Source organism: Neolamprologus multifasciatus, chromosome 18, assembly GCF_963576455.1.
Source record: "Neolamprologus multifasciatus chromosome 18, fNeoMul1.2, whole genome shotgun sequence".
Taxonomy (NCBI): Eukaryota; Metazoa; Chordata; class Actinopteri; order Cichliformes; family Cichlidae; genus Neolamprologus; species Neolamprologus multifasciatus.
This window is the reverse complement of record NC_140456.1, coordinates 13,605,950-13,721,103: the sequence shown is the minus strand read 5'-3', so window position 1 is coordinate 13,721,103 and position 115,154 is coordinate 13,605,950. Positions and strand designations below refer to the sequence as shown.

Below are 115,154 nucleotides of genomic sequence, written 5' to 3'. Positions count from 1 at the left end.
CCATTGTTTAAACATCAGCACAAAAACCTAACCCTTGACCTGAGTCTCTTTCCAAAATTCAGCAACAGTGCCACACGTCGCCAACAGACAGATTTCTTACCCCAAAAGTAGAGCAGATGACATGCTTTGGTCTTTCAAACAGCACCTTATAACAAGAACCAACCCCTCCTCTTTGTGACTCAGTATGTCGCTCATGTAAATTAGCAGTAGAAAATTTATACCATTAATGGAAATAAGTAGGAGAAAATTGGTAACATTACCAGAGCAGAAGTAGATTAATAACACCGAGAACATTACAAAGTAATGCAAATAACATCATTACATCATTATCATGGTTCAACTGTGAAAACTGCACCATAGTCAGCCAAATGTGGACTTTATTTCCACAGCTAATGGTGGTTGAGCCGTGAAAGTAAAACAAAAAATTTGAACCAAAATTCAAATTTTGTCTTGCAGCAAATACTGGTTCTTTGAAAAAGTCCCCAGGCAAAAGAACTCTTTTCCTCCTGGAAGTGTCACTGTTAATCCATCAGCTGAACACATGATAGTGGCCCCCAGTTTAATGAGCAAATCCCTGCCCATCAAGTTCACAGGCACATGGGGAGACACCACATAGCTGTGCTTCAATGTCTGTTTACCCAGCACCGTCAGGGCTGGATTGGTTGTCGGCAGAGTCATTGGAACCCCAGAGAAACCCACAACACTGACCATGTGATTGGAAAGTGTGGCACTGCTTGGTTTTTGTCTCAGCGTTGAGTAAGTCGCTCCAGTGTCCACCAGGAAGGTCAATTCAGTCCCTTCCACGGTCATCGGCAACAGAGGGTCTGCCGTCCCTATGCTGCCGGGTCTCTGTGGGTCCCGTCAGTACAGCTCCTCCTCCCTGCCCCAGTTGGCCAGGGGATACTGAGCCGCTGGCGCCATGCCAGGGTTGGGAGCTTGAAGTCCCCTTGTCTGGAATGTCCTGCCTCGCGGCGCTCTCTGTACCTGGGGTGGTGGTTGGTAACTTATTTCTGGTAGCCATGGCGTAGGACAGTTACGAGCCCAGTGTCCTCGTCCTCCACACCTTCTACACAGATCAAGGTCCAGCATAGGTCCCCCCAGACCACGACCCCTTAGTCCGCCTCCTCTTTGAGATCCACCACGCCCCCTCAACGACCTATTAGCCCCCCAATTCCCCGCGGGTCTTCCTTGCCTTGGTCCATTGGCGGGCCACCGGTCATCAGGATACAGGACTGGGTCCAAATCTGGCCAATCAGGCCCCGGCTCACCCTGAGGCTTTGCCACCAGCATTTTCTTAGCACCTTCTTTACTTTCTTTTTTCTTCTCATTCAATTTTTCTCTTGCCTCAGCCAAATTTAATTTGAGCAACTGCCCTTGCGCCTCCTCCAGGTCGTGCTTCTTCTTGGTCACCTCATCTTTTTCGAGCTCTAACCGATGGATTACATGCCTTTCCCATTTTACTGAATTTGCCACCGCAAAATCTGGATTCTTCTGTAAGTCTGCTCTCACTCGTTCTGGCAAACCGGCTAACACCGCGCATCGGAACCACGCCCGATGTTCTCCTTCCTGTCCTGGATGTTCTCCTGTTTGCGCAATCCACTGCTCCTTTGCATGCTCTATAAACTCTCTAGGAGCTTGTTCTGGGCTCCACAATATTCGAGGCATGGTGCCTGAATTAGGGGTCGGGTACTTCTCACGTACTGCGTCAGAGAGAGCATTTCGCACCCTTGCATAGGGGACATCATTTGGTTGACATGTGGTTTCTGCTATCTCTTCCACATCTGCCAGGCCTCCACCCCTGAAGGCCCTTCCTCCCATGGCACGAAAATCTCCCAGGGCAAGTTCTTCTCCTTCAGTAAGACTCCCCAGTTTCCTCAGCCACGCAGCTCCTCCCTCTGTAATAGGGGGCAGTTGCTTCATCAGAGCCTCCAAATCTCTAATGTTATAAGGCTGGTATACTGGCTCGCCCCTTAAACCCTGCATTAGAGGCATTGAGATGGACTCCTCCTCAGTTTGCAACCCGATACTCTGCTTCCGGTTCTTCTCAAAGACCGACTGTCTTCTGCTTTTCAGCTCCTGCAAGGCCTTTTCAGACCGGAGGATTCTCCTCCCTGAGGCACCCTGAACGTTTGGACCAAACCCTTCAATTCTCAGGTTCGCCACTTCTCGGGATTTCTGAGTCTTGCCAATTGACGCTGCGAGGTTCTTTTTCAATGCTTCAATCGTTTGTGCTATTAGGTGTGGTGCTGGCACGCCTTTCGCCTCCAAGTCTCTCAAGGTCTCTTCTAACCTTACCACAGCTTCTCGGTTAGTAGATATTTTCCCTACTACTTGTCCCTGCCACTGGCCTTCTTCTAGGTCGCCAACCCCTGGCTCCTGATAGGCTGTTTGGCTCGCCTTCGATGGCCTCTGGCGCGGCGACACAGGCCCATCTTCATCTGAAGTCCAGTCCTCCTGGGATGCATTTCCCTGCCGAGGCTGCTCCGATGTCACCTGATCTGCGCTTGTGGAAGCCACAGGTTGATCTTTTTCAGCTCCGTCTGGGCTGGGGAGAGAGCCAGGGAGGAAAGTCACACCTGATATGTTTATGCCCCCAGCTGATGCTCCAGCAGCTGACTCGAACTGAGTCCCTTTCGGTGTAGCTGCCGGCGACAGGGGTTGCGACACTCCTGTATTGACCCCCTTGGAGTCGCGTACAGGCGTCGATGGTGCATGATCCTCCTGAAAATCCACAACTCCGCCTCTAACGGTTCCTGTTCTCCCTTCCGGTCCCCAAAGAGTGCCACCCTCCAGGGTCAGCACTGGACAGATGTAGGGAGGAGGCGGTGCACCGGGGAGTCCCTTCAGGCTGGGATATAACCTCCCCTCAGGCTGGGCTTCCTCTGCCAACCCTGGCGTAGGGTCATTGACCTCGTCTTTCATCCAGGGGGAGACACCTCGGCAGACAATCACATACTTGCAATAGTTGCTCTGTTTCTCCATCATCAGTTTCTTTTCTGCCTTGACTTTTCTCCCCTTAAAACCCCCCTCAAGTTCCTCCTCGAGATCTTTGATTCTCTTTTCACATTTCTCAGCTCCTAGCTGGAAAACCGAATGCAAAGGTATTTTGTCCTCCATCGTTATCTGTTGATCCTCACATAATTTCTTCACCTCCTTCTCCATGTCTTTACATTGGCGAGCAACCTCCTTGGAAGCTCCTTCATAGGTGATCTTGAGGGCCTTCTTGAGTTGGGCTATCTGGTCCTTGAGTGGCTTATAGTTCTTTTCCCCACTAGGGGTCGCCTTCCCGATTTCAGTCATTTTGTTTTCAGCCATTTTGTTGTTGAGCTCACTTACCTTCACCAAAATGGCCGCTAATTAGCTCCACCTCCAAACCTTGCCCTCACAAAAATGGCCACTGCTAAGCCCCTCCTTTAGAAGTAGGCTCGGCGTATTTCCCCTCTCAGGCTCAAACGCACACACCCGGCTTACTGCCCCTTTTCTCTGGGCCGCACCTACACGCACACACACTCACACACACACACACACAGTCTCTTCTTTCACTCAAAATTACAGCACCCTCCTTCACAAGACACCAAAACCTCTAAAATCCACTACTTCAATTTAACCACAAAAACCAACAAAAATTCACACTCACACACCTTCAACAAAGTTTCAACATAACATAATTCAACTAAACACAACACAGGCACTCCTCCCCCAAACGGGAGAAATCCCCTCCAATCAACCAGCTCACAACATATAAAACTTCAACAAAGACAAACCACACACCTGTACACTCCTGGAACAAGACCGAAAAACATCCAGCAATCACACAGTTTATTGCTTTTATATAGTCAATCACACCACAAGAAACAGGACAAAACAACCATATTCACCTTCCTACAGCTTGTAATATAAAACACTTGGCAAGACTAAAATTACCTTTCTACACCCCACAAACAACGTCACCTAGATAGAGAAATAAAACTAAAGAAGAAATTGGAGGAATTAAACAAACAGAAAAAGACTGAGTTGCACAGTTAAACCAATAGAGAAGAACAGTTTTCCTTTATCCTCAATGGGCACATGCGCTGCCCCTCCCCTTTGTCTCTTTCTCCTCCCACTTCTCACGTACTGCGTCAGAGAGAGCATTTCGCACCCTTGCATAGGGGACATCATTTGGTTGACATGTGGTTTCTGCTATCTCTTCCACATCTGCCAGGCCTCCACCCCTGAAGGCCCTTCCTCCCATGGCACGAAAATCTCCCAGGGCAAGTTCTTCTCCTTCAGTAAGACTCCCCAGTTTCCTCAGCCACGCAGCTCCTCCCTCTGTAATAGGGGGCAGTTGCTTCATCAGAGCCTCCAAATCTCTAATGTTATAAGGCTGGTATACTGGCTCGCCCCTTAAACCCTGCATTAGAGGCATTGAGATGGACTCCTCCTCAGTTTGCAACCCGATACTCTGCTTCCGGTTCTTCTCAAAGACCGACTGTCTTCTGCTTTTCAGCTCCTGCAAGGCCTTTTCAGACCGGAGGATTCTCCTCCCTGAGGCACCCTGAACGTTTGGACCAAACCCTTCAATTCTCAGGTTCGCCACTTCTCGGGATTTCTGAGTCTTGCCAATTGACGCTGCGAGGTTCTTTTTCAATGCTTCAATCGTTTGTGCTATTAGGTGTGGTGCTGGCACGCCTTTCGCCTCCAAGTCTCTCAAGGTCTCTTCTAACCTTACCACAGCTTCTCGGTTAGTAGATATTTTCCCTACTACTTGTCCCTGCCACTGGCCTTCTTCTAGGTCGCCAACCCCTGGCTCCTGATAGGCTGTTTGGCTCGCCTTCGATGGCCTCTGGCGCGGCGACACAGGCCCATCTTCATCTGAAGTCCAGTCCTCCTGGGATGCATTTCCCTGCCGAGGCTGCTCCGATGTCACCTGATCTGCGCTTGTGGAAGCCACAGGTTGATCTTTTTCAGCTCCGTCTGGGCTGGGGAGAGAGCCAGGGAGGAAAGTCACACCTGATATGTTTATGCCCCCAGCTGATGCTCCAGCAGCTGACTCGAACTGAGTCCCTTTCGGTGTAGCTGCCGGCGACAGGGGTTGCGACACTCCTGTATTGACCCCCTTGGAGTCGCGTACAGGCGTCGATGGTGCATGATCCTCCTGAAAATCCACAACTCCGCCTCTAACGGTTCCTGTTCTCCCTTCCGGTCCCCAAAGAGTGCCACCCTCCAGGGTCAGCACTGGACAGATGTAGGGAGGAGGCGGTGCACCGGGGAGTCCCTTCAGGCTGGGATATAACCTCCCCTCAGGCTGGGCTTCCTCTGCCAACCCTGGCGTAGGGTCATTGACCTCGTCTTTCATCCAGGGGGAGACACCTCGGCAGACAATCACATACTTGCAATAGTTGCTCTGTTTCTCCATCATCAGTTTCTTTTCTGCCTTGACTTTTCTCCCCTTAAAACCCCCCTCAAGTTCCTCCTCGAGATCTTTGATTCTCTTTTCACATTTCTCAGCTCCTAGCTGGAAAACCGAATGCAAAGGTATTTTGTCCTCCATCGTTATCTGTTGATCCTCACATAATTTCTTCACCTCCTTCTCCATGTCTTTACATTGGCGAGCAACCTCCTTGGAAGCTCCTTCATAGGTGATCTTGAGGGCCTTCTTGAGTTGGGCTATCTGGTCCTTGAGTGGCTTATAGTTCTTTTCCCCACTAGGGGTCGCCTTCCCGATTTCAGTCATTTTGTTTTCAGCCATTTTGTTGTTGAGCTCACTTACCTTCACCAAAATGGCCGCTAATTAGCTCCACCTCCAAACCTTGCCCTCACAAAAATGGCCACTGCTAAGCCCCTCCTTTAGAAGTAGGCTCGGCGTATTTCCCCTCTCAGGCTCAAACGCACACACCCGGCTTACTGCCCCTTTTCTCTGGGCCGCACCTACACGCACACACACTCACACACACACACACACAGTCTCTTCTTTCACTCAAAATTACAGCACCCTCCTTCACAAGACACCAAAACCTCTAAAATCCAATGTCGTGGTTCTTTTGATTTGGAAGGAAAAGTAAGCGCAGACAGAGTCCCAGGGAGTGTCCAAAAGTGATTTATTAAACACACACACGTAGCATACAGAGTGTGGGAGGCCGTCTCTCCGCTCATCTCCAAAACAGAAAGCTTTATAGTCTTTATGACGTCAGAACAATTCCTGGACATGATCATATCAGAACAACAACAAGCCTTCCCGGACTCGAAACCAGATGTTTCCCTATATATGGGCATGAAACAGAACTACTGTGTAAGACGAGTGTTCTGTTGTGTAACATTGTTTGGACCAGGCCACCAAAAGGTGAATGTCCTCAATTGACTTACACTGCACACACCACTATGCTGGGGCTATGCATGATGAAGCATCTAAAATGTGGCAAATGATACATGATAATAAGGATGATCACTGAATAATGATAATGATAGGTGATGGACTAATGAAGTAATGATGAAATAATGATTGTGCATGTGAATAATAACATAGTGACAGAAAAATAACATTCCTTTACGTGACAACTCCTCCTCTTGGGCTCGCTTGCGAGACCAACTTACACCAGGATTTGTCTCACTCATCCTTCCAGCTTACAATCTCCTTCAAGGGCATCATAGACTCAGGTGCCGCTGAACCCTTCGAGCCAGAGCTCAGGGCTCTCTCCAGCATCTTTACCAAAACTCGCCGGACCAGAGGGATGAGACAACATCCGATCATTAATATAGCAAGAAAAACAACAAAAGAAAACATGGCAGACATAACAACACTCTTCCATTGCCCAAAGACAGATGTAAACCAGTCTCCCAGTCCAGTGTTTACACCTGATTGGTCATGCATAGTTTTAGATAACATTTTCAGACTCTCAAGCGCTCTAGTAACCGTACCGTCTGGGGCCGTATTGTTGGGTATAAAAGTACAGCACATGTCCCCAAACATGGCACACACACCACCCTTCTCAGCCAACAACATGTCAAGGGCCATGCGATTTTGGATTCCCATTAACGACGTCGGTCCCAATTGTTCCGCAAGGCCTTCTACCGCGTCCCTAGTGAGATTAGAGAGTCTCAACACATTATAATGAACATAGTTAATGCGATCAACATTTTTATTTGGAGTTATCCATAGAAACACACTTTCAAAACCGGCCGCTATCTGATTAACTAACTTATATTCATCTGGAACTCCCCTGGGAACTCCTATTGAGTCAATCCAGGTTGGTGAGTCCCATCTTGGGTCATATTTATGCACACCTCTAACACTTCTCCTACGTCTGGCTGTCAACACACCAGTGTCTTGCTGTGGAACTGTCTCTACTCTATTTCCTATCAGCATCAAAGGTGCTCCTAGGCGCACCAAAGCACATGTTCCCACACTCCCCAGTGGAACCTGCACCAAAAGGGTGTACTGCCCACAATAATAATATAGCCCACCCCTTGCCCAGGTGCCTATAATAGTATTTGGGTCACTTACATTATTGGTAGTCCTACCGGGGATTGTCCTCTGACACCAGCTTGGATCAATTCTTCCTAACGTATATCTCACACTGTCTGTAGAGAACTCAAAACATGTATAATTATCTTTTTTAGGTGTGAATGAACCTGGCTGTGTACGTTTATCAATTGGCGGATATAAACCTGACAAAGTGGTGCAGTTACCTGTGTTCACTGCCTCTCTAGTTAATCTCAGCATACAATCATAACCCCACTCATCCTCTGGATACAGAGGAGCGGGTTCAGTGAACAGACGAGGCCTAGCTGTAGCACAAGCAACACAATCAACCACTGCCTGCTCTTTAGCATTTTGAGCCACCCAATCTAACCAAAGATTCCTATCACCAAAACCTGTGGCACGCTCTATTAACTCCTGAGGTTTTAATCTAGTGTAATCTGTGGCAACAAACCATTTCTCTTCTGAGTCCTGGTAAGTAACTGTCTCTAAGGGATCCATTTGCTCTGTGAGATTCATTACAGTGTCATTCCCTACCGGTTTAGACCTTGGATTGAATAAATTCACCCGAATTATCCCTGTTGGATCTGTCCCTGCTTTATCTACCCCTATTACTAAATAGAACGCCCCTCCGTCATAGTTTGCCTCCGGAAGTCTGCTCCAGGGTCCTAGGGAGAGAGTGACAGGGTTATGTGTAACAGAATAATCTTTCTGAATGGCTATCCCTTCAAGGGCCTGTGGAACTGTTGGCTGCCATCCTACTCCTGTCCAAGCAACCACATCCTGCCAAGAACACCACTGATCCGTTATATAACTGTAAATGTCTCCTTCCTGTGATGGGCCCCACACAGACTTAGGGTAACACACCATAGGGTGATAACAAACCCACACATCATATGATCTCCAGCTGCTACCGTCTCCTGGGCATCTAACTACCTCACACAAATCGAATGTGAATGCTGTCGTGGACCCATTAACATACCCAAACTCGACTCCCCCACTGGCTTTGAGACACCCATCGTTCCCACCTGAGCCAACCTCGCGCTTGAATTTTCTCGACGGCTCGATCGGTTTGGACTTTGGAGCGGATAGACCTCTGCGTCTGGGCAATTCATCTGTCTGCCAATGAACAAACAAACACGTTACAACACTTATCAACCCCAACATTCCCATTAATTTCCAATTCTCCCACAGTTTCATGATCACTGTCCCCAGGCTCTTTTACTTTTACTTTAAACTTCGTAATAAGAGTATAAAAATATGAGTATACAATTATGAGTATAAAAATATATGATTAACGTACAAAACTATTATGACTGCTTTAAACTATGAATTACTTTAGACTAGAGCCCTAGCCTATCATGAGCCTGGAATAAATTGATGCTCGGCGCGTGACGCTCCTCTTCTTTCTTCGTCTCCCCAGGTAGACTGCTGGGGAGAACCGCTGCACAGGGGGAGAGGATTATTCTGCCTCTATGTTCCCCCCCGTGTTACTTTGGGTGGAGCTTATCTCGAGTAAGCTCTCGTCCGCCACTGCGCATTGAGACCAATGGAACCAGGTCTCACCCTTTCCCTTCAACCGAACCGCACTGGTGGTACGAGCAGTCACCTCGAATGGCCCCGTCCACCTCGGATCTCTCCACTTGCGCTTAATGACCTTCAGCCACACTGCTTTGGCGTCGGGAACGGCACGATCAACCGCATTCACTCCTACTCCAACCTGTTGTGTGAAACTAGACACAAGAGCTTTTAATTCTTTCCAACATTCAGCATGTTTTCTATTACTTTTTATACTTTCTTCCGCCGGGACTGTTGTCCAAGGACCTGGAAACTGTCGTCCTGTCAACAGCTCATATGGCGTGAAACCTGTGGATTGATTAACACAACATCTTATTATCATCAATGCAATTGGCAGGGCTGCAACCCAATTTAGCCCCGTCTGAGCAGAAATTTTAGCAATTTTGTTTTTCAGGTTTAGATTCATTCTTTCCACCTTCCCCTGGGACTGAGGATGATACACCGTCCCAAATCGGTGCTGCAACCCCAGCTTCTGTTCTACTTCTGCCAAATCTTTATTTTTAAAATGAGTTCCATTATCTGAACGAATCCGTTTAGGGAACCCATGTCTAGGGATGTAATGGTTGATTAAACACTTAATCACACTTTTTGCATCCTCCCTCTTTGTTGGCCACGCTTCGGGCCACCCCGTCAAAGCATCCACACTCACCAGCAAATACCGGACTCCTCCCGGTCCGACATCAATCATGTCAGTGAAATCAATGACAATCTCTTCCCCTGGTCTTTCTGGAATGGGGAACTTACCTGCCTCTGGTTTAATCACTGGCTTTGGATTGTGCCTCCCACAAATCAGGCACGTCCTAGCTTTTTCCTTAATCATATCCCTCAAAAAGGGATGCCACCAATGGCACAGATGTCTCTCCATCTGGGCCACACCCACATGGCCAAGCCCATGTGCTTCTGCAATCTTCTGTTCCGCTAAGTTAGCGGTCAACACCGGTCGTCCGTCAGGTCCCCGCCAGAGACCTCCTTCTTCCCATGCTCCTCGATTCTTCCAGACCCCCTTCTCTTCCGGGGCCGCCTCCTCTTGGGCCTTCCTGGCCTCCTCCAACATGTTGACTCCTACTTCTTCCTCCACACTTATTTGCACAATCTGCCGTAGTGCTTTATAGCCCGCTGCCTCTTTCGCAGCTCGATCGGCTTCCTGATTTCCTCTGGCCACCATGCCAGTCCCCGAGGAGTGACCTTTACACTTTATGATACTCACCTCCTCTGGGTCTCCCAACGCCTGCTCGAGTTCCTCCATCTCCTTCTTGTGGCAGATTGGTGCATTGTCTGCTGTCCTGAATCCTGCTCTCCGCCATTGGGCTAGCTCCACATGCACCGCTCCAAAGGCATAAGCTGAATCCGTGTAAATATTGACTCGCCTTCCTTTCGCAAGTCTCAGGGCTCTGCTGAGAGCAATTACTTCTGCTCTCTGGGCCGACTGCTGCCCTTCAAGTCTCCCAGCCTCCTTTACCTCAAATTCAGTCCCCTTTCTGCAAACTAGAGCGTAGCCTGCTTTCAGCCCTTCGTCATCTCTGTAGCAACATCCATCCGTGAACCAATCTTCAGCTCCCGTCAGAGGTTCTGCTTTCAAGTCTTCTCTTATTTTTTCGTCCACTTCAGCTCTCTTAGCACAGTCGTGCGGATCACCCGAACCCATCAAATCTGCCATATTGATTCCTTCATGTGTAAATGTCAGATTGGGAGCGTCTAAGACTTTACTCACTCTCTGTTGTGTCAATGGTGTCATGGTGAAGGCTTGTGAGTTAACATATGCCACCACACTGTGGGTGGTCAACACCTTCAATGGATGATCCCTCACTATGTGTGCTGTTTTTTGTATAATCTTTGACACCCCAAGAGCATGCTGCGTGCATACCGGGTGTCTTGTCTCCAAATGATTCAGGCGGATGCTGACGTACATGAGTACATCTCTCCTTCCCCCTTTTTTCTGAAACAAAACCCCATTTACTATCCCATTTGTTTCTGAAACATCTAGATAGAAGGGTTCGTCATAATTAGGGATGGCAAGATCAGCAGATCTCGAGAGATCTTGTTTCAATGCAATGAATGCCAACTCCGTGGCCAATGTCCATGGCAGTTCAGCCTTAAGGTTACGGACACCTACCATCTTTACCAAATCCCTCAAAGGGGCTGTTTTGCCTGCATAGTTTGGTATGTACTGACGGCTGTATCCCGTTAAACCTAAAAAGGAGAGCAACTCCTTGACTGTGCGTGGTTTTGGATGTGTCAGAATCTGATCTCGGTGGGTGTTTAGCAAACCCACTGACTGGTGCGCGATTACACGGCCAAGAAATGTCACTTCTGGTCGAACCAACTGCAACTTATCTTTACTCACTTTGAACCCGCACTCAGCGAGTCTCCCCAGTACAGTAAGCGAGGCCTCCGTACACGCCGAAGCAGACGGAGCCGCGATGAGCAAGTCATCCACGTACTGAACCAGTGTACACCCCTCTGGGAGTTGACACTGTGAAAGAACTTCTTTCAGCACTTGGTTGAAAATGCCCGGGGAGAGGGCAAACCCTTGTGGCAACCGTGTGTATCTATACTGTTGCCCCCTATATGTGAATGAAAAAATGTCCCTAAGAGACTCATGCAAGGGGAGACAGAAAAATGCGTTGGCTAGGTCAATACACGTAAACCACTTTTGTTCTGGTGTTAATGCCGTCAAAGCTGTGTACGGGTTTGGAACAGGCACAGTATCAGTACGTAGGATGGCATTTATGGCTCTTAAGTCATGTGCCATCCTGTACTTTCCTGTCCCATGCTTCTCTACTGGCAAAATGGGTGTGTTCCAGTAAGATTGTGAAGGCTCAAGGACTCCTACTTTCAGTAGCCCTTCTATTGTCTCTGCAATTCCCTCCTCTGCTTCTCTTTTCTGTCTGTACTGCGGTTTCCAAATTGGTACCTCAGACTTTAGCTGGAACGAGACCGGCGAGCAAGTTGCCAGGCCCACATCCGTAGACCCAGCTGACCACAAAGTATCAGGAAGAGTCGCAAGTGCGGCTACTGCGTCAGCATGATCTACTCTTTCACTGCCATAGATTCTTGAGATTTGCTTATGCTCCAATACCACTGCGTCATCTGACAGACCAGTGATGCGATAAATTTTGCATTTTGGCGAATACCAGACATCTGGAATCTGAGTGGGTCGCCAACAAGGTTCGTCGAGAGCTCTCCTGACCATTGCTCCCAGCTCCCTGGCCTGATGACCCTCATGGACCGCCAATGTGATGTGAGGCACTGAATCAGGCCCCATTTTGAACCAAGGCCGTTGTTCTTCGGTTAAATTTACTCCTGCAGCGACGCCTTCAGGACCAACATAGATGTTCTGAGAACGTATGTTCCAAGTCTGACTCTCAAGTGCAGTCTGGAACTGGTCTCTATAAATTTCGTCCTCGTTCTTATCATAATAGAGGGTGACGTGGTATGGGTCTCGCGGAGGAGAATAGACAGCCAAGGCCATAATCCAAGGTTTCCACAGCTGATACAGTCTCAAAATGCCTTCATCCACCAACCGACCCCAGTATATATCCGCTGTAGATTGTGCCATCCTGTACTTTCCTGTCCCATGCTTCTCTACTGGCAAAATGGGTGTGTTCCAGTAAGATTGTGAAGGCTCAAGGACTCCTACTTTCAGTAGCCCTTCTATTGTCTCTGCAATTCCCTCCTCTGCTTCTCTTTTCTGTCTGTACTGCGGTTTCCAAATTGGTACCTCAGACTTTAGCTGGAACGAGACCGGCGAGCAAGTTGCCAGGCCCACATCCGTAGACCCAGCTGACCACAAAGTATCAGGAAGAGTCGCAAGTGCGGCTACTGCGTCAGCATGATCTACTCTTTCACTGCCATAGATTCTTGAGATTTGCTTATGCTCCAATACCACTGCGTCATCTGACAGACCAGTGATGCGATAAATTTTGCATTTTGGCGAATACCAGACATCTGGAATCTGAGTGGGTCGCCAACAAGGTTCGTCGAGAGCTCTCCTGACCATTGCTCCCAGCTCCCTGGCCTGATGACCCTCATGGACCGCCAATGTGATGTGAGGCACTGAATCAGGCCCCATTTTGAACCAAGGCCGTTGTTCTTCGGTTAAATTTACTCCTGCAGCGACGCCTTCAGGACCAACATAGATGTTCTGAGAACGTATGTTCCAAGTCTGACTCTCAAGTGCAGTCTGGAACTGGTCTCTATAAATTTCGTCCTCGTTCTTATCATAATAGAGGGTGACGTGGTATGGGTCTCGCGGAGGAGAATAGACAGCCAAGGCCATAATCCAAGGTTTCCACAGCTGATACAGTCTCAAAATGCCTTCATCCACCAACCGACCCCAGTATATATCCGCTGTAGATTGTTCACAGTCTTGCAGCAAATACTGGTTCTTTGAAAAAGTCCCCAGGCAAAAGAACTCTTTTCCTCCTGGAAGTGTCACTGTTAATCCATCAGCTGAACACATGATAGTGGCCCCCAGTTTAATGAGCAAATCCCTGCCCATCAAGTTCACAGGCACATGGGGAGACACCACATAGCTGTGCTTCAATGTCTGTTTACCCAGCACCGTCAGGGCTGGATTGGTTGTCGGCAGAGTCATTGGAACCCCAGAGAAACCCACAACACTGACCATGTGATTGGAAAGTGTGGCACTGCTTGGTTTTTGTCTCAGCGTTGAGTAAGTCGCTCCAGTGTCAAATTATAAAGATATAATATCATACAGCTGCACAGCAGTGGCGGAGCAACTGTAATCCACATTATTTCCTTAGGGATTAATAAAGTATTCGGACTCTGATTGTTTCAGGATGACCTGCTATAATCCAATGACACATCTGCTTACCTGTATCTTTTGCTTGTTTCTCTTCCTCTTCTTTTCTCTTTTTTCTAAACTGAGCACCTGATGGCTTTGAACTTTTCTTGTCCATCATACATTGGTTTTAATTTTGCACTCCAGTATGAACACAAATCCCCCAACTTGAGGATCGCCACAATCTAACCTAATAGACCTACACCTTAGTTCACAGATTCACTTTGTCTACTTTGTCAAAACTACTGCAGATAAGCTATAATATCTGAATGAATGAACAAAAATAGATACATTCATTTTTATTGATGATAATTTAGGAACTAATAATATATCCAACAACACAAAGGTTGTGTGACGGCAATGAAAACTGCTGCAGAATCAGTATGGAAGTGGCTGTTATTATGGAACCTATTTCCTCCCTCACTGCTTTCTCCTTGCAAAGAGCGGTGTTTCCAATTCTGTGGAATGTCGGAATTTATTTTTTTATCTTTAAGGTTCATGTATCCCATTATTTTATGTTGCTTCGTGGTTTGTGGCACAGATTTGTGTTTTGGCCTTTATTGCATACCGATTTGCATTTTAGTATAATTTTGGATTTAGACTGCTACACTCAAATACTAACAGGCATAGACAGAGAAGCCTTCTTTTTTGAGGAATGTGTGAGGGGGGATGGTCTGCCTGGATTGGTGATGGCACCAGAAGGTACAAATCTTTAAGGCTGACTCTCCTACACCAAAAGAGTAGGGGTGCAACGATACACAAAATTCACGGTTCGGTTCGGTTCGGTTTGATACTTTGAGGTCACGGTTCGATATTTTTTGATACAAAAAAAATGTTCATGCCTTTTTAATTTGTCATTTATTAAAATTATAAATATATATTTTAACTCAAAAGTACAGTTTTTAAATTTAATGTTGCTGAAACAACAAAGTAATAAAAATAAATAAATCTATCTGGTCGAGAAATCACTCATCTTTGGAAAAGAGAGTTTATTACAGAGAAATGGCTCTTTCCAAAATAAAAGCTATACTATACGCTTCTTCTGGGCTATATTCTCAGCAGCATATTAAACATATCAGGTCCCCATAAGGAGAATCATGTGCTAACGGCTGTCTAAATGACTCGGGTAAAGTTTGTAAAAAGCGTGCTTGTTGTTTTTGTCTGCTTCCACTTGTCTTTGCACTAGGATGATGTCGGAGTAAATGTGCAGTCATATTCGTTGTGTTCCCACTAGTGCTGTCAGCGTTAATCTCGTTGAAATGACGTTAACGCCACAACACGGAAAATCTCCGTTAACGAGCTACCGCGGATCGCCCCGTGCCTGGGGCTGGACGGCCAACACGTTAACGAGCTAACTGCGCTAACGCACTAGTTCCCACCAATGTAATTGAGCATTGCGTTACTTTAGTCCATGACGTGCTTACCTTCAGGGTCATACGTCACATGAAAACCAAAATAGTTCCAAACGCCAGATCTGAATGAGGGTGGGGGAGGTTTAATTTGCCATGTTGCAACATGAGCTTAATTTCTGTCTCTAGCTTGCTCTGCGCTCAGTGAATCTGCATTCGACTACTCTGCCTAGGCTGCACTGTCGAGCACAGATCCACTGAGCGCTTAACACAGACAGCATCGTCAGAAGGAAAGTTGATAAAATAAATAAAAATTTTTGTATTGCTCGATACATATGCGTACCGAACCGAAAGCACTGTATCGAACAGTTCAATATCGATACGAGTACTGTTGCACCCCTACAAAAGAGGGCCATAAATTCTGGTGTTAGGAAATGGTCTTTCAATCCTTCCCTCTTCTTTAACTCTACAGCCCTAAGCCAAAGGCAAGAGGTGGTTGCCATGGTAATGCAAGTGTTACCTGTAAAAGGGCCATCTCTATATACAGAGATGTCCAGAGAGGTCCAGAAAAAGAAACGTGAGCCAATATTCTGTTTCTGTGGCCTAATAAAAGTGTTTGCTGCCTGGGTGTGGTGCTCATTGTTCGTTTGGGTCTCCATAGTGAGCTAAGAGACACGGCTACCGTTTTTAACTTGAATCTTGAACTGATTAATACATTTAAGAAAATACACTTTGAGCATATTTGTCTTCTGTCTGATGAAAAAACCCAACAGGAAATGAGGCAGCTTGACCTGCAACAAGTAACTCATAGCAATGGTTTGCATCACCCACAGAGAGTTACACTTCATTCATGTAAATCAGCCAGTAATACATACACATCAAGTGAATCTGAAGAGAGCAAGAATACTTTATGGTTGAAAAATTCACCAAGTAAAGTTATCCTTGCTGAAATGCTCCCCATCATCCAAACTGTGTGGTGTTTCCTGAGGCCTGTCTCATAAACCCCACATCAATCTCTCCAGCTAATCAGCAGCCCTCCAACAAATCATCCACTGCACAGGGACATCTCAACATTTAACCTGTAATACACATATTTTCCCCTGCATTACATAATTAATCATTACATTATTTACCTGCATTATATCAATATCTATATTTACATAATGTCCCAGCTTCATTTATAGCTACATGCTATAATTATGTTACTAATTCTTTCACTGTACATCTTTCTGGCTTTTATGATTCAAAGTTAGCATTTTATTAGCTCCCTCTGTCTAGCTCTTGCAGAATAACACCAGCTGCCACCAGAAAAGAATGATAAATAAGCATTGCTTAGATCTAAATGCAAGAGATGTGTGTTTTGCCTTTCTGAACACTAGAGGTCACTCAGGTACTCTGTAAAGTTCATGAATTCAGATGCCTATGAGAGAGATTGTTAACGTTCTCTAAGAAACACATTGCTTTTTATATGCTCTTTATGCTCTGGCTGGGGAGTGAGAACTTATGTGATCAATTTCAGCTGCTCATATACTTGAACATGAGTCAAAAGTTGGTAACTGTCAGAATTGGTTTTGATTATTTTAAAAAAAACATAAAATCTTATATGACCATACAAAAAATGTTATGTTTCTGAGTTTACAAACCATGAGCTTTTTTACATAATTCGAACAACATTCAAATTTGTTTCATATCCACATAATGTGCCATATTACAAAATTATTAAAACATCAAAAATAAACAAAATAAAAACAGTTTAAAAAAAAACAGTCAATTTACTATTGAAGTTATGCTAGTATGGCTAAACAAGCAGTTAGGATGTTTTTCTGTGATGACCATTCTGAATAGGAAAATAGTCGTTATTAGTCACGACACAGAGAGCCCTATTGATGATGATCAGCCAGGTGGAAGATCTAGTGTCCTGTGTGATCTGCTTGTAAGTCACATTCTCAAACTGAAAACACAAATCCACTCAAATGAATGCCACTCTAAGCACTTCCATTCCCTTTTATTAAGAATCACACATAAGTTTTGTATATGTGATTTATTTAAATGTCATTTTAAATGTGATTATACCTTTTGATCTGAGAAGGTTGGTGACTTCGTTCCTGTATGGCTCATTTTGATCATTGTAGCCTGATTTGCCAATCCAATCTGTAATTGTTTTTAGATCATCATCTGCTATAACACCTTTGATTTGAAGCAGAGAAAACCATGTCTTTACCATCTCTGTGCTGTGTTTCTGAAAGCTGTTTTCAAAAATTTCAAGCCTGGTGTTACTCATTGAGTTGTTCTGAAAGTTTTTGAAGTCCTTATTATGATCCAACCAGAACCTTGGCATTGAACCAAGGATTGTCAGCTTGAAGGTGCTCTTTATATCATTATTACTTATGGCTGCAGCCAAGAGGTCTCTGAAGGCTGGTGATTTTGTACTGGGAAATTCATGATGGACTTCTGTAGGTACATAAACAGTTGGAAGTTCCCGGCCATGAGAACTGTCCACTTTAGAAATGAGAGTTTGTTGCCACTTCAAGCATGGCCTCTGCTAATCTGCTATTCTGGTTCTGTTTATGGGCCTTCAATATACTACTGACTGGTGGCTGGTGATCTGCATTGATGAACTTTCCAACTCCTGGATTCTGAACTGCATATTTATGCCAGTTTTTGTATAACTCTACCAACCTCTCTCTGAAGTATCTTTTTGCATTCATTTATTATCTCTCTTGGTTCACTTTCCTCTTCCACTCCCTTGATGAAAGGCTCCCATTGGCCTGGGTAACCGAGGGGAGCATCAGCCTCCACAGATCAGAGGCAATTTGCTTCCACAGTGATGTCTTCTTCACTGGCTCGTGGTTTCATTCCCCATGCCAAAGCATCAAACAAGCAGCTCTTTTCCTTGCCTTCTTTGCTCATTGTCTGGTTATCGATGTACACATCTTAATTATCATGAGAATACTGGATACTGGATACTCTTTGTCTGTAAACTAATGTCACAGATATTTTTTAGCAGGTCAAGTGTCTGGGCTCAACTCTTGCATTTTGGTAAGTCTTCCATTGCTGTCCTCTGTTAGGATGACAACTTTAGTGCCAGTGGCTTCTGACAGAACTCTGATATCAAGGATGGTGCCTGCAGTCGTGGAGTTCTTGAACTTTTCAGCATCCAATTGTGAGCGCTGACCTGCATCTCCTTCAAATTTGTATTTAGAATTCAGTGTGGCGAGGTTTGGCCTGCGGTGCTGTGCAGGGAATGCGGATGCAGCAGAGTTGCACCCCGTTGTGAGTGTACAGCAACCGTGTGTGTAAATAAAGGATGCAAAGCATGTTCATGCTGTCAAGTCTGCCGTGGTCATTCACATTCAGGTTTCTTGGCATGCATGCAATGTGTCTGTTGTTCTTTTCAGCTCTGAGCTTTTCCTCTGTTTTGTGAGTCTTTAAGCCGTATACTGTATCGTTGTATAAGAAACGATACAGGAGATACAGGAGACACGGTAAAAGGAGTGGCTTCCGTGTGCATATGAAAGCTTACCTTGAAGCACGGGCTACGGTTTACCCATATGCCTCTGGGGACTCGCTACGCTCTCTCCGTGCAGTCTCCAGTCATCGCCCCGTCGCTAAACTGCTTGGCCACCGGTGGATTTGCTCCGTCTCACAGCAAGCTTACCCAGCCCTTTCAGCGGCATGCCTCCCTGCTCGGACCTGGATCGCCTCCTACAGACGTGCACTGAAAAAAAGGGATTGGCCAGCTCTTGGATTTACGTAAGCATCTTGCGTGTATTTAACACAATTGCCTCATGCTTTAAAGTTAGGTGTAACTATATAGTGTAGAAACTACATGATATGCAGAGAGGGTAGATTAAATTGTTCATATCATGTTCAAGTGAAGTAAGTCAATAATATAGCAATGTTAAATCCCGCGACACTGCACGGGATTTCAGTCTCGCACTCTTTAGATCGTGGTTTCAGGAAGGCATCCATCTCAGTCAAGTCGAGCAGCCACCTCTACTTTTTTTGGTATACCAAAAAAAGTAAATTGGGTGGTTGTTACATTAAAAAAGTCTACCTTGTAATTTGAACACAATAATTTCATGTTTCTATGAACGTAATTAAATCATGTAGGATTTGCATGGAATTCAAAAACTTAATTTGTTCTTGTTGAGATGACATGATACAATCTAGTAAGAGTGGTTAGTTGCTGAACTCATGAAATTCACAAGATTGCACAAGATTTCAAACTGCAGGAAAATCAGTGGAGTTATAAGAGGCAGAGAACTACACACACACCACGTGCATGCTATTGCTATTTATTGTGGATTAACCTGTCAAGGACGAAAACAAAAAAATTCTGCATCAAACACACGAAATCATAGCTTTCCTGTGTTTCCTAGATTGTTGGCATGGTGGTTAGTGCTGTTGCTTCACAGTAAGAAGGTCCTGGGTTCAAATCCACATTCTGGCTAGTTTGCAGTGGTTTCTCTCTGGGTATTCTGGTTTCCTCCCACAGTTAAAAGTCATGCAGCTATTAGAGCTAGGTTAATTGATGATTCTAAATTATCCGTGAATGGTTGTTTCTTTCTATGTGATAGACTGGTGAGCTGTCCAGGGTGTACCCTGCCTCGTAACCTATCACTTCAGGGTTATTTCCCAGCTCTCCTGCAACCCGGAGTATGGTAGTCATTGTAAATCCATTCAATTTTTATGGTAACCAGGATCTAGACTTTGTTGAACATTATGTAATATGAAGACAACATGTAGTATTTAAGTGACCAAGTAGTATTGGGGTAAAGGTTATTGAATAGTGTTGAAATAAAATGACAAAATTGTGAAGGATTAAAATATTCCAAGAGCTCAACTTACTTCATCTGAACATGTTTCAATCGCGTTTTAGAAACACAAAATGCACAGGTTTATTGAATATGAAAAAGTTGTGTTGATTTAACTCAGTTGTTTAAGTTTCTACCAAAGCAAAACATTTGTGTGCAACAAATGTCCACTATTGAATCAAGTAAATCCAACATGGCCTTTTTTTCAGTGTGGTGTCAACCACAGCAACCTCAGAGCCCTGCGACGTGCTACTTGTGCGGATGCTGCGCCCTGGACACGGATGGCTCTTTTCAACGTCAGGTCGCTGGTAAATAAGACCTTTGTGTTAAACGACTTTTTTTCCACCAGGAGCCTCGATGCTCTCTTTCTGATGGAGACCTGGATTTGCCCTGGTGAGTCGCTTCCTTTTTCTGAGCTTCTCCCCCCGGACTGTGTCTTTTTTAACTCTCCGAGGCTTACTGGCAGAGGTGGTGGCTTAGCCTCGGTCTCTAAATGTAAATACGTAAATAAATATGTAATAAGTCCGACAGCTACCCTGTTCTTCCTACATCAGTTACGAGGCTCAACTTCTGGAGATGACCACCTCGCGAACTTCTCTGATTGTTTTGGTTTACCGGCCACCTAAATATAATAAGACTTTTATTCACGAATTTGCTGACCTTCTTGGTTCAGTTATTTTTAAATATGACTGTGTGCTTATTATGGGTGATTTTAACATTCATATCTGCTGTAACGACGATCCATTAGCCAAAGAGTTCCTTGCATTAATGGACTCTTTTAATCTTGCCCAGTGGGTTAACCAACCAACCCATGCTAGGGGCCACACCCTCGATCTGTTTTTTTCATATGGCTTGGACATTAGCATTAAGGATATAAGCAATGTTGGGATTTCTGATCACTTTCCTGTTATCTTTGATGTTAACTTATGTACTTCTGAACTTCACCCTGATGCTCTCCTACGCCCTACACGTATAATTAATTCTGGAACTGTGGAGAATTTTTCAATGTCTTTTTTCGAAACTTGCCTCTTCCATTCCTGACTGTTCCCTGGCTTCCACGATTGATGACTTTGCTAGCACCTTTTTTTCCACATGCTCCTCCATCCTCAATACAGTTGCCCCTGATAAAATGAAGCACCCTAGATCCTTTTCCCGATGCTGGCTAAACGATTCTACACATGCCTTGCGACGTGTGTGCCGCCGGGATGAGAGAAGATGGAAGAAAGATAGACTCCAGGTTTCTTATGATATCTTGCGTGCCAGCAGGTTGCAATTTCCACTTGCTGCTAAAATGGCCAAAGCTGCCTTCCTATCTAAAATTATTCTTACTCATGGTCACAACCCCCTATCCCTCTTTAATGTTTTCAATTCATTGGTTAACCCCTGTCCTGAAATGCCACTGGCGTGCTCTCCTTCTCTCTGTGAAATTTTTTTTAACTCATTTTATTCGTAAAGTTTTACATCTTAAGTCCTCGCGCCCTTCAGTGTCGAGTTTTATTCCCACCCCTGGTTGTTCATCATCATTTCAACAGTTTGAGCCGGTGTCACTCCATACTCTCAAGCGACTTATTGACCAATCAAAGAACACCTCTCCTGCTTATGATATCCTTCCATCTCGTTTAGTTAAGGATTGCTTCAGCGTAATTGGACCCAGCATCCTATCTCTAATGAATATATCTCTACTTGCAGGCTCTGTTCCTTTAGCCTTCAAACACGCTGTTGTCCAGCCCGTTCTTAAAAAAAGGAACCTTGATCATAACGATCTTGGGAACTATAGGCCGATCTCTAAGCTTCCATTCCTGTCCAAAATACTGGAGAGGATTGTTCTTTCACAACTCCAGCCGTATTTGGATACGAATGGCATTTATGATAAATTTCAGTCTGCTTACAAACCCTGTTATAGTACTGAAATGGCCTTGCTCAGTGTCCCCAATAATCTCCTTCTGATTGCTGACTCCGGACGTTCTTCAGTCTTGGTCCTACTAGATCTATCCTCGGCCTTTGATATGGTAGATCATAACATCCTATTAGCGAGGCTTGAACACACAGTTGGCATTGGAGGTGCCGCCCTAGATTGGTTTAAGTCATACCTCTCTAATAGGTCCTTCTTGATCAATTTTGGCCCTTATTTCTCCTCTGCTGCACCTGTCTCCTGCGGCGTGCCTCAAGGATCTGTCCTTGGCCCCCTGCTCTTCTCACTGTATATGCTCCCCTTAGGCGCAATCTTTGAGAAGTATAACATCGCACATCATTGTTATGCCGACGACATACAGATGTATTTCAAGCTAACTGATGATCCCTCTATGTCTTTGTACGCCTTTCGCGAGTGCATGCGTGAGATCAAAAATTGGCTCGCAGGTAACTCTCTTATTCTAAACGACAGGAAAACTGAAATTATCGTGTTTGACATTAGAGTCCCCCGTAGCCAACTCCGTGACGCCCTCGGTTCCTTTAACAGTTTCCTCACCGACACTGTTAGTGACCTGGGTGTATTTTTGGATAGCTCTTTTAAGTTCGATAAACAAGTGTCTTCTGTTGTTAAATCTTGTTTCCATCAATTGCGTCTTATTAGCAAGGCCAGACATTATGTTCCACATAGGGACCTTGGAAAGCTTATCCACGCCTTTGTGACATCTAGGTTGGATTATTGCAACTCACTTTACTTCGGTCTTAACTCTACTCTCCTCCATAGACTCCAAATTGTTCAGAATGCCGCTGCTCGTCTCCTTACTGGTAGTGGGCGGCGTGTCTCTATTACCCCTGTCCTTGCTGATCTGCATTGGCTTCCCGTTAAGTACCGCATTCAATTCAAAATCTTGCTGCTTGCCTTCCGAATTATTAACAATATAGCGCCAAGCTACCTCATTGAGCTACTTAGATCATACACCCCTACTAGAGCATTAAGATCATCTTCCCAGTCACTCTTGGTACTGCCGAGATCTCGGCTGAAGACTAGAGGCAACGGCGCATTTGCCTTGGCTGCACCCGATTTATGGAACAACCTCCCCATCGCTATACGCGAGTCTGATTCCATCCATTCCTTCAAATCGTGGTTAAAAACCCACTTATTTAGCCTCGCCTTTTCTACCAGCTAACGCTTGCTTGATAGTTAGCTTAACGCTTATTCTTATCTTCGGCTTATTCTTAATTACTTTTAATTCATTTTTAATTTTTTTTACTGTTTTATCCTCTACACTTAGCCTTCTTTTATGCTTTTATATGCAATTCTTTTGCCTTTGTGTGTTTTAATTCAACCTGCATTAAACCTGCTAGCACGTTTTGGTACCTTGCCATAGCCCTCATCCTTCCCTGTTACTTCATCTTACCCTCTTGCATGTTAAGCACTTTGGTACACCACTGGTTTTTAAATGTGCTATAGAAATAAAGTTTGTTGTTGTTGTTGTTGTTTCTTACGTAGCGACCAATAGCACCATTTGCTTGGCCTTTAACAATACAGTTGTGTTGACAACTTGTAAAAAAAAAAGAAACAGTTCAACTGGAATCAAATGCTGTGTGGGTCCATGGTGTTCACAGAAATATTTACAGTAATCCTGGTTTTGTTTTCTGACAGAGACAGAGGTCAGCAAAGCCCAGGAATAGGACTGATTTTCCCATCAGGAATCTGTAGTGTATTAAGCCGTGGTATTAGCAATGCTGATAGCAATTTCTTGTAGCAATTAGCAATTTCTGATAGCAATTTCTTAGCAATTTCATGCTGTGTGTCTTGTGTTGGTGTCTCATTATGTGTCATGTTTTATTTTGAAGAGGTCTTGCGTTCCTACATTCAATGTGTTTGGTTTTACTGTCGCCCTGTGACGTCGTTATGTTCATTCATATCAGCTGTTTCCCCATGTGTTTCCGCTTCCCCTGATCACCTCATGTGTGCATTTAGTCTGTGTGTTTCCAGTCATTTGTCATCAGATCATTTGGTAAGTTCACGACATGTTTCCAGGTATTTCCGTGTTCTTGTTTCCATGTTTAGGATTTTTTCATGATACTTTCTAGTTTCCTCCCATTTTAGGGCTTTGTTTAGCGTTGTCATTGATTTTGCCTTTTGTTTTGTACTTATTCATCATCCACAATAAATATATTGCTTTCTGTTAAAACTCAAGTTTTTGTTGTGCATTTGGGTCCTCTTCCTCACTCCATACTCTTGGCGAAGGCGGTCGGACTTTTCTCCTCTCCCTTCATTTATCTTCCCTGCTTAGCTTCTTGTGTCCTTGTTTAGTCTCATCTATTTTCCTGTTGCTTGTCATGTGTTTCTATAGTGTATTAAGAGTTTTTCATGTTCATTCATCATTTTCTGTTCTCAAACTGATCTCCCTGTTGGAGCTCAGTCTGGGGGGAGTTCTTCTTTCTCCTTGTCTTTCCTGATGTTGTTTATTTTCTATTGTTCGGTTCCAGGTTGCTGCTCGTGTGGCTGACGACCAGCTACCTAGCATGACCTGTCTCCCCAATGTGATGTTTGTGTATTGTATGTACGGTCGGCAAGGTCAGTCTCTCAATTGCCCCTCGGGGATAAATAAAGTCTTCTGAATCTGAGTACAGTCTGCCTCAGCCAGACTGTGACACATCCTTCATGTACCCAGCACATTTGTTAGGGCCATCAGGTAAATATAGGAATAATCTCAATCGTCTCCACACCTGAATTTAAAAAAAAAAATACCGATATTTACGATTAGCAGTTTCAACCGATGCAGCCTGACTAAAATAAAAAAAAACTAATTATAAATGTTCAGCACAGACAGGTACTGTTTAATTTTTAGTGTTAACCTAAGGCACTGATCATGTATGATGCATGATGTAAACTTTAAGTTTTTAGCTTACTCAGGTGTGCCAGCAGGAAAGGGGGTCAATAAACCAGGATCCTGGGGTTTCTCATGAAGGATTAAAGGAGCCAGACTTTGTTCAGACAGGTAGGATTGTATTTTAAATTGTCCCTGGGTCAGTATGAGTATCATACAGTTTAAATGAAGCACTGGAAGTAGCACATATTTATTATAGACAGATTGAAGCTAATCAGGATGTTTATTGTGAATGTGGCTGTGGTTAATCATTTTACTGGTAATTTGATTAACTAGAAACTTAAATAGTTATGACTAGGGATGGGTACCGGTGTCCGGTGCCATGATGGCACCGGTTCTGACATAAACGGTAGTAACCAGACCGAAAAGCAGCGCACATTTCGGTGCTTTATTTCGGTGCTTTTTTTTCCTGAGATGTGATACACTTTGAATTCTAGCCAATCATTTTACGTTTCAGAGGATAGTAGGCGGGTCCAGGTACGTACGTTCTTTTAGAGCAGAGCTACAGATTAAAAATGCTCAAGGCGAAGCGGTCAAAAGTCTGGCTGTACTTCACAGCAAAAGATGCAAACTCAGCAGCCTGCAACAAGTGCTTTAAGCTGATACTGTGGAAAGGAGGTAACACCTGAAATCCGATGAAACACCTGGCGACGCATAGCGTTTTTTTTAAAAGCCGAAAAATGCGCCGTATTTGATAGCTTTCTGCGAGACCTCACACCGAGCACATCTACTGCGGGTGGGTTGCCTGTTATCGGACCCAGAGTTAGCAACATCCCCCAAAAAGCTGAAGAGGAGAGTCCTGGCCCCTAGCCCTGCCAGTGTAGCAGAAATGATGACGGATGATGATGGCAGCAGCAGCCGTTCTTCTCTGCGTGAGTAGCTTAATGTTGTTCGTGTGTAATTTACGTTGAGTAAGCTAACCACGTTATTACATTAATGTATGTAAGGTGAACTAGCAAACACCATCATAGTTACATGCGGCTGTCTTCTTGTTTGATGGCAGATACTCCCTTCACCCTGGACAAAAAGGCTAAAATGACCAAATAAAAAGTGGGAAACAGTTAAACATGAGAGGTTTTTGGACAAAGTTTTTGTTTTTTCCATTGTTTAAGCACTGCTTCCAGCCAATAGTGATACCATATATGCCCTATAGCTGCAGAAAAGGCTAACATTGTTATCGTTTTACAAAAAAAAAAACAAACAGCTGAACATGAGAGGTTTTTGGACCAATTTTGTGTTTTCCATTCTTTAAGCACCGGTTTGAGCACCGTTTAAGCACCGGCACCGTTTCAAAAGTACCGGTTTGGCACCGGTATCAGATAAAACCTAAACGATACCCATCCCTAGTTATGACAGAAGCAAACATTTCTGTCCTGACATCGTTTAAATAGTAACCAGTTGTACTACAATATGCTAACCTTTACACAATAACTTTACGCTAGCACCATAAAGATAACACATAATAATACTGACAAATGCATCTCAAAGCTTTTATATCAGCACTCGTTGTATTACTCTAGGGTTAGAGTTTAAGGTTAAAGGGAATGTCCACAATTTAGACTTTTTGTAGGATATTTATTAAAGCAGTTTAGCAGGAACAAAGAAAGAGACATACAAATAACCATAATAATCCCACAGGAATCAAATCACTTGAATTATATTTATGTAGTTAACCTACTGCTGATTTTGTTCTGATCTTTAAAAAGAAAAAGATTGAGAGGACAATGGGCACATTGGTGGAGCGGGGTGGGGGCTTACTGGGCTTAAACCTGGGTCATTTTTCAGAAGCATGGGGTCTTTTGGAGTGTAATTTGTTTCATAGTTAGAGGCCTGACTGACAACTGTATAAAACAAAAACTACATACAATATTCGAAGCCCATAGCGCATAGTTGTAAATTCCCCCTAATTTTTTAATTATGATTGTGTGTTTAACAGTTATAACATTTTTCTTATTTAGAATCATGTGATTGTATCATGTTGTCATTTTAAGCTAAAAGGCTGGATGTCGAGTCCTTTTGCACTCTTTTAGATGTAGGAAGTAAGTCCGGGGGGATTCGATCCCTTTCAGTCCCACCTTTCTTAACCCATATTCCTATGAAATGTGACATCTGTTTTTTCACAAGCTGTTGTTTTAGCTTGTGGGTGAGATTCTTGTGGTTTTTGATTCTGTTTTTCTTTCTGTCGCTCCTCCTCTATTATTCCTCTCCTCTTCTCATCTCTTATTTAAGCTTTTGAAAGCAAGTTTTGCAGTAGTATATATAATTCGGCCCTTGTAGTCTGTAGTATTCCCCTCCATTAAACACGTGTACATATAAGTTGTTAATCGAATGTTTCTCCAAGGTGTAGCATGGTTTCAGATCTTTAGAACACAGCTGGCAAGTCAGGTTATCAGCCGGGTTAGATTCCCTTGGTACTTCGTTTCCCATTTTTGATCTTTTCAGCCAGGACGTGTTGGTTTTCTAGACAAAAAAGGAAAAACAAAGCAGGATGACTTAATGATCGCAGACTCCTCTTGAAGGACATTAAAAAAAATGTCCTGACCTCATAAGAGACGTGGAAGGCCCAGGCTATTTCATTTATGTGTTGATGTGTATACTGTGTCTCTATTCAACATAGATAATCAATATATGCATGAATCCTACAGCGTTTTTATTGGTGATGCTAAACAAGCCAACAGTTCTGTTTTGTTTTGATATCGCTTTCTGTCTTTTCTGTAGATGCCAGGGCTGTATGACCCCTGCTTATATGGAAATGTTTTTTTATGTTGCTGATGTTCATTTAGAGAACCCATGTTTACCAAATTAATCTTTTGAAAAATCAGTGGGGTTAAATACTATGGCTTTCCAGTGGAGACTTAAGACCTCTTCACTGTTTCTATCTTCTCAAGTGGACTCAGCATTGAAGCTCTAATATTTGTAGTTGTACTTTTCTGTTAAAATACTTACAGTCAGACTAAAATGATTAATCCTCCGCTCCAGCCAGTTGAACTTGGAAGGTCGAACTGTGCCTAAGCAAAGAAAAATGTCCTGTCAGATATGACAATGCTACAGCTTTCAAATACCAGAAGCAATTATCAAGTCACTGGGCAAAAGCACAGTGCAATGCAAATATAACACCATTCAGTCTGTGAGCCTTAAGACCTATGGAATATATAGGATAAATCAGTATGTTATCAAGTATTAATGAAGGGAGACAAAATTGGCAGTCACTGAAACAATATGGAAAAAAGAAAACAAACATGTTAGATTTACAAAAAACAATTAAACAACAAAAACAAAACAAGAATTTCTTGAAAATCCTCTATGAATATTCTTTGGGCTATAACTTACACAGAATTTTCTAGAAGACCTTCTACTGAGTAAAATCTTTAAAGATCTTAAATTACCTTCAAATAAAGATTTTGAAGGTGGAAAAACAGTCACTCCAGCAATGTCCGATGGAAGTGAAACTAGAGAGTTTATCCCAGGGTTTATATCTGTTCATGTTCAGGAGTGATTTGAATAATATGTCAGATATGAGGAACTACGTTTGCTTTCTGTTACTGTGAATAATTCCACAACATTCCTTGGAAGTTGTTTCTGTGAACATTGTGTTATGGTTGATATTTATGTTTCTTAAGTCTTTTAAAAAACCAAATATTGTAATGGTTTGCGGAGTGAGTGGATCCCAGGAGCAGACTCAGGCGAGGAGACCACAACTAACTTGAACAAAAAGGGAGCCTTTTATTTCGGCTGATAATCAGGTCAACAAAACAAGGCAGTAAGCACAGAGGCAAAACTAAACTGGAACCTAAACTGGGGAACACTGAAAACTCAGAAAACTGAGACTTAACTATGAAAACTAGGAAGACAATGACAAGGGGACTGTGAGAACTATGAACAGGACTTTGTGAAGGAACATAAAGGAACTATGAACTTATACATGAACAAGCAACATAAACATGACCTGCACAGAGTCCTAAAACCTGGCATGACATGAGGGGTGGAACACAGGACTTAAATACACACATGAGGTTATATGGGGAAATGGAGACACCTGGGGAACAGCTGGCACAAATGAACCATAATGACACCACAGGGGAAGCTCACTTCCCCTGTGGTGTCTCCTGTCTGCAGGAGACATGACAGATAAGACTCACTAACCTATAAGGGAGAATTAACACAGGGATGAGACACAAGGGGAATCCGATAAACCACGAAATATAACTGCAAACTAGGTCTGACAGAATGTAGCTAGACAAACTGAAAAGAAACTAGAATACAGATGAATAACAAAATATCATGAAACTCACAAACACTGGGTCACATGACCCAGGACCATGACAAATATTGAGTATTCCAGGTCAAGTTTAGGTCCCATTTTTACTGAAATTAAACTAACCAGTTTATATTACTCCTTTTTCACACAATAGACATACCACTACTATACTGTGGTGGGGTTGTGGTTCTATCATATGAAATCATGGTAGCAAAGATGAAGAAATTGCCAGTGAAATAAAACAGCTTAACTTAGTAGGTAGTTAAGCTGTTTTATTTCAGATGTTTTCTAGTTGGCTATCTTTGGAGTCCATTTGTTTGAAGTAATCTTCATGTTATACTAGGCTGGTATTGGAAACCTTAGTCTGTATACTCCTTGGACCAAATATTAAGTATAAAAAGTGAAACTACATTTAAATGTGTTCTTTCTCAGGAGTGATTTGAATAATATGTCAGCTATGAGGAACTATGTTTGCTTCCTGTTACTGTGAATATTTCCACAACATTCCTTGGAAGTTGTTTCTGTGAACATTGTGTTATGGTTGATATTTATGTTTCTTAAGTCTTTCAAAAACCAAATATTGTATGGTTTGCGGGGGCAGACTGTGTGTGGGTGTGTGGATCCCAGGAGCAGACTCAGGCGAGGAGACCACAGCTGTGTCCGAATTCAGTGGAAGGATGTTCCGAAGGACGTATTTGGAGGCAATGACGTCACAGTGATGCGACGAAGGCTGTCCGAATTCAAAGAGTACTCCAAATGTGGCGACAAATGCGTCCTACTTTTCCCCGAATTTGAAGGATGGGTCCGATGTATCCTTCGTGTCCCACTATATCCCAGGAGTCATTGCAGGCCATCTGTTGCATAAATTCCAAACCAGAAGAAGAATTTTTTAGCAGAACAATGGCGGACCAATCGGGCGTGACAGCGGGAGAGGAATTCACATTCAAATGTAAGTATTTGAAAATCTGGTGGTACCAAAGTTGAACCTGTGTAGCAGTTGTGTTGTTAGGCTTTGGGCACATGCCTATGGTTATTGCGTAATGTAAATAATCCCCATAAAAATTTACATCATATTTATGAGTATGGTTTCATTAACCCTCATGCTGTACAGAACCTGTGATGTCCAGACGGTATTCCTCTGGTGTTCTGCCGTGAAAATGTTTGGATTTAGGGATCAACATAGTTGCCAAGGTTTCTGTCTTCTCTTATTTTTCAGGTGTGATCAGGACTATACTGGAGAAGGTGGGCCGGCAGGGTAAAGTCACCCCCTTGCAGGCAAGAAAAAAGTGGGATAACCTAAAGGCAAAGTACAAAGTATGTCATTATCAAGAAGATAAGTGGTGAAGACACAAGTTAGTGAATGTACATTCACTAAGAGTTGTTATGGTGTCATTTGTCAACTGTCATTTTGTATTTCCTCTGCCCTTAGGATTGCAAGTATCCAGGGTCAGGAGAGGGAGTCAGTGGGAAGCCCACTGCTGCTGCTGCCCTGGTTTGCCCTCATGGGATGAGGTGATAGGACAGGGCCTTCCATTAGGCCTCCTGTCCTAATTTCCTCCCTCCCCAAGGACACCAAACTGCTGTGTCAAGCACAGCAGTGGGTGACCAAAACCTAGCGGAACCTGACACTGATGAGGAAGACAGTCATCCACCGACTACAGGGAGGAAGAGGAGGAGGGATCGGAATGAAGAGCTGCGCAACCTCATCAAAGAGGACATGCAGTACCAAAGGGAGGTCAAGGAGAGACGGGCGCAGAAGAGCAGGGAGCGAAGCGACAGGCTCTTCTCCATTTTGGAACATTTGATTCCAAAATGATCAGGAACAACAACAACAAAAAAAAAGAACGTGTAGAGCGTCAACAGTATTGTAGGTCTAAAATATTTGCAGCTATTTACATTTGTTCATACAGGATTAACCTGAGTCACCTGTTCCTGGACCGTTTCTTCTACAACTCCAGCAAATTACAGGAAGTCTCTGTCAGTGTTGCTCGATCTGCTGAAGACAGATCAGACATGATGGAATGCTGCAACTGAGACCTGCGGTTTGTCTTTTCTGGTCGGCAAGTGGAGAATCACACAGGGTGGTCTGCAAAGAGAGCTTTAGGATGCTTCCTCCCACTGTCCACTGCATTGTCCATCCACAGGGTTTGCAGGGCCGGCTCAATCTACAGCTGCCACACCACCAAGATGTCAGAGATATGCAAGCAGAAGACGGTGGATACTATATTACTACTAGTATAATACTTGAAATTCTGAAGCAGACAGTTTGACACAGTGGAGGAGCACTACTGACTGCATCTAAACCAGCCTCCCCCTCCTCATCCTCTGTTCCATCTTCCTGAGGCTCATCCTCTGGGGCCACAATGTCACCAGCACTGAGGCAGATGTTGAGGAGGATGGCACATGCAGTTACAACCTGTAGTGGTTACAACACACACACACACACACACACACACACACACACACACACACATATATAGTAAACACACTATGTGTGTGTGTGTGTGTGTGTGTGTGTGTGTGTGTAATAGACTGTGAGTACAAGAAGATAATTATTATAATATGATGTGTTAAATTTGTTTAGATCAGAGGAATAAGGAAGGATTGGTCTGTGTTTCAGTTTGGCTTAGCTGTAGGCCTGAGAGTGTGTGTAATTGTTTAGAGGGAAAGGAATTTATGGACACTGGGGGTCTGCCTGTCATAAAAGGAGACAGGAAGCTACAGTTGGGGGTTGCTGATGCTGATGCTTGTACCTTTAATAGAAACTCATAATTGTTATAACTTAGAAGTAGGTTTGCAGGAGACTCTCCACCTTATCTGTAAATGTAAGACAACAAGAGGCCAATGGCCTAGTGGATGCAGAGTGGGGGTCTCAGTGTTTGTAATATGTTAACTCTGTTTTGTGTGTTGTCTAAAGGAATTTGGTGTAGCTTGGGCGAGGAGATTACTTTTATGACCGGCAGGAAGTCACAGATACAGAGACACACACACACAGTGCTTTGACTGTTACACTCACACACCCACATGCACACTCACTCACGTGCACTCACACATACACACGGGTACGCGCACACACAAGCACTCCCGTGCTCGTGCATACACACACAAACACAGAGTTTGCAGCACACAATGGGGGTTTTATGATGAGGTCGCTTCTATAAAGCTGACTGTAACAAACAAAGGAGTGGAAGATCTGCAGAGGGACACCGGCCTTGCACATCTCCCCTTCTAGAAGATGCATGCTTAAATGAAGATGAATAAAGATGAATAAAGGTTTTTGTGAAAATGACTACTGAGTCCGGTGCCGTCTCTGGATGCCCGAGGAATAAAAAGAACTGGGGTGAAACTGATTTCGCAACAAAACACTATTTTAGCTCAAACATTATAGATTGGAATATTCACATGGTATTGGGTGGTCACTTATGTGAGGTACAAAGGTGTGGTGCACCTCCAGCGCTTGCAGGAAGATGGCCCTGAACCTTGTTTTCATCATTCCAAAAGCACGCTCTATAATGGAGCGTGCCCTGGAATGGTGGCTGTTAAAGCGCTGGGCTCCCACACCTTGGACTGGCCTCTTGTTGGGAGTGATGAGGGGGAGACATCAGGTCTTATCATCAGGTCTTATCTGTCATGTCTCCTGTCCGCTATGCAGACAGGAGACATGACAGATAAGACTCACTAACCTCTAAGGGAGAATTAACACAGGGATGAGACACAAGGGGAATCCGATAAACCACGAAATATAACTGAAAACTAGGTCTGACAGAATGTAACTAGGCAAACTGAAAAGAAACTAGAATACAGATGAATAACAAAATATCATGAAACTCACAAAAACTGGGTCACATGACTCAGGACCATGACAAATATTGAGTATTCCAGGTCAAGTTTAGGTCCCATTTTTACTGAAATTAAACTAACCAGTTTATATTACTCCTTTTTCACACAATAGACACACCACTACTATACTGTGGTGGGGTTGTGGTTCTATCATATGAAATCATGGTAGCGAAGATGAAGAAATTGCCAGTGAAATAAAACAGCTTAACTTAGCAGGTAGTTAAGCTGTTTTATTTCAGATGTTTTCTAGTTGGCTATCTTTGGAGTCCAATTGTTTGAAGTAATCTTCATGTTATACTAGGCTGGTATTGGAAACCTTAGTCTGTATACTCCTTGGACCAAATATTAAGTATAAAAAGTGAAAGTACATTTCTCAGGAGTGATTTGAATAATATGTCAGATATGAGGAACTATGTTTGCTTCCTGTTACTGTGAACTAAAGAATCAAGAGGCTGTTTTTGCTGCTTTAGACAAATAAAGGCACAATCTAGTCGTTGTTACTCCATCAGAGCTGATAAAACTCAAAAAGCTGGCGACTGTCCTTGAGCCAGGCAGGTAAACAAAACTATTTTTTAACTTATTGTTACTTTTTCATCAAAAAGTTGTATAGTTAACAGTTATTGTGTAGATTAATAATTACTTTCTTGAACTGTCTACAGTTTTGTGACTGAGCTTCTTGGAGGTGAGACATATGTTTAATGTTCAGCGGTTTTACCTGCTTTCTGCCACCTGCATCACATCATGGAGGTCTCTGATGATGACTCAAACTACAGGGTGAAATTTAAGATTGCCTTCACAAAGGACCTATCCCAATCTGTAGTTACACTCAAGCATGAGTGGCTCCAGATAGCTACTGTGCTTGACCCACGCTTTAAGGGTTTAAAGTGTCTTGCAAAGGGAGAGCGAGAAGAGGTTTGGACCAGCCTTAAAGGCCCTGCTGCAGGAACAGCAAAGAAAAAGATCCTTCTCCTCTCTTCATTGTCTTCACACTGTGATTCAGATGAGGAAGCCCTGTGTACCAGGGCCCTGAGTTTGTACAGAGCAGAATCCACCATCAGTGGGATTATTATTAAAATCTACTTTAGTGCTACTTTCAGGCCATGTAATTATTCAAATGGAAATGGAAAAAGCAAAGAGAGAGATGGCAAAGTCAAAGGAAAGCCTCAAAGTCAAAACTCCTATATATTAAACTGCTATAGAATAAATATTCTTAAACAAGTAGACAAGTAGCTCAGGGTAATCAAAGATGGAGATGGAAATGTATAAGTTTAGAGAGCATGTTGAGAGGTGAAACAAACTTTAAACCCATAACATAACTCTGTTCATTGTCAGGCATGATTTGAATAATATATTAGGTATGAGGAAGTGTGTTTTTCTTCCTTTCACACTGTGGCAGGGCGTAGTCTGCGGTGCCGCTGCAAAGGAGGCAGACACACCTCGACTGAATGAGCAATTACGCTTCACCCACCAAGGTAGACTGAACTAGGTCCCAATGTTGTTGTTGTTACTGTGTGTGACTGCAAGCTGGAAAGCTGCAGCTGATTGTAAAACAGCAACCGTGATAATAAAGATGCTGAAAAGCATGAAACTGGATGGGTCTGCCGTGGAGTTATTCACACACACAATTTTTTCAACTTACTTTTTTTGTTTTATTTATAATTTTCTCAATGTGTTTTTAATTGTGTATACTGCAAACAGATGGCTAATAATTACTAATACCTAAGATATTAGGTATATAAGGTTTGCATTTATGGTGTACCTATGGTGTAGATCCTCTCTCCTCTATACTAAGTGACAGTAATGCTACAAAGTCACATAATTTCAGGTATTCATCAGGACTCAGATCTGACTCACTGCTGTGTTTAAACACATAATAATAAATAAAAATTATTGTACGTGTCTAACCAGTATTATCAGGTCAACTAAACCAAATTCTATTCTGTCATGTCATGCAGTTTTTCAACGACTCAAGTAGAGCTGGATGTTAGCACCAGCCTAAAATATAGTATGAAGCATGTACCCACTGTGTGAAATGATCATGTGTGTTCATTTATTCTATATAACAGCTTGCAGCTTTCAGTGAAGCTCTGTGAACTAGAAGAGTAAGTGTAAAAAACAGCCACACACTAAATGATATTCTATGTTTAAAACATGTTTAGTCAAAGCTGTTCAGGAGTTTCAGAGTTGTTTTAGATCAAAGATAAAACCTGCTTATGTGTGTTCAGAGAGTCATTCAGTGTCGAGACTTAGGGAAATGTTTAAACCAGACTCTGTTTTCTATACTTGTAGGATGATTTTCTGCCTTTAAATTCACTTTGTTGGAAACTTTGGGATCTCCACTCCAGAGAAGTAAGTGAAAGTGGTGCAGGACATGGCATGACAGACAGTGATCAGGACTGCAACAGAAAGTGTCAGGTGCTTTGAAACACTTGTTGTACTACAAAGCAACCACCTGTAAAAAGCTGAACATATTCATCAGAACCATCTACAGACACATTTTAGCAAACAGCTTAAGGTCTGTGTTCACATTACAAAAAACCCAGTGCTCTATTTCTTAAAGTTTAAGCTTTCCATATGAGAATACACACAGAGCATCTTGCATTTTATATCTCCACGTAACCTTTTACATATTGTATATGTCTACACATGTGTCCGTTCGGCACACAAAGGAATCAAGTCCAGTTGAGCACTAAGAGAGAAGATTGGTCAAGTTTAGTTTTTGCATCATTCTTTGTAGATTCCCTCACATCCATTCAAAGTTTTAGCAGTCTTCCTTCAGAAATTTGCTGAGATGTTTCAAATTTAAGTGCATTTAGGCAACTTTTGTTGCAATTTGGTGTTATATAAATAAAACTGAATTAAACTGAACAAATGCACAGGAGGAATGGCACTGAACAGGCCAGTTACAGTAGTGCACATCTGGTTACAATGTGGGTTACGGCAGTGTGACGAGCTCAGATGATCATGCCCCAACAGGTTTATTTTGTTCATAGTGAAAGGTAAGGAATCTCAATGGCTGGCTGTTGTGCTTTTTTAACATAAATTCCTCAAGTTTTGTGTGATGGAGGAAAATGGGGATAATTTTTGGATTAAAAAACATACAATTTTGTAATACCTCAATTCCTTGCGTTTTCTATTTGTATTTCTCTTGAGTCTCGCTCTTAGAAATATTTACATAACATAAGAAATCATTATTGGATATGTTTTTGACTCAAGTATAGGATACCAGATTTCAGTTTAAAAAAGGGAAATTTTAAGCTGAATTAAACTAAAAACATGAGTTTTGCAAGAAAACCTCACAGGATGTAATTTAAAAAATATTTTTCCCAGTTTCAGTGGGTAAAAATATACAAGAAACAAAAATGCAGTTTTTTGGCTGCAGACCTGTTTTATCAGCCATTAATTACTATGTAACACATGTGAGCTGTTACACATTTACACAGCAGTATTTTGCATACCATTGACAGACAGAAGAAGTAGTAGTTCCTACCAACTATTTAGACACTCCCACCTTGTTAAAATATCCACATTTTAATATGATAATTGATTCTATAACATAAATATCTGGTATTGGAGGAAGTGATGTTTCTGTATTAATCTGCACACCACTACCAGTCAGAGAGACACTTAAATCACACGGCGTGGCTAATTTGCATTGCTTTTTCAAGTACTGCAGGAATCGCAGAAATGCTAAATGGGATAGTTAATCTGTTAGTTAGGTTAGTTAATCTAAAAGCCAATCCATTTGCTAGTAATTGTATTAATTGTGTTAAAAAGAAGAAGATTTTGAAAATCTGTTAGTTAATTTGAAATTTGAAAATGATATTTGAAATGAGGTTTTTATTCAGGGTATTTAATTTACTATTTTGTAATTATTAAGTATGGATATTTCATTTTGAAATATTGATTTTTTTCTGTTTCTAGTTTAAATAAAATTACTATACAATACATTAATTTAGTAATGTTTAAATAAATAACAGAATTAAAAAATACATTTTTAAATGAATTCACAAGTCCTTATTGAGGTACAAAGTTTATATTTTGATGCACGTGGTAGATATGCACAGGTACAAGGATTAGAATGAAAAAGAGTGAAAAAAAAAAAAAGAAGCCGGTGTCCAAACAAAAACTTTAAAAGACCTTAAGAAAGCCTGGAGAACTATTGTTCAAGGCCAGTTTAAAAACTTACAAGAACATTTGAAGCAAAATGTAAAGAAAGAGGGTTGGATTCAAGATTTTACAATAATAAATTCGTTTTACTGATGTACTTTTAATGACTCTTGCTCACATAAATCTTGCAGCTGGTAAAAATGGGTCCATCTTGCATTTTGAATTAACAACATTTAGGCAAATTTAAAACAACAGAATATGTGTTATTTTTTTAAATTGTCTAAGAATGTGTAATAAGTTACAAATAGTTTTCATTGTTAATGAACTCTAAAATATCAGTAAAAACTTAAATGATAATGATTTCAGAAGAATTTGCTTTCCTTCACTGTCATTATTTTGTTTGTTTATTTTGTTATGAAAAGTTGTTACTCACACACTTTTTTCCAGTGAAAGTGTGATCAAGTGTTTTGATTCAGGTTTTGCAATTTCCCTCTGAAAATGCCTACTGTGTTTATTTACCAGATAGTTTTTCACATTCTGAATCTGAATACAGGAGATGTGTGTTTTGCCTCTGTGAAAGCACTAAAGAGGACACTCAGATAGTCTATTGACAGTTCATGAATTCAAATTGCTCTGAGAGTAATCAGCCATGTAGTCTGAGAAAAAACGTTATTACAGCATTCTGTGAGTCTTTGTGTTCTCTTTGTGCTTTGGCTTTAAAAAAGGGTAAATTAGAAATATCAATTTATCTGATTTTGCAAAACATGAGGATTTTTGCCAGAACAGACAGAACATTTTTTGTTGCTATTTTTAACAGCATTTCTAATTATTCTGTTGTGTTATATAATGTATTATATTAAGATTATATTAAAACCACTAAAGTAACTAGTCAAAAAGTCACTGAAATAAAACCAAATAAGCAAAAACAGCACAAAGCCTGTCTTAAATTTACAGTTGACATTGAGCCACAATGGCAAAGCAAGCAGTTAGGATTTAACCTTTTCTGTAATGTACAGTCTGAAAAAGAAAAAGATAATAATAAACCTTTGCTTATTGCTTATTATGTGCAGTTTTTCCTTATTGCTTATTAAAGCAACAACTGCACTCATACGCGTCATCATAACCAACTGGTCTGTAGTATTGCCCTCCATTATATACAAATACCTGTCGGCCATCAATACACCATTTATAGAAGTCATCCAATGATTTGCATGGAGGCAGGATTTTATAACATTTGCAGCATCTGAGGCAGCAGCCCATGTCACTCTCCTTTGGTGCTTGGTTCTCCATTCTTGATTGTGTATTTAGCAGTAATATGTTTGTTTCTGAAAAATGAAAAACAGATTAGAAAGATGTTTAACATCACAGCAACTGTTTAAAACTTTATCAAACGCTGCACTGAGGTCATTGGGGCCAGGACAAGCACAGAGATGAATACACTAGTGCCAAATCACAAAAACAGTTGCCCCACAACAATCAGATGATCCCCATGAGCAAGCACTTGGCAACCACGGGAAGGAAAAACTTCCTTTTAACAGGAAGAACCTTCCAGGCTCAGGGAGGGAGCGTCATCTGTTGTGAGTAGTTGGGAGTAATAGGAGAAAGACAGGACAAAAGACGTGCTGTGGAAGAGAGTGCGAGATTAAATGCAAAGTGGTCTGTAGTCAGACAGTGAGTGAAAGGTGAATAAGAAGAAATACGCAGTGCATCATCATGCAAGATTTTAAAGTCACTATCAACCTTGATTTAAAAGTGGAATGTTCTTTTCTGGCACATGGTCAAAAGACCACAAGGTGTGAGAAGAAGGTAAGAATATTTGGTGTAGTAATCATATTTAAAATGGCATCAATGTTTAAATGAAAATTAATGTGTGTGTGAAGCTGTAGAAAGCAGCTTTTCAGGTTTTAGAAAGTGTCTTTTATTTTGCATGTTAAAAATTGGTTTTCTTTTCCTCAGGGCAACATTGTGCAATAAGGGGTTCTTCTTGATGGCAGCCCAACATTTGGATATCTCAAAAGAGACCCACAGCTCCCATTCCAAATCAGGATCTCCGGTTAGACAATACAAGTAAACAATATATGACAACCCCTCATCTCCAACCAGTTGGGGCAGATGTGTCCCTTGCATGAGTCTGGTTAGGCAAGGGATTTATTCCTGCTTTTCCTTCCCGCTGTTTCCAATGCTCACTCATAGAGGATTATCTGACTGTTGGGGTTTTCTCTGTATTATTGTAGAATCTTTACTTTTCAATATAAAGCACCTCAAGGTGACTATTGTTGTGACTTGGCGTTAAATAAGTAAAACTGAATTGAGCTGAACAAGGAAAGGGAAGATGCAGGATTCCTGGGTGCACAGGATCACAAAAGTTGTTGAATAATGTGCACCTCTGTTTCACAGCCCAGAAGAACAGTTTTCTGAAGTTTCACACAGAGTGTTTTACGACATGAGAGTAAATATGACATGACATAATACCATATGAACCAAAGATTGTATCAAGTCATATTTGTAAATATGTTTCAAGTGTTTTTCAGTTCTTTGTTTCATAATTTGTTGGAATATTTTTATAGCTAGATAGACAGATAATATTACACATGTACTCTTGTGAATAATAATGGAAATGAATAACTAAATACATAAGAAAAGAAAGGAACACCAACAAGAGCCTATATTAAATTTATAGAGCTCTTCTAGGAAAAGCATATGTGTTTGGCACAACAGTGCATTCAGATCATGACTCTGATTGTAAAAGCTGCCAGATGAGATCGTCCTCTACATTAGGGGGGACTAATGTTGAAACAGAAACAAAGTGACTGGTACTTTTTTGTCATCCTCAGTTAATACAGCCTATGTTCGGAAGCCAGTCAGACATTGTTAGATCTTGTGCTCCACCCTGCATCTATATGACAGTGTGAAATTTCCAGCTGTTGGCTATGCAGCTGATGGTACAGTTTCTGATCGGCTGATCAGCAAATACACAGGAGAAGCCAAAAGGTCAGTCATAACCTCACTGTAATTCACTGCACAAATCACAAGTTAAGACCCACAGTCCATGATGCTGTAGTGCAAATTACATACATATTACAGTATACACATTACACAATCGCTTCCTCTTTGTTCAGACATTTATTTACTTGATGTCATGTTGTGCAGCTCTATTTGCTTTAAGAGACTGAAATATTTATGAAAATGAACTTATATTAAAAAAAAATCTGAAAAAAATCTCTGTCCAGCAATCTCTAGGAACATGGTTGTAACAGTTGAATAAATATACTTACCAGTCTTTCAAGAGTCGCTTGAACAGTTTGTAAATCTTTGATTAAAAAAAAACACAAAAAAGTTTCAGAACAGGAAAATCTGTGTCAACAAATACATTTATAACAATTTAATCCTAACCAGAAAAAGGAAACTAAACATATAACCTTAACTGCACAGAAATAAAGTGATAAAGTAGGCTACATTGCTATAATTGAAATTATTTAAGCTTTAAGGGGAAAAAATAAAAATAAGTAAATAGCAGCTCATATCCCATTTCTACTTCAATTGCCAACTCAGCTCATCTAAAAGAGGAAGCTAAAGCATCCATCCAAGAAAAGGTAAGCACTTTAACTACAATAACTTCATCTGAAAAGTGCTGAAAAAAATACATGTGGAAACTGCTTTATCAGGATCCACTGCCAGAATAAAGAATAAATGAAGAATTTGAAAACAGACTTCTTACCCCAAAAGTAGAGCAAATGACATGCTTTGGTCTTTCAAACAGCGCCTTATAACAAGAACCAACCCCTCCTCAGTATGTCGCTCACGTAAATCAGCAGTAGAAAATTTATACCATTAATGGAAATAAGAAGGAGAAAATTGATAACATTAGCAGAAATGAGCAGAAGTAGATTAATAACACAGAGAACATTGCAAAGTAATGCAAATAACATCATTACATCATTATCATGGTTCAACTGTGAAAACTGCACCACAGTCAGCCAAATGTGGACTTTATTTCCACAGCTAATGGTGGTTGAGCCGTGAAAGTAAAACAAAAAATTTGAACCAAAGTGTACCTGGTAAAGATATAATATCATACAGCTGCACAGCAGTGGCAGTCCTAGCCTGTTTGGCGCCCTGGGCGAACACTCCCTCTGACACACACACACACACACACACACACACACACACACACACACACACACACACAAAACATATTAAGGATTATACATTAACATAAAACTGTTGTACACACACACACACACACACACACATGAAGAGAGAGAGTATGCATTGTATGCAAATGGCTACCAAACAGCCATCATAATTTGAAAGAAAGAGAAGTCGGAATTTATTTTTTATCTTTAAGGTTCATGTATCCCATTATTTTATGTTGCTTCGCGGTTTGTGGCACAGATTTGTGTTTTGTCCTTTATTGCATACCGATTTGCATTTTAGTATAATTTTGGATTTAGACTGCTACACTCTAACAGGCATAGACACAGAGAAGCCTTCTTTTTTGAGGAATGTGTGAGGGGAATGGTCTGCCTGGATTGGTGATGGCACCAGAAGGTACAAATCTTTAAGGCTGACTCTCCTACACCAAAAGAGGGCCATAAATTCTGGTGTTAGGAAATGGTCTTCCAATCCTTCCCTCTTCTTTAACTCTACAGCCCTAAGCAAAAGGCAAGAGGTGGTTGCAATGGTAATGCAAGTGTTACCTGTAAAAGGGCCATCTCTATATACAGAGATGTCCAGAGAGGTCCAGAAAAAGAAACGTGAGCCGATATTCTGTTTCTGTGGCCTAATAAAAGTGTTTGCTGCCTGGGTGTGGTGCTCATTGTTCGTTTGGGTCTCCTGAGTGAGCTAAGAGACACGGCTACCGGTTTTAACTTGAACCTTGAACTGATTAATACATTTAAGAAAATACACTTTGAGCATATTTGTCTTCTCTCTGATGAAAAAACCCAACAGGAAATGAGGCAGCTTGACCTGCAACAAGTAACCCATAGCAATGGTTTGCATCACCCACAGAGAGTTACAGTTCATTCATGTAAACCAGCCAGTAATACATACACATCAAGTGGGTGCAACCTGGTGAATCTGAAGAGAGCAAGAATACTTTATGGTTGAAAAATTCACCAAGTAAAGTTATCTTTGCTGAAACGCTCCCCATCATCCAAACTGTGTGGTGTTTCATGAGGCCTGTCTCATAAACCCCACATCAATTTCTCCAGCTAATCAGCAGCCCTCCAACAAATCATCCACTGCACAGGGACATCTCAACATTTAACCTGTAATACACATATTTTTCCCTGCATTACATAATTAATCATTACATTATATACCTGTATTATATCAATATCTATATTTACATAATGTCCCAGCTTCATTTATAGCTACATGCTATAATTATGTTACTAATTCTTTCACTGTACATCTTTCTGGCTTTTATGATTCAAAGTTAGCATTTTATTAGCTCCCTCTGTCTAGCTCTTGCAGAATAACACCAGCTGCCACCAGAAAAGAATGATAAATAAGCATTGCTTAGATCTAAATGCAAGAGATGTGTGTTTTGCCTTTCTGAACACTAGAGGTCACTCAGGTACTCTGTAAAGTTCATGAATTCAGATGCCTATGAGAGAGATTGTTAACGTTCTCTAAGAAACACATTGCTTTTTATATGCTCTTTATGCTCTGGCTGGGGAGTGAGAACTTATGTGATCAATTTCAGCTGCTCATATACTTGAACATGAGTCAAAAGTTGGTAACTGTCAGAACTGGTTTTGATTATTTTAAAAAAAACATGAAATCTTATATGACCATACAAAAAATGTTATGTTTCTGAGTTTACAAACCATGAGCTTTTTTACATAATTCAAACAACATCCAAATTTGTTTCATACCCACATAATGTGCCATATTACAAAATTATTAAAACATCAAAAATAAACAAAATAAAAACAGTCAATAAAAACAGTCAATTTACTATTGAAGTTATGCTAGTATGGCTAAACAAGCAGTTAGGATGTTTTTCTGTGATGACGATCCTGAATAGGAAAATAGTCGTTATTAGTCACGACACAGAGAGCCCTATTGATGATGATCAGCCAGGTGGAAGATCTAGTGCCCTGTGTGATGTGCTTGTAAGTCACATTCTCAAACTGAAAACACAAATCCACTCAAATGAATGCCACTCTAAGCACTTCCATTCCCTTTTATTAAGAATCACACATAAGTTTTGTATACGTGATTTATTTAAATGTCATTTTAAATGTGATTATACCTTTTGATCTGAGAAGGTTGGTGACTTCGTTCCTGTATGGCTCATTTTGATCATTGTAGCCTGATTTGCCAATCCAATCTGTAATTGTTTTTAGATCATCATCTGCTATAACACCTTTGATTTGAAGCAGAGAAAACCATGTCTTTACCATCTCTGTGCTGTGTTTCTGAAAGCTGTTTTCAAAAATTTCAAGCCTGGTGTTACTCATTGAGTTGTTCTGAAAGTCTTTGAAGTCCTTATTATGATCCAACCAGAATCTTGGCATTGAACCAAGGATTGTCAGCTTGAAGGTGCTCTTTATATCATTATTACTTATGGCTGCAGCCAAGAGGTCTCTGAAGGCTGGTGATTTTGTACTGGGAAATTCACGATGGACTTCTGTAGGTACATAAACAGTTGGAAGTTCCCGACCATGAGAACTGTCCACTTTAGAAATGAGACTTCGATCCAGAGATGAGTTTGTTGCCACTTCAAGCATGGCCTCTGCTAATCTGCTATTCTGGTTCTGTTTATGGGCCTTCAATATACTACTGACTGGTGGCTGGTGATCTGCATTGATGAACTTTCCAAGTCCTGGATTTTGAATTGCATATTTATGCCAGTTTTTGTATAACTCTACTTTTCCAACCTCTCTCTGAAGTATCTTTTTGCATTCATTTATTATCTCTCTTGGTTCACTTTCCTCTTCCTCTCCCCTCATTGCTTTAGTTAATTCTTTCCGGTTGATGAAAGGCTCCCAATGGCCTGGGTAACCGAGGAGAGCATCAGCCTCCACAGATTGGAGGCGATTTGCTTCCACAGTGATCTCTTCTTCACTGGCTTTTGGTTTCATTCCCTGTGCCAAAGCATGAAACAAGCTGCTCTTTCCCTTACTTTCTATGCTCATTATCTGGTTATTCATGTGCACATCATAATGACCATCAGGATACTGGACACTCTTTGGTCTGTAAACTAATGTCACAGTTTTTTTAGCAGGTCTAGTGTCTGGGCTCAGCTCTTGCATTTTCGTAAGTCTTCCATTGCTGTCCTCTGTTAGGATGACAACTTTAGTGCCAGTGGCTTCTGACAGAACTCTGATATCAAGGATGGTGCCTGCAGTCGTGGAGTTCTTGAACTTTTCAGCATATGATTGTGAGTGTTGACCTGCATGTCCTACAAGTTTGTGATTAGAATTTAGCTTTCTTGGCATGCATGCAATGTGTCTGGTGTTCTGTCCAGCCTTGAGGTGTTCCTCTGTTTTGCGACTCTTTAAGCCCTTTCTTATGTAACGACCAATTGCACCATTTGCCTGGCCTTTAACAATAGAAACTATGTGAGTGGAGACCATGTAGACACTTTGGATACCTCCCAGAAGTGCTGTTGTTTTTCTGTGGCTATGTAATTTAGCTTTACCAGTCACTGTGGAGAGGAATGGATTCAGCATGTTCTTCCAGCTGAGGTCTTCATAGAATGGCTGTATTGCTGTACTGACCTCTTTGAAAATGGCCAACAGTTTATTCTTCCTGCTCTCATCCTTCAGGAGATCGTGACGTTGCTTTTTATCATCAAGCTGTGAGAGAATAATGAGATCTCCTAATGTAGATAAAGGCTCTTTTTCTATTTTTAATTTCACTTTATCTTCAGTGTCATTTAGTGTTTGAGTCAGTATTTTCCCTTCAGTCTTTCCTGGTACATAGCTGATTTTTTCTTTTAACATTTCTTTACTTGTGTGTTTTACTACATTCTTCAAATTAGTCTTTAAGACTACACTGAAGCCATCTTTAGCCTGTCTTGAAAGGAACATTGACATTGATTTAAGCTGTTTACCAAATTTAAATAAGGTTTTAAAACATTTGAATCCATTTGATATCAGCTTTCCAGTTCCTGACGCAATAAGAGAGACACTGATGGAAATGGCTTTTTCTATAGCCCATGAATTCCAGCTGAATTCTCCTGTCACCATGGCCTCAATGCCAGTGATGCAGTCTGATATTCCCTCTGTAATGAGTCCCAATCCAACTTGAGCAAATGTTCCAAATGTAAATACAGTGAGCAGTGCTCCTCCAACAATCTGTAAAACTCCAAGAAAGAACACCAGCAGACCTTCCCATTAGAAACTATTCTTCTCTACCACAGAAAGTACACATTTCAGACCTCGATGGTAGGCGTTCATGGCTTCAACTTGGAGATCTTTATCCTCGTCTGACACCAGTTGAAAAATCTGGATTGTTTTGGACATTGCATCCCTCGTTTTCTCTTTTATTTCATCCAAATTTTGGATGGCCTCAGTAATGTTTTTGTCAAATTAACTATACATTATGCACTTGGTTGTTAACTGTTTTTCCAGGCCGTTTGGGTTACTGTTTTTGTTGAGTCTGCAGAGGACATTTTTACAAATTGAAGACAGCCTGTTAGTTCCTCAATGAGAGTGGTATTATAAATATCTTGAAGATTTTCACAGTATTCTGAAAACAGGTTCATCTCAGCAACATCATTCATCATGTGATTTATCTTTTCTGCTGCAAGTTTCTCCAGAGAGGACACTGTGCTGAAAGATGGCTGTAGTTGTTCATTGGAGATGATTACCTGACCAGATCCAGGTTTACCTTTGCATGCAGTTTGACCAAAAGCCTGGAGTTCCACTCTTGTGTTCTCAGAGAGTAAGGAGAGGATAACAAATAATCCTCCATTATTGTTCACCTCTGTGGAAACCTTTATGTCTGTGCAATGTCCAGCAAGGTTTGTGGCAACAATGACATCACCGGGAAACAGCTCCTTGTGTATTTTGCTCAAACTGTCTCTGTCACTGCAGCGGTAGAGAATAATTTCACCTGGGATGCTGCTGGGAGTCCTAACTTGCTGTATATCTGTGTGTTTTTTATGTAATCAGTTTTGATCAGCTTTGTTACATAAGTTATTAGGTTGATTCACTCAGTTTTTGTTCATCAATATTTTTCATCTGGCGTATTTCATAAAAAAGAGTGTCCGTGCCTTTTGTTTCCTCATCTTTATACCACTGCACCATCTGCCTCACTGTGGCCCACCAACCACCAGGTTCAGATACAGGGCTTGAGTCAAGTGGAAACTCTCAAAACTCCACATTATGATTGGCTGATGGATCCCAAAAGGGACTGCATATGATTGGAGATGCATTGTAGGGAAACTCCTTCATATATATCCAGAGACAGAGCACAGAGCTCTGTGATGAACACCTGAGAGTGCTGCAGAGTGCTGATGGATGTCATTAAACAGACGCTTTTCCAGGACTGAAAGGATCTCACTAAGCTGATTAGCTGTGAGCTGACTCAGACTGAGATTTGAAACTGGGAGACTGTATTTCACCGAGAGGATTTCAAGAAACTCAGCACTGTCACTGCCTGATTCGTAGTTGGCTTCACATTTATCCAGATGCCCTATTAAGCCATCTCACTGTGACTCATATTCATCTGAGATCTGGGCACTCAGTTTTTTCAAGCTGCTCTTTAGCTTGTTGGTGAAATTCTTGTAGTCTTTGATTCTGTTTTTCTTTCTGTCTTTCCTCTTTCTTCTGCTTCTCTTCTCCCTCTTCTCTTCTCATTTCCTCTTGATTCCTGATTGGCTTATTAAAACAACATTCACACTCATTCAACTCATCGTTAACAACTGGTTTGTTGTATTCCCTTCCACTGAACACATGTATGTATCGTTCATGATGAAAATTATATTCATGGAGACAGGACTTTATTCACAGCATCTCAGTTTGTCACCCATGTGGCTTTCATTTGAAACTTTGTCCCCGTTTTGATCTGAACAGTGACGTGGTACTTTCTGAAAGATAAAATAAATAAATAACCAAATTAGAAATACTTTTTGATATAACAGCCAACTCATAAGCACTTTATGAGACTTCATTCATTAGAAAAAAGAAAAAAAAATCAGAAAACAAACCTAATTTAATTTTGAAGGTTCTCCTCTTTATATTACTGTCTCGCTTACTTTGGTGCAACAGCATCACAGCCAGTATTTTAGATCTCTTCCTAGAAGCTCTGTTTAGCCAACATGCCTTCTTGCTCTACAATTTCATCATGAACCTCAATCTTGCACAGAGGATGAACATCATCTGTGTGCACTGCCTGACTGTCATGTCAAGGATAATCCTGATGATGAAATCTAGATCCCCAGCTAGAATTCAGAGACCAAACAGGAATCTTCAAAGGTCAGAGCATTCAAGCCTGAAGTTTGCACATAGATCAGAAATTAAAGTCTTATAATATGCAGTTAGGCTAATAATTTTAAATCTATACACAAAATGATAACCATGTAAAAGTCTTTTGGGATGAAAATCTCAAACTGCTTGCCAGTTCACTGCTGAACTTTCTTGACAGGCATTGATTTCTCAGTTCAAAGGGTTTGGAGTTAAAAGTCCTCTAAGCAGTGACCAAGCCTAACATCAACAGAAAACCCTAAAGGGTAGTTTCAAATGTACTAATGAACAGATAGATTCAAAGGAACATATTATGTCAACAGAGAAGAAGTAGTCCAACCATTAATGGGAGTCATTAGTAATATCCCATTGGTGCTGATATGCTAAAGCCATTCCAAGAAAAAGGCCTCTACACTTCCTACTGGTTTCTGAGCGCTGTAACCATCAATAATTTAGTTTTCTCAATTTCAAGGCATTTTTTATTGACATGGTATAAACTGATTAAACATTTGCCAAAGTGACTCACCTGGTTCCAAAACCTTCAATGCCAAGAAGCACCAACTTCAATGTACTGGAATGTGAAAATTGCCTTGGCCTTGTTATATTCCATTTCTTCAAACTAGAGCATGCTACTGGAATTTCTTGAGGATCTGTTGAAACGACAAAGGTGGTAAGGTCAGTGGTATTTAAAGTCTTTAGTAACTCAGTCTGCTCCATTGTGTAGTGCCTAACACATTAGCCTCACAGGTGAAAGATTCCTTGTTTAACGCCAGGAAGACACACAAGAATCTGGAAGGGTTTCCAATGTGTGATTTGGCATGTGCAATTTTGAATTTGGCAAAATGTTTGCCAAATCAAACATGTTTTTTCTATGTGCACATAGAAAAACAGCAACATGGAAGAAGGAACACAAGAAGCTGGAGAAGTACCAAGGGCTCAGAGAAGAGCTCGAGAAGATATGGAGGGTAAAGGCAGCAGTGGTCTCAGTGGTAATCGAAGCATTCGGTGCAGTGACCCCCAAGCTAGGCGAGTGTGTCCAGCAGATCCCAGGAACAACATCTGACATCACTGTATCTATCCAATAAAGGCTTTTTAGCCTTTATTGGATAGATTGTAGATTGACAGGAAAACGGGGAAAGAGTGAAGTGGGAAGACATGCAACAATTCCGCAGATCAGACTCAACCTGGGCCTACTGCTCTCGAGCCATACGGCATATGGTCACCTGCTCACCCACTAAGCTTAACTGGTGACCAGGGGAATTTTTTATATACCAAGAGTATGTGAAGGTGTGAATGGAGTAACCAGTTGATGTACACCACAGCAATAGTGATCCTTGACATACTTAGCTATAAGTTAAACAGTTACAAGAAGCAGTACCGAACTAGCAAACCCTAACCTTAACCCAGATAGCCCGCGAGTTTAAACAATACTCACTAAATACCAAGTGGTCTAAACAGTCCCAAAAATATGCCATTATCTCAATTATGTTTTCCAGGTTCCTGAAGACCTAAACTTAAGTAATCAATATAAATTGTCTAGTATACCACAAAACTTTGTGTTAGTAAATAAAACAGTTAGATGTTTACATTTTTCCTTCATCTGGAGATTTAGATGGACGCCATTTAACACAGAATGACTGTACTCCTTGTATGTTGAATAAAGTAAGACAGTGTTGTCTGTGTTATTTTCTTTATTCAAAAATGCTCCCCGAGAAAGTCTGTGGAGAGTCCATCCGTTATTCGAACCTTGGATGTAGGAGGAACAATGCAGTTTTTGTCCCGGACCAGCTCTTTATCTTCTCGAGGACATTTGAGGGAGCATGGGAGTTTACCCATGTTTTTTCTTGACTGGGAGATAGCATTTGACTGTGTCCCTCGAAGTTTTCTCTGGCACGTTCTTTAGGAGTATGGGGTGTCTGGCCTGTTACAAGCCAGGAGATGGCTGTAGAGAGGGAGGTCTGAGCTTCTCTGCTTAGGTGAAACAGGTGGAGCAATTCATTCTTATTACATTACATTATGTGGAACGATCTGCCTTTAGAGATGAGACAGGTTTCTCTTCTTAAATCACACCTGAAAACCCATATCTTCACCCTGGCCTTTGACTCCTTGTGAGATGTTGGTTTTTTGTTCTAGTTTTATTTCAGATGTTTTAGTTTAATTTATGCTATTTTATCTTATTTTTTAAATATAGGGCTGTTTTAATTCTTATGTATTATGTTTTTTATTTTTTATTGTTTTGTTTTATTCTACAGCACTTTCGTCCTGTGCTTTGTATTTTAAAATGCTTTATAAATAAAGATTGATTGGATTGGATTGGATTGGATTACCTTCCTCTGGAAGTTCAATTGGCAAAACTATCTGTGCAACAATGTCCATATGAAGTGAAACTAAACTTAGCCCAGAGATTATATCTCCATACCACGAATGTTTTACCTGTTTTACTAGATCTCAGAATGTAGATTGTTTTGTTAGGATGCTACTGTTTGCACAGACTGATTGCACTTGTCACATGTTGTGACCCCTATGAAAAAAACACAGAGGGAACAGTTTACCCTGCCCGGGATAGGGTTACCGGGGCCCCGCCCTGGAGCCAGGCCCGGGGAGGGTGCCCGAGGGCGAGCGTCTGGTGGCCGGGCCTTAGTCCATGGGGCCCGGCCGGGCACAGCCCGAAGAGGAGACATGGGCCCATCCTCCCGCAGGCCCACCACCCGCAGGAGGCGCCATAGGGGTCGGGTGCATTGTGTGCCGGGTGGCGGCCAGGAGCGGAGGCCCTGGCGGACTGACCCCCGGCTGCCAAGACTGGCAATAGGGACATGGAATGTCACCTCTCTGGTGGGGAAGGAGCCTGAGTTAGTGCGTGAGGTTGAGAGGTACCGGCTAGATATAGTCGGGCTCACCTCTACGCACGGCTTGGGCTCTGGAACCAGTCTCCTGGAGAGGGGCTGGACTCTGTCTCAGTCTGGAGTTGCCCCTGGTGAGAGGCGGCGGGCTGGGGTGGGTATTCTAATATCCCCTCGGCTTGCTGCCGGTACGTTGGGGTTTTTCCCGGTGGACGAGAGGGTTTGTTCCCTGCGCCTTAGGGTCGGGGAACGGGTCCTGACTGTCATCTGCGCTTATGCGCCGAGTGGCAGTTCGGAGTACCCAGCCTTCTTAGAGTCCCTGGGGGGGGTGCTGGAAGGTGCTCCACCTGGAGACTCTGTTGTCCTGCTGGGAGACTTCAATGCTCACGTGGGTAACGACAGCGAGACCTGGAGGGGCGTGATTGGGAGGAACGGCCTCCCTGATCTGAACCCGAGCGGTGCTTTGTTATTGGACTTCTGTGCTAATCACAGTTTGGCCATAACGAACACCTTGTTCGAACATAAGAGTGTCCATAAGTGCACGTGGCACCAGGACGCTCTAGGCCGTAGGTCGATGATCGATTTTGTAATCGTATCACCAGACCTGCGACCATATGTTCTGGACACTCGGGTAAAGAGAGGGGCTGAGCTGTCAACTGATCACCACCTGGTGGTGAGTTGGATCAGGTGGCGGGGGAGGACGCTGGACAGACCTGGTGCACCTAAACGCGTAGTGAGGGTGTGCTGGGAACGACTAGCAGAGGCCCCAGTCCGCGAGATCTTCAACGCACACCTCCGGCAGAGCTTCAACAGCATTCCGAGGGAGGCGGGGGACATTGAGTCCGAATGGACCATGTTCAGCGCCTCCATTGCCGAAGCTGCTGCATTGAGCTGCGGCCGCAAGGTGGTTGGTGCCTGCCGTGGTGGTAATCCCCGAACCAAATGGTGGACACCAGAGGTGAAGGGAGCCACCAGGCTGAAGAAGGAGTCCTATCGGGCTTGGTTAGCCTGTGGGACTCCGGAGGCAGCCGACAGGTATCGACAGGCCAAGCGGAATGCAGCTCGGGCAGTGGCTGAAGCAAAAACTCGGGTGTGGGAGGAGTTCGGAGAGGCCATGGAAAAAGACTTTCGGACTGCCTCGAAGAGGTTCTGGCAAACCGTCAGGCGTCTCAGGAGGGGAAAGCGGTGCTCTACCTGCACTGTGTATAGTGCTGGCGGAGCGCTGCTGACGTCGACTGAGAAAATTGTCAGGCGGTGGAAGGAATACTTCGAGGACCTCCTTAATCCCACTGACGCGTCTTCCAAGGAGGAAGCAGAGTCTGGGGATGAGGGGAATGACCCGCCAATTTCTGGGGGCGAGGTCACTGAGGCAGTTAAACAACTCCTTGGTGGCAGAGCCCCTGGTGTTGATGAGGTCCGCCCCGAGTTCCTGAAGGCTCTGGACGTTGTAGGGCTGTCCTGGCTGACACGCCTCTGCAATGTTGCGTGGAGATCAGGGGCAGTACCCGTGGATTGGCAGACCGGGGTGGTGGTCCCCATCTTTAAGAAGGGGGACCGGAGGGTGTGTTCCAACTACAGGGGGATCACACTCCTCAGCCTCCCCGGGAAAGTCTATGCCAGGGTGCTGGAAAGGAGAGTTCGTCCGCTAGTCGAACCTCTGATGCAGGAGGAACAATGCGGTTTTCGTCCTGGTCGCGGAACACTGGACCAGCTCTTCATCCTCTCGAGGATACTTGAGGGTGCATGGGAGTTTGCCCAACCAGTCTACATGTGTTTTGTGGACTTGGAGAAGGCATTCGACCGTGTCCCTCGGGGTGTCCTGTGGGAGGTGTTGCGGGAGTATGGGGTGTCTGGCCCATTGCTACGGGCCATTCGATCCCTATACAACTGTTGCAAGAGCTTGGTTCGCATTGCCGGCAATAAGTCGGACTCGTTCCCGGTGGGTGATGGGCTCCGCCAGGGCTGCCCTTTGTCACCGGTTCTGTTCATAATTTTTATGGACAGGATTTCTAGGCGCAGCCAAGTGGCGGAGGGCTTTCGCTTTGGTGGCCTCAGGATCTCATCTCTGATTTTTGCGGATGATGTGGTTCTGTTGGCTTCATCGGGTGAGGGCCTCCAGCTCGCACTGGAGCGGTTCGCAGCCGAGTGTGAAGCAGCAGGAATGAGGATCAGCACCTCCAAATCTGAGGCCATGGTTCTCAGCCGGAAAAGGGTGGAGTGCCCACTCCGGGTCGGGGATGAGGTCCTGCCCCAAGTGGAGGAGTTCAAGTATCTCGGGGTCTTGTTCGCGAGTGATGGGAGAAGGGAGCCGGAGATCGACAGACGGATTGGGGCTGCAGCTGCAGTGATGCAGACGCTGCACCGGTCCGTCGTGGTGAAGAGGGAGCTGAGTGTAAAAGCGAAGCTCTCAATTTACCGGTCGATCTACGTCCCTACCCTCACCTATGGCCACGAACTGTGGGTAGTGACCGAAAGGACGAGATCGCGGATACAAGCGGCGGAAATGAGCTTCCTCCGAAGGGTGGCTGGCATCTCCCTTAGAGATAGGGTGAGAAGTTCGGCCATCCGGGAGGGGCTCAGAGTAGAGTCGCTGCTGCTCCACATCGAAAGGAGCCAGCTGAGGTGGTTTGGGCATCTGGTAAGGATGCCCCCTGGGCGCCTCCTGGGTGAGGTGTTCCAGGCATGTCCCACCGGGAGGAGGCCCCGGGGCAGACCCAGGACACGCTGGAGAGATTATATCTCTCGGCTGGCCTGGGAACGCCTTGGTGTTCCCCCGGATGAGCTGGAGGAGGTGGCTGGGGAGAGGGAGGTCTGAGCCTCTTTGCTTAGGCTGCTGCCCCCGCGACCCGGCCTCGGATAAAGCGGATGAAGATGGATGGACATGTTGTATTAGACAATACAGTAGAACACAGTGTTATCCGGGTTATTTTCATTGGTCAAATTCTTGAAGACCTAACCTTGACTGCACAAAATAATAGGTATGGCGTGTTTTCACTGAGATGAAACATGACCTTTTCCTGTTGCATTTTATGATACAATAGTAGTGACAAAACCACTCAGTGTTAAAAATCTGGTACCATTAAATAAATGAAAAGGATTTAAGATGAACAACAAAGTTTACCTGCCCAGTCAGTCTTTTTTATTTTGGTTGGTTATTGTTAAGAGATATATTCTAAAACACTTCTTCAGTAGAGAATCAGAGAGGAGAAACACACAGAATTTCTTGCTAGCAAGGGCAGCCTAGAGTGAGACTCAGAGACTCGCACTGAGGACTTGCCCTGGTCCTTTATTTATACACTTCAGTGGGTGCTTGTTTGGTGTGTGTGTGGTGTGTGTGTGTGAAGGGGGGTCAGAGTGTGACCCCATAAAGACTTCCCTAAAACTGCTGGTCTGGAAAGTCCAGCAGTTCATCAAACCAAAACCACTTAGACTGGAAAAAGGTATAACTACGTTAATCCTACCATAAAACAATAAAACAAGGTACGAACTTTCTCATGCTCCTGGGATGTGGGGGTGAAAGCCAGAACACCCTAGAATGCTACAGACTTCCTAGGATGTGACATCCTTTCAATAAACACAAATGGTTACATGCAGTATTCTACCATATTCAAACTTATATCATTAAAAGATTATACTGACTACTAAGTACAATTTTCCATTGACATTCCCTCCTGTTGTCAGTATAAATTTAAGTGAGATATCAGTATGTAACATCTTGTTGTACATTTTCTGTCACATCGTCATTGGTCACACAAAGTCTTCATGTTCCAACAGGTCGGAGTCATTATCATCACTTGTCATGGCTATGTATGCAGCAACAGTGGAAAATATTATGCGGTTAATCAAGAGTTTTAAACATGGCAGTATACATGTTACAAAGACACAAAATTTAAGTAGAAATATCCCAACTCCGATGAGTAGTCTTTTTAGCACCTGTAACCAGGAGCTAATGTAAAGCCAAGAAAACCAGTCACTTGTATCACTCATATAGTCCTGATTTTGGGCCTGCTGGATTTGTCTCAAAGGCGTGCTGGGCATATGAGAGCAGACATAATAGTCTGTATTTGCCGATTCTGTCTTTGTCCTGTAAAGGTGAGCGTCGTAGTCAAGGTAACCAGGGGGGTCCACCTTCCCATGGCTACGTACAGGTCCGTCACACCCTACTACTTGGTTACTCTAGAGTTGGCCAATGGCTGGAGGTTGAAGTGCGAGCAATTCCCTACGGGCGCCCAATCAGCACTTCCCCCTCGCCACTGAAACAACCAAGTGAGGGTGAAACATTCCTCTACTAGTTGATTTCTGTGGAGGAAGTGGAATCCTCTGGGACCTCAACCTTTTTGCAGTTGCTCTGATGTATCCAGGAGGGTCTCTCTGCTATTCTGCAGGCAGCTGGAGTGGTCAGAAGCACTTGAAATGGCCTCTATCAACCCCCATCACCTTGCTTTAGGCCTTCGTCCTGCGATAGGAATATTTATGACTCTTCTATTGTCCATCCTCTGCAGAAAAACCCCTCTGTGGAAAGGGTGCTGGGTCCAGTTATCTTACTGCTGTTATGATCCCAGCAGTCTTCAGAGTGTCATCATATGCACAGTACAGTGACACAGCATTAGGTGATGTTCATAGGAAACTTCTGCCATCACCACCATAGCTTCTGGTTCCTGTGCTTTTCACAGAATCATGATGTCATCCTCGGACTCCCCCTGCGCTGTCGATGGAGCTTGGCACGCTCCCCTCATCCTTCAGGTGCCCGTCTGTTGTCCACAATCTCCTCTGTTGGCCTCTGGAAATCCCCCTTGGCACAGCTCTCATTCCAACGCAGTTTCGTGGTCCTTGCTGTGGCTCCAAAGTCTAATCTCATGATGGGCCCCAACCAGCTTGACCTTTGACCTCAACCACTGCCTGGGCTGTCAGCTATGCCTGGAATGGTTCTTGTTTCTCACTGGGCCTCTGAAGATTTTCCAGGAGATGACTGCTGCACCTGTATTTCCTTGCTAGGAGGAAAAACTTCTATTTGGAGAGCATGTCAACAATCATCAAACCACATTCTTTAGTTCAGTGAACTTCACTTATAGGCCATCAAAGCCTCATCTGAGCATGGATGCACCACTTGCATAGGTTTGATACCCGTTGAATGAACTGTTAATCACACAAATCGCTGCAAAAATCATATAAAACATAGTTTAATGTTAATTCATTGTTTCATATTAATCCTGGACCCCTCCTCTTGACGCATGGACACTCCCATGAGTCAACTCATCAAAACCAGATTCCTGTCTTAAAGAAAAAGGTTAGCTAGATCATGTCCCAGGCAACATCAGGGCGTCTCCTCCTCTGGAGCAGCACCACCCCGGACCTATAATCCTGCAATAAAAGATGTTAGTGTGTTTTGCATATTAAGTTTGCTTAACACCTGGCTCCGCCAGGAGCCTGCATACACACCATCATGGCCTGAAAAACAAGATCTGGAAGTGAAATCAAACTTCACACTTATAAACAATTATATCATAAGAGTAATAAAGCATTCAACATCAGCAAGACAAGTATCATGTGCAGGTTTTTTCAAATCAGTAAACTACAAATATTTCCATAATTTGCCTCAGACATGGATCATCCCATGTACTCAGTCAACATTAATGTAATCGGTGACTTCTCTTAAGCAAAGTCACTCCACTCATCAATCACTATGAGCTCAATGGTGGTTAGCTAATGAGCCCCATATTAAATTATTCCATAAACACTGCATCTCTTATTTGTTTTTCTCATGTTACTTGTCCACTTCTGCTGAATTCTCTACATGTACTCTTAGAAAAACAAACATTAGCAATACACATTGACCATCCCGATGGTCAGACACAGGTCGACAGTTTCCAGAGGTGCCATAAAAAGACCATAAAGTTAGCCATCCATAGCTGTGGAAAGAAGTGACACTAGTTTTCAACACAGGAAACTTCTCATCAACATATAACCTGTAACTACAATTTTCTTCATACAAAATTTCAGTAATCCTGTGGTAGAAAAACATTAACTAGTTGTCCTGTTATAAATTACATGATCAAACCACATGAAGAATTGTAATGCTGTAGAGAAGAAAATGTAAATGTTAGCGCTGCACGGGTGTATACACTCTTTCTCACAGTAATCTCTGTGAGCAACACAAACCCATGAATAACACACCCCTGGTAGATTCACAAACACAGAAAGTGGCATTTAAAAGTTAAATCGGTATGCAACCTCGGATGTTGCTGTCATCTTTCTGCTCCTGTAAAAAGAAACACGTAAATTCATCCACCCTTTTGGCCTGTCTAGGTGGAGGTTAACTTTGAGTCGTGGTCAAGTCTTGTCAGGTTTTATCAGTCAGTCAGTTTGTTTTTATTTCCATTCATTCATTCATTCATCCATTCTTTCTTTCTTTGCTGATAGTGGAAACTATCGCCGCATTTGATTTCCACCCTCAGCAAAATGACGTCATTTCAAAAGAAAAAAGAACTTTAAATTGGATTATCTCGCTGAATCCTTTTTGGGCAGGGACTCTCATTTTCTAATTGTCCCAAATAAGTGACTTTCTCCTGAGCCCATTTCAATGTGGAGAAACTCACTTGTAACAATTTTTTATTTTATTTTATTTTTTTTTTTGACGACGTATCGTATAGCGCTTCTGTTCTAATCGTGCAGATCTGCTCAAACAGAGATTATCAAACAAAACTTTCAGTGCACAGTGAAAGTATCAAAATAAAAAGGCCTTGTTAAGTCATGACACAAGCTCCTCATCTCATGAGGGTAAATCATACCATTAGCATGGTTTATCATCATACTAATTGGCAGGCTCAACTTCACAACAAAAGAAAAATCATCAGCTAGATTCACTCCAAACCAACCATCAGCTGCACAACACACAACATAACCCTAATATGTTATGAGTTTAATCCCCAAGTCTGTGCCTTTCACTCATGTGGGCCACAGATCCATATTATCCAGTTTTTCTTTTTTCCCGTCATCATAAAACGTGAGACATGTCATCAGCTATTTCACAAAAGACGTTTGTTCTTACGTATTCAGAGTTGTGTATCTGGGTGCAGGATTCACTCACACATCAAAACAGGAAACTCAGTGTTTTAGAGTCTCCACTCTAACAAACTCCAACACATCTCATTCACTCGTGCTAGAATTCAGTCACCTTTCCTTAATCTAAGAACGATCAACTAATTTGCATATCAGCTATTAACCCACTAAGATGACAGGACAACAGAAATGCATGTTCAAAATGTTATCACAAAAATAGAATTTCCCTCATACAGTAAATTATTTGTTCTGCATCAATCAAGCAGGAAGCATCTCCCAATTTACTGTATTAACAACTAAATTTATTGTCTGATTTCTGGTTGGTCAAACCAGAATCTTTTTTTTCCACAAAAGTTAAACTGTTGTCCTGCAACCTAGAGAGTCAATTGTCAGCATTGGATAAATTCAGCATTTGATAACAAGTGTCTGTTAAATTCACACTATTTTAACACTGATGAGAGATAACAAGCTGATCTTCATTGCATGGGTGTTTGTGTTATTAGGCAGGTTTAATGCATGTTCTGCTTGTGTGTGTGATTTTGTATGTTTCTTTTTGCAGTGTTTCAGACTCCTTCACAATTTCCCACTTAAGCAGTCAGTTTTGTTTTTCCCAGGTTTGCTAACCCAAATTTTGATTTCCCATATTGAAAACAAAATTCCTATGTGTTCTCACCACTCCTCTCACTCTGTTGTCCTCTCCCACTTCAACAGTCCAGTAGCAGGCAGTTCTCCTTCAGCTTTGTCCTGTGTTTCACTGTCTCTTCTTGCCATTTTCTCCAAAGGTGGCAAATGTCAAACTCCAACAGTCTCCTCAGTTCTCCTCAAATGTTCTTGTCACATGCACAGTGAATTTGCAGCTTGTTGGGAACACAGTGCCATTCATCCAATCAGGCAGGATGATGGGTTTGCTCTTCTTCTCTGATGCTGTTTGTCCACACTGCTGCTGCTTGATGGGACTCTTTTCTCAGGACTTTGCTGCTGTCTCTTTATCTGCCATGTCATTGCTCTTTGGAGCTGCATTCCTTGTCTTCAGGGAGGAGTGAGAGCTCGCTTGTGAGTTTGAGAGACACATGGAGCTGTAAATAAGTTAGCCAGAAACTTGGCCTGAATGTTTCTAATGATGTTAAACTATAACTTTCTTCCGACCGCTGCATGTGGAAAATTGATTCAGGTCTGCTTGTCACCTGAAAGTGACAAACTAAGACATTTTCATTATTATTATCACTGCTTAATCAACACACACATCTCTCTCTCTCTGTTTTTGTGAACAGTCCTTTCTTAAAAGCAGAAAATAAGATTGTAGTTGTTCTTGGCTGATCAACACAAAACCTTTTTCCTATGATTATTTTTCATCTACAATGTAAATTTTGTCTCTTTTTCACTTTTAAATAGCTGGTGACCTGCAGAATCACCGCTCTCACAATCAGATGCAATTACTTTTACACAGTGCACAAAAACACTGTGACGTCAGACACATTCACACTCACTTTTTTCATCTGCGTAAATAAATCACTTGGCCAATGGCATGTGCCATTGTGATCCATAAATATGATCACAAGTTTATTTAATTATTTTCAACCCAACAAAACAAATAAACAAAAACATAATGCTGATGCTATGAACTCTCTACACACATGAGTCAAGATGCAGGAAAACTGCTCACGGAAACTCTGCACATTCCAGTTATCACAGTTATCATAGTTCTGTTTCCCTCTCTTTGAAGAGTTCTTAGCCAGATCTCAATCTGATAATGTGTAGCTTGCTCATCAGCTCAGAAGAGACCGCAACACAACCTCACACAGTGGTTGCGTGCTTTGCCCCACAGTGGCAAAGACTTGCACTTTCATATTCAATTTAGCTTCTCCATCATGTAGTTTTCAGCTGTGTCATACAGGGTTCAGCATATTAGTTGTTTTCATAAGTGTGCTCTATATCTCAACAATGGCTCATATTAGGATGACAGTTTTTCAAACAGGTCAAATGCCTCTATGCACGTAATTAGTTAAAGTATTTACCTATTTTACTTCATATGTCATTGTACTGAATTTGAGCAACACTAAGCTTAATGCAGATTACTTTCAACAATTATCCACCTCACATCATGACTGACTGAGGTGCCTCTTCATATTAATATTATTTCATCATTAACACCAGTTTACAGGTTGTTATCCTTGCTATTATTAGTATGAATACATTAAAGATAAGTTGTAATTTAGCCTTTTGTTTATTCTCCATTTTCAAAGATTTTTGCTGGGCCGTCGCTGGCACGCTTGACTTCAGAGTGGTTTACTGATACGGCCTTCAACTTCACCCTAACGGTGAAGCGGTATCAGTTTTATGAGATGAAACTCAACCGTTCTCCTTTGTCACCAGTACTTGAGCCTCAGCAAAGAAAACAAAAATGGAAGCAATTCAGCAGCTTATTGTGCTGTAAAATCAACTTACTTCCAGACACACACACATATAGACATTTGCGCGCTAATTTGTCACGAAGTATTTCACGGCTACCTCTAAACCCAGTCTAAACACAGTTCCTTTTGGCGAACTTAAACCTAATTTGTCACGAAGTATTTTCAGCTACCTCTAAAACTAGTCTAAACACAGTTCCTTTTGGCGAACTTAAACCTATTTTAATTTCTCTGTCTCAACGTGTTTTCATTTGCTTAAACGTATTTTAATTTGTCACGAAGTAATTTCAGCTACCTCTAAAACTAGTCTAAACACAGTTCCTTTTGGCCAACTCAACCTATTTTATCACGTGACTTTTTTAAACCTTTACGGCCGTTTTATATACCAAAATAGTGTTTCTCACCCTCCGACGTCTCACTGGTGGTTCGGATCATCAGACTGAATCCCAGCGCCGTGGACCAGGCCACCGGCCCAGACCCGAATTCAAGTCCTGGGGCTCTCTCCTCGTCTAAGAGGGCTGTGCACAGGCTTCAGTGCTGGTTCCCCACGGCGTCAGGAATCAGTGCTGGATCTTGGAACAGAGTCACAGATAACAATTCTGATGTTTTCTGCTCCGGCTACGAAGGACCAAATAATGTTAAGAGATATATTCTAAAACACTTCTTCAGTAGAGAATCAGAGAGGAGAAACACACAGAATTTCTTGCTAGCAAGGGCAGCCTAGAGTGAGACTCAGAGACTCGCACTGAGGACTTGCCCTGGTCCTTTATTTATACACTTCAGTGGGTGCTTGTTTGGTGTGTGTGTGGTGTGTGTGTGTGAAGGGGGGTCAGAGTGTGACCCCATAAAGACTTCCCTAAAACTGCTGGTCTGGAAAGTCCAGCAGTTCATCAAACCAAAACCACTTAGACTGGAAACAGATATAACTACGTTAATCCTACCATAAAACAATAAAACAAGGTACGAACTTTCTCATGCTCCTGGGATGTGGGGGTGAAAGCCAGAACACCCTAGAATGCTACAGACTTCCTAGGATGTGACATCCTTTCAATAAACACAAATGGTTACATGCAGTATTCTACCATATTCAAACTTATATCATTAAAAGATTATACTGACTACTAAGTACAATTTTCCATTGACAGTTATCTTTTGAATTTTAAAGTATGTTTACTTCATAATAGTGTACACTTGCAATTCTTACTCTTTACTTGTATCTTGATTTATCTTGATGTTTTTTCATTACTCAGACTGTAAAGTTAATGTAGATCTGATCTGCACATATTTGTTAAACAGAAAAATCCATAAAATCACCTTGGAGAAATGTCAGAATCAGAATCAGAAAGACATTTATCCCCAAGGGGCAATTAAGTTAACTGTAGTCCTGAAGAAATTGGATGGAAGATGCATCCTTGTTTATAATAATAATTTTATTATTATAAAGAATAATCTTCTTTCAACATTTTTAAGTTCTAAGTTCAATGAAAACTGAATCGTTTTTAAGCTGCCTTGACTGTGTGATACTCATGATTAGGTAAAAGTAGCTTTCTAAATTACTTTTAATTAATCAGAAGTTAAACATGAATTTAATGATTCTTCACAGACTAAGAAAGTATACGAACATTTACAGTTTATACACTGACATAAAAAGACAGTAGTTCATTTTATATTTTTGTGAAAAAAGTGAAACACCTAAGCTCCTCAAAGTCCTCTGAATGCTCCTTTGTGTTTTCGCGATATTGTGTAAATATAATACCAACAGCTGTTCCCCATCATTTGTTCAGCGAAATAAACACACACAACAAGGCAAATATTGTACTGGGGGCCAATTTATCTTTAAGTTTAGTGAGAATTAAAAGAGTTGATTAATTAAATTTGTATTGAAAATAGAGTCAAACTTTTTTTTTCTAGTTTCTATTCTAGTCTAATTAAGGTAATAAAAAAAATTTTTTATTAAATAAAAAATGTCAAAGTTGTTGCATTACCTTCATGTGGAGATTTAGATGGAGAAAGCAGTCTGCACTACAGCGTCCATATGAAGTGAAACTAAATTGTAACTCAGAGATGATTAAATCTGTTACCTGCCAGGAATGTTTGAACTGAGAGTCAAACACAAAGCTGTGGCTTTTTGTTTTGTCTACATGTTTCATTTTGCATATGCATATTCTTCTTTCAGATCTAACCTTAAAAGACTGGTCTTGTTTAAGGAGTCTGAAGTAGAGAAAGTTGGAGGCGATACAGTCTGAACTGTTTCCAAACACTGCTAGTTCTGTGAGGACTCCTCACCTCTAAATATAACCAGTTATTCTGTTCTTGCTCAAAAGGTGGGATTTTTATTTCAAATTCATACATCACCAGGTAATTTAATTTTAGTGGCAGAATGAGACTAAAAACCTCTTATTAAGATTTAGGATTATTACATTATGAGATCATGTAACATAAGAGACATTTAGCCTTTTTTCTTTTTATTCCTGCCATGTCTGATGACTTTTGCAATCAGAATTATGATCTGAATGCACTGTTGTGCCCAACATATTCTGCTTTTCCTCCTCTTGTTGATGTGTTTCTTTTATCTCTTTTATTTATTCATTTCTATTTGTGTTATTTCAGTTGTTACATTAAATATAATATTATATATTATAGTATGACAATGTCTAAGCTGAAAGGTAGGAGAAAAAAAGAAGGGGGGGCGGGGGGATACAACAAAATATAATAAAAGGATGTACCCTCAACTGCTGCACAAAAACAAACGGAAAAAAACAGCCTCTGTATGTCTCTTTGTCATAAAATGTACTTGATAATAAGGGTGGAAAGCCACAACAACGCCCCCAGAGGCAGACAGAACTAGATCCAGGAGATCCGGGCCATCCACAGCACCCAAGAGTACAAGAGTACACATCTCAGCATCTCAGCGATATCTGTGCATCAATCGCAGCAGGAGAAGGGCGGAGGGGCGCCCATGGCCAAAGAGCTAGAGTCCCAGAGAACAAGACACAACGAGCAGCCGACCACATTAGAGGACTGGTCACCCTGGCACAAGCTGAGAAAACCACCCCTGACCATCGCTTCCAAGGGTGCAGTTTAGCGTCTTTTTTTTTCCCTAATAATTGACATATTCTTGGTGAAACACCTGCTAATAATACAGCAAATTAAAGTAATTTCATGGATTTGAGATATGGACAAAATCATATTTATTTCTCTATCACTAAAATGTTTTTCTTAACCTAATCAAAATAATTTATGTATTAATGAGGAGCCCTTTAAGATTAGAAATTATGCCTTTTGGCCAGTAAATATGGATTATGTTTAAGGTAAGCATTTGGTGCAGCTAAACCAGAGGCAGCAATTACCTGCCGTATTTTTGTTGAGCCCAGCGCTCAGAGTACTTCTGTAAGTGATTTACTTTTTACTTTCTAAAATTACTCCGCCATCTAATGGAGAAGGTCGGGATTGCATTCATGTCAAAACCACTGCTGTATTCACTGTTTCCTGTAATTATGAGACTTGGATTCTAATTTATAATAATAAACTTCGCATTTACTCATTTCTGGCATAAGAAGTATTCACTAAATTAATAGCCTGATAAAACATTTTGATAACCTGTAAGTTTTACAACTGTATAATTTAAATTTCTATTAAGTCATTTAAGGAAATAGTAGGGGATGAGAAAATGTTTTTATGGCTGTTGTTTAACTAAAAATGATTGAAAATTACATTTCAGATTTTCATCAAAAACTGTTTTTATTTTAGTTGTTACTTTATAGCCTGAAAGGATGCTTAGAAATAACTAAAATGCAGTTTTCTCAAAATAAATGTATTTATATTTTATTACAGGAAATTTTTACTTCACAGCTTAAAAATGAATTGAAAAATAAGTCAGTAAACAAAACAGTATAGCACAAAGTCATAAAAGTGCACTGATATCAGTCTGTCCGGTCAGCTAGCATAAACCATTGTAAATCCCTTTCATCTGCTTTGGTGTAAATGAAAGTAACAACAGGTGCACTGAAGAGGCACTTATATATATATAAGAGAAATCCGGTGTCTCTATGATCTTTCCGCTCCGTTACATGTACAGGGAAATGGCCCCCTCTGCCTTGGTCATGGATACTTCTTTAAGACACTGTGGCTAGCCTGGTCACGCCCCACAGCTTACGTATAAAACAGCTGGTAAGACGGGAAACCGGTGGTGGTTTGATCGGAGGACGGTGCTTCTGTGCGTCTTACACATTAACTGTTACGCAGAGGTTTCAGGATGATGGACAACACGTTCTCACTCCCAAAGCGTAACATTTTACGCTAGGTGACAAATCGTCAACATATTACGTTTTCCGCTACCCACCACGTTCCTAAATGACGACCTCGGAAAAATGAGGAAATATGAGAACCGTATGGACTCAATCTACACATGTTCGCTCTTTTTCTTCAAATCGCTTAGAAACACGCTATTTAACATCATTAAAGTCCTGGTTAAGGTCAGGAAAAAGGTTATGGTTAGGGCTAGGGATAAGGTTAGGTTTAGGGCTGGAATACAGGGCTGGAACGTCTATTACCACAGGAGTGTCATTGCACTGGATTTCGGCCATAACCCACCGCGTACCATAAGAACGCCGAAGGTCTCCTTTCGAGTTCCTCAGGAACGCCGCGGGACGTGACAAAACGTCGGCATGTTACGCCTCGGGAGTGAGAACGGGCTGTGATGGAATAGACTGTAATAATGCACACCTTCTCTGCATGAGTCATGTGCTCTTCTTTCACCGTCAGATTTATCCAGACCACGTGGATTTATGCACACACAACCCACAGCAGTTATTAATAGGATCAGTTTTCCTGATATCAAAAACATGTTGATTTTCCTAAATTGTAATGCAGAGAAACACGTGTAAAACCTGCACACACTGTTTTATTAGTCACTCAGTCTATTATCTAGTCATTGATCATTATTGAAAGAAATACGTGTTTAAAAAATGTCTATTGTTAGTATAACACTCTTCTCACATTGGCACATTGCTGGGAGTGCATCATTTCAAAATTTACCACTAGCCAAATCTGGCCCTTACACTTCACAGTAGTGACACCATAAAGTAGTGCTGTCAGTGCAATTTTTTGTCAGTTCAGCCTGCCATGGCATTATACAGAATTTCATTAGAAGAGAGAAGTGAAAACGGCTTCACTGAATTTCAGCAACAGTTTATTTTTTACACAAAACAGTGTGAATGCAAAGGAATGCAGTGAAATGCACATATGTTGTTGTTGTTTTCTTAACTGGCTCAGTGAAAAACTGAAAAATAGATATTATGTAAAAGCATTTACAAATTAAATCAATATGTAAATTTAAGACAGATTGTTTAAAGGATAGTCATGCAGGTCCTCGTTGACAGCAGTACTTTGTTCTGTGAAAACAACTTTCTGGCTAATAGTTGTGTTCCGGCCAGTGTCTCTCTCCCTGTTCTTCCTGCACACATTTTCACAGTGCAAAAGATTTAAAAGATGCTTTCGCAACTTCTGTGAGATCATATAGAGCAGAGGGTTCATACAGCAATGAGAATAGGCAAGCATTTCACAAATACAAGACGTGATAGCCAACCGTTCCTGTGTTTTACAACCTTTGGGTGTATAGAGGGATTTGATTAAAAACATAATATGGTATGGCCCCCAGCAAATGAAAAATGCTGCAACAATACACAACAGCACAACTACAGTCCTGTGCTTCTTTCTGTTTAAAGCTTGTAAAACCTTCTTGAGGATGGCAGAATAGCAGAAAATAACAATGGCAAATGGGAGGAAGAATAGCAGTGACACTTGGAGGTGTTGCCCGAGGTTGTCTTCAGATGTCTCACAATAGGTATAATTCTCCCAGTTTCCCACCTTTGTGATCACAGCTTCCCTCAGGGATGCAGAGATGCTGATGACCCAGGCAGCTACACAAGCACCAATTGCATACTTCTTTCTATATAGTTTGTTCAGCTGGTTATGCAGCACCACAGTAATGAAACGATCCACTGTCATCGCAGTCAGCAGAATGACACTGCTGTACAGACCAACAAAGAATGCGGCAGAAATCAATTTGCAGAAAAAGTCTCCAAAGACCCAGTGGTGTAGGTGATCAACAGCCCAGAATGGAAGTGTGATGGTGAAGATTAAATCAGAGCAGACCAGGTTCAGGATGAAAATATTTGTGATACTTTTGTCCTTCTTGACCTTAGTGCAGCATTCGATACTGTTGACCATAATATTCTATTAGAGCGATTAGAACATGCTGTAGGTATTACAGGTATTGCACTGCAGTGGTTTGTATCATATCTATCTAATAGACTCCAATTTGTGCATGTAAATGGAGAGTCCTCTTCACACACTGAGGTTAATTATGGAGTTCCACAGGGTTCAGTGCTAGGACCAATTCTGTTTACATTATACATGCTTCCCCTAGGTAGCATCATTAGAAGACATAGCATACATTTTCACTGCTATGCAGATGACACCCAGCTCTATCTGTCCATGAAGCCAGATAACACACACCAATTAGTTAAACTGCAGGAATGTCTTAAAGACATAAAGACTTGGATGGCCACTAACTTTCTGCTTCTTAACTCAGATAAAACTGAGGTCATTGTACTCGGCGCTGGAAAGCTTAGAAATATGGTATCTAACCAGATTCTTACTCTGGATGGCATTACCTTGGCCTCCAGTAACACTGTGAGGAACCTTGGAGTCATTTTTGACCAGGATATGTCCTTCAACGCACATATTACACAAATATGTAAGACTGCGTTCTTCCATTTGCGCAACATCTCTAAAATTAGAAATATCCTGTCTCAGAGTGACGCTGAAAAACTAGTTCATGCATTTATTACTTCCAGGCTGGACTACTGCAATTCATTATTATCAGGATGTCCAAAAAACTCACTGAAAAGCCTTCAGTTAATCCAAAATGCTGCAGCAAGAGTACTGACAGGGACTAGAAAGAGAGAGCATATTTCTCCTGTTTTGGCTTCCCTTCATTGGCTTCCTGTTAAATCCAGAATTGAATTCAAAATCCTGCTCCTCACATACAAGGTCTTAAATAATCAGGCCCCATCTTATCTTAATGACCTTGTAGTACCATATCACCCTATTAGAGCACTTCGCTCTCGCTCTGCAGGCCTACTTGTTGTTCCTAGAGTATTTAAAAGTAGAATGGGAGGGAGAGCCTTCAGTTTTCAGGCCCCTCTTCTGTGGAACCAGCTTCCAGTTTGGATTCGGGAGACAGACACTATCTCTACTTTTAAGATTAGGCTTAAAACCTTCCTTTTTGCTAAAGCATATAGTTAGGGCTGGACCAGGTGACCCTGAATCCTCCCTTAGTTATGCTGCAATAGATGTAGGCTGCCGGGGGATTCCCATGATGCATTGAGTTTTTCCTTTCCAGTCACCTTTCTCACTCACTATGTATTAACAGACCTCTCTGTATTGAATCGTATCTGTTATTAATCTCTGTCTCTCTTCCACAGCATGTCTTTATCCTGTCTTCCTTCTCTCACCCCAACCGGTCGCAGCAGATGGCCGCCCCTCCCTGAGCCTGGTTCTGCCGGAGGTTTCTTCCTGTTAAAAGGGAGTTTTTCCTTCCCACTGTCGCCAAAGTGCTTGCTCATAGGGGGGTCATATGATTGTTGGGCTTTTCTCTGTATCTATGAAGCGCCTTGAGGCGACATTTGTTGTGATTTGGCGCTATATAAATAAAATTGAATTGAATTGAACTTTTCAGGTTCTCGTAGATGAAAAGGACACATAAGAGGAGACCATTGCCTATGACACTGATGATGAAGATCAATATGAACAAAGTGCCAGTAAAGGTTGGAAAGTTAACCTCACATAGATAATGTTCTTCTTCAGTTGTGTAGTTGCTTTCCATTGTCAAGTTTCTATAAAACACAAACACAAAACTAGATTTTTAAAATGTAATTAAATACATTAACTAAGCAGTTTTCTTTATGGGAATGTCTTTTTTTTATATTTTAGTTTTTGTATGATCTGTAAAACACAGAGTAATAAAGCACCAAATTAGGAGAAGATGCACAGCAAATACTGATCAACTTACCCCAAGCATCAGCTGTCAATTTCCCGTGCTGGAAAGGTTTTGATGTTCTTAAGTAAACTTATAGTTCCTCTTTTTAAGTTAGAGTCACAGCACTGCCTTAAAGGAAAGCACACATTTTTTTTAACATTGTTTGTCATACTTTTTACTGACAAATAACTGTCTACAAGCATCCTGCATCAATCATACCAGACATCAGAATATAATATAACCTATAAAATCTGACAAGAGCTGTGTTGAAACTTTAAAGGTTATCATTTTGAAAGCTCCAGTTTGTATTTTGCTTTTTTGTTTCATTTTTTTTATGTTGTTGTGTTATACTATTTGTAAGGCAAACCATGAGTAGCCAGTATTAAACTGCAGTGCACAAACATTTCATATTTTAAGATGTTTAAATATTTCTCCAGCATATCAGGATATCTTATGTATGTGTTATGCCTTCAACATTAGTCAAGAAAAATATAATGTAGATTTAAGTAAAAGGAATGAAAGTCAGACAGTGTTGACCTGACTCTCAAAATGGACCATTTCAAATGAAATGTGTTTAAGCACAATTGTATAACACCTTGTTCTGATGTTAATCTATTAGACCTACGAATAACACATAAAGCAAGTCATAGGGGGTTATTGAGTCAGCAAAAACAAATGCATTTGAATCCAAAGGAAGTCTGCACAGTCAAACTTGAGATAAGCAAATGTTGACCCTTTATTGTAGCTTCATGGCGCTTAAGAATAACAAAGTCCAAAAAACACTTGAGGGGAAACACAAAGAAAGTTCAACAAAGCCAGCCTTTCTTTTTGTTAGCTGCCTCAACAAAACCTAAAAGACAGATGAACAGATACCCATCAGAGATAACAGGTATGGATGCATATCAGCTTTCTCTGTTAGACTTTCTACTTGTGATTCTGTGCAAATGTAACAGGGTCATAAATCACATTTTGTTATAATTACACAAAATGTGTTCTTTATACCTGACTGTTAGGACCTCCAAGCCTGTAGTTATGTTCATTATCAGTTAGAGCCCCTCCTCATTGTTCTTCTTCTTTGGTGCAACCCTATAAATACAGTGTACCCCTTTTGACTAGATAATTCTTGCTAGCTTGGAAGTTGTGGTGGGTTGAGCTAACCCTCTTCCCCACTGTTTGCATTTGGTTATAGGAGCTGGAGAGGGCAAGCTATTTATTTGGAGGTCTTTCTTTCTTTTATCTTTTATCGTCAGGTATGTCGTATTTCGTGTTGTTGTTGTTTTTTTAATCTTATGTCAAATATGTTACGTGTAAATGCATACTTTATGTTTAATGTAAAAAATAAATGCCAGCCCTTTTCTACAATTCCCCTGTGGGAGAGGAGCTGGAGTGGGCAAGCTATTTATTTGGAGGTCTTTCTTTCTTTTACCTTTTATCGTCAGGATCACACACAACGCAGAAACACACCGGTTACACTCACTCACAAAAAGGGACACTTTGTGGATCATGTGACTCTTCTGCACAAAATTATCCTCATGAGCGCTACCTATTCTAAACTGGAGACATCATTATCATCATTAAAAAAAATATGAAAGAAAAATGCAACTTGGCTGCAAATAAGACTAAAATAAACAATCCAAGCTAATAATTTCAACACTATTTGTGCTGCTTTCTATTTGTCAGACAATCTGTGCTCTGAAACTCTGAATACATTTAAGCATTAAAGTTTAAATATATAAAGGAAACATCAAAATCACTTTAGTTTGTGGGCAATAAATTAATATTAATATTATATAGCAGCAGATTAGAAGCATAAGAACATTTACACATTTTCTGCTTCATTAAATCAGTATCAGTATATAATATTTAATGTTACAGCTGGGCTTCATTCAGTGAGTGTAGTAAGGTATGCTTTATTCCTAAGACAGAGAAGCTATATACATACAACAACAACAAAAAAATCTGTAATCACGCGGCACCTCCAGTCATTTTTAAATCAATACTTAGAAACTTATAAAATAAACTATTCCCAACTAGGTTATGTATCCAGCATAGGTTACCACATTTTAGGGGGGTGTTCATACCCTTTACTCAAAGTTCAGTGCTGAGCTGAGTTGTTTCGGTGTTGTTTTTCCTCATTTAAAAAAAGACTAGCAGATTTTTTTCCATTTCTGGTCTAGCACAGTTTAGCAAAGAAAACCGTGTAAATAAGTAAAATATTACAATATTCCTACATTACCAACATCTAGAAGTTTAGACGGAGAAAACAGTCAGTGCCACGATGTCGCTATGAAGTGAAACTAAATTCTCCCTAGACATTATGCCTACCAGGACTGTTTCATCTGATACCCTGTCTCTGAACTTATCATGCAGGGAATGATTGCATTCCTTGCATGTTGCAACAAGCAATACAGCGCCATCTGGGTCATTTTCTTTATTTAAACAGAACCAACCTTGATGACACAAAATAATAGCAATGGCCTATTTTTCCTAAAATGAAACCATTATGAACACAAACAACAAACATTGTAGCTTTACTGCATGTTGAATTAGTTGCTATGTGGCGTGAAGTAAGCAATGCATTTTGAGGAAGCCAGCACATTTCTCGGTGTTGAATTTAAATACCACAGTAATGCTGCCTCTACTGGAACACCGTCAGACATGCATTTCCATGTTTTACAATGTCATCGGGTGAGACCATTACACTCTAAATTTAATCTGTGTGCTTTTGAAATGTTAGCTGTGTTCTATGAAAGTCAGTTCTTTTTGTCTGTTCTAAATAAAGAAGTTTTCTTTTCAGTTGCTATGCAGTTAAGCAAGAATTTTCTCTTCTTGTTTTTGCATATTTAAGTGTTTTTCCCATGACATTTATGAATATATAAAAGAAATGAAGAAAATAATGAACTGTTAAGCTTGATGTTCCTTTCAAAATTAATTTAATGTTGAACTAAAATAACTTCCAACTACCATGTGTTGAGAAATGAAGGTTGAAAAGTGGAGAATGTAAAGAGTGCAATTTTTTTAGTTGACTACCCTCACAACCACTATAGATCCAGGGAGGGAACAAGATAAGACTTAGCTGATTATAGGAAGATAGTCAAGACAGGCCAAAAATCAACTGTAGGCTTTCTTGTTGCCTGTCCCGTTCGGCAATGTAGCAATCAGAATTATTTTCTGAAGATCAACAAAAAAGCCCAATGGATTTATTTTTCCAAGTGGATTGTTATGGCTTTGTCATACTGGTACACTTGATTGATCTTTATTATTGTTATTTATTTATTTAAACTACAGAGTTATTACAAATGGAACAGACATGACTGGGGGATAGGAAAGGGAAAGACATAGACAAGAGAAGTTCAAGAAAACAAGAAGGAAAGAAAAACAGAGGTAAGAGGGACAGTGAGAAAAGACATTAAAAAATCTGCTGGATCACCTACTGGTGCAGGGGGAAGGAAAACAAGCAAAAACAGAACAACAGAGTAGGGAGACCACAGCAACAACCTAGATAAGTATAAGTAACAGTAAATAATCAATATTGAATGTTACTGAGCAGCACGTAAGTCTGTGAGCACCGTGTATGCACCTATGTGCACGCAGACACAAACATGCATTCCCACCCTCATGCACACATATACAAATAGTCAGCATGCACCCAATGTGGAGACAAACAAAAATGAACACTGTACACAGACTCACACTTCCCAAACATACTCTATACCCCCAGGTCCAGGTAGCATCACCCCCAGAGGGGCAATCCACCCCCAGACCCAGGAGATGTTGCCCTTGGCCCTGTGGTGAAGACAAGCAGACCGCCCCTGGTCCTACAGCAGCAGGGAGGCCCAGCATCCCAGACCCTGACCAGGCTGCTGACTCCTGCTCCTGCTAGTTGCTCAACAGTCCTGGGTCTTCTGTGTTGTATTTTTCATTTCATTCAATGTTTCCACTTTGGACAGTCCAAGATTTGGACTGCAAGGATGCAGGCCAGTTCAGTACGAAGGACTCATTGTGTGCTGTAATAGATGCAATACACATTTTAACATAGTCAAAAGACATCATCTGGTTGTGAGCATGTTACTCTAAGACTAAAACATGATAACCTGCATTTATGGGTGGCGCGATGAACTGTGTTCATAGACCGTTGCAAAATATTGAAAAAAGTATTGTCTCACACATCAAAATCATTGTTTTCAGGTATTCAAATCAATTCCACATTTCCACAAGTTCAAATCACTTCCACGGATGTGAAAAATCAAACATTCAATATATTTTATATCTTCTTTAGGTTTCTGAAAAAATATGGACTTATGAGATTTGTATGTCATTACATTCTGATTTTATCTAAATATTCAACCTGTAATATCACAGAAATTTAGGCATTTTGTTTGTTCTTATACAAACGAGTGGGTTGCTTTGTCCTTTTCCCAGTTGCACAATCTTGCGCCATCCAACGGGAAAGGTTGGAGCTGCGTGGATGACCTGGTGCATTCACTTGTTCCCCGTAATCGTGAAACTTCAATGCAGATTAAGATAAGATAGATCTGTAATGTCACTGTTACCAGAAACACAGTTTGTCATCTCTCCATTTGTAGGTGTAGGTTTTTGCATTCAACATTCTTTGGATAGACGAGTGAGATAGACAGAGGATATTCAGATTGTTATTAATGTGAATGTAGGTGCAAGTGAAAAAAGAGCAAACTCTCATAATGTCTTCTAACAGTTTGTGTGTGTGTGTGTGATTTCTTTTGCTCTTTATATCTGTAAGACGATTATGATGTGGGACACTTTAGTCTTAATTTTGGTGCTTTTGGTTACCTTATAATACTCATGCATGCATGGATTTTTATGTATTTGTCAAACATTGTAATTGCAGAATTGAGCACTGTGCACATCACAGGTTAACACAGTCACAGGAATGATATAGTTAATAGCCTAAGCACAAGTTTTCTGTCAGTACCTTAGGCCAATGCAGTATACTGGTTGAGATGCACAGATTCTTTTTCAAAAACATTTTTGATTTATTCAAATAGAATTCAGACAAATAAAAAAGAAATTAAATTAAATCAATAAAATGACGTTGAAGATGCTGATCAATACGACAGTGCCTGAATGCAACGTTTCTTGCAGCGTTTGACTTTGTTGCAGACTAAACTGATGCAGAGAAGGCTTGCTGATGATGAACACCGATGGAGTTGGACATCAACATCACATGAGGATACATAAATATCTAACTTTGCTTCGTCTGCTTTTTTTCTTCTTCTTTCTTTTCTCTTCAAAACACTGGACTGCATTTGTCTTTTTAAATAGATAACTGCCATCAGTGAAAGAGTGAAGAATCTGTTCGGGATAATTAATGAGTTTCTCTGCGCTCAGAAACTGGAGCTACAGGAAGGATGGCGACGACAAAGACGGTTTATCTCGTCAGATGTCTGGTCTTTGTTCTCCAGCTTGAAATCAGCTTCATGAGGCTAAAATCTGCCTACGGTGAGTCATAAAAATGTAATTGACACCAGCTATAAAAATCACAGGCCCACATCGTGAATTAAGTGTTAATTGTATTATTAATTTTATTTAGACAATTTTTAAATCACTTTTTCCTTTTTAACCTCTTGCTTTGAAAGCAGTGATTTATTTATTTATTATTTTAAGACGGCAAACTAATTAAATGTTTAACCACAATGTTTTGTTGCTGGTGCTTTGTGTAATAGAGTTCATGTCTGTAAGAAAATCTAACACATCTTGCGTGGAAGCACCTATTGGCATTTGCTGTGGCGTGTTTTGAGCCCCGACAGTCACCGTGTGACAGATTCATGGACACATCACCCACTGATGTCTGGCCTCACACGCCAGGTCCTGGAGCTCCTGGTGTGAAGAATGTGAAGCATGCCTTCACTGTCCGCTGTGAAAGGAAAAGTTAGGACACTGTTGTCACTGGAAGGGAAGAGTGACCACATGTTTGCCACATGGCACCCACTGAGGAACTGTTTACATCCAGCCGGACATGTAAAAGAGCGAGTTTGCTTTCTGACGTTTTAGACATCGTATTGTCCATATCTAATCTCTTTAATATCTAATAATCAAAGATTATTTTAATGCTGTTAAAATAATCTTTTAATCTGTTTAAGCCTTTTAGTTTGGGGTGTTTCAGTAAAGCTGATGCACTCTAATACAGCAGCCTCACAGCATACAGACTGTTTTGGCAAGGTGTTGTTTTACAGGATTTGGTTTGTGCTACTGTTAAAAATGCTTAAATAAAATAGAAATATTTTGTTCTTGGAAATGTGCTCAATACGACATAATGCAATTCAGCAGACAAACCACACCCTCTAAAGTGACGTAAGAAAAGCCAGAACTTTCTGAAAGGGTTCATATAAGAAACTGATATTATAAACTTTGTGGATGTAAAGTTTATGACAGCACGTCGTGTTAAAATACAATTGATGTTCTTAATTATTTAATGCCTACTGTGATACACAGTGAGTTTTGTGAGTTTTTCAGCATTGTCAGTACATTTTTGTTGTTGTTAAAAACAATTAATACAGTGCACAAACACATTTTTAGGAATACATTTGGCAAAAAATGACAGATGTAGAGAAGTTATACAAATTAATACTACATAATAATAATACATTTCATTTCTTTTTTTAAATTTGTATTAAGGTTCAATCAGATCAGACTTTACAGAGTTAATTAGAAAAGCGAAATTGTAATTAGAAAACAAACTTTTTCATTTTAAATTATGTGTTTGTTTGTTTACTGATTTGGGAAAAAAATCAGTACCTTAAAATGGAAAGAAGTAAAAGAAAAGCCTCAAGAGATCATATTTGAGAGGTACATTTAATATTTTCGATTTTATTTAAAACTTTGTCAGTTTGGTATTTTTGTAAGTGCTCAAGTTACAGTAAGTTAGTGATCTGCTGAATATTATATTGTCAGATTTTGCTTTATCTACTACATCTGCAAAATCCACTAAATCTGTTCACTGGACTCTTCAGTGAAATGTTGTCTAAAGCCTTCAGTCAATAGATGTTTAATTAGATTTGTTATGATGTTTGATTAGAACCCCTTTGTCTTTTATAAGTATAGATTTTTTAAAGTTTTTTTTATATCAGAATAAAAGAGAAAATTGCAAAAAAGCAAAACAAAAACAAAACAAAACAACAGAAAGACAGAACTAAAAGCACTGGTTTATAATAAATTGATTTATGATAAGATACATATGAAGCCCTATAAAATGCTTCATACAACAAATGCATAATTTTTTTATTTGGCTACATTGTTGTTGTCTCATTAAAAATTCTAATCTAATCAACCTATTTTCTTTGCTCTCATCTGTTACTTCTTAGGAGTCTACCCTGCCAACATGCAGGAGCCGTCTCCTCCAGAGCAGAGGTTATATATAATCTCTGTGAACCACCAGCCCAGAGAACGGAGGTGGGCATCTAGGCCCAGGTCTGAGGCCCCTGACAGGACTGCAGATAAACGAGGCCACTACAGAAACCAACACCAGTCAGAGGAGTCAGATCCAAATGTAATGATGGAGGATGAGCCCAGTAATTCTACACAGATCGTAGTAAGGTTATTCTGCTGCAAAGACATTCAACAGCAGAGTTAATGTAATACAAATATTACTGTATTACTGATTTAGTGTTTAAAAAAGGGTACATGCAAAGATGTGATAAGAACATATAATAACATATATAATAAATATCTGCTGTTGTAGGATATGGATAATGTCTACTACACATCTAAAATCTATGCTCCTGGAGAAGCAGCTGGTAAAGAGCTGTGGGTCAACATCAGTAAAATGGAGGCGGATCAGCAGAAGGTCCGTGGCTTCCTGCCCACCACTCACCGACAAGCTGAGGTAAGAGATCAGTCTGTGAAGAAATAACTAAAATAGGAACATTTCAAATTTGTGGTGAGTGGTTTATTTTCCAGGTATGATGTCCAGACTGTCTTGTACACCTTTCATATTAGTTTTATAATTTCATCTTCTTCCTAAATAAAGACAAAAAAACAACAACTTTGTTTTACCTAATTTCCTGCTTTATGTTTCTGTGCTTCCAGAGAGTGAATCTTTCCTTTGACTTTCCTTTTTATGGCCATTTACTCAAAGAAATCACAGTTGCAACTGGAGGTGAGTCTTTAACTTCACTCAGTGTTGTTTCTGTGGAGGTTGTGAGCCCAAAGCTGCACATGTCAGGAAATCCCATCACCTTCTTCAAATCTATGAATAAACACACTTTTGTTAGTTGGAATTCCACCTACTTAATAAGTATATTCGTTTATTAAATGGTAATAAATAATTGTTACTTGCATATTTCTCTCTGACTTACAGAGGAAAATATTTAAAACAATTTTTTTTTTAAATTTTTTTCTGTATTTGAAGTTTTATTGGGGCAGTATCAATGCCGGAGCTTTAGTGATTCAACGATCTGACCGTTGCATTGATAAGAACAAAGTACATAAGTTAAATTAATGACTGTGTGCAATTTACATGACAGCTGTCAGTGTCAACTGATTATAATGTATAAAAAGTTACTGATGCTAACAGCTGCACATCTTTTCCTACCAGGTTTTATTTACACTGGAGACATAATCCATCGGATGCTCACAGCCACTCAGTACGTCGCTCCTCTGATGGCGAATTTCGACCCGAGCCTGTCGAAAAACTCATCTGTGTTTTACTTCGATAACGGTAGGAACTGTTGATTTTATTTATTTACTATATTTTTACTGAATAGACGCCCTAACATGTGCTGCATACGGTTGGCAGGGAACATGCAAACATACATAAAAAACATTACAGTATTGTGTATGTCCATGTCCATCCATTAGGCACAGCATTGGTGGTTCAGTGGAACCACCTTCACCTCCAGGACAACATCAGCGTGGGAGCTTTCACCTTCCAGGCCGTTCTGCACAGTGACGGGCGGATTGTCTTTGCCTACAAAGAGGTGGCTTTTCTTCTCCCTTTTGTGTCAATCTTATAAAACAAAGTAAATTTATTCATGCAGTTTTTACCTCATAGATTCCTATTAGCATCAGCGACATCAGCTCTGAGAATCATCCTGTCAAAGTGGGCTTGTCCGATGCATTTATGGTGCTTCGTGAGCTAGAGCAGATTCCCAGTAAGTTGAAAATTTGTCCTGTTAAAATTTCATCAAAATACTTTCTTTAATTATTAGCAGCTTATATGTGACATCTTTGTTTTCTATCCGACATGCGTCAGATGTTCGTCGGAGAACCATCTACGAGTATCACAAAGTCGACATTCCAGTGTCCAAAATCTCCCGTTTAACAGCTGTGGAGATGCTTCCTCTCCCTAGTAAGTTATTCCTATTTTTAATATCATTTGAACCAGTCAGTATTCAAAGAATGTATAATATTTGTGCTACAGGGTATTTTACTATTATGCTGTTTTATCTGCAGAAGGCAAAGCAGTTTCTTCCTCCTTACTCTCTCTATGTTTGTCTGTCTTCTCAGCGTGTCTGCAGTTCTCCAGCTGTGGCCCATGTGTCACTTCTCAGATTGGCTTTAACTGCAGCTGGTGCAGTAAGCTACAAAGGTAACGTGGAAAAGCAGTCAAAGAGATCTTACCAGTGAATTTGCCACTATTTTAGGAATAGAAAATGTTTCATGGTCTAATGTGGATCCATTAAAATTAGAGAATATTTTTATTCACTGAATATTTTTATTTCAGTGTGAAACTGAGGCATTTCTCACTTTGGATAAATATGAAGATATAATAACTGCATTATCTCTCATTTTAATAATAATGAATTCTAAGTATTTTGTACATGCAGCCTATTCAACCTCACAGTTTATCCACGAAAGTTTTTTGTTGTTGCCCAAAGTTTGTTCAGTTCAGCTCTCAGTCAGTTGCGGTTGCGCGTGCAGGGATACGCTCACTCACTCACGCTCAGTAAACGTGATTCATAGGCGGTGCTTCCTGAGACTGTCTCATATCCTGTCACTGTGAGTAAACAGAGCAGGCTCGCAGAGTCATTCGCATGTCATTCACATACAGTACAGTCAACAGGAAGCCTGCAGAATAGTCAGCAGCCCCAACTACCCGAATCTGGCCTAGCGACCTTAAGAGATGAATATATAAGTTCACTGCAGTTAGCAGGAATATGCAGCTGAATCTCCTGTCAAGCACTGAAGAGTCTAATAAACGTATCTTTTAAATAAATAATTGTAATACATTTAGTGATTTGTGACAATGAAAAGGTTTTTAAATATTTTGTGATTATTATCCACATCTCCAATAAATCATTTTAATTTTAATTAAAAATTAAAGCATCAGCTGCCAGCACATGGTGGATAACTTAAATCTGCTTTTGGAAACATTCATCTCCACGAATAAAGCGGGTTGTGCTCTCACAGAGTGAAAATGTAACAGCAGTCATTTCATTCTTTCTCAGATGTTCCAGTGGTTTTGATCGTAAACGGCAGGACTGGGTTGACCTCGGCTGTCCAGAGGAGGTTCTTCTGCTTTTCTACATAAAGATTGACCACATTAGAGCTTAGCACCATTAGCGTCAGTCTGAACACACTTTTGTTTCCCAGAGGCAGAATCTGCGATGTCCCCAGATGACGGAAATCACAAATGCCACATCACATCACCTGAGACACCGAACCCCTCCAGTTACTGTGTCTGCAGGGCAGCAGAGGACCCCGGGCATGACCTCCACCCCCGAGATTCCCACTTTCACCATTCCCTCAACACACAGCAGCATCAGCAGAGAAACAAAATCACATCCACAGCGTCCCACCAACAAATCTGCAGATGGTAAACTCACAAAGCTTTTTTATCTGCTTTAATAGTACTCATAGTTTGTTGTGACTGATTGTCTGATCACTTGACTCTAATCAGAGAAACAATAAGAATACAAAAACTGGTTTTGAAATATAATTGAAATAATTTCTTTGCCTTGATTACACTTTTATTTTGTTTGCCTTATAAACAAATGTCAGTTTTCTACTAACATAGAGGAGCGTGGATGCCTTTAATGGAATCCTTTTGATTGTTAACATTAAAATGAATCATCTTGAATGCTGAATCATCTGAGATCACTCTGTCGCTGTTTGTGCAGACTGCAGCTCTGCAGCGCAGCCATCATTACAACCCCATGAATGAATGTTTGTTGTTGTTGCACAGTATCCACGCTTGGTGTGTTGTGGAACATCTGACAGGGTGGGGGTCAAGTGGCCAGCTATTTCCCAGCCCCCTGTTAGCTCATAGCTGAGCATATACAGCGCCATGTTAAATACTGCATGATGTCCTCAGTGTGCTGAAGGATGGCCTGATATACGTTCATCACTCTGGCAGAGTGAGAAGGATTCAATATCCGACTCAAGCCAAAAATTTTTTTGTTGATTATCACTTTTTTCTTTCTTCTGCAGACTACGTTTTAAGTCAAGTCCACTGAAGTGAAAGCTTAGGAAGAGAAAATTAAGTTTACAGATTGCTCAGAAACCGCCACTTGTGAAATTTAACCAAAATATTTTCTTGTCATATCACAGCATGTCATGTACTGTGTGCATTTAAAAGTCTTTGTTTTTCATTTTCTAGATGGTGCAGAGACTGCTTTTCACATCAGTGATGCACGTAAGTCACAGTCGAATGAAAGTGCCTCATGCAGTTCTATTGGACCTGAAACGGTCTCTGCTTTCCAGCTCCTTAGTCCAAAGTGTGTGATGTTAAACTGCACCCATGTGAGAAGTGCACGTAATTTCCTTAACAAATTCACATCCAGCGAGTGTGTGTGTGTTCAGTCTTGCTTCCTCTGCGCTCTACCCAAGCAGTACCTCCGCCTTAGTCAAACACAGTGTTTCCCCATAGTGAGAATGTGTCTGAGGCAGGCCTCCTATTGGGTTTCGTGTGAAAAAGCACCAATTCACACAATGTCGCAACTTAATGAACCTGATATTGTTCAAAGTTGGTACGATTTTTTATGTCGAGAAAAATGAAAAGTTAACGTGACTGCAGCAGCATTTACATTTAAGTCTATGAGCTGAATCTGACCACTCTCTGTGTACAGCAGGAGAGGGGGAGAACACAGACACCTATGAGGCATCGCCGATGCGTCTGCTGGTGGGAGTCCTCGTAGTGATGGTCCTGCTGGCAGCAGCCATCTTTACATACATCTACGTGTATAACCACCCCACGTCCAGCGCCAGCCTCTTCTTCATGGAGGTGCGTCAACCTAAAATCTGCCAAGATTTCCATAACAGACTTCCCTGAAAAAACGGCACTAGTAGTACGGCTTAATTTATTTGAACCTACAATTGCCAATATTATATTTATGCAAAATCACGAGTTCCTAGATCCTTTTAATTCCCCCCTCTTTAAAATTAAACTGGAAATACAGTGAATTTTAATAAATTATCAGAAGCAAACCTAACACAGTAAACATTTGGTTAGATTTATTTTGGAGGAAACTACTCACATTTACTAAGAAACTAGTTACTCAAACTTCCCTTTAAAACATGATTTTAAATTAATGTCCAGACATTGCTCGACATTTGCAGACATTACTCATCAGTTATTTCAGTGTGTTTGGAGAAGTTAATCAGCACCAATGAGTCACCTTGTTTTTACTTCCTATTGAACCTACAAGTACATTACTGAGTATGTTTTACACTCATGTACAAAAACATGCAATCATATTCCAAACAGTGTAATTATATAAAATTAAATAATACATATCTTTTGTTTGGTGCTATATAAACAAAATTGAACTGAATTGAAATGAACTGTTTTAGCAACGTGGAAATATTTCCCATTGAGAAAAATACTTGAAGTGAACTTTAACTTTTTATTGTATGGCTCTTATTTTACTCGACATTTGTTGTGAGAGCTCAGCCAAAATTCTTCCATCAGTTATTATAATATTCAGTGAAATATGGACTACACATGGATTTTACATACATTAAATACGTCTAAATAGAAGTCAGTCTGATAAAATTGGGCTCTGTGTTAAAACAGAAATGAACACTTCTAAAGTGGAGCATTATGTTTGCTTTAGGTGAAATGTGATGAATGTTTATGTGATCTTCATGAGTGTTTGTTGTTGGACCGTAATGACTGCAGGAAATGGGGGGATAATAGAATGGGCACTATTTTTAATAGTTTTTTTTCCTTGAACTGTCTGCTAATTGTGCCCCCCCCCCCCCCCCCCTCCACCAACCCCACAGCGACGCCCAACCCACTGGCCAATCCTAAAGTTCAGGCGAGGCTCGGGTCGTCCTTCCTACGCTGAGGTGGAAGCTCCCGGTCAGGACCGAGACAGCATTGTGGTCATCGATCCCAAAAAGTGTTTTGTGATTTCCGACAGACGAGAGAGCGAACAGAAAGAAGGATTCGTCATTCCTGATCAGAGGGAGCGCTTCCTAAGTTCAGAGACCTCCTGACCAAAACTACAAATCCCACCATCCTTTGAGAAAGATCTGGTTCTCGATGGACGTCTTCTTCCTCTTTCAGATGCTACAGTTTATTTGTATTTAGCTGTTGCACTTCACTTTAAGGACAACAGCTGAGTACACAGAAACACAAAAACACCAAACCTCTATGAGGAAAGTGTTGCAATTATGTTTATGCACCAGTTTTACCTCCTGTTTGTATCCGTTAGGCCAGCCACAGCACTTCTATGAAGTATAAAGGACAAAATAATGAGTTTACTCTGCTCAGGTCATCCGCTCATTTTTACCACAGCTCCACAGAGAGCGCGAGGTGATGCTGCTGAATGGTTTAAACCACCTCTCAAAGACGGCCTTTATTTTCCACAGCTGTCCTTCCCACACCTTCACAAAGAGGAATGTCATATTTGAGTGTCATTTCCTCATCTCAAAATTACAGACTAAATTCCTCACCGTTACACCCACATCCACCTGAGGTGGAAAACAGTATGCACAGTGTTTTCAGCCCTGTGTAACATTTGCACACTGCAGCAACTTTGGCTTATTTCTCTTTATTTTCTATATTTAAAAGGCAGAAAACAACATTTACTGATTGCTTTGCAGATATGTACACTTCAACATACACACTTAAATAAAATACAGGTATACATTGTAAGTTGTTTAAATTTATATTAACTGTAGACATAAAGCAGTATCACAACATTTCTCTAACATGCTATAACTGCTCCTGTGTAAATGTAATCACTGTATTTCCTATATAATGTACAGTGTAAATTGCAGGTTTTATCCAGTAACAGCAGTGAAATGAAGACTGAAACATTTTCTAAATAAAACATTAAGACTTTTTTACACCTGATGTTTAATCATTTCAGATTGCTGTTTCACTGTTTGGGGAATTAAAAAGTAAATGATTGATTTTTTTAACAGTGATCAGTGCTGATAGAAATCTGCTGGATGTATCTGATAGAATGATGCAAATCAACTATTTCCTGCATTATTTGTACATCTCATATTACACATACAGTACTAAAGTCTTATGGTATATGATTTGAGGCGTGAGAAGTTTAAAATTAAATTAAGGCAAATGGTGTCTAGATGGATTGTTTAAGACTGGCCTGTAGGCTGCAGTGTAGCAAGGTCAAGGCACTGATGTGTTGGAGGTACTACAGACGTTCTTGTCCGGTGACTTATTTGTCTTTGTACTCTAAAGCAGAATGAAAGAAAATGAGGAGAAAGACACATTAATTTGTAACCCAGGTACTGCTATAAAAGAGCAACTGCATACATAAATTGGCCTGTTTTACAAAAATATTTAAATAGAAAAATACACATTAAAAGACCTTCAGGTGTACCTAACCCGAACCCCTAATCCCTAACCCCCCTCCCCATTTGATTCAGTGTCACTGACACAAACTGAGTAGCAATTCTTGCTTCACCTATGCTTTTCCTGGCATGACACGTAATGAATTGCAAAATTTATATAATGTATAATTAATACATATTATTTAGTATGCAATGAATGTAAAGTCCATGATGCCCCAAAACAAGTGGAAATCCTGCTACAACCACTAACATTTTGCAGTATCCAAGTAAGAAACCATCTGCACAGCTATGCTCCTGGGGGAGGGTCAAATATCAAATTCATGAAGAAAAAACATGTCCTGTACTGGACATAAATTTGAATATTGTCTAAAAGCAGCTGCATGATGCAGTGAAATAAAAAGAATATGATTTGGAAAACAGGGAAGATGAAAAGTTACAAAATAAATAGATATCAATGCAGTACTCCTAGAAAATACTCTACGTAAATGCTGTAATTTTGCATTTAGCTGATATTGGGTCAATAAAAACTAACAAGTCACTTATTACATCTTAAATATAAGTTCATTATGAATAACTAAAACACTTCATGTGTTTGTTTGTTTTTTACTTAAACCATATGAAGTATTTCAAACTCTACTGTTTGAAGTAGGACAGTGTTTCTCCACCTTTCACTGGGGGTGCAGGTAATCGCCTTCTCATCTGTCTCGAGGAGTCGAGGGTGACGGGCTGCAGGGAGATGCATGTGAGAAATAGTTTTGTTTGCACGTGCAAAGTTTGACTTCCTGTTCTGATGGACTCACTGCAGTGTATTAGTGTAAACAGATACTGTACCATAACTGGAATAGTCCTGCTCTTGATCAAGCGTGACTGTGTGTCCACATTGAGACCGGCATTCTTCAGAGCAGCGATCCTTGCTGAGATGTCACAGATCTACAGCAGACGCAGAGAAAGGATTAAAATTTTGATTTTGTTTTTTTAACAAACAAAACAGCACTGTTCAATATTTGAATTGTTTTTCATTTTAATCTGTTGGTGTAATTTTTATGTTTTTACAGTCAAATCTTTTTTTAAAGGAAATACCGTCCAAATATCTGTCCATCAAAATCTCTCCTTGTATTTACATATTTTGCTAGAAATCCAACCACGACCTACCTGCAGTTCAGATTGTTGTACCCTGGCAGCTGCTGCTGCCACCTGCTCCTCCAGGAAGGACAACTCCATGTCAGACGTGGAGCTGCAGATTTCCCGGGCACACTCCTCCAGGTCACTCAGCTCAGCCTCCAGACTGTACACTGATCCTGCTGCCACGTACACCTGCAGCACATTTTAAAAATCAAATTTAAGTGTTTTTGAAACCTGCGTTCGTTTGAACTTTATTTCTCTAAAACTACTAAAATTGCACAAAACAGGAGCTAGCAGCTTGCAGTGATGGAAGAAGGATAAGTGAAATACGCACTTATTTTGGAGATTTTGCTGCATCTTAACACATTTTTGCAAACGTTTTTGTTTAATACTCATCTTCACAATAATGTCATTAAGCTATATTTGCTCATTTATGTGCTCATTTATAACTATAATTATAACTGCAATAATGAAAAACAAGTTTCACTATTTCCACATTATTCTATTATTGAACAGTTAGATAATCATAAAGGTTTTTGGTTATAAACTTTAACAGGATGTTAAAAAAAATTAAACAACATGTTAAAAAAAAGTAGGTTAAAAGTATTTATATCCTGGGTAATGTTAGGTATATATTAGATTACAAGGCAATGCAAATATTATATTTTTCATTATTCCTACCCTATCTGAGTTATTGTGTTGAAGTATGGGGGAATACATATGTGACTAATATGAAACCATTATACTTATTACAGAAGAGAGCACTTGAATTATGCATAATGTTAAATATAGAGAACACACTAATAGTTTGTTTATACAATCGAAATTATTAAAACTAGAAGATATAGTGACATTACAGACATTAATTATTATGTTTAGGGCAAAAAATAAAACACTACCTCTTAAGTTACAAAGTTTATTTCTATTGTGTTCAGAAAATGGGGATAGCAGAAGGAAGTTTTATTTTAAGCATCGGTTTGCTTGAACCACACAAAGGCAAATGTGTCCAACAGTCATGGGCATAAGAAACTGGAATTCTCTCCATAATCATTTTAAGGGTTGTACGAATGTTTCTCAATTTAAAATCTGCTATAAGAATAAAATAATAAACCGATATGAAGAAGCTGAAAATAACAGAAATTGTAGAAAGAATGATCCTTTTAGTTTGATATTTAGTGGTATTGTTGGCATTGTTGACTATATTGTTCTGTTTGTTTTGTTGTGTTGTGTTGTGTTGTGTTGTGTTGTGTTGTGTTGTGTGCAGAACAGTGTCAGAGTGTATTTTTGGCTGTAAGTGCCTACTTGTATTATCACAGATAGGGGGCAGGTGTCAATAAGAATTTATTCTTCTTCCTGCTCCTTTTCATGCATGGAAACAGTGTTACTTTAATTGAAAGGAAGGTTGTGTATAGGAAATGAATTACTGCTGTACTATGTGTGAAAAACAAACAAACAAAAAAACAATGCACGGTGGAATAACAGCTACATTAACCACAATGTTTATGTGTTAATTACTCGATGGACTCAACTGAAAATTATTAAAAATAATGATTTTAATAAATTATCTCAACAGCAAGTGAAAATCTAGTGAATAAAGTGAAACTATTAAAACAAGCTGTCACGTCACTGAGTTACTGAGAGAGAAACTGAAGCAGAGTAAATGTAAGGGGAAAAGGAAGCAGTTAAAGTAACTTATTATTCAGTTGTCTTTGTTTCTTTTTAATGTTTGTTGAAAGATTTATGGTAATATTTAATTATACTTAGCGGATCCTTTTAAAGCCTAAATTAAAATGCTGCATCTTCAAAGCAAGAGCTAACCGTGCTACATGTGATGTAGAATATCTTTAAACTAAACTCACGTTTTCCTCCAGTCTGGAGAACTGCTCGTCCAGTTTTTTGGGGTCAGTGTTGGGGGGCAGGGAGGTGGATGGGGGTGGGGTGTTTTCTCCTCCCTCCACACCCTGCAGCAGGTCTTCAGTGGCGTTCAGCACCTTCAGTATCTCAGTAGTGATGCTGCGCAGGGACACGGCTGAGTATCTCTACAGCACACAAACAGACATGGGTGTTACTCTAAATACTGACATCTCCTGGCAGTGTGATTAAAGATACCTTTATTTTCATTTAAATTAGAAAAATAAGTAAGAGTGCAATAGAACAACTGTTCATGCCCAGGTGACCAAAATTTAGGAATTCAGTGTGAAGGATTTTAAAGCTTGCAGTTTGAATTTCCTCCACATCCTGATTTTTTTTTAGGTCATACTGGGATATTAACGCTCTTACGTTAGCCTGGACTCAGATTAACTTACTCCACTCCACTTACTGCTCTAAATAAAGTTCAAAATAAAAACATCCAGATGCATGAATGAATTCAAATGCATTTCAGGAGGAGGTACAGTGGATGGTAATCAGCTATAAAAGCTAGTAAATCATTAATATTATGGATTTTCTTTTTTGGGGGGGTAACGTTGATGGCATGTTGAAAAATAACTTATGCATGACAAACATGGAAAAAAATTAAAAAACAAAAACTAATCTGAGTACCCGTCTTCAACCAAAACAAAGTTCATTCTCACCTGCTCCAACAGAGTCGACATAAACTCTATTGTTTTGTAAAGCTCCATGTCTCTACCCTACAGTTCACACAGCGCAGGAGGAAACGAAGCACACAGAGGAGAAAGAAGCATCAGATAGAAGTTAGTTGCACTCAAAACAAATGATTTCTAGGGAGTTTGCGCTGGACTTTAAAGTGATATACTGCAAGTAAAGGAGACACAGGAGAACCTAAACTCGTAGAGAGCTCTACTGGGGTGTTGGCTCTTACAGCTCTATCATAAACTCTTCATTTCGCATCGTCAGTATTGTTTTATTATGTTATTATAATCTAGTCCAATACAGCATGAAGCACTATAAGCTGTAATAACACAAATAAAGACTTCTTCTAAACTCTTAAAGGGGGCAAAGTTTGTAAATGAAATTTTAGCACAGGCCTGTTGGACTGAATATAAACACTTGAGCTCAAATGAACGGAAAACTTTCAGGAGGTGAGAGGAAAACAGCGATGAAGCAGGAAGTTATGTAAAGCAGGTTTACACAAACGTTTGTTTTCTTTACGACAGACAGAAAATAGAATAAAGGTTTGGCCAGCCAGGAATTAATCAGGGACCCTCTGGCAAATACAACACACCAGGCAGACTTGTTAGCACGATTATAAATTCTTTGGAGGGTCTTTAATAAATCTGGTTATTGGGACAGACTATGTCTGATGCAGGATTATGTGTAATCCTGTCGCACTGATAGAAATAATGAATCCTGTGTTTCTTATGAACTGACCTTTTCATTTGTAACTGGTGAAATGTGCATGTGTGTGTTTGTTTTTTCTAAGGTGCATAGGCTCACTTTACCCAGCAGACTGTTAGCAGGAAATAAGTGTCAGAAAAAAGCTTCTGAAATGGTCTCACAGCTTGAGTGCTTACATTCTGAATCTCCTCTGCTGACAGTAAACCCTCGGGCAGAGACAAAGTGCTGCTTTCTTCCATGATGTCTGCGCTTTTGTCTTTGACTTCCTTCATGTCTGTCTTCTCCATGTCTGCAGTATCTCCCCATGTCTCCAGTGCTTGCCGCTCTGCTGCCAGACTTCCTCTTCCATCCTCTTTTTCCTCCTTGTCCTCTTCTGTTCTTTCACACATCAGGGTAGCTTCACTTGTCTCAAATATCTTGGTAAATGTCAAAGCTGCAGGTTTTTCTTTAACCAAACTTTTTTCACTTTCTTTCTGCTCATTTACATCTCTGCCTGCCTTGTCTGTGTTCTCCCATTTTGCAGAAATATCTCCTTCAGTTTCCTCACTTCTGTTTTCTTCGGGATGTTTTCTCACCTCTGACTCAGACCTCTGGTGGCCTCTTTGACTTTGAGACTCCTTTGAAAGATGTCCCGTCTCCTCTGAAGCGTCTGTGCTTTGTCCAACCTTTTCTCCTTTCTCTCCTCCTTGATCACTGCTTTCAAATGTCTCTTCATCCTTTAGCTCTTTGTTTCTTCCTCCGACATTATCCATTATTGGTTCTACGTCCATGTCGCCCAAAGTCATTAACAACATGCTGCTGATTATTCTGTCGAATTCTTCATCGCTGTCCTCTAAAGATTGCCTCTTTTTCTCGCTTTCTTTGCTTTCTTTCTGAAACGTGTCTTCTCTGTCTTGGTCGGGCCACTTTGCCTCAAGCCAATTCTTTTGCTGTAAGTCGCTTCCCTGTGCTTCCACCCCTGTTTTTAAGTTAATCTCTCGTGTTTTCTCTGAGTCGTTTTCACTCTCATTTCCTTTGAATACTTCTACTTTTTCAGCGCCTAAGTGCCCCTTGGCTATTGTTTCATCCACTGTTACCCTCTCCACTGTGCAATCTTTATTTTCCGCTCTCTCATTTTCCTCATGCTGGACAGCCTCGACTTGTATCTGATTGTAAAAAGCATCCTCATGTATTACTTTTCCATCCCTGCCCTCTCTCGTTGTTTTCTCAGTATCAGCCATTAACTCAAACATGTTCACGTCCAGGTCTCCAATGGACTCTGTCCTCTCCCTATCTGCTCTCTCCCAAAGCTCTTCCATCTCAATGCTGTTCTCAGTTTCTCCTTGTTTCATCTCCTCCTCCATTTCTCCCTCATTCTCTCCAATTCTCTCCAGCTCATCCTCAGTGGAAGAAAACTGAGAAGCCCTCACTAAACTGACCAAATCGCGTAGCTGTGCTGCTTCCTCTGCTGGCAGTTTCCACAGAGACTCTTCGTCCATCGTCTCGTCTCCTTCTCTGCTCACTCTGTCCAACTCGTCCTCTGTAGATGAAAACTCGGAGGCACTGACTTGATTAACTAATCTACACACTTTCATCACCAGCTCCTCCTCGTCCTCGTCCTCTTCCTCTCCCTTTTCCTTTTCTTCGATGCCAACTTTGTCCAGCTCGTCCTCTGTGGATGAGAACTGTGAAGCTCTGACTTGTTTTTCCAACTGACATATTTTGTAAGTCAGTCCTTTTGGCTTTTTCTCGTCTTGCTCTTTATCTTCCTCCTCCATATCTTCATCGTTCTCTCTTTCCCACTCTCCCTCACTTCTGTCGAGGTTATCTTCAGTTGACGAAAAGTATGAGAGTCTGGACTGTGCAACAAGCCTGTAAAATCTGTATTTCATCTCTTCATCCATTTCTTTCTCTTCCTCATCCTCCATTCTCCTTTCATCCAAATCAATCTCCATTTTCCACAGCCTCTCATCTTCCTCCTCTACATCCGTACTTTCTTGAGTCCTTTTCTTCGTCTGTCCATCATCTCCGTCTTCATCAAGCTTTTCATTTCTTGTGGTCGAGTCAGAAACTCGTGCCGCTTGCTGCTGCAGACTTAACTGAAGCTCCTCGTCCACTGGATTGGATTTATTTACAGTGATGTTACCCTCGGAGTCAAACGGTTCAGGGGTCGTGGCTTCAGACGTCAGAGTGTCAGAGGTCACATCATCAGAAGGATGTGGTGGGACGTTGTCATTTTGATTTAAATCCTGCAAACAGAAAGAGTGTTTGACTTAGAAAATATAAATTTATTATATTTACCATTTTATTATTTGTGAAGTGGGTTTGTTGTCTTGAAAAACAGAGAGTTGACTGATTGATTTATCAGTTAACTGAGTAATCATCTTATTTCTTTATCGTCATAGATCCATGCAAACAACTGCAGAAATTAGACAAGTTTCAGAGCAAAAGCTGGCAGCTTTGCATGTTTAAAGGTCCTTGAATGACTCAGCTGGATAGTCCAGCGTCCTTTCATCTGTATTTCTTTCTTACCGACACAGGAGAAGAAGACACCCTTTCTTTTTTACTCTTTCTCCTCTTCCGTGACTTCCTCATTTTTGTCACCTTCGTCTCTCCCTGATTCCCTCCTGCTCCCTCCAGGTTAAAGTTCACATCGATGATGTTTGTCCTGTGGGATGACGAAGGTCTCCTGATCTCTGCCGGCACCTTCCGCTTTAAGAGAGCCATGAGAGGTTTTTTAGGCTTCCAGTTCCCCTCAGAGTCTGAAAACAGATCATCTTGGCTGCCTCGCTCGCCCGTTAGTGGCGATGGGATGCTGTCGCCGGCGTCAGGCAGGTGAAAGTTAGAGTCCGTCATCTTCCTGTGGATCTCCTTGAGGACGGCACCCCAGGAGCTGTCAGGCTCTGATCTGCTTTCGTTGTCTGAGCCCAGACCTTCGTAGGCTGACACCACTCCGGACTCCCTCTCCAAAGCGCTGTAGACCAGGCTCTTCCTTTTAGTGAGTAGGCTGGGACGAGACAGCTGGGCGCTCTGCAGGGCAATCCAGTTCCCATCGGGGCTCTTCAGCACTGCGGACACACCGACGCATAGAAGCATTTACACAGACATGCACATACACACACAAGGACGCAGATATCACGCAGAGAAGCAGGGAGCAGTGTGCCAAACGAGGCATATAATGATGCAACAAAAACACCCACACAAGTATTACCTACCACACCTTTAACTAGAACTGAGAGCGTGACATTACAGCTCGCAGTTCCCCAACAAGGCAGAGAAAATTTGGATATGAAGCCAGTTTGTATGAAAACTTTGAAAAGAGATAAAGTATGAAAAAAAGCATTAAATGCTGATGCAAATGTGGACCGTTTTCCTTAAAATTGTGAGACTGTAGCATTGTTTACCTGTCACTTAAATCATGTTGTTCCAGTTACAGGAGCACACATGTTGTATATATCATATGTAAATGAACCTGTTCCAACTTTTTATGGTAATACATTCAATCATAATCACCTACATCTAACGTTGTTAATAAAGTTGGCTATATAGATGATTACATTAGGTAGTAAAGTCAATAAATCTCAATAAATCAATTCAATCTACTGATAAAATAGTAGACTGAAAAGATAATTAATGTAAAAGGAATATTAAAATATCAGGTTTTCTCACTAGTTCCTCTGTTTCTCAGCAGAGCTCCTCAGGAATCATTCTGCTTTTATCAAGTAAAATGTCTCAGTCTAATGGTTCAGGGTCCTATAAAGACATGTTGGGTAAGGATTTGGACTAACCCTGACTCATCACTTATGTGCAGGATTTTATTTGAAGTCAGAAATATGAAAACTAGGTTTTAATATACAACAAATCATTTGTAAAAATACATCCATAAGCAGTCTGAGGAGGCTGAAAAAGTAACTGTGTCTAAATTTTAAGACAATTATAGAGCTTTCTGCGACAATCAGTGTGAGGAGAAAAATATACATAAAATAATCCAATTTATAACTGTGAGTTTAACATACTTGTTGAGTTTTTGAGGATCTTACCAGCGTTATCCAGCCGGTCTACACTCTTCCAAGACGACCCAGCTCCTTCCTTCTGTAATGTCTGCGGGGAGTCTTCTATAAGGCCCGGAAGGTCATTGTCCAACAGTGAGAAAGCAGATTGTGACCTCTGGGGAAAAAGATAAAAGTCATTGCAAAATTAGAAAAAAATAGTTTGGTGATATTTGAATTGATCTTTTATTTCTATAAACTGATGATAAAATAAAGGTTCTTTGTTGAATAGTTCAACCAGCAGAGGTCAGCATGTGGAAACAGAAATGATCATGTCATCCTTTGTTTCAGTGAAAGAAGAACTGATGACTTACTGTTCAGCTGCTTCTAATGTGCGTGTGAAGAAGAACCTAAAGGTCCAGCAACATTTATCATATGAAGAACAACCTTTTTACTTGACTAGCTCATTTTGACCCATGGCCTTCATCAGGGTCATCACAGAACAGACTCTAAGTACCAAATATTCTTTTTTTAAAAAACACAGCCTGGGTGGCACCAACAAAAGAAATTTTTAAATGTAACTTGTTCTTCATACTACATGTGCTCCTGGAGCTTTAACTTCTTCTAAGCAAACTGGTTTACTCATTAAGAATAAATACAAATACATTACTTGAGTTATTGGATCACAAAACGTGTTTCTGATTTATTTATTTTTACCCAGAGGCTTGGTTGATGTTTCTGTGAGCTGGACGCTTGATCAGAGGGGGACTGATGTTGATGGTGAAGGTCAGGGTTGCGTTCAAGGGCCAAGTCGTGATCATATTCTGCTCTCATCTCAGCCAAAGTCTTTCTCCTACTAATGATCTTACATAAACAGAGACTAGGATTAGTGCTGCATACAGCTCAGTACTGTGCAGATGAAAAAATAAATACAATTAAATAATTAACTCCTTTCTAATACTGGAAGATTTGAAGAGGCCTTCACATGCTAAATTATTGTTCTTATATTTTTTACTTTTTGCACAATGGTTTTGGCCAGTTCCTCAATGAGCTCTCCTCTGTGCTCCCGCAGATAGCGTGCTTCATTCTGCTTCTCCTGTTGTAAACACAAATAAAAAAGCTATTCATCGCCGCAAACAAACACTCTAAGCTGATTACTTCTCTGAATATACACTACATATACATGCTATGCTGCATCCAAAAGCTTTAGCATACTTTGAGAGATTAGTAAGAAGTAAATCTTTTCTAACATAACTGTGTTTTTAAAGACGCAACAGCATCAGAAATCTTAAGTTAGAAAGGTCAAGTGATGAATTAAACCATGCACTGCACAAAATAATTCCCCCTATATGAAAAATTTTAAAGGCTAGCTTGTTACTGGGGTTTCTTGTGAATGAGCAAATCGTTTTTTTTACCTTAAAAAAAAGGTATGCAGATATTAGATGAACTTTGTTTAAGAAAATACTTTCAACCTGCATTCTTTGAAAAGACCAACAGGGGGCGCTGACTATGGTTGAAACAAAGAAATTTAGGAAAAATGTCCCTTCAACTATGACCTCTTTAATGACCCAACCTCCTGGCTTTATGGTCGCACATACTGGGTTCAAGGCTTACTGAATACATTTTTTAAAATCATGATTTAAGTTAGAAAAGAAAAGAATGCGGTTTCATGGCAGTCCTTCCTTGTGATTGACAAGTTATAACCATACAAGGGTCACTCAGCCAAAACACATCAGCAGAAGCATTCAGATCGAGGATTCACATCATGACCTCCTCGGGTTATTTCATGGAGCTGTAACATTTTACATATAGCTATGAGCAAAGATAGCAATCGCCCTGCCATTGTCTTGTAGTATTAAACCATCTGAGTTTTGGACTGAAGCATAATCCTGATGGTTTAACTTAATCTGACTGAAAGAAAATAAAAAAACAGAATAGTCAGATTAAAAAGAAACTTCATGTAAGGTCTCTAGAGGCTATTTATCAAAGTGCAGATTGAGGATAATCTCTAACATAATGTAGCATTTCCAGTAGAAGACTGTATGGGTGGATAAAGGTTCGAACAATAAGCAACTATTTGTATGAGAGGAAAAACATGAATAACCTGATTGGAAGTGTCAAATTCAGCCTTGGAAATGGCCTCATCTATGGCCTCCTCTGCCACCCGCCTGGCCACAGTGAGCGTCTCCGCCATGCTGTGCTCTAAATGCGAAAATAACAGTCACGTGTTTTGTTGTTATTTGAAGGACTTTGGATCAAACAATTGTTTACATTGTTTACTCTGCAAAATTTTATGAAGAAGGAGCAGTTTTCAGTTCAGTTCACTTTTAAAGACATGCATCTGTCTTCATTCAGCCCCAGTTTCTGCAGACTGAGACATGACCACCAGCCCAAAGCAGCTTTTCATTCATGTTTGCCGTCACTCATCCTGTTAGCGCAGTGAACTAGGCGCATGATGACAAATGAGAGCAAGGCAGGACACAGAAGAGAACAGACTGACATGGTTGTTTGAGATGCAACTAGGAACCTGCGCCAAAAGATTACAGCTAAGATCATAAAACTACTCAATTCTTCTGCTATAAAGCATTACATGAAAGTCAGCATGGGAACAAATATGGATTCATGTGGAATCATGAGAGGATTATGTTTGACCTGGATATTGGGAAATATTTTTTTCTTGTTGAAATTCACTTTAACAGGAAATGGATCACCAATCAGGAGAAAAAGGCCAAATGTCCGAGTAGCCAAATCTGCTGTATGGCAAATAGATGGTGAGCATTTCACTGACCGATTTAGGTAAAAGATGGAAAAGCTCTCACATTTGACTGCAAATACTCTCATATTGGTGAAGGTTCTCAAATATTTGCTGTCTGGGTCTGTCTGCACCAATGACACCAACCCAGTTGCAATGGGTGTCTTTGCAATACAGGACTCAATCTGTTTGCCAACGAGTTGTATTCTTATAGTATATAAACACAAAGTTGCTAAGCGCCGTTTTGCCATTAAATTTCTGGATTTCTGGCCTGGCTGGAACTTCATTATTATCATGGAGCTAAATGAATAAAACATGTAGCACCATAACACCTCTGTTTAAGCTATTAAATTCACTCCATAAGAGATTAAATCAAGAAACATAAAATTAATAGGCCTAAAACTGATGCTCCAAGAAGGGCTAAAAAAAAAAAAAAGCCAACATTGCAATACAATACATATTGTTTTTTTGCAGAGTAACACAAGATGATCATCTGAACTGTGTTAAGTTAACAAAATCCACCTTTGTGCATCTTAATACTCTTCGCAAAAAAAGCAAATATTTCCCTGCAAACCCAAATTCAGCTTTAATATCTTCAATATAAAAGTTGATGTTATAATATTGTGCTGCAGATTGTTAAACCTCAAAAATTAAGAAAAACAGAGCTACGCTGGGACTTAAAGGCGCACGGCTCCAAAGGGCTCACTGATGAGTTAACCGACCCTTGTACTTAAAGTTACTTTGACACTTCAGTATTTTACAAATACCAGAAATACAACTAAAACCAATTACATTTAGAACTGCAAGCAAAACCTGAATGGCAGCTCTTTTTTTTACTTCATTGCTAACAAACAAAAACTGAAACTAATTAGTTTAACGTTTATCTTTGCTAGTTACTGGGAGAAAGCTGAACTGGGGAAAATCTGTAACTTTTGTACATTAAACAAAGCATTTATGTCACCACAAAGTGTCATACTTTTGACATGTGAAAATCCAAGTGTATGCATCTGTAATTACAACAGCAGGTGTACAGTACAATCAAGCATCAGTGAAGTCATAATTAAATGTGTCTGCACCTTCAGTTTGTCTGTAAAACGTTGAGTCGCTCCCGCAGACGCTGTCCTCATTGCAGATGCTCTCCTCATAGGCGCTGCCCTCTGCAGACACACACATGTTTACATGAATGTGAAAAGACTTCCACGTGGGATTAACCTTTTTATCCTGGAACCTGATCACAGGAATAACTTTTAAATAAGATGAAGCATTAAAGAGATGAAGGAGCATCTTTTTGGTCATTTTTTTAATGTGCGTTATGGAAACTACATTTGTGCAATTATGAGAATTAATTTTGATATTTTATTATGACAAGAACAGTTTTCATTGCAAATACCTAAACCTCAGCTGTGCTGTCTCAAGTGAGATGTTCTTTCCTGTATGAGAGCTTAATTTTTGATTTATTAAGTGTAAGTTTTGATAAAAATGACACTCTACCATGTTTTTTGCTTGGTTTGATTACTTGTTTCCTCACTACATTTGCTGGTAATACAGCTATGGTGTAAACAGATATACCTACACACACTTATCAACAGTATCGCTGACCGATATTTGAAATACATAATCTGATTTTAATGTCGGTAACTGCTCAGTAGAGAGCACTCAGTCACTCTCTACATAGTTTCCCCTTGCAGCTCCTGAGCTCTGAGCTCTTTTCACATCATTTAAATATTCATGCAACAATGCGGCCATTTGTGGTTATATAAGTGCATTAGTTTCCTCATGCATGGCATTACCAGCCGATCTGTGCACAGCAAGGCCTGGTTCAAGGGTACAGCTGAGTACACGGGGTCACTTCAATTTATTTAAAAGGCCAAAGAGCACTTAAGTAATATGAACTGTTCAGTTTAAAATGAAGCAAGCACTTTACTCCACTGGTTAAAACTCCAGAGACAAGCTTGATGTGAAATATCCTGAAATAGAGACAACCTGAGGATTTTTTTGTGTTTTATATGCAGGAAAAGGGATTTTGTTCTAGTGACCCCTCATGTATGTCTGCAGACATCTGTGTCATAACAGATGCATGCGATAAGAAGTATGACCCCAGAACAGCAGCTGGAGGTCACTGTAACCCTGAAGGCACCATGAATCTCTCGGGAAGGCGAGCTGACAGAGGCATGCATAAGAATATGAACTCCGCCGCAGAAAGTACTTCTCCCGTGTATCATGAATGGCAGAGTATATTCCAGTGATTTGAATAACAAATCAATAATCAACAATCAACAATATCCCACCTTTAGATCTTACAGAAATCCAATAAATTCCTTTAACCACCAATGAATTTATGAATTCCTTCAAAAATAAAACTGAAACCATTAGAGAGAAAACATTTCTAACCACCTTACAGACTCATTATTGAAGAAAATAAGAACAACCCCAGGTTTCTCTTCAGCACTGTAGCCAGGCTGACAAAAAGTCAGAGCTCTTTTGAGCCAACCATCCCTTTAACGTTAACTAGTGATGACTTCATGAACTTCTTCACAAATAAAATTTTTATCATTAGAGAAAAAATTACCAATAATCATCCCACAGATGTAATATTATCTACAGCTACTCTTAGTTTCATTGATGTTAAGTTAGACTCTTTTTTTCCAATCGATCTTTCTGAGTTAACTTCAATAATTACTTCCTCCAAACCATCAATGTGTCTTTTAGACCCCATTCCTACAAAACTGCTCAAAGAAGTCCTGCCATTGATTAATTCTTCGATCTTATATATGATCAACCTATCTCTAATAATCGGCTATGTACCACAGGCCTTCAAGGTGGCTGCAGTTAAACCTTTACTCAAAAAGCCATCTCTAGACCCAGCAGTCTTAGCTAATTATAGGCCAATCTCCAACCTTCCTTTCATATCAAAAATCCTTGAAAGAGTAGTTGTCAAACAGCTAACAGATCATCTGCAGAGGAATGGTTTATTTGAAGAGTTTCAGTCAGGTTTCAGAGTTCATCACAGCACAGAAACAGCTTTAGTGAAGGTTACAAATGATCTTCTTATGGCCTCTGACAGTGGACTCATCTCTGTGCTTGTCCTTCTTGACCTTAGTGCAGCATTCGATACTGTTGACCATAATATCCTATTAGAGCGATTAGAACATGCTGTAGGTATTACAGGTATTGCACTGCAGTGGTTTGTATCATATCTATCTAATAGACTCCAATTTGTGCATGTAAATGGAGAGTCCTCTTTACACACTGAGGTTAATTATGGAGTTCCACAGGGTTCAGTGCTAGGACCAATTCTGTTTACATTATACATGCTTCCCCTAGGCAGCATCATTAGAAGACATAGCATACATTTTCACTGCTATGCAGATGACACCCAGCTCTATCTGTCCATGAAGCCAGATAACACACACCAATTAGTTAAACTGCAGGAATGTCTTAAAGACATAAAGACTTGGATGGCCACTAACTTTCTGCTTCTTAACTCAGATAAAACTGAGGTCATTGTACTCGGCGCTGAAAAGCTTAGAAATATGGTATCTAACCAGATTCTTACTCTGGATGGCATTACCTTGGCCTCCAGTAACACTGTGAGGAACCTTGGAGTCATTTTTGACCAGGATATGTCCTTCAACGCACATATTAAACAAATATGTAAGACTGCGTTCTTCCATTTGCGCAACATCTCTAAAATTAGAAATATCCTGTCTCAGAGTGACGCTGAAAAACTAGTTCATGCATTTATTACTTCCAGGCTGGACTACTGCAATTCATTATTATCAGGATGTCCAAAAAACTCACTGAAAAGCCTTCAGTTAATCCAAAATGCTGCAGCAAGAGTACTGACAGGGACTAGAAAGAGAGAGCATATTTCTCCTGTTTTGGCTTCCCTTCATTGGCTTCCTGTTAAATCCAGAATTGAATTCAAAATCCTGCTCCTCACATACAAGGTCTTAAATAATCAGGCCCCATCTTATCTTAATGACCTTGTAGTACCATATCACCCTATTAGAGCACTTCGCTCTCGCTCTGCAGGCCTACTTGTTGTTCCTAGAGTATTTAAAATTAGAATGGGAGGGAGAGCCTTCAGTTTTCAGGCCCCTCTTCTGTGGAACCAGCTTCCAGTTTGGATTCGGGAGACAGACACTATCTCTACTTTTAAGATTAGGCTTAAAACTTTCCTTTTTGCTAAAGCATATAGTTAGGGCTGGACCAGGTGACCCTGAATCCTCCCTTAGTTATGCTGCAATAGATGTAGGCTGCCGGGGGATTCCCATGATGCATTGAGTTTTTCCTTTCCAGTCACCTTTCTCACTCACTATGTGTTAACAGACCTCTCTGTATTGAATCGTATCTGTTATTAATCTCTGTCTCTCTTCCACAGCATGTCTTTATCCTGTCTTCCTTCTCTCACCCCAACCGGTCGCAGCAGATGGCCGCCCCTCCCTGAGCCTGGTTCTGCCGGAGGTTTCTTCCTGTTAAAAGGGAGTTTTTCCTTCCCACTGTCGCCAAAGTGCTTGCTCAAAGGGGGGTCATATGATTGTTGGGCTTTCTGTCTCTGTATCTATGAAGCGCCTTGAGGCGACATTTGTTGTGATTTGGCGCTATATAAATAAAATTGAATTGAATTGAATTGAATTATTATATACAGCTACTTTCAGTACTACTAATATTTACTTAACTTCAATATACACTTCCTCCAAACCATCAACGTGTCTTTTAGACCCTATTCCTGCAAAACTGCTCAGAGAAGTCCTACCATTATTAATTTTTCAATTTTCAGTATGATTAATCTGTACATTATATATTAAACCATCATTTAAAAAGCCATCACTCGACCCAGCTGCCAACTGGCCTAATTATAGGCCAATCTCAAACCATCCTTTTATCACTTTCTTGAAAGAGTATTTGTTAAATAGCTAACTGATCAAAGAGTTATTGTTAATCTCTCTTCCATGGTGTGTTTTGTCCTGTGTTCATCTAATCACTTTCAACCACTAGCAGAAGATTTAGCCCAGTTCTGCCAGGTTTCTTCCTGTTTAAAGGGAGTTTTTCCTTCCCACTGTTGCTAAGTGCTTGGCCATAGGTAGTCATCTGTTTGCTGGGGCTTTCACTGTATTATTGCAGGGTCTTCATCTAATAATATAACGTGCCTTGAGGCAACTGTTGTGATTTGGGGCTATGTAAATAAAAGTTAATTGAAATTAAATTAAAATTAAAATTAAATCAGTACTAAAGCTAACCTATTATTTTACAGTCTTAGATATCTTTAATGTACTAGCAGGGCTTGGAGCTAAATGCTAAAGCTAGCAGAATCCTAATAATCATCATTATGCCCACAATGTTTTTTGACTTGTTAGTATGCTTATATAAGTAATCTTTAACACTGAGGATGCCATTTGTTCTCCATGTTTACAGCAACAAATTAAAAAACTGAACAATTAAAAAAAAATGTGATGTCATACCAAGCTACATGTAATTAAAATCCATCCATCAAAATAGCCAGTGACACATAAAATCCCTAGAAAATGTTTAATGTGGTAGTAGCTCAAGGGAGTAGACGAATAATTTTCTCACACACCTCTCTACCAGAGGATATGCCCTCTGCTGGCCATTAAAAAGACTGTAGGTTTAATGCCACGTTTTATCTAAATGTTGTCTCAGGCCGAAATCTATATCAGTGACTCCCTACTTACTCAGATCAGATTCATAGATCTACAAGAGTTTCATCAAAAAAAAATTGATTAATCAATTGAAAAATGTAAACTTGCCTCAGCCAGTAATAATATGTATGAGATCACAATTTCTGATTTTACATGAGTATATTAACACTTAGATGAACACTAAATTCTTATAGTAAAATCTGTTGATTCACATATGAATCCATTAACAGTACAGTCTGAGAGCAAATTACAACAACAGTTGTAAAGATTTGTAGATGTATTTATTTTATAATCATCAGGATTTGACTGTTCGTAGAAAAAACATTACATTTGCCTTTAGGTAACGACTAGTTTCAGAATTCTCAAATGATGAATTCCCAACAGAAACAACAACAGAAAAACAGTTTAGATGATAATAAAACGCCTGTATGTCTGTACTATACAAAGCCTTGAGTAAATTATATATATGAGTTCGCCTCACTTCCTCTGCTCCTCAGGGCCACTTTGTTCCTTTGCGTCTCTCTTCAGAGGAGAATGTCTCCGAGCTTTGTTGAATCAGTGGACTGTGTTGAAAGGTCTTGAGGGGAAATGTTTCATTGCTGCACAAATCTCACACAAGGTTCAGGATCACACAGCATTTAGTTCTCAAATGTCAGCTCCGCTAGTTCTGATGCTATTCATGTCATACGCATTATTCATATGCAAAGTAACATCATGAGTCACGCTGAGTCGATCGCATTTTGCAACTGGATAGAGAGTTTTCAGTGCCGGTCTGTCATAAAAGTACGAAAACTAAAAAAACAGAGTGCTAAAGAGTGCGTGTGCAGAGAATAAAAAAAGCTACCTACATCAGAGGAGCGGCGGCCTAACGCCAGCCCACATCAGTCCTCCTCCCACCAGGGTCAGAGCTCTGCATCATCTGCAGCAGGTGACCTCTCCTCCACACAACACACATAATTCTCTGAAATCCCTTGTCGGTTCAATCAGATCATACTCTGAACCAGTGGCTCACAGATGCTCTGGTGCTTTGTCACTGACTAGACCTAGATGCGTGAGCATATGTCACTATGAACACATTTATTCAAAGCTCTCTGTGTCTGAACCAAACCATTTTCAGTGTGACAGCTTCTCATTAAGCTGTGAAGACACAAAAAGCTTCTTCTACCCTGACTTTGCTTTCATTAAAGAAAAGCGCAAAGCCCTTTTTTTCTTACTGTCACTGAAATGTAAACAGGCTAAAACTGAAAGATCTCATGTAAAAACAAAACTTTTAGGAAAAGATATTGCAATTTTTGAAGTTCATAATGAACTTTTCAAAGAAAATATTTTGAATCAAATTCCTCTGAGAACAAACTCCTCTAATCTAGAACCAGGTCCATCCCTAAAAAAGTAAAGGGCCAAAGAGCTGCCGTCTCAAAATAGCTGGACCCAACACTGATATTAGTCATCAGGGAGCGCGAGGTGCACTGTTCACAGATGATTTGCTGATGCAGTGCAAAGATTCTGTCTAGCATGACTTTCATCCCTCAGAAATTCAAGCCCACCACAAAGCTGTCGAATCAGTGAGCTGTGCTGAAAGGTTTTTAGAGGATATGTTTCATTGCTGCACAAATCTCACACAAGCTTCAGGATCACACATTACAAAGAAAAAACTGACAAGAAGAAGGTACCTAACCATAACTGGCCCTGCGCTAACATCAATTAAAGAACATCTACTGTCTGCAATACACATTACACCTATTAATAACAATAATTAAAGACTAGCGATTATAAATATAAAAACGTTGATCACTGCAGCTTTAAATTACACAAATTCTGAAGCCAAAAACAGAGGAAAACAAATTAAAAAGTGATCCACTGATTCGAGTTAACATAAACTGTGCTTGTAACTGCACCGTCATGTTCACATCTATGTCTATAAACACTTTTGAACAGTGGATCATAAAACCTGCACACATACAGCAGCACTGAGTCCCTGCTGAGTGAAGATATGAAAGAAGCAAACAAACATTAATAGACTTGAAGTGTAGCAACAGCCTGAGTGATTTGCCAGAGTAATGTGGGATGAAAGCCAAGAGCTTAATCCTGTTTCACCCTCTTCCCAAGTTCATGTTCTCCACTGCTTTGAGATATGAAACAACAAAAATCAAGACAACTTTGAGCAGGCACACTAATTTCTCATCAGAGTAGATTCTCCCTACAGCAAGCTGTTATGAAATGAGCCAATCATATGTGAGGTTTTAGTGATATAAAGCTGGGAACTGTTTCCTAACTGAGAATCTTAAGCATCTAACGCAGTAGAAGTAGTTTACCTGTTAGCTCTGAAAGCGCACTGTGTTCTGCCAGGTGCTTCCTGTAAAGAGTCTTCAGCACTTTGGCGCTGCCAAACCTCTTGAAGCGTTTCTTCACATTAGTGTAAAACCACTCCAGTGACTGTGTCTTCAACAACCTGAGAAAGAAACACACAGACATACAACTTAATTTAGATTAATATAGATTATGCTAATCACCCTACCAAATGTGAAGGAAATGTAGTTTTCTTCACATTTGTTATTATCCACATTTTGGTCAAGCAACATTCAACCAGAATTTCAGTAACCAGGTCAGACACAAAAAAGCAAAACCATCAGTCAGTCCTGGTGCCAATCTACATCTGACTCACAGATGAACACAACCAGCGGCTGGCAGCTGTGCGGATTCATTTCCACTATGTCTCTCACATCAGTAGCCAAAACTTCTCTGGAGTTACTTCATAAATCAGGAGGCTGAGAGAGAATCAGCAGGAGATGGTTTAATCATTAGTAAAAGGTAGACAGGAGACACATAAACGTCTCACTTTGATGTTTGCAAGACAGCATGAAATCACACGGGCCGGTTTACACTGAAGTTGGGTCGTCATGAGGGGTAATACAGTGACAACGCTGATTAAACAGCAGGATTGTCGCAATGATTTCATCTTACACGCTACCTAAAAAATACGTGTTTTTAAAGCTGGAAGTGAGTTGGAAAAACACAGCAGCTGTTATCATTTGTGACGGGTAAGAAGTCACAGCCAACAAATCACAGTGACGCTATCTGATCTGCACCAAGAAGGCAGCATTACAGAAACACTTCACACAAATTTAGCAGAGTCTTGCTGACGTAAAGTTAAAGAAGCAATCTGTAGATATGAAATCACTGTTTGGTTAACTGTGAAAAGTCTGAACCACCAATAAATCTAAATGTGAAGATGGTTGGGAGCAGTCCGGTGGTGCAGTAATTAGCACTGTCACAGCAAAAAGGTCCTGGGTTCAAATCTAGCCGGGATCTTTCTGTGTGGAGTTTGAATGTTCTCCCCATGTCTGCGTGGGTTTACTCCGACTTCCTCCCACAGTCCAAAACAAAACCTGTCCAGGGTACACCACAGCTCAGATAGGCTTCAGCCCCTCGACAACCTTGAATTGGGTAAGAGGAAGATAGATGGACAGATGATAGTTGCGCAGTTATCTTCTACTGAATACAGTCAGCCAAAAAAAAAGACTAAAACTCGGTGTTTAATGTTACACATCTCGTAGATACACTGTGCTGTTTTCTTTGTTTTACCTACTGTATCATACTAACTGGAGAAAACCCACACAATCATGTAAGGTCATGCAAACCCCAGACAGAAGGGCGTTTATGTACCCAAACCCAGAACACTGCTGCTGTGAACAGTATTTCAGCGATGTTAAACTTAAATAAGTCAATGTGACGAATTTGAAGATTTCTGTAGACCTATCAGTTAGTGAGGTCACATGAATTAGACTAATGTGTAAGTGACATGTTACTCTGCAGAATCTGAGTAAGTGTGTAGAAAATGTATCTCAACTACAACATTTACAAATAGTGACTGACTCTATGAAAGTGTCTGTTTATAGCCTTGCACACTATAACTAAAATTGTTGTATGTAACATATGAAACATGGCTGTAAACAGACCCAGTATACAGTGTTGGGGAGTAACGGAATACATGTACCGCCGTTACGTATTTAAAATACAAAATATGAGTAACTGTATTCCGTTACAGTTACCGTTTAAAAAGGTGGTATTTAGAATACAGTTACTTTGTTGAAATAAATGGATTACACGGCGGTACTTTCCTGTTTCATATTGTCGCGGGTCAGGACTGTTTGGGTTTTGTTTGACAGCTACGTTCTGTTGTTCCAGGCGGCAGCGTTACGGTTACCATGGTTAAAGGGTGACGCTCTCTCTGCGACTGTGTGTTTCCTGGGTGAGAGAGGCCTTTTTGTTGTTGTTGTTGTGCTAAGCTAATAGGCAGAATGCTACAGGTATAGCTCTAAAGAATGTAGCATCATAGGCAGTGTAGTCCGTGCTGCAGGGAGAATGGACTGCCATACACGTTATGTGTCTGTGAGCGAGGGAGGGAGAAAAAGGAAAAGTATGAGCTAGCAGAAACGGGAGCTGGAAGCATGTAAATATAATAATAACCACTGCAGCCAAGAAGAGTGCCTGACGAGCCCAGTTGTAAGTAAGCTATTAAGACTCGACTGTACACGTGTTCGTGTTTTCCTCCAAAAACAATAAGTTCCGTTGGAGCAGCCTTTCAACGCCTCTCTCTGTCTCTCGCTAGCAAAGTTGACCCAGACAACAAAGTAAAGCTAGTTTTCGGCTACGAGCCTGACACAGAACCCGCCGTATTAGCCAGAGGTCCCTTTACTACGGTTCGGCCCCGCGGACCTTCAGTAACAGTAATAAATCACAGCAATAGTACATTCATGTAGTTGTAAACAGCATGATAATATATTAAGTAATCCAAAGTATTCAGAATATGTTACTCTCATTGAGTAACGTAACGGAATACGTTACAGAATACATTTTGGGGCATGTAATCTGTATTCTGTAATGGAATACATTTTAAAAGTAACCTTCCCAACACTGCCAGTATATGATCCAATGTGTGCACGGTGTTGTTAGTCTAGCTCAGTTATGTGCTGCATTATCTTCAAGTATATTTAAGATTGAAATTTCTATCACTGCTGTTTTTAAATTAACTGTATAATGACACGTTTATGTTTAATGAGGTACCCTCCGATCTCTGAGTGGCTGTAAGTGTGTGTACACAGTGAGTGCTTTGACAGGAAACAGAAGCAAACAATAAAATGTCACACATCATTACTGCACTTCTACAGGCTTTGTAAGGTGCCTCCTGGTGTAGACTAAGCAGTCAGGTTTTAACTACCAGCTACTGGCAACGATGCCTCACTGGAAAGAAAGAAGTACATCTACAAAGCACTATTACATTTTTATTACACTGCAGTTTTTTCTTTATTTTAAATCTATTTGGATGTTCTACCTTTAGGTTCTCTGATAAATACTAAGTTAACATAGCACCTAAATACATCGTTTAATGCATGACTTGGTATCTGCAGGCCTCGTTGACCCCACGGCTGATGCTATATTGAATGATCTGGAGGCAGGTGGCAGGTAGGTAAGCTTATCACAGTGACTCCTGACACCAGCGCATGTCATGGCTCTCTATTCTCATATTATCTACTGAATTGATTTTGAATGTCTGGGTCAGACAGCAGCACAACCCTGATCCACTGCATACAGAGTGGCATTTAAACCAGCAACTGCTTTACACGTTTAAAATTTACATCTACAGTGTCTTTGAAGTTTCTGGAATATATTAAGGCTTTTAAAAAGGTGCCATTGTGAAGTATATAATGCAAGCATTTAGCAGGAATCACAGGCTTTTAATTTGGACTCTGTGCAGCAGACGTGACCGGACATGGTCACTTCAGAGTTTGACTAGAGGCTGCAGAAATACATTCCCACTAAAACCCCATAAATCTGACAGTCTGTAACTTTCAAACACCAACAGTCTGAGGGTCGTACTCACATGTTTAGAGGTGAGAATGGTGGCTCCATTTTTTTTCTTCTACACGCAATCACTTCTGATTAAGAGCCTGTCTAGAAATGTGTTCTCCACACATTTGAACAATTATCACGTCTCGACCTTTTTTACGATTGCTGCATTTTCAGCCTTACAAGACAGCATTCAATTTGTCATAGAAACTATTTTTTGCTTTGTACCCCTCAGCAATGAGAAAAACATATAACAAGCACAGCCTCGTCCTTTTAAAAGAAAATGTCAACTCCCGAAATGTCAGCGTTTCATGAACAAAGGGAATTTTAATTATGACACACTTTCGATTTTAGCCATTAGGCTTTAAGGTTAGGCTTTACAATCTGAGCAAACTGTAAAAAATATAAAATTACACAAAAATACAGTGAAGTAGAGCATGTGGATTTAAAGTTCACATGCTTAATGGAGCGTTTCAGGATTTCTGTAACATTAAACCAACAAGTTGAGTTCAAGAAAAGACCTCTAAAGGGAAAATTTGGGAAAATGTCTTTGAAAATCCATTTTATGTTGCTGCACATCTCCCTACCTCATCTCCTCCTCTGTCATCTTGCATTAGTGCAAATGTTGGGGCCAAAGGAGACTTTATCCTGCACTGTATCTTAGTGTCTATGTTATGTGTAATAAGTGCTAAATCCATCTCTCCAACAGTGGAGTAAGACCTTAACCTTTGACGTCACTCTCAGCCTCTCATCCTCACTTAGTCTCCTTGTATATCGCGTGCGCGCACACACACACACACACACACACACACACACACACACACACACACACAGATAAACACCACAGCACTTCCAGGCACCACCGCTGACCTTACCTGCTTTTCTGGCAGGCGGAGCAGAGCCAGGTCTTGTCCCGTTTGTTGTACACCCGGCAGGCCTTGCAGACGTTGTAGTGGCAGTCGTGACACTGGCGTTTGGGGTTGAGCAGGAAGGTGAAAGGCGAGCAGCAGCGGATGCAGCAGCGCTGGTTGAAGCAACTCTGCCGTGACAGCAGGAGGCAGCGACTGCCCTCCTCGTCCAGCTCCTGCTTCAGCTCGCTGTGGGGAGGAGGGGGGAGAGAGATAGTGAAACCAGGAATATGTGTGTGTGTGTGTGTGTGTGTGTGTGTGTGTGTGTGTGTGTGTGTGTGTGTGTGTGTGTGTGTGTGAGAGAGAGAGAGAGAGATGTATAAAATCTGTTTGAAAAAGATGCTTATGTGTCAGTGAGTAAGATAAGAAGTATAGTATTCCACAGGGATCATATGAAGTTCCTGTACATGGATAAAGCACCAGACCAGGGTTTACTGTGTCAAATAGGATGATTATGTGAATGAGGACACAGAGTGCACAGATGAACGCACACTGATCCCCCCTTTAATGAAAATGGAGCAGAAATTAAAGTGGTTTCAAAAATTCGGTCAGGTCGTCTCATCATTTTGTAAACAGAAAATAAATAGATACGGTGAGAATTATGGAGCTACTTCATATGTTTATCGAGCTGCTTGTTAACCTGAAAGCCTCTATCAAATAAATAGCAGCCGTGGTGACTAAACCACAAATACATGGTTAAAACACACACAAAGAGCCCAGTGTCTTCAGTGCATCTTCACTAAGACAAATGAATTCAGTCACTTGTCCTGATAATTAACTAATGTTAATAACTGAACAAGTGACTTCACTAGTTATGGTGTTAATGATGGCAAGAATATATGAGAACTTGTTGAGGCTTGAAGAGAGAGATGTAAAATCAGGTAACATTGGACTGAAAGGGGTTCATTTGAGACCCCTGATGTCTTTTTTTAGGTTAAGGTGCAAAAGAAGTGAGAAGAGCTCAAGCCATGGAGATTAAAGCAATAATAATTTATGGTAATTAATGTAATGTAATTTTGTAATTGTGTGCCTCAATATGACTTTTTTTTAACATGCCATCTCGACTTTACATGTTTGATTTCATTTATAATCCTTTCACAAACACAAAGCACTAACAGACTTACAGCAGCCTGCATTTACAACCTGCAAACAGCACTTACATTAAGTGCTTTGAGTGCATCACTATATAAGGACCAGTCCATTTACCATTTTACCATCTGTTTCAGTGCCATACAAAGACAGCAGTCTGCTTCTTTTGTTGTTGAGTTAAATTAATGTTGCTGTCTGACATCATTGGCACAGTGTTTCTGTTTCTGTGCGTTTATGAGGAACAAATCTGTTCTGGTCAAACTGGTCAAAGTAAGAGAATTAAAACTGTATGCAAATTCATTATTTGTTTTATAAAAATTAAACACATTAATCTAATTACTTATTTATTTATTTATTTATTTTCTCATCTAAATTAATTGGACTTGGTATGCACATCTCTCTTCATTTGTGGTGTTACTAGATCACATTTATCTGAATTTACATTGTTATAAATTTGTTTTAGACTGGCTGCTTTCTGCCAGGGAGCTGAATAACTGCCAGCTATTTTTTTTCTGTTACATTCAGTAAATGTGACAGCAAACAAACACGGGTAATTGTGTAACAATTTAGCATTCATTTATCTTATCATTAGCTTTCCAGCAAAGAAATACAGGCAGAAGCAGATGATTTGACAGGAGCTCCAACATGATGGAATATAAAATTAGTCAAACAAATGAAGGCAAAGCAGGAGAGGCAAATAGAAAGTGTAACTGTGTAGGTGGCACTAGAAAAAAAATCCATTATTTTCACATCATGACAGCAGGAGCATCAGCCATAACTGAATCATTTATAAATTATTACAGCTCGAAACTGATGGAGTCTGACAAGATGAGGAGGGAGGCAGGAACTGCTTCTGCAGGTATGCAGGTTGGTTTCATTTCAGTTTCTGATGACGTGAAATTCAAAATGCAAAGCACCAAAATAAATTCCTCATTTTGCACGCGACAATGTTTTTTAGAGTACGTTTACAGAATGTGATTTATGGAAACTTAGGGGTTTCTTTGAAAGAAAAGATGATGATGTTATATGTGACAAAAGCTCAAAGCAAAAACTCAGACAACAAATGAATATTTTTAGTGTAGAAAAATGTGTCAGTTTCTCTGTTAATCAATAGTAACAAGCAAAAAGTCACATCAGCGATGACGAAAAAGATTAATTTTATTTTTTTAAAAGAACAATTATGATAGCAAGCTTTGGTTCTGTTGGCTAATCACTTCAGCTCTGTAGAGTTATATGACTTAGAAGTCCTTTAAAAATTTTAACCAAAAATATTTAAATGAAACTTGTAACTTTAAAACCATAAACATTTTACAGTCTTCCTCAGATGCCCCTCACTGCAGCACCACATCCATTACTAAAGCTCAGTGGACGTTATAAATACCTCCCAGACAGACCAGCATCAGCCAGACTCAGACAGAGACTGTGTGGTAATAACATCAAGAAAGTGGAGAAACATGCGCAAACATACCTGAAACATAAAGCATCCCATGATACTCAACGTAAAAAAAGCTGTGGACCTTTTTTTGGACCTAATAAGACATGTACATAATGTTTCGCAGCACTCTGCAGCTTTATCCTCACACACCCTCAGCGAAAGAAGCTTTTGAGCTTCGGTCATTCAAAGAGAACAAACAAGAAGAGGCTCAGGCTGTGTCAGCTGCAGTAATCCTCACATAAAGTCTGCTTCTTGGTGATAAGCTAACTAATGTCTGCTGGCATTTGTCTGAATGGAGCTTGAATGGGAGATTTGAATGGGGATCAGTTATCTTTTGTCATAAGAAGATAAAAAGATGGGTTATGTTGTTCTCTGTAAACAGTGTATCTTACCAAATGAATGTGCCTGCTGTGCTGCTTCTGAACAGCAGGGGACAGCTGTGTTTTAAGTTTTAGGATTTTTGTATCTGGTGAACGGAGGTTTTCACTATTCACAATTCCAGGACAGCTAATCTCTCATATATCATCAACTTCTAGGCTGATGCATGAAAATGTCTGACAAATAGCAGCTTATTTACATGTTAGCATCTATGAGGCAACATTATAACTCACTTATAGTTGTTTTTCTCATCTACTGATCAGTGTTAGTTCAGTCATTTCAATTATGGGAACCATGTCTAAGAAAAGCTTTGCAAAATCACCTTTTTTGCAATGTGCATTTAACTTGTATCTGCTCATAGCTGGGATACAATTCAGTTCATTTCTGATGTTAACATGTACAAATGACTTACTGAAGTTCAAACTGATTATCAGAATGAGGAAGACAGGTGATTTAAGTGACCTTGGATGTGGCCTGGTTGTTGGCTGGTTGGAGTATTTCAGAAACTCTCAAGGATTTACAGACAAGGGTTTGAAAAACAGTGAGCAGCAATTCTGTGGGTGAAAATCCCTCATTGATGCCAGAGGTCAGAGGAGAATGTCCAGTATGCTTTCAGCTGATAGGAATAGTAACTCAAATAACCAATCATTACAATCAAGAATGCTTCTAATATTTTTTTCTGTGCTCGTATTTTTGTCCCTTTTCGATCCCTTTATGACCGCACACGATGTCACAAAACTCAAATCATGTCAAACTAGTTTCTTGAACAGTGAGTTTGCCTCCACAGTCATCAGATGTCAATCCAGTAGAGCACCTTTGGGATGCTCTGCTGGATTGAGAATGGGAGATTTGCATTATGGATGTGCAGCCTACAAATCTGCAGCAACTGTGACGCTGTCATGTCAATATGGACCAAAATGTCTGAGGAATGTTTCTGCCTCTCTATGCCATGAAGAATTGAGGCAGTTCTGAGGGCACAAAGGAGTCCAACTAAGTATTAGCACTGGGTAAGTGTGAAATCAGTAGATGCTGTATTTAGCTTTAGAAATCCCCAGCACACTGCTTTAAAAATAAATCTCATCTGGAGTATTTATTTGTGTTTTTGTGTCTTTCTTGCTTTTCTATTATTATCTAATGAAGTAGTTATGCTTGAACATTCTTGAGAAAAACAGAAGAGTATTTTTTATCACACATAATATCATCTCAGATCAGTTATAAAATACATGTGTGACATTTCAGTTATCCAAATCAGTCCTGAACGTCTTAAAGTTCCTCCTTTCATAAGAAAAACATGCACCAGAGGTCACAAAGAAAGTCAACAGCATCCAGTTGTGTTCTCCTGTTCTTCGCTCATCTCTATTCCTTTCCTAACTTAGGAAAGGAATAGAGCCCTCTCTGCCCTCTGATTGCTGTTTCAAATGCATGAACACTCCTGGGTTTCATCTCAAGGATGTCGGTGCAGAAATTGAAAAGCAAGATGCATGAAGTGAGAGCCCATGTAACAAGTTTGGGAGTGAGGAAGCAGAAAAGTGAACAATCGAAATGACATGACAGATTAAACTCATACGTGTGATGACTGAAAGCAGTACGTGACCTTTTGTGTCAAGCACTTCTGCTAAAGAGGGGATTAGCTGTGGAAATCTTTGGCCACATAAATCAGCTGTTAAAAACTGCAGTAATGATTGAATTTATTATTGTTTTGACCTAAGAAATAACTTAACTTTTGGGCAAAAGCATGTCTGTCTGTAAAGAACTCAGACAATGTCAACAATGTCTAATCATGCCGGGTAAACAATAACAAGATTAGCTGGTGGTAAGCGCTTTGCTTAGCAACACTTGTTGAAGTTAAGGAATGTAAAAAGCTCACCAACTAATCACTTTTTTCGTCATGTCATGTGGGGATTTAACAGAAAAACTCCTTTCAGTTGCACATATGATTCAAGCAGAGAAACTGTTGTCATTTCAGTGGCCTCAGATAGTGATGATGGGCCTTTTTAAACATTAATGCAGGTACAGTGAAGCAAATACACAGATTTTTGAATATGGACACAACATTGGATCGATACTGTAGTTCTACAGTGTTTTTAGGCCACAGACGTATGTTCTATGTTCAGACTAGACTGTCACAGAGACTTAGATAAAGTTAGAGTTTGGGAGTTGGGAAAATAAGTTAAGGTGAATGTACCGAAAATATATATGCAGCTGAGGGTCATACATTTTAGTCGTATAGTTTAGTTTTTCACTATTTCTATAACTCGTGTCAGTTAAAGTATGGTACATAACAACCACCTGCCCGTCTAATGTACTAAAGTACACTTCTTTAAAGCATATTTTTCTTACAGTTATATTTTGGTGTCTCTTTTCCTCAACTTTACAGACACTTTCCTCCAAAATGTAACCAGAAAATAATCTGAAACAACATAGATTAAAAGTTTAAAGAAAAGACCACGGGTTGAGAATCTGTTTGCTGGTCCTCAAAGACTGCGTCTGAAGAGATGCAGAGATATTTTATGGTGTTTTATAGATAATTCTGTGGACCCTGTTTCATCTTCAGTATGTGGTACTGAAAAATAAATCCATCTGCTTTTTTTTTAATGTGAATGTAGCCAATGTAGCTAACTGATCTGGTAGTGGCTTATAAAGTAAAACATTTCATATTAAATATGAAAAACACATATGCTTAGTCTGACCTACAGGCAGAAACCTCCTGTCCTCAGTGTGTGGACAGAGTGAGACTGGAGGGTAATAGCAACAACAACAAACAGTTCTTATGGGAAGTTATAATAGACCACACTGGGCTGATAAGCACACACTAGACATACTCTTAAAGAATTTTTTATTTTTTTTTTAAATCTAGCTGTGAAGTTACATTATCAAAAACTACAGATAAACACTTAATTAATCAAACCAGATGTCCAAATAAAAGGGCTTTTGGTGATAAAAATCTAAAGGAAATCCTGACAATTAGATTCATCTTGTATGTGTGGTCCTTCTCATGGGTTTTAAGTCCACTGAAAGCATTTTGGTAAACAGTGGAATAATGCTGTAAGAGGTGAGTGTTTTTCTAAATAAAGCACCAGGACCAGCAAGGACTCTTTTTGTTAAACAGGCAAATCATTTTCCACTATTGTGTAACTCTCAGGCTGAGGCTACAGGCAATGAAACCCACCTATTTACCACGTTATTGTGCCTTTGTATCTATATATGTTGAGGTTGGGGTGAAGGAGGAAGCTGGTCTGAGTGCAGCGGAAAAAGGCTTCACTTCCTGGCTACTGTGTTTAGGACACACTTCAGAGCAAAGAGGCGGGAAAGGAAATCTCCACCAAGGTCTAAAAATTCCTCGAATTAAATTGTGCTAAAGAAAAGCAGCCTGAGAAAATTGGTGTAAAAGACCTTAAAGGTATACTGGTTATGCAGTGCCTTACTTACTTATATGTTCTTCATTTTGTTTTCATAGCCATACTTTATATTTTCATCACCATGGTAGAAATAGTTTATAATCTGAAACATAACATATCTGTCAAACACAGTGGAGGCAATGGTATGACATTGGAACTGGTGGAACTGGGTCATTAGTGTTTATTGAGGATGTGACTGTGGATAGAAGAAGCAATATGAATTCTGAAGTGTGCAGGGCTGATCTCTCTACTCAGATTCAGCCAAATCCTGCAACTGCAAAAGCAAAGAAATGAGATATAGTTCCCATTCCCAAAGGCCAAGTGAGTCACCTGATCTCAATCCAACAGAGGAGGCTTTTCAATTAATAAATAAAATACAAAACTGCATGCAGAGAAACAAACAAACAGCATCTAAAGGTAGCCGCAGTAAAGGCCCAGCAGAGCATCTCAAGGAAGGAAACAACATTTTGTGATGTTCATGAGTTCTAGGCATCAAGCAGTCATTCATTTCAAAGGATTTAAAATAACCGTCATGTTTAAATTAGGTTGGTTTGTCTAATTAATGTTGCGACTCTGAAAATGGCAAAGTATTAAAATGACTGTAATTCTCTGCACACAAGTGCGTCTCCGTGGTCTCTGCACAATTTTAATTTCCACAATCCCTCTTTCTGTCTACGCCAAGATCTACTTAAATTGCAACAAAAAATAAAAGAATATCTGCAATAATAAATCCTAGGTTTATGTTTCTTGCAACACTAAGAACAGAAAAAGTGTACTTTTATAAACCGCTGTGATAAGCTGGTTATCCAGCAGTTTCACATTTACTAGCAGACTCAAAGAAATAAGATTTCATCAGAGGTAAGGAAGTTCAAAACTGTCAAACACTCATATGAGCAGTGAGAGTAACCAAGCTGCAATAGAAAAACAGCAGGATGGGGGGAAAAGTCAGTACAGTTCACTTCCTAAACATAAAACACCTGGAGCTCCACTGCATTTACAGGTCAAAACTCACTTGAGTCTCTCCTCCTCTGTCTTGCGCAGCTTCATGTCCCTCTGCACCACCTGCAGCACGTGCTCCGCCTCATTGTCCGTCAGTCCTGTCAGATCAAGCTTTCGACCCATGGCTGACACCCCACCAGCTGTCTCAGCCTCACCGACTAAACAATCAGCTTGTTGTTTTCATCTGGAAAAGAGAAAAAAATAGTCAGGCCAAATAAAATGCACAAAATACAAACAAAAACACCTGACAGTGACAACGTTCCCAGAATACCTGAGTTTACAGCTGGATGGTTTAGTGCAAACTGGTGGAGGAAAAGAAATATATTCACTGAACAAGAAGTACTTCACTACTTTATAGTATTTACAGTTATAGTTATGAGTTCTAAGTCTGTGATTTTACTCTTAAAAACATGGTATGATCATAAAACACAAACATTAAACTATGGTTAATCAAACATGTTTGAGCCTGATGTTCAAGGGACAAGAGTGTTTTTTCTCTTGAGTCTTTAATTAAGACATGATTCCTAAAATATATGCTAAGACTCTTTGGAGAGAGTGAACCGGATCCAGCTAACATGTTTTTCCATTCAGGCTTCTTTATAATTCTCAGCATGTCACATATTACTCCTAGGGACTAATTTATTACAATAAAAGTACTTTTACTCACCTTTGATACATTTTTATTATTAATTATACTTCACTGGGTTTTGTGTAAACTTGTAATCTAGTACTCTGACGTAACTTACAGCGTTCACAAGAAAAATCAGAGCTAATGACACTTCCTGTAGAAGAAATCTCTTTTCTTTCCATCAGACCTGAAGCTGCAGCTTACTTTTGTTTTTGTTTTTGAATGCGGACGTGAAACTAATAAATAACCGTAACTCTCACAATCACACGTATTTTACTGGAATGTGAAGCAAACAGTACCGATTTTAACGCAAAATACGAACACGAACAAAAATGCGAACATGCAAGTTAATGGTTTTCATTCACGCTGAAGGTGATAAAGTCATAGTTTGATTACAACAACTTACCAGAATCTGTGGCTGAAATAGAGAAACACCTTTAAAGCTGAACTCCGTTTACTTCTAGAGGGAATTATCAGTGAGACGAAGCCAAACGCTTATTATAATCCAGCGAGTCTGCGATTTTTGTTTCATCGTTTTTTTTTTTGTTTTGTTTTTTTCGTATGAAAGATTGAGGAAAAAAGTGTTTCCAGCCTGATCTGCGCAGCCAGGCCTGGTTTCTGAGAGAAAAGCAGGATAAATCCTGATTAGGGTCTATCCAAGCGTTTCTCCGCTTGCCAAGGCGACGTGGAAGTGATGAAAGCTTGTTTATAGTTTTTCACTTATTGAGAGAACATGAATTATAACAATAAACTTGGGTTCTGACTGTGTTCAGTCGTAAATGAACAATAATTTTGGAGTCATATCTTGATTCTTTGCAATCACTCTGTCACTATATTATTCTTAAATCGCTTCAGTAACACGTGCTGTTAACAGTGTTTAATGAGTCTAAATTTCACGGGACTTGCGGCAGAATCAGCAAACAAAAAATGTAAAAAGCAGGTGATGATGATCAGAAACAGTCAGAAGGTTAGGATACATAGTGTAAAGATAAAGTCAGTCACAAACAGCTAAAGGTAGAAACTAAGAGGGTTGGGAGGGAAAGGGAATGGATGGATAAAGAGCAGGAAACTGAGGGCATCTAGTGGGCAGGGGGAGAACTGCAGATTGTAGTTGCCGCTGTGCATCC

The 115,154-nt window shown here is 40.5% G+C and overlaps 4 protein-coding genes and 2 long non-coding RNA genes across 10 annotated transcripts; 2 read left to right on the top strand and 4 right to left on the bottom strand.

Annotated features, from left to right (window-relative positions):
* Positions 1 to 29,222: 29,222 nt before the first annotated feature.
* Positions 29,223 to 31,561, top strand: LOC146497505 (uncharacterized). The gene is made up of 3 exons (XR_014870905.1): positions 29,223 to 30,019; positions 30,287 to 30,384; positions 30,500 to 31,561. It is a non-coding gene; the product is annotated as an uncharacterized LOC146497505 (long non-coding RNA).
* Positions 31,562 to 36,908: 5,347 nt separating this feature from the next.
* Positions 36,909 to 42,337, bottom strand: LOC146497504 (uncharacterized). Its single transcript, XR_014870906.1, has 3 exons — positions 40,739 to 42,337; positions 40,296 to 40,330; positions 36,909 to 38,345 (listed from the first exon to the last, which is right to left on the bottom strand). It is a non-coding gene; the product is annotated as an uncharacterized LOC146497504 (long non-coding RNA).
* Positions 42,338 to 42,370: 33 nt separating this feature from the next.
* Positions 42,371 to 61,908, bottom strand: LOC146497503 (uncharacterized). Its single transcript, XM_085141613.1, has 3 exons — positions 61,740 to 61,908; positions 47,974 to 48,097; positions 42,371 to 47,071 (listed from the first exon to the last, which is right to left on the bottom strand). Exon 3 carries the CDS (start codon positions 45,225 to 45,227, stop codon positions 43,254 to 43,256), a length of 1,974 nt encoding a protein of 657 aa, XP_084997739.1. The 5' UTR covers positions 45,228 to 47,071; positions 47,974 to 48,097; positions 61,740 to 61,908; the 3' UTR covers positions 42,371 to 43,253.
* Positions 61,909 to 64,456: 2,548 nt separating this feature from the next.
* LOC146497502 (chemokine XC receptor 1-like) lies at positions 64,457 to 70,119 on the bottom strand. The gene is made up of 3 exons (XM_085141647.1): positions 67,832 to 70,119; positions 67,497 to 67,655; positions 64,457 to 65,944 (listed from the first exon to the last, which is right to left on the bottom strand). Exons 2-3 carry the CDS (start codon positions 67,643 to 67,645, stop codon positions 65,089 to 65,091), a joined length of 1,005 nt encoding a protein of 334 aa, XP_084997773.1. The 5' UTR covers positions 67,646 to 67,655; positions 67,832 to 70,119; the 3' UTR covers positions 64,457 to 65,088.
* A 2,408-nt stretch (positions 70,120 to 72,527) lies between these two features.
* LOC146497501 (plexin domain-containing protein 2-like) lies at positions 72,528 to 81,648 on the top strand. 2 transcript variants are annotated; one of them, XM_085141621.1, is made up of 14 exons: positions 72,528 to 73,276; positions 75,139 to 75,365; positions 75,516 to 75,659; positions 75,863 to 75,932; positions 76,371 to 76,493; positions 76,634 to 76,752; positions 76,827 to 76,926; positions 77,028 to 77,123; positions 77,282 to 77,363; positions 78,223 to 78,283; positions 78,368 to 78,590; positions 79,374 to 79,409; positions 79,843 to 79,997; positions 80,999 to 81,648. In XM_085141621.1, exons 1-14 carry the CDS (start codon positions 73,186 to 73,188, stop codon positions 81,212 to 81,214), a joined length of 1,743 nt encoding a protein of 580 aa, XP_084997747.1. In that variant the 5' UTR covers positions 72,528 to 73,185; the 3' UTR covers positions 81,215 to 81,648. The 2 variants fall into 2 exon arrangements, with proteins under 2 accessions (XP_084997747.1, XP_084997746.1); XM_085141620.1 differs by lacking the exon at positions 72,528 to 73,276 and having other exon boundaries at positions 74,385 to 75,365; positions 79,846 to 81,039.
* Positions 81,649 to 81,755: 107 nt separating this feature from the next.
* myripa (myosin VIIA and Rab interacting protein a) lies at positions 81,756 to 114,720 on the bottom strand. 4 transcript variants are annotated; one of them, XM_085141601.1, is made up of 17 exons: positions 114,434 to 114,719; positions 113,413 to 113,583; positions 106,068 to 106,289; positions 101,658 to 101,794; positions 94,759 to 94,839; positions 93,035 to 93,132; positions 91,946 to 92,026; positions 91,648 to 91,794; positions 90,982 to 91,108; positions 89,474 to 90,009; positions 87,139 to 89,190; positions 86,239 to 86,295; positions 85,525 to 85,704; positions 83,696 to 83,857; positions 83,375 to 83,473; positions 83,209 to 83,269; positions 81,756 to 82,424 (listed from the first exon to the last, which is right to left on the bottom strand). In XM_085141601.1, exons 2-17 carry the CDS (start codon positions 113,520 to 113,522, stop codon positions 82,408 to 82,410), a joined length of 4,167 nt encoding a protein of 1,388 aa, XP_084997727.1. In that variant the 5' UTR covers positions 113,523 to 113,583; positions 114,434 to 114,719; the 3' UTR covers positions 81,756 to 82,407. The 4 variants fall into 4 exon arrangements, with proteins under 4 accessions (XP_084997727.1, XP_084997724.1, XP_084997726.1 ...); XM_085141598.1 differs by having other exon boundaries at positions 83,209 to 83,473; positions 114,434 to 114,720; XM_085141600.1 differs by having other exon boundaries at positions 81,756 to 83,269.
* Positions 114,721 to 115,154: the final 434 nt, after the last annotated feature.

Bases quoted from the DNA above. Each gene is read 5' to 3' on its own strand.
- myripa (XM_085141598.1), bottom strand. From the start codon at position 113,522: ATGGGTCGAAAGCTTGATCTGACAGGACTGACGGACAATGAGGCGGAG. The intron at 92,027-93,034 runs GTTATTCATGTT...TGTTTACAACAG, and splicing joins AATTTGACACTTCCAATCAG to GAGAAGCAGAATGAAGCACG. The intron at 83,858-85,524 runs GTGAGTTTAGTT...AATGTGCTGCAG, and splicing joins TCTCCAGACTGGAGGAAAAC to GTGTACGTGGCAGCAGGATC.
- LOC146497502 (XM_085141647.1), bottom strand. From the start codon at position 67,645: ATGGAAAGCAACTACACAACTGAAGAAGAACATTATCTATGTGAGGTT. The intron at 65,945-67,496 runs GAAAAGTTCAAT...GGTCAAGAAGGA, and splicing joins CTTTTCATCTACGAGAACCT to CAAAAGTATCACAAATATTT.
- LOC146497501 (XM_085141621.1), top strand. From the start codon at position 73,186: ATGGCGACGACAAAGACGGTTTATCTCGTCAGATGTCTGGTCTTTGTT. The intron at 77,124-77,281 runs GTAAGTTATTCC...CTGTCTTCTCAG, and splicing joins GGAGATGCTTCCTCTCCCTA to CGTGTCTGCAGTTCTCCAGC. The intron at 77,364-78,222 runs GTAACGTGGAAA...ATTCTTTCTCAG, and splicing joins TGGTGCAGTAAGCTACAAAG to ATGTTCCAGTGGTTTTGATC.
- LOC146497503 (XM_085141613.1), bottom strand. From the start codon at position 45,227: ATGGTGACAGGAGAATTCAGCTGGAATTCATGGGCTATAGAAAAAGCC.